This window comes from Bubalus bubalis, chromosome 15 (assembly GCF_019923935.1).
Source record: "Bubalus bubalis isolate 160015118507 breed Murrah chromosome 15, NDDB_SH_1, whole genome shotgun sequence".
In the NCBI taxonomy this organism is placed as follows: domain Eukaryota; kingdom Metazoa; phylum Chordata; class Mammalia; order Artiodactyla; family Bovidae; genus Bubalus; species Bubalus bubalis.
The window spans coordinates 79,462,887-79,602,683 of record NC_059171.1 but is presented as its reverse complement, the minus strand read 5'-3'; the positions used below and the strand labels follow the sequence as shown (position 1 = coordinate 79,602,683).

Here is a 139,797-nt window from a genome sequence, read left to right as displayed (position 1 = left end):
CGAGAGGGGCCCCCAAGGAGGGCTCAGCTTGCACCCGGGCCCTGCTCACCCCCCAGAGATAGGCCAGAAGCTGCCTCCAGCAGCAGAAGTATGGCCTGGGAGGGTGCTCAGCCCATGCTAGGAACCAGGAAGGGGGTGGTTCCTGAGCCCCTAGACAAAGGAGGAGGGTTCCCAGGCCTGACGTTGCTCTGCACAGAACCTTGCAAAAGGCAGGGCTCGGGAGGGAGTCGTGCTCACCATCAGGCGCCCCAGCCCTCTGGCCTCCGCCCAAGCCCCGACCACCTCCATGGCAATGAGGGGTGTGACCGAGACGCTGCCCAGCCTCTGTCTTCCTCTCAGGATGCCTCTCAGCAGCAACAGGGCAGGTAAGGGCCCTGGGACAGAAAGCTGCCCTGGGGACCTGAATTCTGCACTGGAACCGCCCCTTTCTAGATTGTCTTCCCCACAGCTGGGGGAGTTTCCTGAAGGCTGCCCTGCCTCCCCAGGCCTCCCTCTGCCTGGAAGCAGGCGCTGCCCAGTGGCAGGTGGGACAGAGAGAGGATGGAGGGAGGCCATGGCGGCTGCCCGGCACCTGGACACCTGGGCAGGCGGGCCTCCAGGTGAGGGAGGCAGCGAGATCGTGATTCCACAGGCAACTCCTGGTGCTTGACCCAAGGGCGTCACTCTCTCTCCCACCTCATTCAGCAACAGAGAACAGAGGAAAGTCATCCACAGCAGAGTGATGAAACTGGGATGAGCAATTATCCCAGTGACTCTTCTAGAGCAAAAGCGGAGACAGGGTTTACAAAGGACTTGGAGGGTGCAGAGAGGCCTGGGCCTTGGACTGTCTGGTTTTGACGGTGATTTTATGAAGAGCCATGTCAATTTCCACTTAAATCCCCAGCCTGGGATCCCTTCGCCAAGGATTCTATTTTAAAATGTTGAAGACACTATTTCAGGGCAGAAATCAATAAAATGCACCCAGAAAATAGAAAAAGGAGCCTACAGAGAAAAACATCTTCCTGCCTCTTACTAAGTGCTATCTTTTTTAACACATCAAGAGCTGCAGGTTTTAGCTTAATTCTGGGGTCTGCAGTCAGTCTACTTAGGTATTTTTACGGCCAGAGAATGCCCACCATCTTATCCCAACCTCCACTACAAGGTGGACAATCCACAGTCATTCAGGGTTGCATAGCCTGAGTTCCAGCCTCGGGGCTCCCAGTCACCGCTCACAGATCCAAGCCCTGGAATCTGGGTGCACAGTGGCTTAAAAATCCACCAGGAAGCTACACTCACCTTGAGGAAATGAACAGCCAAACCCCCAGTTCCGCCAGCTGGGTAACACCCAAACTGCAGGGAGAAGAAAAGTCACAGAGCTCTGGGTACTCTGAGGCAGGGCCTGGGAACCACAGGAGGTGGGCAGACGGCAAGGCGGCAGGGTGGGGGAAGTGGGGACCACCCTGACCCCTGCCAGCTCCCAGGTGACCCCCACCCATCAGGATACGTGCCCTTCTTCCCACCGCACCTCTGGATGCCGCCCCTAGCCCAGCTTTGGAGTTTTGCCTTTATCTTCCCCGTGGGCCTAGGGTCCTCAGAGGTTTCCCTGACCCCCCGGGGCCTATCCTGAGTTGGAGGAGAGGCAGACCAAGGAGAGGGAGGGAGACAGCAGGGCAGACAGCATAGCTGGACTGTCTTGGGTGAAGGGACCACCAAGAGGGGGAGTAACCAGCCGCCAGCTGCATTCCACAGGCGGCCCCGGGAGGGAGCCGGGCCCCTGCAGGCTGAGGCCCAGGGGCGTCTGGGCAGGTGTGCTGCCTGTAGCCTCCCCCACCCCAAGCCACAGTCTCCTTGGCAGAAATGGAGGTTGGGCCAAGCCAGCACAAGCCCTTCCTATGCTCTGGGATGCCCTCATGGGCTGTGCTGGGCAGGGGGCTGGAGACCTGGCGGATGCCGGACCAGGGCTCAGCAGGCCTCCCAGCCTCTCTGCCCCAGCCTCCCCTGGGAGCCCATCACCCAAACCCAGATAGGGCCTCAGAGCTTCTTCAACCTGGAACTCACCCGGGCCTGAACATGAGGGCCCGTGAGGTCTGCTGCCCCTGTAGAGACAAGCCAGAGGCCCCTCCAGGAGCTCCAGAGCTTCAGCTGAGGTCACCACTTGCCCAATCCTTGTCCTGATGCCAAAGACATCGCACCCACCCCGACCCCGTCTCTGCCGGCAGGAAGTAGTGAAAGCTGAGATTCAGAAGCATCCAGAAACCATCAGGTGTGCCTTTGCTGGCAGACCTCCATCACCCTGCAGGGCAGGTGGGAAGGAAGCTGAAGCACGGGGTGGCCGGGGCAGGCCATGGAGGAGCTGGCTCTTGGCCAGGCAGGAAATGCATGAGCTTCCCGCCTGAGGCTGGTGTCAGGAGGAGGGTCGTGAGCAGCAGAAACAGAAACCTGGAGCTTCCGAACATCTCAGATGTCTGCCTTGAGGCCGCAACCAAAGAGGCTGCCAGGGTTATAATTATCACAGCAAAGGACAAAGGGAAGCAAACCTTCACCGCAGCTGGGAAGCTGCTGCTGCTCCACTCTCCGCTTCTGGATCAGCTGCAGGGCAGCCACGCCTCTGAGGGCCCATCTCACAGATGACAACTCCAAGGCCAGGCAGGAAATGTCACAAGCCTGGATGAGCGGGATTTGAACCCAAAGCCCCGCCCAACACACACAGCCTCCAGCTGGGACCAGCCCTTCATCACCTCCTTTTCCATTCCCCCCGCCAGGTCACCTCTCATCAGGGACCCACATCCCCAACTGGTTCAAGGTCCTCGTAACAGGGAGCACTTTCCTGACCACCTCCTAGAAACCACTCCACCATTCCCATGCCCTTCACCTGACCTTGCTGTGAGTACCTGCTTCTTAACTGTATAACTCTCCCCAGTAGAACATAATTCTACAAGGGCAGGGACCACATAGCTATTGTTCATCTTTGCATTTTATCCCAGGGCTCAGACTTGTGCCGGGCACATAGGAAATTTTCCATAAATGTTTGTGGAATGATGCAGGATTTAATTCATTAATTCAACTATGACTATTGAGTACCCACTGAGTGCCTAGCACTAAACTAGCCCTGGGGATAGAGTGTCAAACATAGCAGAGCCCTTGCCCCCCCAGGAAGTCACGTTCAGGTAGGGAAGACAGATGAACACACACAAGACATCTCAGGTGGAGCTAGCGAGGTCAGGGATGGGAATTAACGTGGTCGCAAGGAGACAGATGCCATCTGGCCACGGAGATCCTCAGAGATGCTGTGACATAACTCAGAGGAGGAAAGAGCCCAGGGAGGATGTGAGGAAGGCTGCTCAAGCCAGACACAGCAGGTGCAAAGGCCCTGGGGCAGAAGCAAGATCAGTGTCCAAGAAAACTTGCAAACTAATGTCAGCCCTGCAGAAAACAGAGTTTTCTATGGTGACTGATTATCCCACCAGGGACAGCCCAGCTCAAACAGCCAGCCAGAATCCACGAGGCTCTGGCCCATCTCATTTGTACCCTGGTTGGTCCTCTATGGCAGAGGGCTCTACCTTGGCCCACCCATGCCTAATTCCCTCCTCTGCCCACCCTCACAAACCTAAATACGTCTTCACCCTAACTAAACACTAGCCAACTCCAAAGCCATCCAACCTACGACTTCAGCCCAGCCAGCTGGGTCTTGGTTGCATCATGCAGGGTCTTCACTGCAGGATACAGACTTTCTATCTATGGCAGAGCAGCTCAGTAGTGGCAGCACACAGGCTCTGCAGTCTGGCAAGTGGGCTTGGTTGCTCTGCAGCATGTGGGATCTTAGTTCCCAGACCAGCCTTCTGATTCCTGAATTCTGAAGCCCTGTTGTCCCCTTGGTCAACTTCAAAGGCCCCCAGCTGCTGACTAGCTTTCCCTGCTTTAGAATCAGATAAACCACAGTGCAACCTCACCTCCACCCTGTCCTATTGGGCACCTCGTTCTTCTCCAGCGCCAGGGCCCCGCCCCGTGCAGCGAGGTCGTCAGTGCTCTGATGAGGTTCCAGGTGGGCCGGGCCTGCCTCCTCCCTCCTCACACCGCCGTCCTCTCTCACAGCTGCCACGGCCTGGTTAACGCTGGCACGGGACCTACCCATTAAGCAGACTCCTCTTCTTACACATGACATCCTGGGGCCCAATCCTGGGAACGTGGCCCACACTGTGGGGAGATGACACCCATGGGAACCACCTCCTCCAGGAAGCCTCCCTGACGGTGCACCACACTCCTGGAGTGTTTTGTTTCACCCTCACGCCTCTGCGTCATCCCTTTTCATCTGACAGATAGGTGTCCACTACCCACCATGTGCCCTGCATGTGCTGGGCACTGGATCCAGCCGAGAACAGGTAAGAGAGAGAGAGACTACAACCAGACAGGCAGCACAGTTTGGAATGAGGAACATTTAACGCTACTGGACTGTACTTTCCAGGTGACGTTAGTGGTAAAGAAAGAAAGGAAGGAAGATGGCACTAAGTCGTGCTGACGTGCGATCCCATGAACTGTAGCCCACCAGACTCCTCTGTCCAAGGGATTCTCTAGGCAAGAATACTGGAGTGGGCTGCCATTTTCCTGCTCCAGGGGAACTTCCCAACCCAGAGATTGAACCCAGATCTCCCACATTGCAGGCAGATGCTTTACCGACTGAGTTATGTGGGAAGCCCAACCTGTCTGCAATGCAGGAGACATAAGAGATCTGGTTCAATCCCTGGGATGGGAAGATCCCCTGGAAGAGGGCACGGCAACCCACTCCAGTATTCCTGCCTGGAGAATCCCACGGACAGAGGATCCTGGCAGGCCATAGTCCACGCTGTCACAAAGAGTCAGACATGACTGAGTGACTTAGCAGGCAGCACGCACGCACATTGTATATTATATGTATTCTGAGGGTCAGGGACTCCAAGGCCAGAGAGGGTGAACAAGCTGCCCACAGCCTGAAAGGAGCAGAGCCAGAACTTGGAGCACTCCTGTCACTGGTGGAGGGCTTACCTGGCTGCAGCTCTGACCAGGATCAAGTCCCTACCTCCGGCATCTGCCAGGCCCGGCTGCACACCTGTCTCTTCCCCACCTCCAGCCAGGACCCCCAGGTCAGCCTGGGTTTTCTCATCTGAGCCGTTGGGCTTTGCCGGGAGCCAGGCCCTTTCTGTCACCAACCCCAAGAAAAAGACCAGCGTCCCGCTCAGCTGGGTGCGTCATCAGGCTGTCCTGCCTACATTTATGGGGAATTACCACCCGTTCCTGCAGCCGGCATGAGACACTCTCATGGGCTCTGCCACCTTCCCAGGGAACTGCCGGTGGGCGGAGAACAAGATAAGATATGTAGGGCCTAACTGGCTGTGACCTTTCTTTTTCTCCGAAAACCACTTGCTTAAGAAAAATCTCAGCCATCATAAATCACCCTCGCTGGGGATTGCGTGGGCCGGCCTGCGGGCTCAGGCGCATTCATCATGGTTTCAGAGACGGTGACAGCCGATCGCACTTGAATTTGCAAACAGAGCCCCTTCCCTTCTGCGACCTCTCTTCCTTTACCTGGAATCCCCATCTCCCAAAGCCGCAGCAGGCCTTGTCTGATTTCAAGTGGCTTAGACATCACCTCCTCCAGGAAGCCCGCTCTCCGTCTCCCACCAGGGCTTCCCATGGGCCAAAAGCAGCCAGGAGCCCTGCAGCTCCAACCTGGCCAGTCCACCCCGGTTCTACCTGGAGGTGTGGTCCAGGCTGCGGTGCAGTAACAGGGTCACTGGGTCCAATAGTGTCCGGACAGGCTCCCTTCACATGAGGACTGGCTCGACTGCTTGCTCATCTTGGCTCTGCCCGGTGGGGCATGCCAGCAGGGGTGACGCAGCCCTGGTGTCGGGAAGTCTGTGTCTGCAGGGTCGTCCAACACAAAGGTGGAAACCGTGTGTCCAATCACCCATACGTCCATTTACTTGTCTAGTGAGCACCCACTAGGTGCCGACACTGGGGAGCGAGGGGCGGGCCTGGTCCCTGAGTCCAGAGTCAAAGCGCATCCGTGAGGTGAGAACCTGGCTGAGGAAGCAGGCTCCCCGCAGCTCTGCTGGGAAAGCGGCAGGGGACAGCCTGGCTGGCAGCGGAACCGCACAGACAGATGCCCCATGAAGGGGGAAGCGGGATGGGCTGGGGGGCAAGGAAGAGCCTGGCTTGCCTGTGGAGGCGGCAGAACCAGGAAGGAGCCTCGCGCAGACAGCGTTTTGTCTCTATTCCAAGAGCAGGGAAGAAACTGCTGGAGTATCTGGTTTTTATTGTTTTGTTTCGTGGGGTTTGGGGGAGGAGGTGTGATCAGCCTCATGATGTGAAATGTGAGAGCCATTTAAGGGTAAAAGGGACAAGACAAGGGGTTGGGTCAGGAGAGCTTCCAGACTCCAGGCTCAGAGGAAGAGCTGCCCTTCCTGAGATGGGGAGAGGGGAGAACAGGGCAGGAGGGCAGATGTGGCTTGAATTAAATGGCCCATCTCTCTCCCCTCTGGAATTCTGCAGGGACAAGTGTGCCTGGGAGACTCCTCAGGAGTTCCAACCTCAGGACCCAAGAATCTGCCCAAGAATCCACCCCCACCCTGACTGCTGGGAACACTCTGGCAGTCCTGAGGTCGGTCTGGAGCCCAGTGGCCTGAGCCAAGCCAGGGGACCCTAAGACTCCATCCTGACCCCTCCCGACACTCGGACCAGGGACCCAGGAGACAAGCAGGGGACCCAGCATGCAGGACACCCTGGAGGGACAGTCCTCAGTGAAGCTGCCTTCAGGGCCCAAGACAATTCCAGGCATTTTGCCTGGATCTGTTTGTTGGAATTGTCTTAAATGCCTGCAGCTAGGGCCTTTATGAAGTCGGCATGCATATTCATGCAAATCATATGCAAATCACACCACCCCCAGATCAGCTGGAGGAAAATGTCGCTGTCTCATCCTTCCCCCTCGCGGGTGGGAGGAGGGTCAGCTCCACCGGAGCAGCTGTGAAGACGGAAGTCCAGGAGGGACCTCCCCGTCCGCCCTCACACCCCACAGATGGGGAGACCGAGGCCCGAAGGAGGGGTAGACCCGGCATGTCCAGGCAGAGCATTTCAGCGACTCCCAAGCCAGGGCTTCCTCCTTCCCTGAGAGAGCGAGCAAGGCAGGACTGCCAAGCGGGCAAGGCCTAGAATTCTTGACAGAAGGGAGGGGCCTTGGCTGAGGCTCCACGATGCCTCTGATAAGAAACGGTAATATTTGCTTCTTAAATCAACTCCCTGGGACCAAAGCCAACAATACCCTCCCCAAATAAAAAGCCAGCTCCAAAAATAAAGCATCCGCCAGCCCCTGCATGGATTAAATGTCACGGCAAAGAAGCGGAGGCGTAGGGAATCTTTCTCCGGGGCCCCGAGCGCAGGGTGCTGACCGGCCACACCCCTGCTGTAGGCACCCCTGGAGACTCCCTGGGCCCCCTGCCTGCTCCGGGCTGGGCCTGTGCGGACGCTTAATGGCCTTGAGTCTCTTCCCCACAGGCAGGCAGGCAGATCCCAGCAGCCCCACTGCGCAGATGAGGCGACCGAGGCTCGGGGACATGAAGGGTTCACGGTGCAGGGCTGAGACTGGAACCCGGGTCCCATGGAGGGTGTGCGGACCCCCAGGTCTGCCCCTCTGAGTTCCAGAAAGCGTGTGTGCTACGGGCAGGTCCGTGGCCCCTCCAGTGTGGACCCTGGAGGTCCCACGATACACTGACACAGGCCTATAGATGGAACTCAAGCTTCTCCGTGTGCTGGCCGCACGCAGGCCCTCAAAGACCCTCCCCAGGGCAGGGAGCCAAGCGCAGGACTCACAGCCTCATGCAGGCTCCCGTCTGCAAAATGGGGTAGGAGCAGGACTTCCCACACTGGGTGAACACGCAGTTGTGGTGAGTCCAGACGTGGAACATTAGTGCCAGAAAGACCCAATCAGGAAGAAGGGCTCGGAAAATTCCGGCGGCTGTGGCAGCCAGCTCCTCTGTGGGTGAGAACAGGAGGCCAGCCAAGCCACCAGCTCTGGCCTCCAAGGCTCCCCTTCCAGGCCCTCCAGGGCCCACGTGGAAGCCCACCCACATACCACCACAAGCATCACCACCCCCACCACCCCCCCAAACACACACACACACACACACACATACACGCCGGTTCCCAGCTGGCCCCCAGGCACTTCTGGGGACAAAGAGAGACAGAGGTGGGAGGTCCAGGTCAGGCCAGGCTGAGCCCTGACCTCAAGCTGGTCTCCTGCAGGCTCCTCCCTCCGCCCCTGCCCCCCACTCCTCCCCCACCGCTGCCAGTGGACCCCGCTGAAACCAGTCGTGTCTGCCCTGCCCAGCAGCTCCTCCCTCACTGAGGTCCACCCAGAGGGGCAAGCCATCCTGCTGCCACTCACTGATGCCCCCGGGGCCACCCTGCAGTGGCTGCTGCTTCAGGATCGAGGATGGACACACGCTATGTCCAGCAGCCCCCATCCTTGCCTTTGCTCACACTGGTCCTTCCGCCCGCATTGCCCTCTCCCTGTTGACAGAGCAAATGCCTACAGTGCTGAATCCCTGCTGGGGGATTCATCCCTGCCTGGGATGGGGGGCTGCCCGCCATGAATCCCTGCTGGGTGCCTGGGATGGGGGGCTGCCCGCCATGAATCCCTGCTGGGTGCCTGGGATGGGGGGCTGCCCGCCATGAATCCCTGCTGGGTGCCTGGGATGGGGGGCTGCCCACCATGAATCCCTGCTGGGTGCCTGGGATGGGGGGCTGCCCACCATGTGCTCCCACACCCTGGCCTGCCCTCCCTGCATGAGCTGTCCAGGGATGAGCTGGAGTCTCCTGGAGGTCCAGGCCTGGCACTCGGGAGCAGCAATGCCCACGTGGCCATGGGCACAGGCTTTGACCTTCACAGTCCTTCCCCCATGTGCCCATCCAGTGTGGTCACTTCGGGAGCTGCCTGCTACCAGAGGGCAACATGGTGGCACCACCCAGTCCTGATGATTAATGACGTGCTGGGTCCCCAGGGTTCCGAGAGAGGAGGTCACCATGGAGGCGGCGAGGCTGCCTGGGAGGAGGGGGAGAATCAGGTTTATGAAATGGTGAGAAGACATCAGAGCGGCGGGTCCCCGGAAGGTGTGAGCCCGTAGGTCTCGCCACCGGGGCTGGTGTGAGAGGAATCACTCACCATCTCCGCAGGAAGGCGGCACAGTCAACCCCAGAGCTTCCCGGGGCAGAGAGAAGACAGAGCTGGCAGGTGGATGGGTGGGGATGGGGACAGCAGACGCCTGGGACTCAGACACACACCAGGGCAGGCATTGTCCCCAGACACATGCTTGGCCGAGCCAAGCAGCACACACACACACACGTCTGGGGTGCAGAGCTCGGGCTCCGAGCGGGAGGTGGGGAAGGAGGAGGAGGAACAGGTGGGGCCTGGACTCACCCCACCCCGCAAAAGGCCAAGTCATCTCTGTGCCAGTGGCCAGCCAGGGGCGAAGGGCCACCTCCATGCGATCCTGTGAAGATTCTAGTCTTGCCAAGATGGGGTGATGGGAAAGTGGGGTGAACCCCTGGGAGGAGGGGATAGGAGCACCTGCATCTTCATAGGGCTGGGAGGGAACTGGGCTACTCTCAAAGGAGAGGGAGCCAGGGTGCCCCCAGAGTGGGGAGGAGCTGGGGCACCCCAGAGGAGAGGGAGCTGGGGTGCCCCCAAAGGAGAGGGAGCCAGGGTGCCCCCAGAGTGGGGAGGGGCTGGGGCACCCCAGAGGAGAGGGAGCTGGGGTGCCCCTTGGGGGAGCTGGGCTGCACATGGACAAGAGGACTGGGCCCCCAGTGGTCCACTCCTGACCCCACAGGTCTCAGAGGTGAGGCTGTGGGCACCAGCCGGGCAGCTCTAGCTGGGTCCCTGGGAGAGGCAGCCCCCTGGACAGGAGGTGAATGAGGGAAGGGCCTGCCAGGTCGACAGCGGGGACTCGGGAAAGAGGGTGGTCACAGAGATGGAGCGAGTCTACACCCCGACCACAGCAGCCCAGCCAGCCCCCAGCAGCCCCACTCCCCGCGGAGAACGACTGTTGTTTCACATCCATGGTCCCTGGGAGGCAGACCCTGAAACACACGGTGACAGAGAGAGCTGGGTCCACCCACAGCCCCAGGCAGGGCACAAGGCAGAGTGGACTCAGAGGGGCCATCCAGCGGGGGTCTCCAGGGGTGGGCAGCCGGCTCTGCTGGGACCAACCTCATGCTCCGCTGACCGCCAAGTGTACTCCTTGCCGTCCAAACTCAAAAAGCAAAGAAGTGACCGCGGGGCAGGCAGGCGTGGGCACCACAGTAGAACGGTCGTAGGTGAGGGTGACACCACGTGCCCCTTCTCAACTGGGGTCAGGACGGGGCCTTGGAAGCCCAGGCATCAGCATCGTCTGACCCCGCACTAACGCCCTCCAGCTCCTGAGCCGCCCTTAGTGAGGGCCTTCCCAACTGAGTCTGGCCAGCAGAAGCGTGTCTGCATGTGCGTGCGTGTGAGCGAGCGAGTGTGTGCAGGCCCTCTGGGGAAAGTGGGCACACCACCATAGACATCAGCGGTGCGTGACACTGTTCAGCGCGGGGGACCCACCGCTCTTACAGGAGCGGGCTTTGGGTCTCCTCAGAGGTGAGCAGTCCGGGTTAGCGTGGGGAGGGGCCCGCGGGCTTCCGGTCCTCTGGTGCGGCCCCGCCCAGCCTGCCCACCTCCCCAGGGCTCACGACCCCTCCCTCCTGGTTCACCGCGGGGCTCTGGGGCCTGCAGCTCACTTAACGGGAAGCTTCCAAGAGCCATGCAGGAACACGGGAGCCTGGTCTGGCCAGGGGGGTGAATCCGATGCCATGGGAGGCCCCTCATCCAGTTCACGCCCGCCTCCCCATTTCCCCGGCCCTGCAGCTGCCTGGCCGGTACCTTCTCCTGGTGTGTTCCCACCCCCAGCAGGGCCCGCACGTCCAGGCTGGCTCCTCCGAGCCGTGACCCGGCCTTGGGACTGGTGGGCAGATCCGAGGGGTGGCCCTCGGCGCCTCTGAGTAACCTGCTGGCAGGGGCAGGCCTGGGACTCGGGTTCCCCAACACAGGGCGCGGAAACCCCCATGGCAGGGCCGCCCCCCCAACCCCGTCATGTCCCGCGAGACGCGGGACCCGCGGCCTGAGAATTTGGCCATCAGCGTTCCTCCGCCTCCTACTAAGCTTCCAAACTCACTCTGCCCCCGACCGCAGGAAATGAGTTTCTCTTCCAGTGCTTCCAAGGAGGCCTCTGACCCTCACTACTCGCCTGAAATTAGTGATTAACAGACCCCAGCCTGTCATTTTCTCTCTTCCGTGCGTCAGCGGCTCTTAGCAACAGCTGCCTGTCTGCTCGTCCTCGAAGCTATATGAGTCTGGCCGGCTCCCCGGCCAGGGGCTCGCCCCGCTCCCGCCCCCTCCCGTCCCCTCCCGCTGCCACAGCCCGCTGGCCATCCACACACCGCCTCCCGCCCCACCCCACCCCCCCCCAGCGCACCGCCCCCAGGAGGCCGTGCTGTCACGCCCCGGAACCCCCCTCCCTCCCAGCCACTTCCTCGGCCTCTTCTGGTCTGGTTCCCTGGAGTGGGAACCCACTAGGGAGAGGGGCTGGGGGTAGGGCCGGAGGAAGCGCCAGACACAGACACTTGAGCCTTGAGCCCTCGGAGCTGGGATGCCCTTGGCTCCCGCGTTGGTCCCTCTTGGCTGGGAGGCCGGCCTTCTGTGCTTTTGCCCACCTGTTGGCTGGGGGAAGTGATGGGGACAGTTTCCATGCCAGGGGAGCCTGGCCTCCCAGATGAGGAGAGGACCTGGTCGGGGGAGAGGAGGGCCACCTGTGGGCAGCAGGGCTCTCCACTGCTCAGGGGCTCTGTGAGGGCGGTGGAGGCGCGAGGGAAGTCTACAGCCCTGGAGGGATCCTTCCCCAAAGACCCCAGGGAGCCGGGACGGAGGTCATGCAAAGGCGTGAAGAGCCGAGCCCAAGACCCCCAAGAAAACGATTCTGGGGCCACTGACAGAAGTTTCCTGCAGACCCCTCAGGACACAGAGCCTGTAGCCCCCCTGGACTGGCCAGGAGGCTGCCTCAGCAGATGGAAGGAAGGGGTGCCCTTGCCGTCTGCAGAGCAGGGGACCATTCCCCTGGGGATGGGAAGCGAGACACCTACTGAACCTGGAAGCCAGACCCAGACTTCCCAAGCCCCCAGGGAAGCTCCTGCCGGGGGGTGTGCACCCTCCTCACCTCGGCTCCCTGGACCAGCCCGCCCTGCACCCCAGATTCCACCAGTGTACCGACACCTGTGAGAGCCAAGGAGGGTAAGTCGCCCAGCCTTCCCTCACCTAGTCAGAAAAATGACCTGAAGTTTTTAATCCCTTCGGAGTGGGAGGAGCCTTCAAGGCCGGAGCCCAAAAGGCAGGGTGGTGATGCTGGGAGGTGACAGAGGAGGGAGCATGGACCCCACAGACGTGCACCACCTCAGGGTGCAGATCCCCACTCCCGCCACCAGAGAGGCTTCATCTGCCCCCACTGGGTGGAACAGTGGCAGGACACCAGCTGCCCCAGGAGCCGTCCTGAGGTGGAGCGAAGCCCGCAGGGGTCGAGCGATGGGGCTGCTCGGTCTAGCCCCTCGTCATTCCCTTCCTCCCCCTGAAGCCCAGCCTCTACGCGGGACCCACAGAGTCCTCGACTCAAGGACAACAGTAATGGAATATGCGCCTGGATCATAGAATAAAGTAATGGGATCACGGGAACCAAAACGGAGCCCTAGACGCCCAGAATAGAATCACTGCACACTTAGGTCTAACCACGGAGCTGAGTCGTAGAACTGTGGAACAGGCCCAGAGGAGGTGCCACTCCCGGGGACCCCCATCTGAACCCCTCCATTTGCGGTAAGGAGGCATGGAGGGAACCACAGGGCTGGGGTTTGGGGATCTCAGAGAAACGGCTGGCCTGCAATGGGCTCCCTGCAGTTCCATCCAACAAGTGACTTCTTAGCACCCAGAGGGCTCACCCCCCGGGCCCCAAGCAGGAAAGCGGGGAGGAGGGGCAGACTGTGTTCTGGGACAGACTGGGGTCCAGCCAGGGCCGCCTCTCAGCAGCACAAACACCTGGGAAGGCAACTGGGGGCCCAGTCACCCCAGGAGGTGGCACGTCCCAGGGTCTTCGTAAACTCATTCTCTGGCCACCTTCGGTTTTGCTTGTTCTGTTATGTGATTCTCTTTTTTATTTTTTATTTCTTCCTTGCAAGATGAGATCAAGCAAAGGTCTTTGAAACAAAATGCAACATTTTTCTTCCGTGACAGATCCTGTATTGATGGGCTCAGCAATGAACCCCACTCTGGGATGTCCCTGTAATTAGTGCCACGTGGAGCGGCGACAGACAGGCAGGCATGCTCCTTCCCTGGTCGCAGGGGACAGCCAGGCCCCCCCACCCCCCTCCCTGCCTTCTCCTGTCCACACCCCGCCAGCCCCAACTCCTGCACCTCTGGACCCAGCATTCCTGGCTGCTTGAATCACGGCTGGAAACCTTGGAGCGGAGCCAGGTCTGAAGGTGAGTCCCAGGCACCAGGACTGCACTTGGGGGTTCAGATCCAGGGCAGAGCCTGGGACACAAGACCTGTATCTCACACCCACCCACGTGGGAGACGGTGGGATTAACTAAACACTAGGCTGGACATTGCTGAGTCCAACCGCCTGATTACAAAGTGGGGCCAGGGAGGGGGAGGAGTTCTCCCAAAGCTCCCAGAGCCGGGAAAAGGGCCAGGATCCTATGCCAGCCATGTGCCCCTCATCCCCCACCACGCCAGCTCACAGAGAGGGGGGCCGGCTGCAGAGTAGGGCTGGAGGCCTCTCCTCCTGGAGCTGCAGGACTGGAGGTGGACGGGGTGGGGCTGCGGCTCTGAGGTTCGAGGCAGGCTGGTGGATGCAGGGTGGCGCTGTCCAAGGGACTGACAGAGTTCGTGTGGCTCTCCCTCCCTCAGTGGTGCTAGTGGTAAAGAACCCGCCTGCCAATGCAGGAGACGCAAGAGATGCGGGCTCCATGCCTGGGTCGACAAGAGCCCCTGGAGAAGGGCATGGCAACCCACTCCAGTATCCCTGCCCAGAGGATCTCATGGACAGAGGAGCCTGGCGGGCTACAGTCCACGGGGTCACAAAGAGTCACACAAAGGACACGATTGAAGCAGCTTCCCACTTGCACTCACACTCCTTCCCTCAGCCTGACATCTGGGGACCAGAAACCCCCGTCTGTGCAACCTCCATATTCACAAATGCTTCTCACCACCAAGCTGGCTGTTCTCCGTGACTGTCAAGGCCCAGCTTCAACATCACTGATCCTCCTCCTCCAGGAAAACTTCATGGATTGTCCTGAGTGGATGGCTTCCCGGACTTGCTGAGCACAGATTAACCGAGTCTTGTGTTATAATTAGCTATGTCTGGAACGTCCACCTCATCCCTGGGGCCAGACTGTGATCTCTTCAGTGGGGGTGGAGGTGGAGAGAAGGGATCAAGACACAGCCTGTGACCGGGGGCAGCGCTCAGCATGGGGCTTAGATCGGAGCTCAGAGTGTGACCAGGTTCAGGAGCTAGTGACCTCAGCACCTCCTATAGGGGAAACTTCCACAAAACTGGGAGAAACTTTGGTACCCGCCCTCCCAACAGCCCCCCACCATTTGCTCTGTGTCCACTCGAGGGGCCCTTCCTGCAGGCCCCCCACTTTCAGCCCCTAGTCCCTCCTAGCCCCCCAGCTGGAGCAGCCTTCTCTGGGGGCCCACGAGAAGAGGAGACAGGAGCTGCCCGCCCCCTCAACACCCTGCCCCTGCCATGCCCCACTGCAAGCTCTGACTCCTTTTTTCTCCATCCTGGGGCTTGAATTCAAATAGCCAGCTCATCAGGATTCTCACAGCACCCTGAGCTGTCTCCAGAGCCACTTGACCAAAGGGAAGAACCCAGCGCCTTGCTCATGGCGGCAGCTGAGGCCCATGCACTGGGGTCCAGGCCAGACCACCACCCTGAGACCACAGACTTTGGTTTGCCCATCATCAGAACGGGGCTGACCCAGGCATCCTGAGAAGGCCAAAGGCATGGCTCCCCTTCCTGGGGAGTGACCAGTCCATCCCTGGGGCTCTCACCTCCAGCCTGGCCCACCCCATCAGCTTCCAGACCCAGACGGCCCCACTCCTGGGGATCTCACGAGCCCCTCAAACTCAGCCTGTCCACCCCTACAGCTCTTCTGATTCCCCTTGGGGCAACCTTAATAAGAACTGCTTTAGGGGATGCGGGAGCATTCAGGACAACAGTGACAAGTGTCCAGGGAGATGCTGGACACACAGCAGGCTCTTGAGACGTGGTCACAGCCTGGCACCCGCTAACTCACTGGAGAGAAGGGGTGCCTGTGGAACCACAAGTCAAGGTGATGGGATCCTAACGGTGGGGCATGAGGCTGGAAGTCTGCGGAGGACAGATCCCAGAACGTGTCCCCGAGAAGTCAGGCCCTGTCTGAGAGGAGACACGGGGTCCCAGTGGGCTGTGTCACCGGGTCGAAGACTGGGAGCCGCCCCAGCAGCTGTGCCAACGTGGACAGGCTCCTGGCTGTGTCCGCCTGTCCCTCTAGGGCCAGCCCTCCCTGCGCTCACCCCTTTGCCCCCTCCTTGGGGCTCAGGGCTGACGCCCTCCTTGTCCCCTCTCCAGCACACCCTCCTGGCAGGGCCTTTCTGCTTGGGGCCCCTTCTGTCCGGAGCTCTCTGCCCCCTTTCAGAGGGGCTCATGTTTTCACTTTATCAGGGTCTCGGCTCAAAGGCTAGCTCCCTTGAGAGGCACTGCAGCAGCCGCCAGGCCAGCAGAGCCACATAGCATCTCTGCCCCTGTGTCTCAGAGCTTCTGGGGGCCATGTTCCTGTTTGCTTTCTGCCTGCATCCCGTGGGGTTTGGGAGCAGGGGCTTCCGAACCAGCCTGCCTAGGTTCACAGGACAGCTCCCTGACTTCCCAGCTTCTTTACCCGTGAAGTGGAGACTGCATTCTTGTCTCGAGAGTCGTTACCGGAACTGATTGCCTACGTATCCTCAAAGCGCTTGCTTCCCTGGTGGCTCAGATGGTAAAGAATCCACCTGCAGTGCGGGAGACCTGGGTTCGATCCCTGGGTTGGGAAGATCCCTGAGAGGAAGGCATGGCAACCCACTCCAGTATTCTCGCCTAGAGAGTCTGCAAGGACAGAGGAGCCTAGTGGGCTGCAGTCTATGGGGTCTCCAAGAGTCAGACACGACTGAGCAACTCAGCACAGCACAGCACACCCCAGGCTGGGCACAGGGGAAGGGCCGAGTGAAATGGAAAGGACAGTCCTCTCTCTGCTGCAGTGACGGCTGTCAGGACAGAACAGTGTCTGGTTCCCAGAGTCCCCAGGAACCGTTTCTCAAATGAGTGGACAAACCTGGATTCTCAGAATCCTGAGACCATAAGCCCCAGCTCACGAGGAAAAGCTTCATCTAGCCACGGGGCAGGAGCCACAGGGCCCCTGGGCCAACTTCGCCCCTGGCAGACACGTCCCAGGGTGCTGCCCTGCCTGAGGGTCCCCAGCTGTCAAAGCAGGTGGGTCAGTGAAAGGGGGAGCTTCTGGGCTGCACCCCCAGCAGGGATGGCAACCAGGCCCCACCAAGGGGCCAGCAGCTGAAACCCCACCGCAACACCATCCTAGCAGCCTCAGGAGACACTGCAACACTCTGGCATTCGAGAGTCGTCTGTGGACCCTAGAGAGACCACTTCTGCCCAACACGCTGCCTGATACACCTTCCTAATGGGGCCTCAAGCTGTTTAATGTGACGTCTGCTAAAAAGTGATCGGGCCCTAATTTATTCAACATGTCAGCTTCCATCTGCCACCCATGACTCCAGGCAAGTGTGCCAGGATTTTTGGAAGCGAGAGCAGAGCCTTCTCCCCGCTCCAGGGCAGGTTCCTGGAGGGAGTTTGGGATGCCTGTTCTCCTCCGGGGGACACAGAGGCCCAGGCAGGAGGCCAGCCTGGGCTCTGGAGGCAGAGGGACACTGCCAGCTGCGCGGGGACCAGGCTCTGGCTGAGGGGCACAGGCAGGGCCTGCCCGGGGTGTGAGGGCAGATGGGCCCTGGCAAGGGGCCCAGAGAGCAACCAGCTCACCCCCTCCCCCTTGACAGGTGGGGAAACCAAGGCCCGGGATGACAGATCATAGTGCATGACCCACTCCACCCAGGAGCCTGGAAGCAACATGGCATCTGGCCCCAGAGAACCAGATTCAGGTCCTGACGCTCCCGCTCAGTGTGACTGGCACCTCACTGGCCACTCAATCTCATCCAGCCTCCTCTGCATCTTAGGACGCCAGTTATCGAGGATCAGAGAGAGTGGGGACCGCAGAGTCCCCGGGCCCAGGGCCCAGCGCGTGCCCTAGAGACACGTCGCATCACTGGTTTCAGTGGTTGTTCAATAAGGTATCTGCGGACAGAGCCAGCTGTGGTCGCTGGGCCATGCACCCCTCTAAGCGACAATGGCGTCCCATGGCCTGTCCATAGGCCTGGACCCCCACAGCTGAGCCGCAGGGTGTTAGCACCCCAGCTGGGGAGGGAAACCCCTCTGTTTCCTGGGCAGGATGTGCGTAATTCCACAAGGTCTCAGCTGCCTCTGATGTAGTCCCACCAGGGTGGGTTTAGGCTGTGTTGCAAAGACAAAGGAGGTGAGATGCTATGGTGATCCTGTGGGAAGACAAACCTGGAGGGGAAGGGATCTGGGGAAAGGCCATGCAGTCCCTCAGCTGGAAGATCCACCAATAACACTCCCAACCCTTCTGTGCCTTGAATCAGAGTTGCCTCCGCCAGGAAGCCTTCTCAGATACACACCCTCTTCCCAGATACACACCTCTCATCCCGCTCTGGACTCCCTCAGTGCACTTGCCTCCTATCAGTTCCTCCGTGGGGTTATTTGGAGCTCCACACAGCTGGACGGTGCCTCTGCCACTGCACAGGCATGTCAATATGCACTGAATGCCCCTCCTTGTCCCTTCCTGTCAAACTCCTACTCATCCCTCAACACCCATTTCCAGAGTCCTCTCTGGGTTCCCATGAGCCCCAGGGCTTCTCCCATCATAGGAAATTCCCCTCTGGGCCAGGGCTGGCCACTGCTCCTCTCTCCCTCCAGGACAGACATGTCCCCTACTCATTGCCTCCTGTCACCAGGTCTATCACACAGGCAGTGGCTAATGAAAGCTCGCTACATGAAGGAAAGGAGGAGGGGGCCCATGGGGCACCTTGGAGCTGCCTCCCTGAGCCTGATCCATGCCCAGTTTGGAAACTGTCCCCTTCACTCCCCCCAGAGGTTGGATGAGGGCCCGTCCCCTCCTCGGGAAACGGCATTAGCCCAGGCCAAGTGGGTTGAGGCAGGTCCACTCCAGGCTCCGTGAACTAGCAGGTCAAGGTCACCAGAAGCAGAGCTGGGAGACTGGTATGGGTCGACAGATGGACACCACCAGGGTCTGGAAGGAGCAGGTGACCGCAGGGCCCCAAAGCCATCCCTCCCCTATTTATGAATCACCCCTGCCAGGAGCTGTGGGTTCACTCCAGGAGTCTCCTTGCTCAGAGGGGCCCCCATGTCCATGGGGAGGAACAGAACTAGCAAGCAGCTTTGCTGCTTCCTGTTGTCATGAAAGGAGTGCTCACCTCTGCCCAGACTCGGGGCTGCCTCACTCCGCGGGGCAGGGGTGGGGAGAGGACCCCATGTGATTGTGTGTGTGATATGCGGGCCCACTGGGCACCGAAGTCTGCCATCACAGCAATGTGACCCGCACCCATTCGTGGTCTCTCGGAGCCTGCGCGTCCCACACGCAGATGGGAGGAGGTTCCTCCCCGGCCCCTGCGGAGGCTAGGAGGAGCTGCTGGGCACAGTGAGCCTGGGCAGGGGCTGCCACCCCCGGGGAGCCACTGGCTCTGCCCACCTGCCTCCCAACAGACTTCCCCAGGCACTGAGGACTGGACCACCTGCCCAGCCCTGCTCGAAGCAACAGTGGTCAGCAGGGAGGCCCAGAACTAGCTTCCCCATCCTTGGTTTGGGGCCAAGTTCAGCCCACCTGGTCCCAGCATCCCCGCGGGAGGCCCTGGCACCTTCAGACCCCCTGCTGGCCTCAGGCCAGGCACCTCTAGGGGGTGGCTCAGGCTCAGACACCTGCTCCCACGCTCACGACCAGGCTATGAAGCAGGCAGTGAAGTTTAATACCCAGAAAACGGCTTTAAATCGATTGAACTTTATGAGCAGTGCCAGCTCCATAATAATCAGGCCACTGCCTCCCTCTCGCCCTCCCTGCCCCGCCCCCACCCTGCACACGCCTGCATTGTTCTCAGACCTCAGCGCATCACCCGTCCCCAATGCGGGCCTGGAGGCCATGAAAAGGCCAAGAGGCAGCACACTGGCAGACGGAGCAGGGCAGTGCCTCCCGGAGGCGGTCGATGCATTCCACTGACCCATGCCCTGGAAAAGCCAGGAAGGCCTGTCTGCAGTATGTTTCAGAGCAGACTGGACATTACCCACTGGGGAGGGACCCAGAAACCCTGGAGCCCTCCGCCAACACATTTCTGGCAAATAGGCCCCAGCGGTGAACTCAGGCCTGACTCCAGTCCTGACTCCAGTCCTGAGACTGTACCTGTCTGCCTGGAAGGCTGTGGGGACCCCCAGTCAAGTGTCTGGAGGTTTCCACAAGCTGTCTGGAACTCCGGCACTCACGCTGGGCAGTGGGCTGGGGGTCTGCCCTGGCATCAGGGGCTTGGGCAGGACAGTGGCCATTGAAGACACAGGTGTGGGTGTGCCCACCTGGGCCAGCGGACGGAACAAGGATGCTTGGTCCTCTCTCGGCATGAGCCCCTCTGAGCTCCTGCTGAGATCTGGGAACCTCCCCCGAGACAGTACACACAGGAAATCGGCAGACGATTTCAGGTGGTCCTGGACGCTCTGAACCATCTGTGAGCCACTCAGATGAGAGCTCTGGAAGGCTGATAGCCCAAGAATTCAGGTTGAGGGTCCCTGGGCTCTGGGCCCTGCGGCCAAGAAAGGGGTTCTTAGGGGCTCAAGAGAACACATCCCAGTTGCTGTGGAGCCTACACTCTGGACCCAGCATGTGCCTGGCACATAGTAGGTCTGCAGTCTGAGGCTGTCGATGCTGCTGTGGTTGAACTGTCTTAGGAGAGGAGAACCGTCTTAGGAGAGGAGAACTGTCTTAGGAGAGGAGAACTGTCGTAGGAGATGGAAGGCAAAGTCCTGGGAAGAGCAGCATTTGAGCCAACAGCAGAAAGGGCAAGCAGAACGAGACAGGCAGGAGCAGCCACGGAGGTGAGGTAGTGCCAAAGGAGAGCAGACGCTGGATCCCCCACCCCCAGGGCACCTGCGAGATCCCCGCCTCCCCACAGCGGGGGATCGAGGAGGCCGAGTCCACTGGGGACTTAAGCCCAACACATCCAGCAGCTGCTCAGTCAGGAAGTCAGACGCCCGGGCGCTGGCCTCCTGGGTCAAGGCCTCAGTGCAGGCAGGTCTGCATTGAGAGTGTGGTCTCGGGACTTCCCTGGCGGTCCAGTGGTCAAGACTTCGCCTTTCAATGCACACTGTGAGTGTTCGACTCCTGGTGGGGGTAGCTAAGATCCCACATGCCTTGGGGCCAAAAAACCAAAACATAAAACAGAAGCAATGTTGTAACAAATTCAATAAAGACTTTTAAAATGGTCCACATCAAATAATCTTAAAAAAAAAAAAAAAAGAGTGTGGTCTTTATAACTAGGACAGAGCCAGGCTTCCAACTTAGACCTGACATATTGCAGCCCTCCTGCTGAGGCCACCACCCTTGGCCGCCCTACCTCACTACCACCACCCCTGACCTTGCCAAACCTAGTCCATGGTGTGAGTAACCCTTCTCTTCCATAAAAACAGGCTGAGAGGGGCCTCTTGAAGGTATTGGGTAAACTGGTGGGGCCTCCCTGCTTCCACAGGCAAATCCCACCCATTCCAGGGCCCCTGACCCAGTGGCCACACCCAGGTCAGCACTTGGTCCTGGCAGGGGCTTCTACCCCAGACCCCTGGCCACCTCTCCTGGCTCTGCTTGGCCAGTGGGCTCCAGACTGCCCACCCCCCCGGCTGGGCCCCTCCGCACTCCTAGGGGATGCTGGCCCCTTCCCTTGCCTTGGTTCTGCCTGGGCACATCTGGGGCCTCTGCCCGGGGTCGAGCCTGGCTGCCCCTGCCCCATGGCCCCCCTGGCCCCCGGGTGGTAGCAATGGGGCAAGGAAGAGAGCATGACTTTGCACAGATTCAACCACCCCTCTGAGTAACCACGTCATCAAAAGGTGGACGAAGAGCAGTGCCTCCCAAGCACAGACTCCCAGGGCACTCCAGGTCGAAATGGTCTCAGATGATGCTGCCTCCTATCTCCTCTCCTGGACAGATGCATGGACGTAAACCATCTGCTCAAACATGTTTGACCTGGGGACGTCCACACACGCACACCCCACTGTGAGACCACACGACACTGGGACTCCTCCTGGGTCAGGGCAGGACCCTCCCCGCAACAACCTGGCACTGAAGGTGTACCCCAGAACCCCGGGCACCGAGCTGCACTGTCAGACCCCAGGCACACCTGAGCGCGGCAGGGAGGGGCCGGGCCCTGGGCCATGCAGCAGGAGCGGGTTTGCTGTCCCCTCTGTGGTTTTCCCAGCCCCGCTGGCTAAGCCAGCCGCACACCCCTCGGGTCCTCGGCACACCCCTTGTCTGTCCCCACTGGAAAACCCCCTTGGCCTCAGCGGACCCTCCCCCTCACTGACACTGCCATCCCCTGGGAGGACATTACTCTCCAGGCCACTCGGCTCCAAGGAGGAATCGTGCCCCCCAGAAGTGACCGAGAGCACGTGCGATCCCCGAGGCTGCATCAGGCAGAGACGGGAGAGAATTACAGCCCCTGTTTTATGAGGGCACATAAAGAGCCTGCGTGGTCGGCGCGCCCTGCTGCAGCCACGCGGTCGTTAAGAGGGGAGGCCGTATTTCTCTCCGTCTCCCCACAGGCCCCTCTCCATACACAGCACGGCCGAGTCATCCATCCAAGCCAGCCTGCCCTCCCAGACGGCACCTGCAAGCAGCTCTGCCCAGAGCAGGGCCCACCTCCCAGACTGACCAGGCAGTATGGGCAGCCGGCAGCGGCGAGGAGGAGGAAACGGCGGGGCGGAGGCTGTTACCTCCATGGTACAGTTGCTGGGAGACTTTGAGGGGAGCCTGAGAATAAGGGCCCCCTAGCAAAACAGACGCCGGGGCTGAATAAGCACTGTGGTCAGCCCTCACCGGCCCCGCACACAGCTCTCAAACAGCAGAGTCTCTTGTTCATCCAGTCTTACCTTGTTCTTTACCAACTGAGCTATCAGCGAAGCCCCTTACCTTGTTCACGCTTCAGCAAAGCCCAGGGTGTGAAGTGTCACTGCCCCAATTCACGGATGTGGCAAGTGAGGCTCAGACAGGCCAAGAGCAGGCTCAGATCACCCAGCTGGTGCATTCACACTTAGACTATCTACAGTCTGACTCTCATTCATGCCATGAGTAAGGGGCTGGCCAAGTTCAGCAGAGATGTCATCTTGGATGCACAAGGTCTCAGAGGCTATAACTCAGGAGTTGAGCAACCCTCAGAAGTGTCTCCTGGAGACAGGAGGCTGGACATTTGTCTGCCCACTCCTGGCCCACAGATGGAGCCCCACCCAGGAGCAATGACCCCTCCATCCTCCAGGTTGCCCGTGTGCAGGCTGGGTGTCCCGGGGGCTTCCAGGGATAAGCATGACCTAGCTGGTACAGTGCAGGGCAAGAAAGTCCCCTCCAAGGGGTCCCATGGAGCCTGCCCCCAACCGACAGAGCATGTTCCAGCTGAGGGGGTCCCCCTCTCTGCTTCTCTGCGCACAGACACTGCCCTTGCAGGCCACTGAGCCAGGGCGTCCACGCACCTTCCCCCACTAGTCCTGCCCTGGGCCTCCAGCCTCAGATTAACTGTGCTCACGGAGTCCTAGGAGGGTGCAGGATACTCTGCCTGCCCCAGTGGTCATCTGACCAGAAATCGGTCGCCCAGCATCTCTACACTTGCGACAGCCCCACAAGCGGCCTGCACACTCAGTCCCACCCTTTGCTGCCCCGGGCATCTTGTCCCCCTCTGAGGCAGCCGGCTCCCAGCCAGCAGCAAGTTCGGGCTTCTGGTGGTGCTGTCCGTGGTGCTGACTCATCTAACCCTGCCTTCTTTCTGAGGCTATCCGGTGGCCGATGTCCACCCTGCCCGGACCACCAGTGAGAGGTGGTGACCTCCACAATTGCTCCCTGGTGTTCTGGAAAAGGGCTTGGCAGCAGCCACCCTCAAAAGCACTGGAACCTGACCCTCTTTACAGGGTCAAAGAGACGACTCAGAACACAAGACAGGCAACCAGGTGGGGCTTTCATCTCCCTCCTCAGGGGCTTTCACTGCAGAGAGCTGCCTGCTGCCAGCCTGCGTGTCTGACAGATCGATACTCCTTTGAGACTGTATCAGGGCCTTGTGGTTTGATCTTAGAAAGCCTTGTTCTTCTGCAAAAGGATAGCAAGGTCCCTTTCTTTTTCAAAGCCCCAAAGGGAGGCTATGACCACAGCTCTTAGAAGAGGGCATGCAAACACCAGGCCTGGCCCTGGTGGCTGGGACCACATCACACTTGGGGATGGAACCTAGAAGCCCCACCAACAGAACTAGTTAAATCCAAGAGCCTTTTATATATTAAGCACCTTGAACCTGTTATAAAGTCACAACAAATGTAGAGATTCCCAGATCTGCAGATAGGGAAACAGGCTCAGAGAGACTAAGTAACTTACCAAAAGCCGCACAGTAGTGATTGGAGGACCCAGGGCTTGAACCCAGGCAGCCAGGTTCTTGGTCGGGGTTTCTGTCACACCAGTGATAGGTCAGATCTGGGACCTGGTCCCACAGCAGCGCCCTAGAACCCCTCTGACAAAGCCAGGACCAAAAGGACCTTTGTCTCTCTCAAAGACAGGCTTCCTAGCTCAGGCCTAGAGCATCTTTGGGTACAGTGGGAAAACTCCTAGCTAAGAGACACCCTCGCCCACTTTCAAGGGCCAGAGTATCAACCCCTGTGGCCAGTGGGGACCCTCAGGCCTCCAGCAGGAATGTGAAGGACTCAATTCTTGAGATGATTCAGCTACAGACAAGGACTCTCTGGGGGCCTCCAACAGGTGACCCCAGGAGTCCCCTGGCAACCATTTGGGGAGAGAAGGGAGCCCAGGAATATGGACACAGGAATGTGTGTAGGTCTGAGGGCCACAAGCCACCCACTATGCCAGGAGAGAAACGCCCTAAGCTCAGGATTTCGAGGTCTGGAACGTACTGACTCCGGTGGGACTCCCACTGCAGGCCTGGCAGGGCTGCACCAGGCTGATAGCGCTTGAATCCCCAGGAGGCAGTGATTCCCAGCTTACCTGCCCCTCCTTCCCTGCCTCCTCCCACCCAGAGCACAGTTTGAGGAACCTGCTGTGGTAGGGTCTGGGGGCAGAGGCGGCTGATGGGGGATGGGGCTGAAGCACTGGGAGCCTGTCACCTGAGTCCCTCCAGTCCAGTCTGAGGACCAAGGTGCTAGGGAGCTATAGATGACTCAGATCTGCTCCCACAGGACAGAGAAAGGGGCTTCAGGAGTGCATGAGGGAGCTGGGGGCCCAGCATCAGGGCAGGGCACTGGGGAAGGCCGGGGAGGAAGTGGCTGGAAGAGGAGAGCGGCTCCAGAAACCCACACCTTCAGATGCCGCCAGGTTGGGATCAAGCAGCCGCTGGTGGTTTCAGACCAGGGAGGGACGACAGCACAGTGGAGCTTTGAGAAGGTACAGATGGTAAAGGTAAAGATGCTGTGGCTGCGGGTGGAGGGGGCAGATGAGGCTGCAGGCGGGGGACCACTGAGGAAGCCACAGTGGTTGTCCTCACAGAGGAAACTGAGGCAGAGCCCAGAGGTGGAGGGGAGGTACTGCATGCGTCAGACCACCCACCGGCCCCATGGAGCAAAGCTGTCCCAGAAGGCCTGCTCCACGGACCCCAGGAGGCATCACCCAATGGGGGGTGCGTGAAGCAGGCTATTGGGAGAAGCCCAGGGGGCCTGCCCAGCAAGGCTCGGGGAGCCTCAACTCCACGCCTGCTGAACCCTCAACCACGGCTTCTTGCTGCTGTTGCTGTTGTTCAGTCGCTCAGTCATGTCTGACTCTTTGCGACCCCATGGACCACAGCACAGCAGGCTTCCCTGTTCCTCACTACCTCCCAGAATTTGCTCAAACCCATGTCCATTGAGTTGACGATGCCATCCAACCATCTCATTCTCTGTTGCCCCTTCTCTCCTGGCTCCTGGGGGCCATCAGCCTAGCCACCCTGGCTCCCAAGGAGGTCAGCTGAGGGGTCTAGCCAGCACCCAGCCAGGCTGGGTGTGGTCTCAGCCTGGAGAGCCAGCTGGATGTGGGAAACTTCTCACCCAGAAATACAAATCCGGTTTCCTTCTCTCTGCTCCTATTAACCCCCCGCCCAGCCTCTGTGGTCCAGGAAGAGAACACAGAAGTCTGAGTGAACCCAGGAGGGGCCCAGGGTGGGTAGGGTCTACACCCTGCAAAGACCTGGCACCTCTGATGCTGATGTGTGTGTGTGAGTGCCTGGCAGAGGCATGAAGGAATTAATGACATGGGAACACTCTGGACTACTTGTTAATTGCATGGGGTTCATTTGTCTTTCCCACACATGCCATCATTTCATCACAAACACAACACTGACAACGATGCCAGACACACTTCCTCAGGACTCACTGCCCCCGGACCCCAGGTCCCATTCTGGGCTGTGTCCTGGGTCCCTCTCAGGGGTGAGGAGGCTGAGGGGGAGCTTCACCATCTGGACAGTATTAATACGATTCTCACTTTGCAGCGAGAGCAGACTCCAGAGCCGGTCTGACCACAGGGGCTGTAATCAGGGGGACCAGGGGTCCATGTCACCTGCCCAGCTGCATGACCTCGTGGGGAGGGGGGCTCTGCTTCTCCCACCTGTCTACCTGCAGAAACAGATCAGTGCTGTGCAGAGAATCTTGAAGACAAGGTCTCCGACACCCCGGCCAGGCTTGGCCGGCCACAGCCCCGGTCCAGAGCCATCCCCTACCTGCCACCCCCCGCCCACCCACACGCCCACCTGCCCACCCTGTGCACAGGCCCTGGCTCTGGCCACATGCCCGGAGTGAGCAGGGTGGCCAGGAATAACAGATAATACCATTAGGGGCCAAGATGGCTCTATCCTTCCAGGGGAGAGAAATGAGGTTGTCAGGAGAGGGGCCTGGGGCCGCAGACCATGATTAACGGGACTGGGCGGCCCACACGCTGAGGCAGAAGGTGCCAGCAGATGATTGCTTACAAAATGTACCAATTACCGCCAGGCCTTCTCGCCCACCCCCGCCACCAGGCAAATAAACACATCAGCTGCCAGCCTGTGCCAGCCCAGGCTTGGCAAGGGCCCAGGGGCCGGCAGCTGGGCGGGGAAAGGCTGGAAAGGCCAGCTCGGAGGGTTCAGGAGCCCTTCCTGCCCTTGGCAACAGGAGGGACAGTCAGCTGGCACGGGAGGTGGCCTCTTGGCCCAGGAAATGTTCAAGCAGGTGTGCCTGGGAGAGGCCAGAGGCAACTTTAGGGCCCCTCACCCCACAAACCTCATGGGAAAGGCTGCCCCCAAGACTACGAGGTGGGCTCACGTGCTGTGCACATGTGCCAGGCACTGCAAGGCTGCATCCTGGCTCTCCATGGCCACCAACTGTGCTCACATAACGGCACGTGTTTCTGTATGTGTGATTACGTATGTGTGTATCTGAATCTATGAGTACATATGTGTGTGCAAATGCATTTTCTGCACCACCAGCCCAGATCCAAGTGTGCGGGTGGGTGAAGGCTAAGTGCAAGCCACAGGGTATCACCCCGTCCAGCAGGAACTGCAACCAAAGTCAGAGGTCACGACACAAGAGCAGTGGTAACAGCGACAGGCCTGAGCCCTCGACCTCCAGCCAGGCTGCACAGACTGACTCGGGCCCGAGATTCAGTGATGCACAGGCTGGCGTGGCCGCCGTGGACAGGTGGTGCATGCACGCTGGGCTCCCCAAGCCAGGCGTCATCACGCTGGTCTAAGGGGCTTATCTGCCTCCAGTAGCCGGTCCCCTGCAGACCAGCGCCTGCCGCCCCTCATCCCCACCCGATGCAGGCATGCCTGACGGTGCCCAGAGGTAGAACTGAATTTACAGCGAGGGAGGCAAGTCACCCCTGGGTCCTGGAGATGGGACATTCATCTTGTCTGACTGTTCTTGGAATGTCAACCATAAATGCCAAGATGAACAAAGAATAAAAGTCTTCCCAGAAATCCTGGGAGAGCAGCTCGCCCTGGACGGGTGAGTCCCTGGGGTGTGGGGGAAGGGTCCTCAGAGGAGCAAGGATATTTGAGCCATGGGCGTTCTTGACACAGCACCCCTGTGGGCAGACAAGGCCCTGCCTGTCCAGGTCCCAGAGTCCGTGGGACGAGCCACGAGGGGAGGATACTAGCTGCTGACCGTGTGCTAAGACTGCAAATCCTTCCTAAGTCTGACCATTGCAACGGCCAGTGAGCTTGGGGTCTCGTGTTTCTAGTCCTCGTTTTCAGATGAGGAATCTAAGTCTCAGAGACGTTAATTCACACGTTCAGGCCACAGACCAGCATTCATCAGAACTGAAGCTTGTTCTTTTAACCACAGTGATGTCACTATCACAGGGATTATCCAAGCAGTGATAGCGATGTGGGAATAAAGTGCAGTGGGAACTCAGATGTATCAGTCAGCTGCTGCTGCTGCTGCTAAGTCACGTCAGCCGTGTCCGACTCTGTGCAACCCCATAGACGGCAGCCCACCAGGCTCCGCCGTCCCTGGGATTCTCCAGGCAAGAACACTGGAGTGGGTTGCCATTTCCTTCTCCAATGCATGAAAGTGGAAAGTGAAAGTGAAGTGCTGCTTTAAAACTATCCCCAAAATTAAGTAGCTTAGAACAACAATCAATCGTTTGTTCACCATCCTGTGAGTGGGCCATGTGAACAGGACTCCACCAGAAGGTCCGTCTCTGCACCACTGATGTCTGGGTTCAGGTGTGCGCATGCCATCAGCTGGCCTCACTCCCGTGTTCCGCATCTGGCTGGCTGGCCACAGGGAAGTAGAGGTAACTGGTCCGTGAGTTGTTCACCAACCAGCAGACTAGCCCAGGCGCATTCACGTGATCATCCCTGGCTTCCCAAGAGCTGCACGATACACGCATTCCAAAGCTGAAGCACTTTTCAAGCCTCTTTCGGGTCACGTGTCCCATGGGCCAAAGCAGGCCACAGAGCCCAAACCATCAAAGGGTGGAAAACTGACTCTGCCTCTCGATGGGAAGACTTTCAAGCTCAGTTGCAAAGGGACAGGGACACAGGAAAGGAGAAACTCCAGGGACATTTGCAGCCTGTCACAATGAAAAAGGCAGCAATTAGCTTTACCCAGGGCAGGGTGTGGGGGGACACTCTGAGAAGGTTCTGGGCAGACCTACAGGAGGAGTAACATCAGCATTCACTGGCGTAGCTGGGAAGAGCAAGAACCTGGGCCAGCCCTCAGTTTCAAACCTCACACAAAACAAAGTCACATGGTCCAGGGGTCACTATTCACATTAAAACTGTGAGATGTGAAACCTGAGCAGCTGTACATGGCAGTCCTGCACAAGGTCGCCAAGACTCTGTTGATGTCACAAACACTGCCCGTGTGCTAACCCAGCATCTAATCCTGAGAGAGAGATAGGGTGTCTCCCCCACACTCATCCAGCCCCAGCACCAAACAGGAGCCTTTCTGGCTGTGCTGTCAGGCCATCTTCCCCTCTGGGCTTGCTCACACTCCACATGTTGAAGTTAGGGTTTTACAAAGATCCCTGTGGGTGCTGGATGGGCCAGCCCCCTGGCCACCTGTGTCCCAGGCAATCGGCCGCCACCTGCAAGGAGCAGGCAGATCTTCCTCCTGGCGTCTCTCAGGGGCATCTCCTCCCTCCCTCATCAGGGCAGCTGCGGGCACCAGGGTGCGTGACCAGCAGGCTCCTGGCTCCTCCTCTCGCTTCAGCCCAGCTTGCTCGGGCACCCAGATCAACACCTCCGCTGGCCCTTCCTGTGATGCCACGGCCCCACTGTCCACGGCCGACACCCAGCCCCTCGGCTGGCCCTGCCACCTCACCCAAGAAGGGTCAGCGTCAGGTCAGGGATGAGGCTGGGCCTCACGTCAGGGTCATTCTGCTCACCTGTGGTACATCCTGCCCACCGCAGGGTGCCCTCCCCAGTCTCCAGGTCACTGCCCGACATGGGGTTTGAAGGATAAAGATGGCTCTGCGCCCCTCCCCCTCCCCCTCCTCCACCGCTCCCCCTCCCCCTCCCCCGTCCCTCCCCCTCCCCGCTCCCCCCACCACGGCATGTATGAGGTGTCTGCTGGCATACTGCACAGAGCGAGTCCCCAGGCGTGGGGCTCCAGAGTGGCTTGGGGTGGGGAAGGGGCTGCGGGTGTGATGCCTCTGCAGTCACGGGGGTCCCTGGGGTCCCTGGGGGTGGGGGAGACTGCACAGGGATTGCCCTGCTCCTCAGAATCAGAGCACAGGATGGGGGGCGGGATGTGGAGCCAGCCCCCGACTCTGGGTCCCCACACCAGCTGTCCTCGTTGGAGCCTGTGGGGCTGCAGCGCAGACCACCCCTAGGCCCCCAGTGCTTAGGCCTGGTGGGGGAGGGGGGCAGATAACCCAGGGGTGGAGGAGGGAGGGGCCCGTAGGAGAGGCCAGGCTGGGTGGCAGCTGTCGAGGTGAGGGTGGAACCAGCCCTGACCCAGTATGTGGTCCAGTCTGGGGACTGAGGGCCAGAGTTGCAGGAAGAGCAGAGGGCCAGACCCCAGGCCGTTGTCTTGGCCCGCCTCCTTCCCTCCCTCCCCGCAGGGGCCGGGGGACAAAGAAGCCTCCCGCTAAGCCCCCTCTGGACCCCTAAATCCTGCCTGTGCGTCTGCGCCAACTCCTGCATCCTGCTAATGTCGCTGCCAGCCGCCCCCGGGAGCACTCAGCAGTGGCACTCAAATGTTAAGTGAGCCCCAGGCCCACCTCCTTCCAAATGTCACTTTCTGGAAAGGAGCTCCGAGCCTCAGGGCCCAGCCCGCCCTCAGTGACGCAGGCTGCTGCAGAACCGCCCCCCACAGCCCCTTCCCCACCCCAAGTTCCACAGGGCACAGGGGCCCCCGGCCCTCAAGTCGAGGCCCAGGGCTGGGCTTGACGCATGTATCAAGCGCCCTCTGACTCCACCATGACTGTGTTTCAGGTCCACACAGCTCAGCTGTAGATGGGACCCCCCAATCCGTGCAGCTAAGGAAAAAGGCTCCCCAAGAGTCTCTTGCCAGGGTCCATGACAGGACAGAGCCTCCCGACATTCTGCCTGCCCCCCACCTCCTGGTGGGCTGCATGGGGACTTGCCATGTCTCTTCTGGGCTGAAGCACAGACCGGCTGGAGGTTCTGTCTTCCCTGCTGTGCTGCCCCTTTCAGAGCATTCTAGAAGGCAGGGCTCTGTCGTTCTGGGGCACTGGCTGACTCCGTGGAGCAGCCCCCAGCCTCACCCCTGCCAGTCTGCAGCAACTCTGAGTGAAAAGAAACAGACCTTTTCTTTGTTACATCACTGAGGCTGGGCCATCCACAGCCTATGCTGCCAAATCATCCACCGGAGGTAAGAACTGGCTAAAAGGCGACAGGAAGGACCCAAAGTGCTCCCCTTGTGCTCGCTTGCCCTCGATCTCCACATCCAGAAAATGGGTGCAAGAGTAGGTCCAGCTCTACCCTGCTTCTACCCCTGAAGAGGCTGCAGGAAATGGAGTGTGAAGGCTGCCCTTGAGAAAACACCTCTCTCATGGTCCACTTTGGTACCTAAAACTCCACCACTGCTGCCTTCCTGGGATTAGACACTCCCGTCACAGCTGCACCAAATGCTCACTGCCCCTTCGGGCCCCCGAAGGAATAACGAGCACCCCCATCACCAACCTACAGAGCCTGCTTCTCAGGGAAGCCAACCAAGGAGGTGGGGAAACAGAAGCAGAGTGGCCAGGACTGCGCACCCAGGAATCCTCAGGGCCCTACGGCTCTCAGCCACTGTCCAGGGTCTCCCAGGCCATGTCCAGCACTGTGCTCCTTCCAGCCTCAGGAGGCTGTGTGGAAACCCAAGCCCGCCCCAGTTCACCCTCTTGCTCGCTCATTCCTGGGTTTACTTGACCTAAGCACTGCCCCACGCAGGCCCTGGGTGCCAACTCACAAGGTCACACCCACCCCCAGCAGCCCTGTGTCAGGCCAGCGTGTCCCGAGGGGCCAAAGGGGGCCACACCCTTTTCTACACCCTTGCTCCTCAGAGTGGGGCTCAGGGCTCAAGCAGGTTTGTGAAAATTTGGCTTAATTGTTAAACACGCAATGAGATGCCACATGACACCCTTTAGGATGGCCAGAATCAAACAACGGATGGTAAGTGCTGGGCAGGAGGTGAAAAGTGGACCCTCACACACAGCTGGTGGGGGTGGAAAATGATGCAGCCACTTTGGGAAAGCCTGGTAAAGTGGAGTTACCCTGTGACCAGCAACGCCGCTCCGAGGTGCGTACCCAAGAGAAGCGAAAGCACAGATCCATCCAAACACGTGTACATGGATGTTCACAGCAGCCGTATCCACCGCGACAAAGCTGCAAACGGCCCGAAGGCCTGTCCCCTGATGCTGGTGGAGACGTGGTCCAGCCACACGGTAGGATGTGATTTGACCATAAAGACAGGACGAAGCCCTGACCCAGGCTACCACGTGGATGGACCTTGACAACAAGAGGTTCGGTGAGAGGAGCGTACACAGGAGATCACATGCGTGTGACTCCATTTGTAGGAAACGCCTGGAACCAGAAATGCTCAGGGCCAAGGGCAGGCTCGTGGCTGTGAAGAGAACGGGGTAGGGATTGAGGGGTGTTGGTGATGAGGTTTCTTAGTGAGGTGACGAAAATGTTCTAAAAATGGCAGCACACCTGTGAACATACTTAAAATCGTGAGTTGTACGTTGCAAGTGGACGGATTGTATGGTATGTGAACTATGAAAGTGAAAGTCGCTCAGTCGTGTCCGACCCTTTGCAACCCCATGGACTATAGAGTCCATGGAATTCTCCAGGCCAGGATACTGGAGTGGGTAGCCTTTCCCTTCTCCAGGGGATCTTCCCGACCCAGGAATCAAACCAGGTCTCCCACATTGCAGGCAGGTTCTTTACCAGCTCAGCCACCAGGGAAGCCCAAGAATCCTGAAGTAAGGTAGCCTTTCCCTTCTCCAGGGGATCTTCCCAACCCAGGAATCAAACCAGGTCTCCTGCATTGCAGGCAGATTCTTTACCAGCTGAGCCACCAGAGAAGCCCATAAACTATATCTCATTGTGAACTATATCTCATTGTGAACTATATCTCAATAAATTATTTGGGGTTAAAAGTTTTCTTCAGAGTTAACTGGTTTTCCTCACGGGGATCCCTCTGGCCATCTACTTGGCCTACTGTGACTCTGAGGTGGCAGCCCAGTGGGCCCCTCACATTTGACCTGCCCCCTTCCACATACCAGACCACCTGACCTGCCTCTTGAGAAACCTGTATGCAGGTCAGGAAGCAACAGTTAGAACTGGACATGGAACAGACTGGTTCCAAATAGGAAAAAGAGTACGTCAAGGCTGTATATTGTCACCCTGCTTATTTAAATTCTATGCAGAGTACATCATGAGAAACGCTGGGCTGGAGGAAGCACAAGCTGGAATCAAGATTGCCGGGAGAAATATCAATAACCTCAGATATACAGATGATACCACCCTTATGGCAAAAAGTGAAGAGGAACTCAAAAGCCTCTTGATGAAGGTGAAAGAGGAGAGTGAAAAAGTTGGCTTAGAGCTCAACATTCAGAAAACTAAGATCATGGTATCCGGTCCCATCACTTCATGGGAAATAGATGGGGAAACAGTGGAAACAGTGGCTAACTTTATTTTTCTGGGCTCCAAAATCACTGCAGATGGTGATTGCAGCCATGAAATTAAAAAGACGCTTACTCCTTGGAAGGAAAGTTATGACCAACCTAGACAGCATATTAAAAAGCAGAGACGTTACTTTGCCAACAAAGGTTCGTCTAGTCAAGGCTATGGTTTTTCCAGTGGTCAGGTATGGATGTGAGAGTTGGACTGTGAAGAAAGCTGAGCACCAAAGAATTGATGCTTTTGAACTATGGTGTTGAAGAAGACTCTTGAGAATCCCTTGGATGGCAAGGAGATCCAACCAGTCCATCCTAAAGGAGATCAGTCCGGGGTGTTCATTGGAAGGACTGATGCTGAAGCTGAAACTCCAGTACTTTGGCCACCTGATGCAAAGAGCTGACTCATTTGAAAAGACCCTGATGCTGGGAAAGATTGAGGGCAGGAGGAGAAGGGGATGACAGGGGATGAGATGGTTGGATGGCATCACCGACTCGATAGACATGGGTCTGGGTGGACTCCGGGAGTTGGTAATGGACAGGGAGGCCTAGAGTGTTGCAGTTCATGGGATCGCAAAGAGCTGGACACAACTGAGCGACTGAACTGAACTGAACTGAACTTCCACACCCAGGCATCTACAGAACCACTTCGCAAAGCTCAGAACCAGGGCTCTGAGCTTCGGAAATGGGCTCCAGGCTCCTCAAATAACTCAGGTGGGTCTGCCCCTGAGAAGAGTCCCCTCGGGGAGGTATCAAGGCACTCATGGGGTGTGGGGTCACGTGCAGTCACATCCCTGCCACAGTTTCCACCGAAAAGAAGAGACTTTCCCGATGCCCTGCTTGTAGGCGAGGTTTTCTTGGAGACAGTGATGGGTGGGCTGCCTCTGCTGTCACTTGCTCAAAGGTGTCATTCAGTCTTTCCTTGTTGAATTGGTCAAAAAAATAGTATAATTTTTAAAAGAGGAAAGAAAAATAACTCTATGGCCCTGCCCCTTTAGGATATTTTTACCATTTTATGATGCTAGTGCTAAGCATGCTAAGTTGCTTCAGTTGTGTCCAACTCTTTATGACCCCATGGACTGTAGCTCGCCAGGCTCCTCTGTCCATGGGATCCTCCAGCAAGAATACCGGAGTGGGTTGCCGTGCCCTCCTCCAGGGGATCTTCCCCACCCAGGGATCAAGCCCATGTCTCTGAGGTCTCCTGCTTTGGCAGTCGAGTGCTTCACCACTAGGGACACCTGGTAAACCCTTGTGAAGCTAGGAGGCAAATTTTGTAGAACTTTGTTTCTTGGCAGACCCTAGGTGGGGGATGAGAACCCCTGGGGCCCTCACTGGGGCAGGGAGGGGCCAGGCCATCAGAGCCAGAACCACCTTGACGACAACATCCTGGGGCCCGACCGGGAGGAGAAGGCAGAGCGGCGGATGGGGGTAGGGGCGCTTCCTAGCTGATCTCCTTTCCTCCCCCTTTCACGACTGATTTCCGCCTCAATTTGGGTAATTACTCTCCACTCAGCATCATTTCTTTCCTTCATTCAAGGAGGGAGAAAAAAACACACCCCAATCTCTCTGGGGGCAGAACACTCTTTTAGACTCTGGCAGCTGCTCTCTGCACCGGTGGGGCTGGCGGGGAGGGAGTTTCTTCAAAGTCAGGCTGACTTTTGTGTCCCCTGAGAGAAGCCCTGTCCTTTCTCACCTGCCCTGGGCTCTTCAGAAGCCCCGGCCTCACATCAGGGTGACGTCTGATCCCAGATGCAGGCTGCCTGGTGGGAGGGGATGGTCATGGTCAGGCCTCCCCCTGCCAGGCAGTAGATGACCGATGGGGAGGCCTGGTGTGCTGCAGTCCATGGGGCCACAGTCAGGCACGACTGAGCTACTGAACTGAACTGATCTGGGACGGGGGACGGGCGCATGGCCCAGGCCCCACGGCCACTCAGCGCTGCCCAAGGCCTCCCCGCGGTGTCAGCCACCACATCAGCCCTGAGGCACGTGAGGCCCTGGAGCAGAAGCGGATTCCGCAAAGCCCAGTGCTCAGACGTGGGGAGAGCCAGGCTGGCACCCAAGGGTGCCCTGTGCTCCAGCGCCCACCAGAGGGGCCAGGGCCCCATCGGAGAGTCTGACCAACATTTGCCAGGCACTTGTGGGAGGGGGACAGACAGGGGACACAGTGTGGAGTGAGGCCCCGAGGAGCTTCAGGTCTGGTAGCGGGAGGAAGCAGGAGCACCAGCCCGGTGGCTGGAGAGGGAGGACACTGAAGGGCGGAGCGGAGAGCTGGGTGCCCAGAGGCCCTCCCAGGACCACGGGCAGGGCCACAGGTGGGGTTACCAGGTGGACTTGGACCTCCAAGGTGGGAATCAGTGGAAGGGCGGCCAGGTCACAGGGTGGCAGAGGCAGAGGTGTAGGGCTGGGGCGCTGGGCAGAAACCACCAGCCTGAGCCCCCAACTGACTGCCAGCACCCAGCCTCAGCCCAGCCTCCCCTCCTCCAGGAAGCCCTCCTTGACCCCCAGGCTGGAGCAGGCGTCCTGCACTCCTCCACCCACCCCAGAAGACTCCTGATGCTTCCGGGAGTATTGACTGTCTGTCTGTCCGTCGCCTGCTCCAGACAGGGAACTCTGCAGAGCTGTGTTGGTTTCCTAGGACAGTCTGAGTGGGTTCATGTAACAGAAACTCATCCCCACCCAGGCTGGAGACACAAGTCTGGAAACTCAGTGTTAGAAGGTGGACCTCTGAAGCCTTGGGGGAGGGAGGGCCCGTTCCTTCTTCCAGCCCCCTTGGCGTGAGGTCCTGGCTTGAGTCTCCACCTCTTCCTGCAGACTCTGTGTCTCCACAGGGCGCCGACCCTCCTTGGTGTCTGTCTCCAGCCTTCCCTCTTCTGAGAGGTCACCCCACTCCACTATGACCTCACCTTGAGTCCATCTGCTGAGACCCCATTTCCTAAAAAGGTCATACCCACAGGGCCAACCATATGAGCAGGGGTCCCCAAACCCCGGGGCCACAGACCGATCCATCAGTGGCCTGTTGGGAATCGGGCCGCACAGCAGGAGGTGAGCTGTGGGCAAGCAAAGCTTCAGCCGCTCCCCATCGCTCCGCACGCTCACATTACCTCCTGAACCATCCCCTGCACCCTGCCCCATCCGTGAAAAAGTTGTCCTCCACAAAGCCAGTCCCTGGGGCCAAAAAGGCTGGGACCACTGATCCAGAGCACAGTCCTCCAAGTTGTCTGATGACTGACTGTCACACCAACTTCACGGCTCCCACACAGGACAACTCATAATATTTTATGCCAGTCTCCAGTCAACAGGCAGCCTGTTAGAATGAGTCTCCGTTTTCTCAGGGTAAAGGAACAGTTGAGTGGGGTCCTCGACACAGCCCTGGAGGAACGAAACCTCCAGCCCAGGGGTCAGGGCATCCTGCCCCATGTATCTTGGCTGCTCCTTCCCTCAGGGGACCCCCAGATGTGGACCCTGCAGGGAGGCGACTGAAGGTGCAGTCACCAAACAGACTCAAACTTCCCCCCAAACCATGCCAAATGCCAGAGCAGTTGCTGTGATTTATTAATCTGCCAGGATCTTTGCAAGATTTTAATGTGGTATTTGGAGTCTATTTAACTGGGTAACAAAAATACCCAACGCCAGAAACCGTAAATAATTATCACATCCATCGGGCCTTTCATATGAAGACTGGTACTGGCTTCCCCTCCAAGCTGCTCAATTTTAAACTTTTTCTCTCTCTGTTTGGAACAAGCTCCTACTCATCAAAGAAGGAGCCAACCCAGGGGTTTCAGGGAGCACCAAAGAGGAACGCTGCAAGTCTGTGATTAGAATACAAGAGGGAGGATCAAGGTAATTAATTTTTTTAACTTAAAAAAAATTTTTTTTAAGTTTCCCCATCAGCTTCTGCAAAGCCATGTGAATTATATCTGCTTATGTAAATAAAGCTAACGGGTGATAACATTAATTAGCAGAATAAAACTTTTGCTCATCCGGCTGGAGATAGCAGGTAGTTGGGGGAGAGGATTAATTTCTGTTTTAATTGGAAATTTACATGTGTGACAGCTTGGCCTCCATCGGCGAACAATCAGATTCCAGGTCCCTTCAAACGTGTTGGCTTCCGAAAGGGCAAGGGGCCCATCCGCCTTTCAAGGGGGCTCTGCTTCAGTTTCCCAGCCAGCGTGGAGTCGGCTGATCAAAGCCTGAGAAGTGTCCTGCGTGGGGCTGGCTCCTTCGGGGGTCGGCACCCCAGCCTCCCTCCTCCAGCAGACGGGTCTCCGGGTCCAGGCCTGAGCTGCCACTGGGTGGGACGGTGAAGCGATTAGGGAAGACCCTGCCATGGGGAGGGTCACGTGGAGAGGCCCCCACCCAGGATGCCCTGCCCCTCCAGGAAGGCGTCTGTCGGTGATGAACAAGGTGAGGAAGAAGCTGGCAGGAGGCGGTGGCCTGACCACACCTGCGTGGGGAAGCGGGGCCCCCTCAGACTCTGCTCACTAAGAGGGCACCTCGCTGGGCCCCCCTGGAGGCAGCCGGTGGGTCCCGGACCCTCCTGTTCTCCATAGGCGAGAGCGCACAGAGGGTGAGACCTCGGCATCAGGGCTTGATCCTAGTGGCTCCGAGACCCCTTCCACCCTGACCTCCCAGGGAAAAGGCTGTTTTCAGGTCGCTTGGAAGCCCTAGGAGGCCAATCTGGGGGCTGTTTGAGTGAGGGAGACGTTCTGGGGCTCCCGAAGGCACCTCACCCCACAGATGGGGACGGCCCGTGTCTTCCGGTGCGGGCAGTGGTTTCTGGGGAAGGGCAGCAGTTCGGGTGGTCCTCTCTGAGCTCCCCGTCCAACCGCAAGCCTCCTGTGATGGAGAGCAAAGAGGAGAGTCCTCCTGCCTCCGTCCCTCCTCATCCGGCTCCGGGGGAGACGGCAGCAGGGCCGCCTGCAGCTCTCACATGACGGCTCCTTTCTCTCTTCCAGAAGCTGCTCTCATCTCCACTCCCTGCCAGGCTGCTTCCAGCTTCTCCATCAATAGCTCAGCCACCCGAAACACCTGGAGGAAGCTTTGTAGGAGAGCGTGCAGCCTCCTGAGCTGGGCTGGAAGCCCTTCCCCGCGCTCCCCTGACCCTCCTGACTGCCATCCTGAGGCTCCAGAGAGGAGGCTGACCGGAGCTGCAGCCGGTGGAAGCCGGGACACATACGAGGAAGGACTCTGGAACCCCAGGGGGACGATTCCAGGGGTATGCAGTGTCCAGCCCTGTTCAGACCTCAGAGATGTAAAGTCACATCCCTGACCACAGAGCCCTGTGGCCTTGGCCTCACATGGCGTTCCATCTGATCAGGGCCCACATCACACAGGGGGCCCTGGGAGCACCAAGGAGGAGCCCGAATGGGGAGTGATGGAGGCAGACTCGGGAGGACCGGAGGAGGGGAGAAGCAGGCTGCTTTGACTGAGAGTCTGGATGCACACTAAGGAGCTGAGTGGCCCCGGCAGCAGGCAGAGCTGGGGAGGCGACTTTCACTCTCAGCCTGAGAGTTGGGGGCGTCAAGTAGGCCCACTCTGTATCATAGGGGGAACTGAGGCCCAGAGGGCTCCCTGCTATGGCCTAGGGTACAAGTGAGTGAGGAAAATTTGAGGCTTCCCTGATAGCTCAGTTGGTAAAGAATGCAATGCAGGAGACCCTGGTTCGATTCCTGGGTCAGGAAGATCCCCTGGAGAAGGGAAAGGCTACCCACTCCAGTGTTCTTGGGTTTCCCTTGTGGCTCAGCTGGTAAAGAATCAGCCTACAATCCAGGAGACCTGGGTTTGATCCCTGGGTTGGGAAGATCCCCTGGAGAAGGGAAAGGCTACCCACTCCAGTGTTCTGGCCTAGAGAATTCCATGGACTATATAGTCCATGAGGTTGCAAAGAGTCGGACACAACTGAGAGACTTTCACTTTCACTTTAGTCCAGTAACTGATGGATGGGAAGATGGATGGATGGACAAAGGAATGCATAAAGAAGATGCGGTACATGTAGACAATGAAATACGACTCAGCCATTAGAAAAGAATAAAATAATGCCATATGCAACAATATGGATGCCCCTCGAGATTATCATACTAAGTGAGGTAAGTCAGAAAGAGAAATAGCATATGATATCGCATATATGTGGAATCTAGAATATGACACAATGACTTGTTTACAAAACAGACTCACAGACACAGGAAACAGTGATTACCCAAGAGAAAAGGGGGTGGGGAGGGATAAATTATGGATTTGGGATTGGCAGATACAAATCACTATATATAAAATAGATAAACAACAATGTCCTACTGTATATAGTACAGGGAGCTATATTCAGTATCCTGTACTAAACCATAATGGAGAAGAATATGAAAAAGAATATGAATATATATATGTATGTATAACTAATCACTTTATACCAGAAACTAACACAACACTGTAAATCAACAAGGCTTCAATTGAAAGAAAAGAAAGAGAAAGGAAGAGAGAAGGATGGATGGGTGAGTGGATGGATGAGTTAAGTGGGTGGGTGTGTGGATGAATGAGTAAGTGGGTGGGTGGGTGGGTGGGTGGGTGGATGTGTGGATGAATGAGTAACTGGGTGGGTGGGTGGGTGGATGAATGAGTAACTGGGTGGGTGGATGTGTGGATGAATGAGTAACTGGGTGGGTGGGAGGGTGGATGAATGAGTAACTGGGTGGGTGGATGTGTGGATGAATGAGTAACTGGGTGGGTGGATGTGTGGATGAATGAGTAACTGGGTGGGTGGGTGTGTGGATGAATGAGTAACTGGGTGGGTGGGTGGGTGGATAAATGAGTAAGTGGGTAGGTGGGTGGATGAATGAGTTAAGTGGGTGGGTGGGTGGGTGGATGAATGAGTAACTGGGTGGGTGGGTGGGTGGATGAATGAGTAAGTGGGTGGAAGGGTGGGTGGATTAATGAGTAAGTGGGTGGATGGGTGGGTGGGTGGGTGGGTGGATGGGTGGATGAATGAGTAAGTGGGTGGGTGGGTGGGTAGATGAATGAGTAAGTGGGTGGGTGGGTGGGTGGATGAATGAGTAACTGGGTGGGTGGGTGGGTGGGTGGGTGGATGAATGAGTAAGTGGGTGGGTGGGTGGGCGGATGGGTGGGGAGGCTGTCCCACCCACACCAGCAGCAGCGCCCTGCCTCGAGGTCAGCGACAGCCAGGCTCTGCCCTTCCCCTGTGCGACCTCGCCCTCACGCGGCCTCTCTCCCTACGGTTTCCTTACCTGGAGGAAGGACAGCAGCACCGCCTGCCCGCAGGTCCTCAGGAAGCCACAGGCCACAGACAGAGGTAAATGGCACACAGTAGGTGCCTCATAAACCCGTCTGCCATCTCCAGTCGGTGCTGACGACGCAGACGCCCTCCCGGGGAGCGGCAAAACCTCCAGCCCTGAGCCCATCAGGGGCCTTGGCCCCTCCCCACCGCCCCCCGGGAAGCAGCATATGTTCGTCGGCACCAGGCTGCTATTTTTGTGCAGCGTGTTCTTTCCAAGAGTGAATGTTCCAGGAGCTCTGACGCCCGGGGACAAGCCAGCCCTGCCCATCACTGCCAGAGGGAAGGGTCCCGGAATCCCAGGAAACAGAGGCTGGAGGGGCTGGGGGAATCCTCTGGCCCTTCACTAGCAAGTGGCCTCTCAGAGAAGGCAGTGAGGGTTCAAGGTCACTCGAAGGTCAAGGACAAGGCCAGTCTGGGAACCCAGTGAGTTCACGCCATGCAGGCTGCCCTCGAACCCATGTTCTGCCCAGGCAGCCTCAATCCACAGCCATGCAGGGCCCGGGCATGCTGAGCCTGGGGGCGGCGAGGAGGACCCCCCACCCTCCAAAGAGTCTGGGGTCAGATGGGCTCACTAAGCTCAGAGAGTGGCCCAGACCCCCGGTTTGGCCAAAGGTACCTGGGGCTCACAGGGCTCCCCGGGGGTTGGGAGTGGGAGAGAGGGACCTCTCATGGGACAGCATTTGAGGAACTTGGGATCCAGGGCTCCCCTAGGACTGTGGGTGCATTTCCCCCCCTGCTGCCCCACCCCAAGCCCTGTGCAGTGCCCCCCGAGGCCTACCCTCTTCTCCCAGTGAGCCCCTTCTCAATCTTCTGCCTGTCCACAGATCCTGACACCTCGGTCTCTCATATCCCATTGGGTCCCACCAGGTCCAGGTCGCCAGCAGGGCTGCTGGGACAGGGCTGCAGCCTCCATGAAAAAAGTACCTGGAGGGGCCCCCAGCTCGAGGCTGGGACTCTGTCTGATGCCTGTGCTGCGCCTGCCCTGAGGGACCCAGCGGCTGCCATCTGCCTCCCCCACGCCCTCCAGGGGCCCAGTCACTCCCTCTCAGTAGCGTCCTGTCGCAGGCCGAGGCCTCTTTGCCTCCACTCCTCCCTTTGCACTGCTCTGTGGCCCATGAGAAGCCAGAAGATCCTCTAAGAATATCCACCCAAAGCCACCGGGACCCCCATCCCGCTCATGGGAAAACCTAGGTCCCCGGTGTGGCCAAGACCTCCCTTGATCTTCCCCCAAGTCCCCATTCCTCAGTCCAACCCTAAGACGCCTCCTCTCCCTGAACACAGCAGATCATTCCCACCCCAGGACCTTTGCACAGGCTGCTCCCTGACGGAAGGCTGTCCCTGCACCTTCCAGAGACTGCGTCTGGCACACAGCTTCCAGCCCAGCGCTCCCAGCTGTGCGGGTCACCCTCTACCACCTGGGCTCATCTCCAAGCCTCCAGCCCCCACTCGGCCTTAACTGAAACCCTGCCTGGGCCACAGCAAACTCGGGCAGCTGCCGACAAGCGGCCCCTTGGTGGTCACCCTGCTCTCATGTTTGCGTCCAGCTTACCTGGTGCTGCGCCACGTGCAGAGAGCAGGGGCGAGTAACTGCCGGGAGCACTGGACGCACCTGCTCCCTGGCTGAAATCAAAGAGTACCACGAGAAGCCCTAAGCCCCACTGTGATCCTTGGGGCCTGCCGGCTCCCCGAGGCTAGCCCTGCAGCCCCTCTGGCCCCCTACTCGTGCCTGGCACAGGGAAGACACACATCCATCCATGGGACACACGTTCTCAGCCACCCGGAAGCTGTCTCCCCTCGCCCCTGCCGCCCCTCACCCCTGCTCGTTCAACGCCCCTTTCCCTCTGGGCATCCAACCTGGCCCCCCGTCAGCAGGACATGGTGATGAGAGGGCAGTGCCCAGGACAGTGCCCAGGAAGCCAGCTCCGGATGGGACAGCTGCCCTGAGAAATGGGCCCTGCAGGCCTGAGCTACAAACCAGGTGCACGCCTGGGAGGGCCCTGGGGGTCTGAGAGAGCAGGCACGAAGAGGCACCGTGTGGCCCCAAGGAGTGGGGTGGCCAGCCTGGGCACCGCCAGATAGCTCAGCTCCCGCTCTGAGCCTGTTTCCTCCTCTTGAAAACAGACTACTGGAGCCCACCTCCTAATGTTTGCTGGAAGATTCTTCTTCCCAGTGATGACTGGGCCATTTTTAGAATCTCTACCTACGCTGGCACTTTACAAACACTTGGACTTGGGAGAAGACCTCGCGGAGGATGTAACCACCCTGGGTTCCCAACGAGAGGACACATCCCAGGAGGCCGCGACCCCCAGGGCCACTGGGTTTCGTGGGTGGATTTGGGTCTGTCCCCGTGTCCCCTGATGCTGCGGCCTTGTCCTGGGCTGTTCCTATTCCCAGCCGGCCTGTCCTCTGAGGTCACCGGGACCCAGGCCTGGGAGGGCCCTCGGAGGGTCATGAAGCCAGAGCTGACACCGGGATGCTGAGGCCGCACTCAAGGATGGCCATCAGGGCTGTGTTCTCCCAGGGAAGAGGCAGCTGGCCGAGCTTGTAACTCAAAACAGAGGCCCAGGGCTCTTCCCGAGACCACCACGGTGGTGCCTCCCACCCCTCACAGAGCGCCTGCACAGACGGCTGCTTTCGGCTGAAGGAGAGCCCCGAGCCTTAGGGAAGCTGGCTTTGGCTGCCCTTGACAGGGCCTGGCTGCAGGTGTGCGGCCCCGGAGACGCCCGTCACGGTAGCAGGAGTTGGCACTGCCGCTCTGATCCATGCCCAAGCATCAGCCACTTTGCCTGTCACTGCTTTTGCACCATCTGTGCAAACACCAACACAGAAGAGGCAAACAGCAGCATCTGAGTGTTACCGAGAAGGCAGCTTTGACCTTGTGGCTCCCCTAAGAGCATCTTGGGGACCCCTCTCAGGGTTCCACGGACCCCCACTTTCAGAACTGGGGCGCTAAGGTGGAAGCCCCAAGAGGGCAGGCAGACTGTCTGTTCTCCTGGAACAGCGCCCGGCTCGCAGGCTGGGCTCGCGGAGTGAATTATCAGCCCACTGTACACACAAAGCCCAGAGATGATGGCGCGGGGCCCCGCTGCACACCAGCCTGGGCCAGGTCTCTGGGCTCCCTCGGTCACTCGCCCCGTGCAGCCCTGTGCCCAAGGGCCGCTTCCCCAGCTCCTCTCCTGCCCTCAGGCTCGGCGGCAACGTCGCATCTCTGTGTCTTCAACAAGTAGGAGCTGCCCCCTCACCCTGGCAGCCCCCATCGCCACCCAGGAGCATCGGCCCGTGTGCCCCAGGGACCTAGGCTCCTGGAAGGCAGGTCAGCCTCTCGTCCATGGTGTCACCAGGACCCAGAACCCATTGGCTCTTAGCAGGTCTCAATGAATGTCCACAGAAGGCCCAAGCCCACCACCCTGCACTAGGTTAGACTCCAGCCTGCCTGGACAGGACCCTCAGTTTGACCCAGGCCAGCCTCTCCAGTGCTCTTGGGCTCAGTTCTTCATGGGCCTGGCTGACCTGAGCAGGGACCCAGCCTTGAGACTCTGGACCAGCTTGCTCATGCATTCAGAAAACTTGTGACAAAAGTCTCCTGCCTTCCAGGCTCAGAGCCCAGAGCCAGAACTACAATGGACAACAGGCATTGTCCCTTCTTCAGGGGTCCAGGGACCCATGAGGACAGAGCAAAGCAAGCAATGTGCCCTGGATTCCCAGCCCGGTCAACCCGCAGGGCTGGGAGGAGAGCGGGTTTGGAGAAGGCAGAGGTGAGCAGGTGATGAGCTCAGTGTGGGATTCAGGGACCCAGGAGGGGGAGGTCTTTGAGGTGGGAACAGGGCCCCCCACCTGGCAGCGCTGAGGACTAATCAGGGAGGGAGAAGGGGAAGGAGGGGACTTCCTGGAGCCTTAAGCTTCCACCGGAGACACCAGCAAAGGGAGCGAGGGTGTCAGTGTCTAAGGGCTCAGTCTGTGAACATGCTCTGTGTTCCGTGCATGTCTGGGATCAGGGTTCAGACCACGATCAAGGTTAAAGCTCAGTTAGTGCCCAGGATGTGGACTCAGCCTGAGATCACGATGGGCGTTCAATGTGTGGCTAGGATCAGGGCTAAGCCTGTGGTTGGGGAGCAGGGCTCAGTGTGCGGCCAGGATTCAGCTCAGTGTTCAGCCAGGGATCAGCGCTCATTCTCTGCCTGGGTCAGGGCTCGGAAGTGCAGGTCAGTGAGGGTGGCGCGGTGCCAAATCCCTGCCAAGCTCTGGCGGCTATGAGCCGTCACAGCGTGTCTGCGAAAGGGGGATCCACAGAGCCTGGCTGTCGCTTCTCATGGAAAACCACACTTGTTTTGCCTGATTTTTTTTTTCTCCCTTCCCCTACCCTCAGCCCAGCCAGGCAGCAGAGGAAGGTGTAATTAAAAATCAGGTTTGTTAACACGAACACGACGTACATAATATTTAAAACATCCAAGAGCCTTTAACTCGCTACCGACATGCATTTGCTCATTAAGCAGGAATTTTTTTTTATGGCAACAACACTGCAAATAGCTCTTATTAAAATGCTCAAAACACCATCTGGTCCTTCGCTGAGACTCCAAAGCGTTGCGGAGGTGGCCCCACACGCCTGGAGACCTGGAGATTCCCAGCAGGGATGGGGGCAGGACCGGTTCCAGCTCCCCGAGTTCTCTGGGGTCCCAGTCGGCAGTCTCAGATCCCCGCCTCTCTTGGTCCCACACCACCCTCGTCTCACAGGGGCTCGGCGGCCGGGAGACCCTCGCCCAGATGGCGCAGCCTGGCGGGCTCTGCTGGGCACCCGGGCAGGAGGTTTTGCGCTCTCATCCTACCTGCCGGCTCTCTGGCTCCAGAATGCCTGGGGCCGGGGCACCGTTGCCAGGAGAGCCAAGCGTTGCAGGGCCCGCTCGGGGCTGCCCGCGTCACAGCACACCAGCTGGAGGAGGAGCAGGGAGCCAGGCGAAACCAGCCCAGCCAGTAGCGGGGCCGGCTGCCCGCCCTGTCACCCTTGGGGCCAGCCCCTGCGGCCCTCCTTGGCCTGCTCCCTCCTCCCTCTGCCCTGCCCAGCCCGCCCCTCCAGCCTCCATCAGCCACTAGGCGAGCTCCCGGCTCCAGGCCCCGTGCCAGACTTATAGACGTGAGAGCCACTCCCAACCTTGCCCCCAGGGCTCCGCCTTCAGGTGGTGTCTCGGGGGGTGCAGGCCACTGCCTCCCCACCCACACCCACAGCAGACATTGCCAAGCCACCAGGGCGCACGTCTGGCCGCTCTGAGCACTCGCTTCAGGATCTCAACACGTCAACAGAGCAGGCCTACACCCGTGGGCGGCATCAGCCACAGTGAGGAACCTGCCTGCAATCCCCCCAGGGACGGGGCAGGGGTCAGAGCTGAGGGCCGAGGGTGGGGCTCCGACCTGGGCCTGAGGTTCTAGTCCAACGTAGGAAACCTCAGAGCATTTGCTTCTGCCCCACGCACTTGGACACGCAGCACTCAGCCTTGCCAGGAGCAGACAGCCATGGCGGAGCAGATCGCTCAGAGTGACAACAGTCCCGGGGATCCCAACCTGGACTTCAGGAGGATCCATGGAGGCTTCCTGGAAGAGGTGTGCAAAGTGAGCGAGTGAGACGGGGAGACCACGCGTGCCAGAGAGGTGGACAGGACAGAGGTGCCGGGTGCCCAGTGGGGGGTGTGGGGGTGAGAGATGAGTCACCGACCCCCCAGGGCCATCGGTAGACAGGGCCCAGGAAGACAGCGGCTGCCCTTCACCTTTGAGCCTCCGTGGGCTCCGAGTTGCTCACCCAGGAGCACAGGCTCAGAGTGGGGAAGACAGACCTGGGTGGGGCTGGTGAGAAGTTCCAGGACCAGCCAGGAGGGAAGGAGGAGACGGGGGAGGAGAGGATGCAGGAAGGGCCACAAAGCCTGTGTCCTGGCCCCCAGCCCCCAGCCCCTCCAAGCAGCAACCTCCGTACCTTCAAGGGGGCCTTATGGACACAGTCCCAGCTGGGCTGGTTCTCAGCTCAGGAGCCTCAGGAGAGCCCTTTATGCCCTCACACCCTCAGTGTCCTCATCAAGAAAATGGGCCTAAAATCACAAAGCTCAGAGAGTTGGGGGGTGGTGGGTAGAGGGAGTAGGCGGAGAAGGCAAAGGCACCCCACTCCAGTACTCTTGCCTGGAAAATCCCATGGACGGAGGAACCTGGTGGGCTGCAGTCCATGGGGTCACTAAGAGTCGGACAGGACTGAGTGACTTCATTTTCACTTTTCACTTTCATGCATTGGAGAAGGAAATGGCAACCCACTCCAGTGTTCTTGCCTGGAGAATCCCAGGGACAGGGGAGCCTGGTGGGCTGCCGTCTATGGGGTCGCACAGAGTCGGACACCACTGAAGTGACTTAGCAGCAGCAGCAGCAGAGGGAGTAGGGGGACTTCAGGAACTTTGAAGATCTTTGTGTTATTTGTGTATAACGACCACAGACACACTCAGACAAAAGCCTGCATACATGCGGATGCATGTGCACGCACGCATACATGAGCACACACACGGGCCCACATCTGCACACCCACACACGGGCACAGACATGCAGGCACATGCGCGTTCAGCCTGTGCCCACCGGTTCTCACGCCCCAGTCGTCACAGGTGTGGCCTCAGGCAGGATTAACAAACATCAGATGCCATACTCTAAGAAAATACAGATCAAATATTCCAGTTAATAAGCTGATTTCAGGCCCATTAAAAATGAAAACGTAGAAACAACGATCAACACGTGAGACGTACAGAAAGCCCTCGGTGCATCCTCTGGGTCCCGGGAGGTGAGCTGCTAGAGCCCACAGCTGAGGCCCACCCCTCACCTCACAGATACACCGCCCAGCCCGATCTCCCAGTAGCGAACCCGAACAGGCCGGTCCTGGCGGGCAAGCTCCGGGCTGGGCCTGGGGGGTCGGCGAGCAGGGGTCTCCCTCCTCTGCTCCCTCCCCAAGCAAGAAGTGGCAGTTTTTAGAAAGTGTCAACTTATTCCCAGCTGTTGTTGCCAAAAAGGGGAAAAAAAAGAAAAAACTCTCCTTGGTTTCAAGGAAACTCACAACAACTTCAGAAAACCGCGTGAACATGATGGATGCGTTCACTCCCCTGAATATTCAGCAGAGGCCAGAGGCCCGCATTTGTCACACGCAGTTTGGAGCCGCTGGAAGTGGGCTGGGTGGGCCGGGGCCCTCGCTGGGGCCTGGCGCTGTTCCCCCGGGGCCAATGCCAGGCTTCCTGGAAGGCAGCGTCTTTTCTCTCTCTTTATTCCAAGGAATAATGGCTCTTGACATAAACGACTCCCGCTAGCAATTAGCGGTGATTAATGCAGAACTCGCTGCAGAAGTGGAGGAAGTTCGCCTGGAGGGGGTGGGCGAAGATGGCACATTCATGGGTTTGTGACAAACTCATGTGGAACGGGAGGTGGGTACTCCTTGGGGCTTCCTCCAGAGCTCTTGGGCCTGGGAACCAGCGGAGGCCAGTGTGGCCAGGGACTGATGACCGAGCTGGGGTCAGAGGACGCAGGCCCCTTCCAGAAACGCTCGCCCACCACAGACCCAGGTGCCTGGGGCTCCAGGCGGGAGCCCTCAACGGCCAGGGGAGACCAGCCGTCCTGCGGCCGGAGCCCAGCTAAGCTCGGATGCACGTCCACCCTTTCCTTCAGTTACAAGCTGACCCCACACGGTGCACCATCCCTCTGTCCCACAGACAGGAGACCAGGGACCAGAGAGGTTAGCGAGCTTGGCTGGCCTCAGCTCAGGGCCATCAGAGGAAGCACGGACACTGAACCAGGAACCTGCTGGTCGCTCTGCCCGCCATGGTGGCAGACCTGAGTCTCCCCAGCTGGGAGAGTAGGGGATGATGGGACTGGCCTGATCTGGGGCTGGGATGCTCTGGGGCGGGCCCTGCCCTCTCTCCTTGGGCCACAGGAGCCGGCAGAATGACCTGAGCCTGAATGTCAGAACACCCTGCAAACTTCAAGCCCCCCTGCCCTCATTAACACCACCCCCCCGCCCCGGCCTGTCCCCAGGATCCCCATTAACTCCGTCACGGCGGGGGAGAAGGGATGCTGGCGGTCAGCTCCTCTTCTTAATTTAATTTCAGGGCTCGTTAGCATTCAGTAATTAAAGGCCATGAGAACACTCAACACCCCGGCAACAGCCCAGCACTGGGGCCTCAAACGGGCCTCAGCAGCTCCTGCTGGAGACAGTCCCTGCCCCACAGAGATAAACCAGCCTCAGGCCAAGTGACAGAGTGCCCATTTCACAGATGAGAAGCCTGAGGGCGTACCAAGCCAAGGGACTCCAAGTGCACGCTTCCTCGGCCATTCAAACATCTCAGCCAGCACCAGGCAGACCCTCCTCCTACGCTGAGCCTGGGTCCCCAACACACCCATCTGTCTGAGGCCTCCACCAAGCTGAGCCTGCCACTGCCACTGGGGTGCCCCAGGCTCCCCAGACGCCCTCCTCTCCAGCCTCCCCATCCCGGAGGATAGAAGCTCCAGCTTTCCCCTGCCCCCGCCCAAACTTTGGGCCTCCCTGACACCTCTCCTTCTCTAACCTTCAGGAAATTGCACTGGAGCCGCACCCCTCTCCCAGGTTCCTCTCCGATTTCCAGCGCAGCTCATCTGGATTATTGCAATTGCCTCCAGCTCTCGTGGGCTTCCCTGGTGCCTCAGATGATAAAGAACCCACTTGAAATGCTGGAGACCTGGGTTCAATATCTGAGTTGGGAAGATCCCCTGGAGGAGGGCATGGCAACCCACTCCAGTGTTCTTGCCTGGAGAATCCAGTGGACAGAGGGGCCTGGTGGGCTAGGGTCCACAGGATCGCAAAGAGTCAGACGCAACTGGACGACTAACGCTTTCACTTTTCAATGCCTCTGTGGGACCCACGCCCGAATCTATTTTCAACCCATTGCAGCAAAGTGATCCTTCTAGACCAGTGCTTCTCGACCTTTCTTTCATTTTCTGCCCCTCAGCACCTAAGGGGTCTTTCTAGACATGTTTTCCTAGTTTGCCCCCCATGAAATTTTAAGACCACAGATGAACTGTGCATCTCTGTGTGAGTACTTTATGCGTAGCTGTGCTTCAGACATAACAAGTAAGATTTCTTCACTGAAATCTTAAGAACCAGATTTAAGAACTACTCCCCAAGAACCAGATTTTCCCCTTGGGGGTGAAATCAACACCACCCCTATGAATGCATGCTTTAAAGAATTGATGAGATGCTGCCACTGCTCAGATCCAAGCCCACCGTGGAACAAGACAAAGTTCTGTTAATTCTGTCCTGACCCCACACAAGAAGCCGGCGTCCTTCGCCTCCTGGGCTCCCCTCCTCAGAGTCTGCCCCCTACCCTCCTTCCCTGGGGGCTCTGATCAAACCCCTCTCTGGTGCCTTCCTCCCCCACCTGCCTGACACCCCTCGAGCCTCTCGGTAGCCCTGGAAGGCAGCACTCCCAGACCCACACGCCCAGGGCAGGTGGCAGAGCAGAGAGCCCGTCTGCAAAGGAGCAACAACAGCTGAGGAACTCCACGGAAAGCAGCAGCAGGCGCCTGAGGACGGGCCGGGAGGACAGCGGGCAGGGAGGGCGGCCCACGCCCTGCCCCTGCCACGGGCCCGCAGAACCTGCCCCCACGAGGCCTGCTCACAGCTCCCGCCTCTTGTTCTGCAGGGTCTGGGGCCGGTGACCTGGGCAGTCACACTCCAGGGCCGGTTTAACACTCTGCTGTCGTCATCCTGCCATTTTCCTGATTTTGAACAAGGGCCCCTGGTCCCATCTGGCTCTGGGCCTGCACAGTCTTGCCTGCAGAGGCTGCATCAGTCGGGAGGCGCTAGACCATGCCGCGGGAGGAAACACCTCCGAATCCTAGGAGCTGGGGCAACGAGGGGCGATTTCTCTCTCGCTGCAGGTGCCTCTGGGACGCAGGACGGTGGAGGAGGCACTGTCTCCAGAGCCATGGGTCACAGGGCAGAGGAAGGAAGGACTCCTGAGGGTCTTGTCCCGATAGGAAGGCCTCTGGCCCCAAAGAGACGCATGTCACGGTGACCAGGACTCGCTGGCCAGCACTAGTCACAGGCCCCACCTAAACACAGGGGGCTGAGGGAGCAGCCCCCACGCAGGGAAATTCCAGAGGCAGGAGCAGGACACACTGGGTGAAGCGCATACACCAGGGACCGCAGGGAGCCGCTCGGCCAGCCCACGGCCCCGCTCCTGAGCCAGGGCCGAGGCGGCGGCCCTGACCTGGGCTGGGAGCTCTTCATCAGGCTGGCTCCCACCAGCGTCCACCCGGCCCCCTTCATTGTCATTCCAGGCTGAGCACAGGCCGCATCTGAGGGGGAGGGACGCAAAGTGGTACTCGCAGCAACTCAATTAATCCTCCATCGGAAATTCTAACATGATCAATTTGGGAAGCCGGCCGACATCGCAACACAGTAATTAGGAACAAGTTTCAACTCCCAGCTTCCTTTGAAGATTGTAATTGCAATTAATTAAACATTCTCACTGTTCCTCAGAGTCTGTTCCCTAAGAAACTGGAGCAGACGCAGGGGGTGGAGGGACCCTGACCCCTGTTCCCAGCAGTGCAGGGATCAAACGGGAGCCCTCTCCTTGGAATATGGAAGGACATGGCGTCTCCAGTCTCCCTGGGAATGCTGTGTTGGCTAGGAGGTTAGAGGGAACCTGCCTCAGGTTCTGAGCTGACACCCCGACTCCCGTCCTCCCCCAGGGACCCCCAGGATGCCCAGCCTCCCTGCTCAACAAGCTGAGAGCCCCCAGTCACATTCATAACATTCAGAGCAGCCCCCACATGTAGGTTCTAGGGACAGAGGTCCCACGTGACCGCTGACAGGTCACACCCCGCCCTGCATGCTGCTGCACCAGCGGTGATGTGAATGAGCTGGCGAGGCTGCCGGTGCCCCGAGGGAGGGATGTGAAGAGGACGTGTGTGCTGGGCTCCAGGGTGGAAAGGCAGGACAGAGGAGGAGCAGCCACCCTGGGTTAAGACAGAGAGTGCACAGTCCCAGCGGAAACAGCTGGCCTCTGTGGGCCGTCATTGCATGCCAGGCCGACCCAGGGGCCTGAACAATGAGCTCTCCCACCTCCCCCTCAGCGTCTCACCCGGAAGCACCGTGACCGTGCCCCCACCTACCACTGAGGACCTGAGGCCCTGGATAAGCGCTGACCAAGGGCTGCAGCACTGGGGCATAGAGGACGCAGCTTTCTGGAAGAGGTACGTTGTCTCCTGGAGCCTGGGAGGCAGCACTGCCCACCCCAGTGAGTACCGGGGCCCACTGGGGCATAGAGGACGCAGCTTTCTAGCAGAGGTACGTTGTCTCCCGGAGCCTGGGAGGCAGCACTGCCCACCCCAGTGAGTACCAGGGCCCAATATCACAGCACTCAGCCCCTGACGCAACACCCACAGTATTCAGTGCAGACCACCAGGCTTGGCTCTGAGAATACGGCGGAATCTTCTGGCAAGTCAGAGGGGGTGAAAGGGTCTGCAACATTCAATAGAAGGTGTTGCTCTCCAATTTTCAAAAATAATTGGAAGCATCATTTTTAAGATTTTAGCCCCTCAGCCTAAGACTCGAAAGCCAGTCCAGGATAAAACAGTGAGGCCGGAAGGCAGAGGCACCGCACCTGGGAGATCACGCCTGAGGAAAGCTAGGGCAGAGGGGCACAGGGGGGCTCTGAGCACCCTAGCAGCCAGAGCAAACAGGCCCGGGGAGGGCTCCATGGCGCTATCTGCAAGGAGGGCAGCAGGAGACCCTGCGTCCCGAAGGGGCTGCCCAGACGCTCATCCAAGGGGCAATGAGCAGAGGTCCTGACGCCTCCCGACTCCCTCACCCACAGGTTTCTGATGCAGGAAGTCTTCCCACCCCCGAATGCCCTGCCTCCGCACTGAATGGGTGGTCAGGAGATGAATTAGATGATCACCCTTGCCTCACATAAAACAGTAGAGGTCCCGCTGTGGCCATTTCTGACCCAAGCTGCTCTCCAGTAACAGCGTACTTAATTGGAAGAGAAAATGCGTGATTTAGCAAAAAAAAAAATCACCCCAAGGGCCACACCCCAGGGCTCACACCTCCTGGCTGTGATGGACATGGGAGCCACCTCCCCAACATCCCTTCCATTCCCCTCAAGCAGATCCACTGTGCTGTTCCTGGCCTTATTCTTAGAATCCAGTCAGGGTAACCCCACCCCTGATCATAGGGATTGGTTCAGGAAACACATGCCTAGGTCAGTCAGCACAGGATACTCTCTGATTTAGGACTAGACACGTGACCCCACTGGACCAATAGGCCATTCAGGGAAGCTTCTTGGGGCTTGAGATGGACCCAGTCTTCCATGAGAGCTCTGGGAAGCCAGTGGCCTCTCTCCTTGTCAGTGGCCAGGGAGACTGAAAAGTCAGGAGGTGCATCAGGCATGGTGCCATCATTAAGGAAGATAGTCTGAAGGCTAGATCCAACCTTGAGCTCCTGGATCAAACCTTACCTGAATCTCAGTTTATTTCTGGATCTTCCAGTTACATGAACCATCCTTTTTAACTTTCTGCCATTTAAGCCTGTTGAAGCCAGGCCTTTTGTGGCTATAATGTGGAGTTCTAGTAACATGCTGGCTTATGCTCTTGAGCACGTCCCTTCCCCTCTCTAGGCCCCAGGGCCCTCTTCTACCCACTGAGCTCATGGAACCACAGGGAGGATGAAAAGATGCAGTATACATGAAAGGGCTTTGGGATCCTAGAGTCTTGTGGGGAAGATTCTAGAGTCTTCCCCATAAGGGGAAGGCTATTCATCAATGAGAGTCTCTTCTTGCTCGTTGTGCTCTGGCCTTGCACCCCCTGCTTCCAGTCCTATGACCTTTGAAGCTTTTATTTTTAATTGCTCAGCCTTTGCACAGCCTGTCCCCTCTGCCTGGAGCCCTCCTCACTCTTCCAATCTCAAATGTCACCTCCTCCAAGAGGCCCTCATGACCACTGTGTTTGAAATGAGACCTGTCCTTACTCATTTTCTTTATAGTACTTACTGCGTTTTTTTTTTTTTAATCATGTTTGTTTCTTTAGTAGGTTACTTATTTGGTTACTTATCTTTCTCCCCTAGGTCAGTTCTTCTCAAACTAGAGGTGGTAAAGGGCCACGTTTTTATTTCCAACATGTCACAGGCGAATACTTCCATGCATGCATGCTCAGTCGCTCGGTGGTGTCTGACTCTTTGCGATTCCATGGACTGTGGCCCACCAGGCTCCTTGCCCATGGGATTCTCCAGGCAAGAGCACTGGAGTGGGCTGCCATGCCCTCCTCCAGGGGATCTTCTGGACCCAGGGATCGAACCCGCATCTGTCTCCTGCGTCGGCAGGCAGATTCTTTACCACTAGTACCACCTGGGAAGCCCCAATACTTCCATAAACCACATTAAAAATACATTTCTAGAAAATTTTCTATTTAAGGAATATACTAAATATAAACTCCAAATTCTTATCACACTTTACACTTATAAAGCTACTCTGGCACCTTATAAAAGTTTCTAAACAGTTCCTCCCCGTGTATGCTGTTTCTGGGTGAAGTGCAGGCTCGGTCCCCACACCACAAGGGAGGCAGAGCTTAAACACTGGCTTCCCTGTCCCGGAGGCAGGATGGCGGTGCGGCGGTCCCCACACAGTCTCCCAGGGGGCTTCCATCCACCTGCAGGCCTACCTAGCCGCACAGCACGCCCCCCACTGGCTTCCTTCCCTTCTCTGTCTCACCTCCTCACTCCCCTACCTATGTTTCCAAGGGTCACCTCCCGCATCAGTCACCTGCACCCAAATCCACGTTTAGGGCCTGCTTCTGGGGGAACCCGAACAATTAGTATTCAACACAGGGACACTGATAGAGTCCCTAACGTCATTTCTGTTACCCCATCAGGATTCACACACATGAGGATTGCGGTGTAACCACCATCAGTTCAGTTCAGTTCAGTCGCTCAGTCGTGTCTCTTTGCGACCCCATGAATCGCAGCACACCAGGCTTTCCTGTCCATCACCAACTCCCGGAGTCCACCCAAACCCGTGTCCATCGAGTCGGTGATGCCATCCAGCCATCTCATCCTCTGTCATCCCCTTCTCCTCCTGCTCCCAATCCCTCCCAGCATCAGGGTCTTTTCCAATGAGCCATATGTCTCTATAAAATTGGAGAGATGGTCCACAAGGAGAAAGGAATCTGGAACAGGGTCAGGGGTCTTGAAGGGAGAAGCTGAAGACCCCTCTTGCAGAGCCTGAGCCCCTGTCCTCCAGAGCTGAGCATTTCTTGTCCCTGGTTTTCCTGCACACCAAGCAAGACTTTGGAAAAACCATCTCTGCCCACCACCAGGAAGCTATAAATAACTCCTGGATTAGAAGAAAGGGGGAAAAAAAAAAGCTCCGATTCCATCTGTACTTGAGTAAGAAGGTGCCCTCCAGCCCCCTGCCTCCTGCACGCCTGGGATCCAAGCCCCCAACAAGAGGAAGGCTGGGCCCTGGCCAGCAGGTGGGAGGAGAAGGTCACCCGGGTCCTGCGTCCAGCGGCTCTGCCCGGCACCAGGAGCCCACGATAGACTGGCCTCTGCCAGAGCTTCTCAACTACAGAGGGAGACACCCAGGATGGAGGCCAGGCCAGCAACGGCCTCAGCCGATCTCTCAGCCCCATAAGAGGGGTGGGGTGGGAGTGGGGGGCAGGAGGACCCTCTTCTCTGCAGAGCCAGCACAGAGGGCCGGTAGAAAAGCAGCGGGCTGGGAACTGGGCTCCCGGTGTGATGTTTGTGTCCTGGCACCTGTTTCCCCATCACATCCTCCCCGCCCCTCCCCCGCCCTGCGCTCCAACTCCTGTGTCCCTTCCCTCCCATCTCTCCATCCACGCCCCACCCCCGACCCTGATGCCCCTCTGTTCCAGAAGACGGGACCCCTGCTGAACTTGCAGTCACATGGGAACCAAGTCGCAGCTGCTCCCGGGAGCGCTGGGACCCAGGGTCCTCACCTGCAGCATGGGGGTGCTAATGCCCACCAAGAGGCTGTGACGGGGTCCCAGAGGGCCATCCACCCCCCACTATCCCAGGTCCTCTCCCTGCCACAGCTGCTCCCGGCCTGGCCAGCCCATCCCGGCTGCCACTCCGACTTCTCGCCTTGATTCATTATCCACTTGGGACAAAGTGGACATCCCACACCACCGCGGACCCGGCCCCCGGGGATCTGCCTGGCACCAGATGCCCGCCCAGGTGTGTCTGGCAAAGAGCCTCGGGGCGGGAGAAGCAGAGGCTCTGCACACTTTATTGACAATCTCGGGGCCGCGCTAGCCCAGCCGGGGGGCGCCCCCGCCGGGGGAGGCGGCCTCCGGCCCCGGGAAGGCGCTGCCCGCGGGGGCGAGCACCGGCGCCAGCAGCACCAGGCCGGGCCGGGGGCCGGCGCCCGCGTGCGCGTAGCTCAGCGCCAGCTGCTCCAGGCGCCGCTTGCGCAGCGCCGCCTGCGCCGTGCTGTGCAGGGGCCGCAGCAGCACGGGGGGCGGCGCGCCCGGGCCCCGCAGCAGGAAGTCGAAGCCCGTGCGATCGTGCGGGTCGTAGAAGAGCGGCCCGCGGGCCGGGTCGGGCCCCGGCGGCCAGGCGAACGGGAAGGGCAGCGTGAAGTCCTCCGTGAGCACACGGATGGCGAAGTCGTCCTCCTTGCCCAGCGCGCGGTAGGCGCGCCCGATGCCGCGGAAGTGCGCCTCCCACAGCTGCGCGTTCCCGCCGTAGATGTCCGGGAACGGAGGCTCCTGGGGCGTAGCGGGGCCTGCAGGCAGGATCGCGGAGCGGCCAGGGATAAGCGACTCCCGCAGCCACCCGCGCTGAGCCAGAGAAGCCAAGGCGGGCCACGTGGAGACAGAGAGGGGAGGGGTACCGGAGAGGGAGACTAATTTCCAGGGACAGCGCTAAGGAGCTGTGAGAGGCAGAAAGGCCCGGAGAGGTGTGTTAGAATATAGCCACTACATACTATTTGGGCGGAAAGTTCCAGAAGGGGAAGAGTCTGGATAGCTTGGCGGGGACCACGCAGAGCCTGCTGTGGACCTGGGGTCATCCCCAGAGAGCAGGGGTGACCTGACGACTCTTAGTGGAAAGTCGATCCTGGGCCTGGGCAGAGGATGGACCGCGGGGAAGGGGGAGGGGAGACAGAGCCAGGTGAGGGTGAATTCAAAGGAGGACTCAGCAGACCGAGCACGGAGGGGCCAGAGCCGGCCTGTGTCAACAGATGGAGGGAGGGGGGAGCCCTGCCTGGGCACAGGGATCAGGGGCCAACCGGCTTGACCGTCTTCACCAGGGAGAAGGATCCGGTTGGAAGCTGGGCTGGTGCTGTGTCTGTTGGACACCCCCCTCCCTCCCCACTCCAGGAGCACATTCCAGGAGAAATGGGGACATGTCTGATCACTGGCTCACACATGGATTCCCAGGAGGCAGGGGTCTGGTGAAATCCCGGAGTCTGCTCTCAGATATCACGTGTGTATGGACGCAGCACTGTGCCCCTGGTTGGGGGCCTCTGCACCCATGAGGCCCATCCACCCATGGCCCCAGCCAGCAGCCCCAGCCACCAGTCCAAGCCCACACCTTCTGTGAGCTGCTAGGAGAGACCCTTCCCCCGCTGCCTCCTTGCTTCCTTCAGCAAAGTGCTTAGCTCTGGGGGTCCTGAACTCAACAATGCAACCATGGGCCCTCCCTGGGTATAGATAAGCCTCTGGGACACAGGACCAACTGGGCAGCTCCTTGAAGACAAGGCAGGACTCAGGGGGAGGGCCTGGGAGGAGGCGATGGATGAACCCATACAAGGCTCTGACCGTGAGTTCTGAGGTCCTCACCCCGCACCCCTGTGAGGGGCGACAGCATTCAGACTGTTTTCCTGGTGAGAATGCGGACCCAGAGAGACCCGCCCTGAACTGATGGCCGCAGGAGCCCTCCACCGTGCCACACCCTCCTGCTAGGAGCCGCTGGACAATGACTCTCCTCCCCTTGTAAGTGCCCTGGGGCATCTGCTGTGTGCCAGGCTCCGCCACAGCTGTGTACAACACACACTCGGCTTCTCCCAGGCCAGGGACAGGAGCCAGCAGACCTGGGTAAGAGGTCCTTCCTTCACCTGGGAGAGCCTGGTCTGGGTTCTGGATTCCCTGAGCCTCAGTTTCCCCATCTGAAAAATGGAAACAGTCAAGCCTGTTCTGCCATCCTTGTGGATGAGGTCATGAACCTTTGTGAACCTCTTTGTCAGTGGGAAGTGCCTTCCTAGCTCAGCACCATAGCGGTTGCTTCCAGAGCCACAGACCCAGGTAGGAGAGGCCGTGGACCGGCTCTGAGCAGGGTGTGAGGCCAGAGAGGCTGGCTCAGGGCCCAGTACACTCAGCACCTTGGACAGCTCTGAGGCAGCCCTGCAGGGGCCTCAGGTTCAATGGGCAGCATGGAGGTGCCCCCACCTCGGGCAGCCTGTCCTGTCCACCAGAACACCTCCTCCCTGAAGGCCTCCAGGGTGAGTGGCCGGAGGCACAGCACCGCACTGATGTCCACACCACTGGCCTGGCCTCACACTTAGTACCAACAGGCGGGTGGGCTGTGGGGAGAGGCTTTGGGGTGTTGCTATGGGCCAGGGGTGAGGAGAGTTGTGGAGAAGAGGGGAGGGCCCCGGGCTGGGGGGCGGCAGGAGAGGACTGAACACCCCTGACTGGCGTTTAGCCAGGTGGGTCTGGTGTTTGCGGAGCAGACAGGTGAGGGGTGAGGGCCGCCACACAGACCACAAGGCAGCCAGGGCAGCGATCCAGGGCAGAGGGGCTGGGGCTCAGCAGAGAGAAGTGCTGGTTCTACATGTGTCTTGAAGGTGGAGCCTACAGGCTCTGCCGATGGAGGGGCTGGTGGAGGAAAGGGAGGGGAGCAAAGGGAAGACACATGGTTTCTGGCCTGAGCCACTGGATGAAAGGAAGCTCCATGTACTGAGAGGAGCAACTTGGGGCTAGGCTCAAGAGTCTAATTCTGGACCGGCAATGCCTTCAGACAGACCGGGGAAGAGGTGGAGAGCAGAGTTAGTTAGAGTCTGGGCTTGAGGTAGGGGGGCTCCAGGCTGAAGACAGACAGACAGACTCCTGAGAGATGATGGCATTTAAAGTCTGGTGGTCCAGTAGTTAGGACCCATGCTCTCACTGCCACAGAACTAGACATGATTGTGAGAATAGAGAGGGAGAAGCCTGAGAAGCCGGCCTGGGCCCCCAGCTTCCCCAGGTCAGGGAGAGGAAGTGGAGCGGCAGTGATGCGAGAGGAGAAGGGGAGCCTGGGGCTCTGGGAGTCAGTGGGGAGGGGGTCCTGAGCCCTGAGCTGCCCCTTAGAATACACTGCATGTAAGTCTCTCAGTCGTGTCCGACTCTGTGCCACCCGGTGGACCGTAGCCCACCAGGTTCCTCTGTCCATGGGATTCTCCAGGCTAGAATACTGGAGTGCGTTGCCATGCCCTCCTCCAGGGGATCTTCACAATCCAGCAATCAAACCCGCGTCTCCTATGTCTCCTGCATTGGCAGGCGGGTTCTTTACCACTAGCACCACTTGAGAAGCCCCTGAGCTGCTGATGGGTCACGTCAAAGGGCACCTGAGAACTGACCTCGGGTTCAGCAGTGTGGAGATCACCCCCGACCCTGACCAGAGCTGCTGTGGCCAAGTCCAGGAAGGAGGGGCTGGGTCCACTGCATTCCAGAGCAAACGGGAGGGAAAGACGGGGAGGCAGCATGTATAAATAACCTTTTCCAGGATTTTTGCTAAAAATGGGGAGCAGAGAAATAGGGCGGTAGCTACAAGGCAAGTGGGGTCAGGAGACAGGATGTGTAGCTGTGTGCTTTTATGTTGGTGAGAAAGATCTCGTAAAGAGAAAATGTCAGAATGCAGGAGAGGAGGCTGGAGAGGTGCTGGAGTGATGGCCGTGGGCAGGAGGCCAGGCTGGGTCTCGGCTGGGAAGGGGGTGGTTCATGCAGGGGGCAGGCGGGGGAGCACGGGGCCCGCGGGCCCAGGTGCAGGTGGGCGGCCGCCGTGCCTGGAGCCTGTGGGGGTCCTCTTTCTCCGTGAGAGTGGGAGCAAGGCCAGCAGCTGAGTGTGCAGAGGGAGAGGAGGGTGGGCGCTGGGAGCGGAGGTGCCAGGCAGTTGCTGGGAGAGAGGAGGGGCTGGACGGGAGGAGGGATGCCGTGGGACCCTGGCGCGGAGCACCCCTGCAGCTCACCGCCAGGAATGTAATGGGAGCATTAGCCTGGTTGAGTTGATCCCCAGCTCTGCGGGTGCCCGCAAGGAGTAGGCAGAGAGCTGGGGCGGGGGGTGCCATCAAACGAGAGCGGGCCCAGGGCAGGAGGGTGTGGTGCGGGTGTGATGATCACTGCAGAGCTGGACGGGGGCGTCGGGGTGGGGGGGACAGGGCAAGGAGGAGGAGGAACCGGCTGCAAACAGCGGACTACGGTTCTGCCCACAGAGTGCTGGAGTCCTGGCCCCCAGATCAGGGTCAGCACCAGGCTGCAGTTTGGATGCTGGCAAGGCACGACCACCACATGGGCGGCTGGGGGCCACGTTTCTCAGAGAGGCGTCTGGGGGGCTGAGGGGCCAGGAGAAGAGAGAGATCACCCATGCGATGGCAGCAGAGGTCGAGAGAGGGTCAGCGTCCCGGCCCCAAAATCCCCGGGAGGCTAAGAGCCCTCCCTGCGTGGGCATGGGTGTGTACCTCCTTCAGTTATTGCTGACCACGTGGCATGTGGGGTCTAGTTCCCTGACCAGGGATAGAACGCACACCCCCTGCATTGGGAGCGCAGACTCTTAGCCACTGGTCCACCAGGGAAGTCCAAGAGTTTGTACTTCTGAGGACCTGGGACTTGCCCTGGGCTTTTAGGGAGGTGGGAGAGGGGGCCGGAGAATGAACTGGAAGGGCTTGGAGGAGTGAGGAGGACCCTGGCCCACGTCCCGGCTCAGGGTCCAGGGGCTGCAGGACAACAGAAAGGAGAACTGTCAGGAGATGGGGTGCTCGCCCCCACCCTGCCCTGCCCTGCTGTGTGACCCCGGGGAAACCCCCCAGGAAGAGGTGGGGATGCTGCCTTCTCTCCCACATTCTCAGAACCCAGCTGCCACGAGCACCCACTTCTCCTCCATCCCAACCCCCTCCACATGTCTCACCTGGAGTGGCTACAGGACACAGGGGCAGACCTGCTGGGCTGGGGTCCCCGGAACAGGGGGAAGCCATGTCAGCAGCCTGGGGTCAGGCTTGTTTACCTGGCTGCCCAGGAGACTGGGGGAGGGGCCTTCTGGGGAGGAGAGAACCTTGCATTTAAAGTGACCCCACCCGGAAGTGCCCTGGGGCTGGTGGGGAGGGTCAGCAGGCACGGGGGCCTCTCCCCTGACCCGCCACGGCTCACCTGGCCCTTCTCAGGAGCCGTGGGGACCCTACCCTGGTGCTCGGAGACCTCCATCCTCACCCCAGTGACCCTCCCGGGCTAATCCCTCCCTGCTGGCTCTGAACCTTGGAGCCCGGCAAGGGGCTGGACAGCCTCCAGCTCTCCTCTGGAAGCCCTGGGGAGCGTGTTTTATGTCCACTAACAAAACGACGGGGGCAGCACAGGACACAGAGAATTGCCCTGTGTTCCTCAAGCTGGCGAGAGAGGAGCGCATGGCTCCCTCCTATTTATCCCGTGTGAGCCCCCAGCCCAGCTCCTGACCCACGACAGCCAGGTGCTCTGGGCACAGGCACCTGGGGACCAGTTCCTCCATCAGGGAGACTCGGGTCCCGAGTGCCGGTGGCGGCCCTGAGAAGCGGCGACCCAGAGCCCAGGTGGCGCTAGTGGTAAAGAGGTAAAGAGTGGTAAAGAATCCTCCTGCCAATGCAGGGGCCACAAGAGACGCGCGCTGTATCCCTGGGTGGGGAAGATCCCCTGGAGTAGGAACTGGCAACCTGCTCCAGTGTTCTTGCCTGGGAAATCCCATGGACAGGGGAGCCTGGCGGGCTACAGTCCATGAGGTCACAAAGAGTCTGGCACAGCTGAGCACACACACACAGCCCTGCCTGGCACTCCCTGCCTCCCACCCACCAGTGTGTCTGGAGCCCCTGGCCAGGAAGGTGCTCTCACGGAGAAAGAGGACCCCCACAGGCTCCGGGCACGGCGGCCGCCCACCTGCACCTGGGCCCGCGGGTCCCGTGCTCTCCTGCCTGCTTCCCAGGGTCCTATGGGACCCTTCCACATGGGCCACCAGACGCCAGCTCTCAGGGCAGACGTCGTACCAGCTCAGCCCAGCCCGGTGACCCTGGGCGGCCGCTTGCTATCCGCATGGTGGGGACAACGCAGGAGAAAAACCAGACACTGACCTTCTACAAATGGTCACTGAACACTGTGGACAAGACAAGCCTGTCAATAGCCACTCAAGCCCTGCGTAATAGGGTAACCACCAAACCATGGTAACAGAGAGCAACTTCAATAAGGTGGTGCCGGCCAATGGTCCAGGCCCACCTGCCGCCATCCAGCCCGTCCAGGGCTCCAGGGCAGGCCAGGCTCCTTCCAGCTGTGGCTCCACCCCTTGAGGCGTGGTCTCATCCACTGTTGTTCCCATCTCCTTCTCAACCAGGAAGAGGAGGGTGGAGGACCCTCTCCTGCCAGCAGTTTCCCTGGTAGCTCAGCTGGTAAAGATTCCTCCTTCAACGTGGAAGACCCCAGTTCGATTCCTGGGTCAGGAAGATTCCCCGGAGAAGGGATAGGCTACCCACTCCCACTCCAGTAGCCTCGGGCTTCCCTGGTAGCTCAGATGGTAAAGAATCTGCCTGCAGTGCAGGAGACCTGGGTTCGATACCTGGGTCGGGAAGATCCCATGGAAGAGGGCATGGCAGCCCACCCCACTATTCTTGCCTGGAGAAACCCATAGACAGAGGAACCTGGCAGGCTGCAGCCAGAACCTGGCGACCGTGGGGTCGCAAACAGTCGGATACGACTAAGCAACTAAGCACAGAAATTGTACATTTCACTTCTCAAGTGCCAGGGCGAGAATTAAGTCACCTGGTTGCTCTTGGCTGCAAGGGAGGCTGGGGAATGTAGTTGCAGCTGGGCGGCCGGGTGCTCAGCATTGGAAGGGACAGCTGCTGGCCGGCCTGCCTCCACGTTTAGGACAGGCCCAGTGTGCGCAGCCCGGTCTCCCTGAAGCTCGTTGTATTGCTTCCTAGCGCGGCTGCGAGAATCACCACCACGCCAGTGGTTTAAAACAGCTTCACTGGGATGTAGTCAAGGGCCATGCTACCCCCACGGCTCCCGGGAGAGCCCGCCCCTCCCTCTCCCTGCTCCTGCGGGCTGCAGCATCCCTCGGCACCCACCCCCCAACCCCCACCCCCGCCCCTGTGGGCACATGGCCTCCTCCTCTTGTGTCTGTGATAAAGCTCCCCCTACCCTTCTCTATAAGGATGCACGTGGTTGCTTTAAGGGACCACCCAGATAATCCGGATAATCTCCCCATCGGAGGATTCTTAACTTAATCACAGCCACAAAGCCCTTTTTTTTTTGCCATATAAGGTAGCAATTACAGGTTCCAAGGATTGGAACAGAGCTCTCTTTGGGAGGCCATTATTCAGCCTAGCTCCAGGCCCTAAGGAACGATTTGAGGACAGGACTTGACCCCAGGGCATGTGGTAGGGACAGAGGGAGGCGGGTGATTCAGGGTGATTCAAGTTAAGTGGTCATCTCCGGGAGCCGCTGGGGCTCAGCGCCCCCGCCTGAGCCTGTCTGAAGGTGAGGGCCCAGTCACCCACCCACCCTATCAGTCATGAGTTAAGCACTGCTCCCCGGAGAGGCGATGCCCTGAATCTCCCACCAGCGGCCAGAGAGCCCTTCAGACAAAGAAACATGGGCTGGCATGGAGCTCCCGGGACAGGAAGAGCCCAGCGCATGGGAGTGGGGCAGACCCATAGTTCCCCAGCCCCCACCTCAGGGAGCGCACAGCCTAACTGCACAGAGGGTAAAGGTCAAGTCCATGAAACAGACACCCATTGGGATGAGGATGAGAGAGGAAACTCTCAGGGACCCGTGGTGGCAACGGTAGGGGTAACCCCCGGAGACCATCCCGTGGCCAAGGTCAGCCTCCTGGAGAAATGACACTCTGACACTGAGAGCCGAGATGGGACGTCAGGTGGAGGGAGGGAAGGAGGGGCTGAGGACCGGCCCTGCAGACACCCTGTGGCAGCAAGAGCAAGTACCCCGGAGATGAGAAACTGCCCCGAGGGGCCAGGCAGCTGCTGAACAGTGAGTCGCGGGAGGGGCGCCGAGGGACAGTGGGGGCCTCCTGCAGCCTGGGGTCCCGACCCAAGCGTTTCTGCCTCCTCCATCTCCACGGTCACCTCCCTTCTCAGCAGCTCGCCCCGCCCCCGCCGGCCCCCCACTGCACAGAGGGAAGGGCAGAGCGAGGGGGCCAGGCTGAGTGTGATGTGGGCACAGGCTGCTGGCTGCGGGCAGGGCACCCGTCGAGGAGGAGGGGCGGGCAGGCCCCCGCAGCCAGGCTCCCCACATAATCCCCTCCTGGTGCTGCACCGCCTCTTGGTTATTTTTAAAATCTCATTTTCAGAAAGTGGAGAAGAAAACCTCTTTCTTTGGCCTTTTTCCCCTTTTTTTTTCTGTGAAAGATTAGGAGAGGGGTGTGGAGGGAGGAGGGAGCCTGGAAGAGCGGGAGGCACCTCTGGCAGCGCGCCTGCTTGGGGGCCAGGGCCTCTGCTGACGGCCCCCCCCCCACCCTGGAGGCCCCAGAGACACGAGGCGGGACCCCTCCTTGGGCAGCCAGGTCTCAGCTGCTGCCTTCGCCCAGTGGGCGTGTTGTCGGTGCCGACTTTACACTGGAGCACAGCAGGGTGGTGGCTCTGGGTGTCCACCCTCATGGGGTGCAGGGCCTGTGGGGAGAGAGGGCCAACAGAGATCCACCCCCAGGCTGGGAGGCTGGGGGAGGGGCAGGAACTGCCTGGATCAGGGCCGGGTGGACGGCAGGGAGGGTTCTAGAGGCGAGGACTGCACGCATGGGCAGAGCCCGGTGAGCCTGGGTGGCTGGCAGGGGCTGACCTCAGGGACCAGGGAACCCGAGGGCCCGTCAGGCAGGTACCCTCACTGATGCCCCACCGGACACTCCGCAGGGGAGGACCTCCCTGAGCCAGGAAGGCCTGGAGCCCGGGACTGGACTCCCAGCTCTGTTCCTGAGGCTGGGCCAGCTGTCTGCCAGCCTGCTAAGTCGCTCCCAGCTCTAACCCTATGGACTGAAACCCGCCAGGCTCCTCTGTCCATGGGATTCTCCAGGCAAGGAGACCGGAGTGGGTTGCCATTTCCTCCTCCAGGGGATCTTCCCGACCCAGGGATCGAACCCGCATCTCCTGCACTGGGGTCCCCAAGGGCGAATAGGAGAGTGCGGGATTTTCTTTAGGAAAGCAGAGGTGTGGAGGGGAGGAGGTGACTCCGGGTGAAGACCAGACTCCTGCACGTGCGGTTATGGCTGCAGGTGCAGGGATGGGCCGTGCAGGGGGAGAGACCGGCTCAGCTCTTGATGCAGTGGGGATTTACAGCCAAGGAGCAGGGCGGAGGGGGTGGGGGCCATCAGTGGATGGAAAATAACTAGCAGGAGGTATCAGGAGTAGGGAGAGTCTAGCTAGATCCACCTACCAGGGTTCTCGCTGGAGGCAGGCCGGGTGCTCACACCTCGCCTGGGAGAGAGCAGAGGATGAGGACCCTGAACAGAGGCAGGGGGCGCGGGGCAGGGGACAAGGAAGGGGGGGGTTGTTCTTGCTAGAATTGCACTTTATGAGGAAGAGCAAGGATGGGCCCAGGAGAAGGTTCCGGAGCCCGGCTAAAGTTTGGTCCAGCAAAGACTCTTTGTCAAGGGCATTCCAGGAGGAAGGCATTGCAGAGCCTCAGAGGGCTGGCCTGGCTGTGACTGGGAACTGAGGGGGCTGGGGTGGGCATGGAGGGGGACAGAAAGAAGCAGCCTGGATAGCAGAGCAGGGGCTGGGCTGCTGGGCCCTGGGTCAGGCCGGTCCTCTCTGGGGCAGTAGCAGCATCCTCCTCCCCTAAGGGTCCAGGCTGGAGCCCGCGAGCCGGAGTGTGCCAGGGGCCTGGGCGGTGGGATGCCGAGGCCCCCTCCCCACCGACTTGCCGTCTGCGCTCAGGAAGGCTGTGGCCCCGGGCTAGCCCATCTCTGCGGGAACGCCCGGCCGGCCCGCCCCTCGGGTCCCCCGCCTCGAGTCCTGCCTGGGCCCGCAGCGCCATCTGCCGGCGGGATGGGAAGGCTCGGGCGGAACTGGCCCGAGGTCCCTGGGGAGGAACGGGTACCCTGCGGAGACGGGTGCGCGATGGTTCACAGGCCTCGTGCTCCCCCTGGAGTGAGCTGTGAGGGCCTGGTTTTGAACCTGGCTCCACTGTTGGCTGCTGTGTGACCTCCTGCCAGTTCCTGACCCTCTCTGAGCATCATCCCGATCGCAGGGAGGTGAGCACACCCGGCCTCCAGATTACTATGAAAAGTGGCCATGAAGCTGGGAGCCCACACGCGGCAGAGGTGGTCCCCCCACCCCCGGCGCTGAAGGTGCTCCCCAGTTTCTGAGAGGTTCATGGGGAAAGCAGGCAGGCGGCATGACCCAGCCGGGGACCTGCAGCCCTGACATCTCACCGTTTTCAAACATGGTGAAGGGTAGCACGAGATGGACAAGGATCAGACCCCAAGTCTCAGTGTCCCCTGGGGCTGGCACCTGTCCCCACAGGAGGCTCATCCACTCCCACCCTAACATCCAGCCCCCCCTTGGACCCTGCAGGAACAGGAGTCCCCCCCACCCCACCTCGCCACAAGCAGCTCTTGCATTGTCCATCTGGGGCTTGCTGGAAAGTTCTGTGGAAAACCTGCCTCCCTGTAATCCAGGTACATTCCAAGAGCCCAGAAGGCCCACTGGGAAGTTCTGGGGCCAGGACCCAGGAACCGACCCCCCCCCCCGGCTCATCCCCTTGGGGGCCGGCCTCTCTCTGTACCCTGCTTTCTCCTCCCTTCTGCCTGGAGCCCTAAGGAAGGGTGGGCAGCTATAGAGAACCCCAACCCAGTGCTTCCCTCTTGGCCCCAATTCCAGATTCCTAAGGGGAGGAACTGCTTGGCCCACCTTGCCCAGTCAGCCTGGTCGATGTCCAACAATGGCTCACCAAAACAGAAAGAAGCCAAAGGCCCTGACTTGCAGCATTGCCCACGACCATGGTGTAAAGGCTCCCACCACGGCTGGTCCCCGGCTGCCCCTGTGATGGATGCATACAGAGTCTGGCAGAGATGCACGATACCGCCCCGTATACAGACAGAGACACGTAAATAACCTCTAGGACACGGGTGACAGTAAAATAGATGCAATTAGCAAGAAGTGATAGGCTTGGGGCACTTATTACCTCTGTGTTTATTAGCGTCCCTTCCGTTGTGGGCTTCTAAGGTGGTATTTAACAAGTAACCCTCAACTTGCTGAGCATTTAAGCACTGATCACACAAGTCTGTAGGCCACCAGACAGAGTGGCTACAGGGAGCCACCCTGGAGGCGTGGGGGCCCAGCCCTGAGAAGGGTCACTGTCGACACCTGTTCTGGGAGCTTTGTGGGATCCAGTCTCCCAGGGACCCTCCTTTGTGATTCATGGACCCAGCTTTCAGCAGTCCCTCTCACGGTGCTGAAGGATGGGCGAGGGTGAACCGGGCAATGAACAGGACTGTCCCACGTGCTCCCATCAGAGTGAGCTGAGCCAAAGGCTTGGGGAAGACCCCATCCCCCAGCTGCCTGGATGAGCAGGACCCTGCCCCTCCTCACTCTCAGCCTCAGGCTCCTCCCCACACAGGGTGCATACCCAGGAGCCCCCTCTCATGGGACATCCTGAAGTTCTGCTGCAGTTAGCCCTGGTGCGGCTGCCCACCGAGTCGGACAGCCATGCTGTGTTGGGCACCCATCTCTTACCAAGCCCCTTTCGGGGAAAAGTGATTTAAGTCTCAGAACCAGCTGGGGAGGGGGCATCATCAGCCCCTGTTTCTAAAGAGGTCACAGCCTCGGAAAGGTCACCTGCCCGGCAGAGCCAGAGAGGCGGGGCTGACCCCCGGAGCAGCTGCAACACCCCCAAGGCCTCGCGGTAGGCAGTTCTTATCTGTTGACTCTAGCTTCCTGCACACGGCCAGGGTCCCACACGTGTGTGTCTCCAGGACGCAGGGGCTGCAGGCACAGCGCGGCTGCGAGGACTCCTCGAGATCAGGGCCAGCTGGGCTGGGGGTGGGCCGCCCACCAGCAGGTCCAGACACCAACCGTCCGCTGCCTGGGGCCTCCTCGCCCCTCCACACGGGAGGAACCTGGGGCCTCTGGCAGCGGAGTCTGCTGACAAGCATCCCTGTTGGGAGCCCTGGTCTGTCTTCGGGACCCAGCTCCCCTGTAGCCATGCAATTGGACTAGGGGACGACGAGCAGGCAGCCCACTGCGGACCTGCCCAGAGGGCTTCCACTGGGAGGCCATTCAGTCCCAGCTCTGCCGCTTCCGGCACTGAGCACGCAGTAAGTTACCCGTCGCTGTGGAACATACAACCGCAGACTCGGGGACTTAAGACCACGCGTTTACTGCCTTGCAGCTGCTTGGGTCGGGAATCCAGGCGGGCTTTAGCTGGGCCTCCTGCCTCGGGGGGTCTCCAGGGTGCAGCAGCGTGTCAGCCAGATCCACAGGTGTCCAGAAGGAGACAACTAAGAACCAGAGGTGGAGGGGCATGCTGAGGGCATAGGTGTACACGCACGTGCGCGCACACACACACTCACACATGGGCTGTGCCCAGGACACAGTGTTCGATTCCACAGCCCTGTCTTTGGCAAGGTGCCGTGGGTGCTGCAAGCATTGTGACCTCAGGGGTGAGGTCAGGGCTGGCTGGGGCGGGGGAGGGGCAGCCCAGAGATAGAGCTGCTCGGCCGGGCATGAGGAGAGAGTGGGCAGCACCTCCAGACTGCACCCCAACATGGACGCGCAGCATTCAGAAAAGCCACACAGCCACGCCAGCACAGACAGGACCTCCTCAGCCAGGTCCCAGAACCCCAGGTCAGCCCAGTGCCGGGCAGGGGCCCCCTGCAGAGCAGGGCAGCAAGGGGTGGACCCCCAGAGCCTGGGCCCAGGACAGAGGGGTCCTACAGCATGCCAGCAGCCCCCTGGAGTGGGAGTTGGGGGTGGACACTGACCTCACAGCCCTCAATGTGGTGGAGAGGAGGCTGGGGGGCGGCAGGGTGGGGCGATTGGGTGCAGGGAGAGAGGGGGTCTCGAGTTCCAGCATGGCCTTTGCCGTCACATCGCCTATAGCTGCCGATGCTTGTGGGGACCAGCGGTGTGAGATGGAGTGGACGGATGGACAGACAGTGGGCATGCTGTCCCTCTGCTGCCCGGAACCTCAACCTCGTCGAGAGGGCGCAGCAGCCTGTTTCCTAAGAGACTTGAGGGATATGCACAAAGGGGAGGTCCTCTGTGGCCTTTGTGGTCCGGGGTCCCCTGTGCCCCAGGTGGGCGCAAGGGCAGCTCCGTCTCCTGAGTCCAGCGGCAGGTTGGAAGCTGGAGGGCAGCCTCCCTCTCTGGGTCCCCAGGCCCATGGTGTTCTGCGTGGGGACTGGGGCACATCGGCTCTCCAGGCTGTCCCTGAGGGGGTTCCCAGGTGAGGTTCTTGCCTGTGCTTCTGGGGTCGTGTCTGTCCCCGAGGGAGCTGCCCAACCTGCCTCGGAACGCAGCTCTTCTGTTCTGCACCGTCGCTTCTGCCCGCGTGCTCAGGCAGGTCTCCCCTCTGCCGCATCCCGCCTCACGTCTAGGGCGAGAAAACACTCCCCCTGCAGCTGTCTGCTAACTGCGTTCCTATTCTCCTGTCTTTTAAAATACACTCAGTCCTGGTCGCCGCGGGACTGGGAGGCGGGTTTGGGGTGAGACACAGATCTCGCTGGTGGCTGTGGTCAACCCTAACCAACCAAGGCCCCTCCAGGGTGCAGGAGGGGCCAGGCTCGGTGTGAAAGGCTGAGCCCTCCGGGAGCAGCATGGGAGTGGCTGGTTTTCTGAGAGGCCATAGGAAGGAGGGGGCTTCCCAGGTGGCCCTGGTGGGTAAAGAACCCACCTGCCGATGGAGGAGACTTAAGAGATTCGATCCCTGGGTCAGGAAAATCTCCTGGAAGAGGGCATGGCAACCCACTCCAGTATTCTTGCCTGGAGAATCGCATGGACAGAGCAGCCTGGAGGGCTGCAGTCAATAGGGTCACAGAGAGTCAGCCACGACTGAGAGACTGAGTATGCACGTAGGAAGGGGGGCCTTCCAGGAGGGGCGGTGTGTGTACTGAGCCCCAGTGGTCACATCCCTGGGATGCAAGCTTTGGAGTCGGAGCCGGTCTGAACAGATGCTGTCCTGCAGAGGCTGTGTGTCCTGGGATGGGTCGCTGAGCCTCTTCTGTGTCTCAGCGCCTCGTGGGGTTGGTGTGAGGACACGGCAGACAGGATCAAGCTCCTGACACAAGCCCATCCTCGTTGGCAGCGGTGTGAGGTGGGTGGTGGGGCGAAGTACAGCCCGGGAGAATCCCCCGCTGACCACACAGTCACTGGTCCCCAGAGAGGCAGATGGTGGGGAGGGGCAGAGGGAACTCAGGCTGGACGTGGCCAGGGAAAGGGAAGACCCCCATGCTCCAGGCAGGAAGGCCAGCTGGGAGGGGAGCTGAAGGTAGCAGCTCCAGGTGGACGGGAGGACGGTCCCACTGTCCAGGGCTGACCTTGGCTCCTCCCAGGAGCACACCCCCAGCAGCATCCACTCACTCGGTCAGTCACTGGGCCTTCGCCCAGGGCCTTCCCTGGGACATGTGGGGGACCCAGAGAGAGATAGCCAGCACACCTCCAGGGGGACTGGGAAGGAAAAGGCCCAGGGGTTGGTCAGTGGAGCTGCCAGGGTTCCTGTGAGTTCAGCGGGAGCGAAGGAGGGCCATCAGTCATCAGAGAGCCAGGGGACACACCCCTTACTCTAGGATGCGCTGACTGTGGCGAGCAGGCTGAAAGCAACTTCACGTGGCCCCAACAAGGGGTCGAGGAGGACGGGGAGGGGGAGGACACACGCTCTGGGCAGACAGGAGAGCAGAGGCCCAAGGTCAGCCGGAAGGGCTCGGGCAGCTGACGCGGTGCGGAGGCTGCAGAGGACAGACCGCCAGGATCCCAGTGAGCTGGAAGGGCTGGACCCAGAAGAGCCTAGCGGGGCTGATGGCTGCTCTGGACACATCACTCTACCGTTCTTTCCACAAACGTTTGCTGAGTCCCTGCGAGGAGTGCCAGGCACGGTTCCAGGTGTTGGGGACACAGCTGGAAACAAGACATGAAGAGCCCTCTCTCCTGGCTTGCATTCGGGTGGGGGAGACAGCAATAAACACCAGACCTGGCCCAGAGAATCATACAGTGTTACAAGCTGGAAAGGGGCGTGGGAGGAAATCGACCGGTCAGGGAGTGGAGAGTGCGGGGCGAGGGTCAGAGTTTAAAGAAGCTTATCGAGAAAAATACAACTGAGCAAAGAAGTGAAGGGGGGTGAGGGGCTGAGCTGAGCAGCGCTCTGGAGGGAGGGTTTCACCAAATGGGAACAGCCAGTGCAAAGGTCCTGAGGTAGAAGTGTGTCCGGCAGGTTCAGAAGTAGCGGGAGCCCTCTGCACCTAGGGTGGGTGGAGTGAGCAAGAAAAAGCCAGAAAAAGGGACTTCCCTGGTGCTCCAGAAGTTAAGACTCTGAGCTTCCACTGCAGGGGGCATGGGCTCGATCCCTGGTTGAGGAAATAAGATCCTGAAAGCACCAAAGATCCTGCATGCCACGGGGCATGGCCAAAAAGTGAAAAGTAAATAAATATTTAAGAAAAAAGAAATAGTAGAAGAAAATGAGATGGGGGGTCATTTTTGTTCTTATTTCTTTTGTTCTTGGTTTGTTTTTTTTTAGCTATGTTGTTGTTCAGTAGCTAAAGTATTTCTTATTTAAATGCAGTAAAATTCACCCTTGTTAGTGTCCAGTTCTACAAGTTTTTTCTTAATTAATATAATTTTCTAGGGGCCATAGTGCACAGCATGTGGGATCTTAGTTCCCTGACCAGGGATCGAACCTGCGCCCCCTGCAGTGGAAGTCCCAGTTCTAGACTGGGACTCATCCAGTGTCCCAAACTCTTACAGAGGTGCAGCCACGACCACACACAAGCTATGAAACGGCTCCATCCCCCCTGAAAATTCCCCGTGCCCCTTCTCGTAATCAATCCTCCAGCAACCCCGCTATCCCCAGAAACCACTGATCTGTTTTCTGCCTGTATAGTTTCACCTTTTCAGAATGTCACAAAAATGGGACAAGGCCACACGTCGCTTTGGGGGTCTGGTTTCTTTCACACAGCGTAACACACGTAAGCCTCCTCCATGTGGCCTCCTTCGTCAGTCACTCCTCTCGTTACCGCTAAGTAGTATTTCTGTGGGTCCTGAAATAAAATGCAGTTTTTGGTGCATTCACCAGTCGAAGGACATTTGGATTTTTTCTGTTTGGGGTTATTATCAAGCCACGGTAAACATCTGTGTACAGATTCTTGTGTGACGTTGTCATTTCACTTCGGTAAATGCCTAGGAGTAGAACAGCCGAGTTGGATGGTGAATGTAGGTTTCGCTTTCTAAGAAAGTACCAAACTACCCTCTATGCTGGCTGTACCATTTTGCATTTCCGCAGGCAATGATGGAAACTCTAGTTACTCTGTCTTCTCACCAGCACTTGGTATTTTCTGGTTTTTCTTTTCTCCATTCTAGTAGATGTATATTGATATCCCACTGGGGTTTTAATTTGTTTCCCCCCTGGGGAATGGTGTGGAGCAGTTTTTATGGGCTTATTTGCCATCTGTTTTTCTCCTTTAGTGGAATGTCATTTGAATCTTTTTACCTGTATTTTCTTAGGTTGGTTGTGTTTTGTTCGTAAGGTATTTGTATATTTCAAGCATAGTCTTTTATCACCTATGTGATTTGCAAATTACTCCTCCAAGTCCAAAGCTTATCTTTTCACTTGTTGTAGCTGTCTTTCAAAAAGCAGAAATTCTTAATTTTGGTGAACTTATGTGCCAATTTTTTATTTTATGGATGGTGCCTTTGGTGTCACATACGGGACTGCTTTGTGCAACTCAGGATCACAGAGATTTACTCCTACATGTTCTTCTAGAAGTTTTAGAATTTTAGGTTTTACTTTAAGTCTGTGATCAATTTTGAGTTAATTTATGTTTGTGAAAGAAAGTTAAAGTGATGTCGCTCAGTCGTGTCCGACTCTTTGCGATCCCGTGGACTGTAGTCTACCAGGCTTCTCTGTCCATGGGATTTTCCAGGCAAGTGTACTGGAGTGGATTGCCATTTCCTTCTCCAGGGGACCTTCCTGACCCAGGGATCGAACCCAGGTCTCCTGCATTGCAGGCAGATTCTTTACCCTCTGAGACACTAGGGAAGCCCTAACCCTATGTTTATAGTGAGATAAATTTATGTTTGTAGTGAGATATAAATTGGGGTTTATTTTTTACATGTGTTTATCCAGTTATTGCAGCACCATTTATTGAATAGACTATCCTTTCTTAATTGAATTCCTTTTGTTGCACCTTTACCATAATACATGTGGGTCTTTTTCTAGACTCTATAGTTTGCTTTATATTTGTTTGTATTTCTGTGCTTTCATCAATATCACACTGCACTGATTACTGTAACTTTATTATAAACCTCCAAATCAGCAATATCAGTGCTCCAATTCTTCTCTCAAAGTTATTTGGCTATCTTCATTCCTTTACTTTTCCATATAAATTTTAGAAACAATTTGTTGGCTACTACAAAAAAAATGCTTCTGGGATTTTGATGAAAATTGCATTGAATATTTAGATAAATTTAGAGAAAATAGACAACAATATTGAGTCTTCCAATCTGCGAACATGGTGCGTCGCTCCATTTATTAAAGTCTTTATTTCTTTCAACACTATTTTATATTTTACAGTATATAGATCTTACAATTATTTGATACATTTATACCTAAACATCTCATGATTTTTAGTGCTATTGTTTATAGTACCTTTTTATTTTAATTCGCAGTTCATTGCTGGTACCTAGAAACGTGACTAATTTTTGTACACTGACTTTATATTTGCCAACTTGCCGAATTCACTTTTTTGTTCTGGTAGGGTGTTTTTTAGATTCTTTGGAATTTTCTAGTTAGATAATACCATCCTCTCGGCCTCTCCAGCACCTCTTTCAGTAAACACACGGGGCCATTCAGATGCATACACCCAAGGCCTCTTTTCCCTTTCAGAATCTCCTCCCACATCTCTGAATTCACAAAGAACCAGTCCTACATGACGGTACCTCAGAATTCTGCCCATGGGGACAGACAGAGGCACCCCACCACCATCCTGCTCTGCAAGTCACAGAGCAGCCAGGCCGCCCTGATGCCCAAGGAGCACACGGAGTTCATCGAGGAAGCCTACAATGCAGGTGACCCCCGGCCCCGGGACTCGGTTCCAGCAGACCCCATCAGTCCCTCCACCTGAGGAAGTCCCGGGAACGAGGGCCAGAGCAAGCCCACCCTCCAGGACCTTGGGGTGTTAAGAGGCGTGGATCTGGTGCAGCTTTCAGCAGTGCCTCCTGCGCATCCTTTTTGGCCTCCTCACACCTCCTGAGACACCATCGGAAGCCCCAAATGCCCTCTCTCAGCCCTTCCTTCCACCCTCATCCAACCCCTTTCACACCCTAGAACCTCAGCTCACACCTGGCCCTCTCACTGGAATGCTTTCCCCCTCCTTCAAAGGACGACCTGCCTTCATCCTTGTAGGCAAAGCTAAAATGCCACCCTCTCTGGCAAGCCAGTCCTGACTGCCTCTCCGTCTTAGGATTTATCATCCTTCCACTCTCTGTGTGCCTAGGGCCTTTTAGACAACTTTCCCACAGAACTCAAGTCCACCGATACTGGGTAGGGCTCTCCTGGGCTGGAGGCTCCTTCAGAACAGAGCCAGGCCCTGACTCCCCTTGGAGCCGCGCACACAGTCTTACAATAAATGAACACCACTGAATGTTGGGTGACTGGATGGAGGATGAAGCTGTGAGGAAAGAACAGATGGAGGGATGGAGGGATGAATGCTTAATTTATCAACAGATAAATTAAGGGTGGGTGGATGGGTAGATGAATTTTTAAATGGGTGAATGGTGAGTAGATGGATGGATAGATGGATTTAGGAATGGAAGGTCGGATGGACCGAAGGTGGATAGATGGATAAATTTATTCATGGATGGACTGATGAATGAGCATAAGGATGAGCAGGCAGGTGGGTGGACCGGTGGATTGATGGATAGAAAGACATGGATAAATGGGTGCATGGACAGATCGACGGACACATGGATGATAGACGGACACATGGATGATAGACGGACACATGGATGATAGACAAATGGGTAAATGGATGGGTGAAAAGGAGTGAACCGATGAATGGATCGAGTACTGCACGAGCGAGCGAGAATGCATTCCCTGCTTGCTTTCTTGCTTCTGATCTTCCCTTGAACCTCAGAAGGACGGGCAGAGCAGTTAGGAGCCCCAGGATCACCCAGTGTGTCCCAGCCCCGCCCCGCCCCGCCCCGCCCCGTCCCACCCCTCCCCTGCCCGCCCAGCCCCTCCCCACCCCCTCCCCTGCCCGCCCAGCCCTGCAGGTGCACCGTGGCCCCCACGGCGCACCCACCCTCACTCCTTCTGCCTCAGCCATCTGCTTCAAGCTGCTCCGGGACCTCAGTGGTTCAGACTCCCTCCACCTGAGGTACATCATCAAGAAAATCAAGAGCATGGCGCACGGGGCCCCCAATCTGGTGCTAGAAACCATCCACGACTACTTTGTAAACAACCAGCAGGTGGGAGCTGTTAGGGCTCTTCAGGGCGGGCGTGGGGAGGGGAGGGCAGGGCTAGACCCAAAGCGGGTTCAGACCTTGGTTCCTCCGGACAGCAGAGCCATGATTTGGGGCAAGTCAGTCTCCCCATGTGTCCAGCGAGCCAGCAGGGGGTGGGTGGAAAGTAGACCAACATGTGTGGACCATCCTCTGAACAGTCTCTCTATAGACTATCATGATTCTCAGAGATGAGAACGCTGAAACTTAGAGGAGGGAAGTAATTTGCCTAAAGTCACAGGGGAGGGATGATTGGGTGGATGATTAGGGTTAAGCTCTATCTGGATTTTTTAATGAATGGATAGATAAAAGAATAAATGGATGAACTGGTAGAATGCTCTTTAGACCCCCTGGTAGTTCCCTGAGGATGGAGACAAGTGTTTATTCATCTGTCTCTGCAGAACCTAGCTCAGGGCTGTTCACAACGGTGTTGCTGCATGGATGGCCAAATGTGTCCACTATGCTATCTCCTCGCTGGCCTCTTTACGCACCGCCCCCTAACTGCTGCTCCCACAGCGACTCCCCACTTAATCAGACCCAACTTGTCCCTGAGCCTGTGTCCTCCCTGCCATCCACAGATCTCCACCCGGCACAAGTTCCAGCTCTTCCACGTCCTAGGGGCAGTCATTGGAGCCAGTGAGTCCCTGGAGGAGACCTGGGAGAAGTCCTTCATGCAGCTGGCCCTGGAGAACATGACCAAGTCCACGGTGAGTCTCCCCCACCACCCACCCCCAGCAAATAGGCCATTCCACAAAGGCTTCTGAGGTGCAGGCAGCTGCCCGGGGGACCCAAAGAATGCTGGGAATGCCCAGCCTTGTGGCTGACCAAGCGATTCTGCCCATTTTCTCATTATCTTACCACCAGCCCCTTCAGAGGGACAGCCTCATGCACTCACTTTACAGCAGAGAAAGGTGAGTCTATGAGAGTTCTTGGCTGGCCTGTGCATCCCACCCATTCCCCAGGCAGTAGCTCAGCCCTTGGCTGCCTGGCTGTGGGTCCCCGCCTATTGAAGACCACAGGCTTGGACCTGGACCGCACATCCTCCAGCAGGTGGGGGCAGGCGCTTCTCTGGGTGCACAAGCTGGTCCAGGACTCACAGGGAGAGCAAGTGCCTCCTGGCGCCTCCATCCTGCATGACGCCCAGCACATGCCTGACTCCATTTTAGCCTCTGCTGGGTGGTCCTGCATCCTTTCAGTCCAGCTGCTTGGGTCCTTTGCTTCTGGAAGACACTTCCCTGATTCCCCAGGACATCGTCCCCTGTGTTGCTCTGTACTAGGCTTCAGGAACACCTGACTCTCAGACCCAGAGCTCTCCATAGTTCCCCATACTCTCATCCCACCTCTCTCTTTCCACCTCTCTGTCCTTCATTCTCCTCTCTGAGGAGCCATCATCTTCCAAATCTTTGACTGCATTTTCTATGCATATCCATGAGCCTTTAACTTTCAAGAGATCTTGGTCTTTGTCCTCAGAAAGTTCCCATTTCATCCTGTTAATGGCTTCACAGATACAGTGTCTTCTCTTATCTCTCAGGATATTAAAGGGACTGTTTTGCTTCCAGTTTTCTCTCTCTGTTTGGCCTCTATTTCCTCTGAGTAGCTTTTCTCTGGGTTTCATCAGGTTTGTGGTTGTGGCTATGGTTTTGATCCCTCCCATATCCGTGGCCTTCTCTGTGTGGCCATCTGCCTGTGCTTAGGAGCTGCTGAGGTGCTCTGGGCACACAGGTGGGTGATGAGATTGGGGGTCCACCGCAGAGTTACGAGGTGAGCCCTCTACTGTCCTCCACATGTCCCCTGTCCCCATATCAGCACCTCAGTGACGTTCCTCTCGGGCCATCCAGATCTCCCAGGGAAGACCTGATCTGGGGCTCAGCCCCACGCAGCAGAGTGGAGAACCTGACCCAGGAAGTGTCTGTCCCCTGCACTCGCAGGCCTGGCCTCCCCCGCCAGAGACCCTCAGCCTGGCCTCTCCAGAGACCCTGTGGGTGTGCAGGGTGGGGATCTGGGCGCTTGACTACTTCACACACACTCCGCCCTCTCCCCGGCCTCCCTAGCTGTAAGCATCTGGGAGACACACGCCCCAGGATTTCTACCAGACCATGTGTGGTGTCGGTGGAGGCCGGTTCTCAGCTTGCCCTACCGCCAGCTTAGCGCTCAGCCCAGTTACCTCACCCAGAGGGGCGGCTATCACCCTCGGTAAAAACCTCCTAAATGTAGAGTACTTGAGGTCTTTTCCTGAAAGAGCAAAATCAGATTCAACCCACCATCTTAACAAGAATCCCTCATAGTCACCCTTTCAACAAATCATAAATGATATAACGAGTTCACATGATGATTCAGACAGCACTGAGGAAAGCCCTGGGTGTGGCAACACAGCGCAGGACAGTCTGAGGCTGCCCCTCGAGTAGAGCGTGGTGGGCCTGGCTGGGGTGCAGGGAGGGCGAGGGGGCTGGGCCTCAGCCCCCGAGACGCTGACACTGACTCCTCGGGCCAGAGCTCTCGGGACCGAAGCAGAGACTCTGTTTCTGAATCCCTGGTGGTTAAGACTCCAAGGCTGTGATGTTGTCCTAAGCTCTCAGGAGTTCCGGAAAGAGGTGACATCGAGTAGAGCCTTCAGGATGCATGTCTAGAGCGTAGGTGCTGGAGCAAGCTTTCAAAATGGACTAGCGTTTGGATAGACAGGACGAGTGGACACTGTGTTCCAGGTGGGAGACACAGCATATGTGCAAAGGCTCAGCAGCAGGGATAATGACGATGGGTTTCTGGACCAGGAAGAGGCCCAGGGATGTGGACATTCACGTGTGATCCTGAGCCCTGGGGACGAGCCTCACCTTCACCCGCCCGCTCTGCGTGTCGGGCTTCCTCAGCCTCAGTTTTCCATCCAAAACCTGGGTTGACAGTAGCTGTCTTGCCCACCAAAGCAGACCCTGTGTGTGAGATGTCAAGGCTCCATCTGACCACCCACTCTTCCTTTCCGCCCCCGCCCAGGAGCTGGAGGAGGCCTACCAGGACGCGGCCAGCAGCGTGCTGGTGGCCATCTGCAGGCACTCCTGGCAGGTGGTGGCCCAGCACCTGGAGGCTGAGGTCCTGTCGGGCATCTTCCCGCACCGCAGTCTCTTCTACGTGATGGGCATCATGACCTCTGATGGTATGTCCTGCCCCTGGGGCCTGGGCCCAGCCACCCTCTGTCCGCAGGCTAGCAGGGGGCGGGGCAGGCTGTGAAGAGAGCACGAGGGGGCCGGCAGGGCTGCTGACCTGCGGGACATACTCGGGACTGAGCATCAGCTGCACAACAGGGAAGCCAGCCAGACGGCCCCAAGCTGCGGCCCGGACACCCCCACGGCATCTGTGCTGCCCGTCCCGACGAGGCCACGCTCCTGCCCTCGGCATTTCAGCTGCCCGCCTGGACACAACCAGGGCGGAGCAAGGAGGTTCCAGGAGGAAGGGCTGCCCTGCCGTGGTCCGTAGGTTCCCGGCAGACAGACAGGCCGAGCTCACAGAGACTGTGCAACAGGCCTGGGCACCCAGCTGCACGTTGCAGGCCCGGGAGGTCCATATTTCTGTGCCTCCTCCATAGCTGCTGCCTCTGAGCCACTGGAAGGGCCACCTTGGATAGTGGGGGGTCTCTGAGGACCCCTGGGGAGGACTCATGGAGGGAGGTCTTACCAGGATGAGGCTCAGCTAACACTCTCTGAGTTCCTGTCGTGTGCCCGGCTCTGCCATCACGAGCTCACAGCCTCGCCAGGGAGGCAAACTCCACCTCTCATTCATTCATTCACAAGCATAGCTGAGCTCACTGCTGCCCAGCTGTGGGGGTACTTCTGCCCTGGTGGCCATCAGGGAGGACTTCCCAGAGGAGGCAGCCAACTCTGAGCCATGCCTTGCATGCCAGGAGTAGGGGTTTGAGGAGGAAATGGTGTGAGCACACCCCGGGGCCTTAGGGAGGAGCTAGTCAACAGCCTCAGCTCGAGGGTTGAGGTCAGGGGGAGAAATGGGTGTGGCGGTTCTGCTGTCTCCAGGGTGACCCAGAGGGGAGGCCTCAGAGGCTGCACTTGGGAAGAAGGCTGGGAGGAGGCAGGCCTCAGCTTGGCTCGGCTTTGCACCCCTCCCCTGGAGCTGACAGGCTGGGTGGAGGTCCCTCTGTGCCTCGGGTTACCTCTGAGATCCCCCCAGAGCATTCCCTGAAGTGGCCCCTCTTTCTGAGGTTGGGTTTCCAAAGCTCCATAAAGGCTTTCCAGCCCCCCAGTGTGGCCTTCCCTGGGCCTTGTTTTCCCATGGTTGAGGAGACCCAAGCACGTCCCAGGGGACCATGCCCAGAGGGAGCCCTCTATACCACTGTCTGAGCCTGAGGCCCAGAGAGGGAAGTTAACCCACCTGAGGTCACACAGGATGGATGGCAGGACCACAACTCCAGCCCAGCGCTTTGGACACCCAAGTCCAGCTCACCATCCTTGGAGCTCACCTCCCCCAAGGAGCCAGACAAACACAGGACAATGTAGTCCTGACTCAGTCATGTCCAAGGGATGGGGGAGATGGAGCCCAAGCCCAGCCCCAGCCGTGGACACAGGAGCTGGCCTCCAGTGACCACCACCTCCACTCTCTCCCTCAGAGACTCTCTACAAGGAGGGAGAGAAGGCTGGCTGGGAAGAGCAGCTGGCCAAGGTAGGGAGGGAGCCCAGCCACGGGGGCCTTCTGCAGGGATGATGGGGGGCGAGGGTGGGCACCCACTCAGCCCTGGGAGGGTGGAGGAGGCTCAGGATGGGAGGCGGAGGGCGGGCAAGGCTGGTACCGAGGAGCAGCAGGGTCCCTGGGGGTCAGGACGTGAACTTGTCTCTAGACACCTGGCACAGAGCAAGTGTCCAACGCACACAAGGCCCTTCCCGCCCGCCCTGGGGCCTGGGTCCATGGCTGAGGGGCCCAGAGAGGATGTGGAGGCCAGACGGGAGAGCAGAGGGGCGAGGAGGAGGGCGGTGGGGACTGAAGTTGTCACAGCGAGGACGGGTGTCACGCTGCTCCCACTCCAACCACACACCACGTGGCTGGGAGAAGGGACGTTGGGCCCTGGCAGGCCTGGATTCAAGTCCAGATTCAGCCAACCACAGCTGTGTGTCCTGGGTGACCTACTTTGCCTCTCTATACCTTATTTCCTTCTCTATCAAATGGGGGTGAAAGTGCCAACCTCCAGTGCTCGCTGTGAAATGACAGGAAATAATCTACATGGTGCCTGGCACTGTGCGTGACAGACAGGAAGCCCTCACTCACTGCATTAGTTATTATTATCATATAGTAGCAGCAGAACAGTTGTAATTAAATAGCATTTAGTGGAAATAACACCGCTAGCAGCAGCAATACAGGTAATTAATAGAAAAATAAAGACAGAAAATCACTAAGTACATAGAAGACTTCAACAACATAATTAACCAAATTGATCTAATTGACGTTCTTTTCAAATGTAAATGGAACATTCACCAAGACAGATCGCTTGCTGGGCCATATATCAGATTTCAATAAATTTAAAAGGACTGAAATCAAACGGAGCACATTCTCTGCCCAGAAGGTCAATTAGAGATCAATACCAAAAATATGTCTGGAGAAATTCCAAATATTTGGAAATTAGACAACACTCTTTTAAGTAACCCACAAGCCATAGAAGAAATCACAAGGAAAATTAGAAAATATTTTGAAATGAATGGTAAAGAAAGCACAATATGAAAATTTGAAAATTTTGGGGACTCAACAAAAAACAATGCTTAGAAGAAAATTATATTTGTAATGCCCATATTAGAAAAGAAAAAAGATAAAATCTATTATCTAAACTCCATTTTAAGGAGCCATTCCCCAAAGTGCAAATTAAGCCCAAAGTAGAAGAAAGAAAATAATAAAAAGTAGAGGAAAAATCAAATTTTTTTAAATGGACAAACAATAGAGAGTGAATAAAACCAAAAGTGGGTTTTTCAAAAATATTAATAAAATGATAAGCTCTTTGATAAGCTGATCAAGAAAATAAAAAATATTCATTATCAGTAAAGATGGAATATCACTGAACAATCTTTAAACATCTGGAGAATGTTTGGGTAATAAAATATGATTCCAATAAATTAGGCAATTTAGACTGAATAAACAAATTCCCTAGAAAACACAAACCACAGAACTGACAAGAGAAGAAACAGAGGATCTGAGTAGCCCTGGATAAAAGAAATTGGAATCATATTTTATAAACCTTCCCACAGGCTTTGCTGGTTAATTCTATCACAAGTTAAAGTGTCAGTTGCTCAGTCATGTCTGACTCTTTGGGACCCCACGGACTGTAGCCTGCCAGGCTCCTCTGTCCACGGGATTCTCCAGGCAAGAATACTGAAGTCGGTTGCCATTCCCTTCTCCAGAGCATCTTCCCAACCCAGGGATTCAACCTGGGTCTCCTGCTTTGCCGACAGATTCTCTACCGTCTGAGCCACCAGGGAAGCCCATCACAACTTAATGCAGAAATAATACCAACTCTGTCCAAATTCTCTCAGAAAATAGAGGAAAAAGGAACACTCTTGAAACCATCTGATGGGGCCGGCACAACTCCAACACCAAAGCTGGAAGAAAACATTACAAGAAAGCTACAGACCAATATCTTTTATGAGGATGAACTCAAAAATATTTAGCAAAAGATTAGCAAGAAAAATCGGCCTTTTTGTTCACCTGCCTGGAATCTCTCGCATCCCAGCCCTTTGGGGTTTTTACAGAGACCTTGTTAATAGGTGTGATTCACCAAACCGCTGACGGTTGATAATGAAAGTCCACCTGTCACCCTCTCTGAAGGTGCAGAGGTGGGTCAGAGTTCCAACCGTCGATCCAGGATGGGTTCTCCTGGCAACTCGCCCTCATCCTAGGTGGAGAGCCAGGGGCTTTCCAGAAGTGGAACCAGGCTTCTTGTGAACAACAAAAGACCTTTACTGCTCTCATCACTTAGGAAAGGGTTTCATAAGCTCTGTGCCAGAAGATGAAGACCACGTGTATATTTTTATCATAAGTCCCAGCGTCACATTGAGGAAGGCCCTTCACAGAGCAGGAGTAGGAGGGAATGATCATCTGTGGAAGCCCTGCCACTCACGCACCTAATGATGAGTGAGTGACACCTTCCCACTGAGATCAGAATGAGGCAAAGAGGCCCACGGTCTCCACTTCTGGTCAACATTGCACTGAAGTCCTAACCAGGGCAGTAAGCTAAGAGACAGGCGAAAACAGATGTACAGATTACAGTGGAAAATGAAAAACTTTCTTTGCAGACAACATAATTGCATACACAGAAAATCTCAGTTTTTTAAATTCTGGAACTATTAATTACTAATAATTGAATTTAGCAAGATCTCAGGATATAGAATCAATATGCAAATGTCGACTGCATTTCTGTGTACTAACAATAAACAATTGGAAAATAAACTTCTAAAAAACTATGATGCAGTCACATTTAAAACATGAAAGACTCAGACAAATTTAACAAAATATGGGCAAGATCTTTACAAAACACTGCAAAAAGAAATTAAATAAAACCTAAATAAATGCAGATAAATGATCATGGATAACAAGAGTCAATAATGTTAAGATGTCAATTCTAAAAATTGATTTGTGTATTGCTAGTGTGATGCCAACCAACTTCATTATAGAATTAAATAAAATCTATAATTTAAAATTTTATATGGAAATTTCAAAAGACCTAGAATAGCCAGAACAATCTTAAAAAAGAGCATAATTACAAGAATTACACTAGCTGACTTCAAGATTTCCTATATAGCTACAATCAACAAGATAGTGAGAATTGACAGAGATAGAAACACCAACATAAAACCACACTTACGTGATCGATTACTTTTTTTTTAATGGTACCAAAGCAATTCAATAGGGAAGGTCTTTTGAACGAATGGTTCTGCAACAATCACCTATCTGGGGGGTAAAAAGGAACTTTAATGCCTGCCTCGAACCATTCGCAAAATTTAATTTGAGATGGGCCCAAGGCCTAAATATTAAAAAACAAAAAAGCTTCTTGAGGAAAACACAGGAGACAATCTTACCTTTATCTTGGGGCAGGTTAATATTTCTTGGAACCCAGAAATCACTCAGCATAAAAAATTTTTTAAATGGATGAATTGGATTCCATCTGAATTAAAGCTTCTGCTCATCCCACAATACTATGAGGAAAGTGAAAAAGGGGAAATCAGAGACACAAAGAAAATATTCACGAGACATATCTCTGACAAGAGATTGTATCCAGAATAAGTGAAGAACTCTTCCAAAAATCAGGGAGAAAAGACAAACAGCCCAACTGCAAAAGTGAACAGAAGATTTAAGTAGGCATGTCACAGAGGAAGGCAGATGAATGACCAAAAGCCAAAGACACAACGGTCAGCATCTTGAATCCTCAGGGAAATGTCAGTTAACATCCGGGAGCAGCCTCTACCCACCCACGGACAGACCTCATAAGAGAAAGAAAGGCTCAGCCAAATGCTGGTGGGGAAGTGCCCGCTGCGGGTGGGATGGGGAAACCTGCTTGGAAAAATGGCATTTTCTTATACAGTTAGGACTCGAGAGTTCTACTTTTAGGTACTAACCCCAGAGGCACGAAACACTCGTACACGAAATTACGCACAGAAGCATGTTCCCAGCAGCCTTATTCCTAAGAGCCTCAGACCAGGAACAACCTGTACTAGGCAGACTCATCCCCTCCCAAAGACCTGAAATCAATTACTTACTCACCCACCGAGGAAAATGGAGGAAGGAGAGCGAGTTACACTGAAGCTGAGCAGCAGAAATAGAGGCGTCAACTTGAAGAAGCGTGCAACAGCACGGCGAATCTCAAACACACACTGAGGGAAAAAACACCAGACACAGGGCTTCCCCGGTGGGTCCGGTGGTTAAGAATGGCCTCGCAATGCAAGGGACATTGGTTTGATCCCTGGTCCGGGAAGATTCCACATGCCCAGGAGCAACTAATCCCAAGCGCCACAATTACTGAGACTCCTCTCTGGAGCCGGCGAGCCGTAGCTATAGAGTGAAGCCCAAGCTCCTAGAGCCCAAGCCCTGCAAGCAGAGAAGCCACTGCAGTGAGAAGCCCGTGAGCCACAATTAAGAGGAGCCCTCAGCTAGAGAAAGCCCGCTCGCAGCGGCAAAGACCACAGCCAAAAAATGAGTCAACACGTCTCTTTAAGAAACATCAGACACAGAAAAGCACACACCACGTGATTCCAGTCGTACGAAATTCTAAAAGAGGCAAAATTAACCTTATGGCAGGCAAACTAAATCAAACCGGCCTTGTGGGGATGGAGATTAACTAGGAGTGAGCATGAGAGAGCTTTCTGGGGCAGTCAGAAATGGTCCAGATATTGACGGACCGACAAAGGTCCGTCTAGTCAAAGCTATGGTTTTTCCAGTAGTCATGTATGGATGTGAGAGATGGACCATAAAGCTGAGCGCGGAAGAATTGAATCTTTTGAACTGTGGTGTTGGAGAAGACTCCTGAGAGTCCCTTGGATTGCAGGGAGAGCCAACAAGTCCATCCTAAAGGAAATCAGTCCTGGATATTCATGGGAAGGACTGATGCTGAAGCTGAAGCTTCAATACTTTGGCCACCTGATCCGAAGAACTGACTCATTGGAAAAGACCCTGATGCTGGGCAAGATTGAAGGCAGGAGGAGAAGGGGGCAACAGAGGATGAGATGGTTGGATGGCATGACATTTAGTTCATGTCCATCGATGACTCGATGGACATGACTTTGAATAAGCTCCGGGAGTTGGTGATGGACAGGGAACCCTGGCATGCTGCAGTCCACAGGGTCACAAAGAGTCGGACCGAACTGAGCGACTGAACTGAACTGAGACATACGTACGTTTGTCAAAATTCATTGCACTACACACTGATGATACACGTGTCTCACTGTACGTTAAATAGACCTCAATATTAAAATATTTTCCAAGCAAGAGTACTGGAGTGGGTGCCATTGCCTTCTCCAATTAAAATATTTAAAGCTTTAAAGAAAATTTTGGAAACAGATGTGTTTCAAATTTCAAAATATTTCAAAATATAAAAAGAAATATGGGGCCCGCCTTATATATTCTGTAAACATTCTTAGCAGGGTCTAGGACTGATGCAGAATCAGATAGATGACTATCTCTGCTACAGAAACATGCAGAATTCACACTAATTCCCATAAATAATGTTGTAGCAGTTTGGGCTCCGCTTTGGCCACCAAATGCTGGTACATGATGCCATGAAAAAAAGAGACACCGAAGGTTTGGGGGAGGGGACAGAAGCCCCTGGTGCTTCTGGAGAAATTAGGAGCTTCCGGGAGGCTGGGGTTCCCTGGGCATTCAGCAGACACCTGTCCTGTGGGCATATGGGAGAGCCACCCAGGTCTTGCTGCACCCTAGCAAATGGACCAGATGTGGGGCACGACTGAGGCAGACAGGTTCCTCTGGATTCTGCCCTGGTGTGCATGCATGCTAAATTGCTTCAGTCATGTATCTGACTCTCTGCAACCCTATGGACTGTAGCCCATCAACATCCTCTGTCCATGGGATTCTCCAGGCAAGAAGGTGTAGGTTGCCATGCCCTTCTCCAGGGGATCTTCCCAACCCAGGGATCAAACCCGCATCTCATGCTTCCTGCATTGGTGGGCTGGTTCTCTACCACCAGCACCACCTGGGAAGCCCTGGTGGAGTGGAGATGACCAATGTGCAGTGAAAGCATTAGTCACTCAGTCACGTCCCACTCTTTGCAACCCCATGGACTGTAGCCGCCAGGCTCCTCTGTCCATAGGAATTTCCAGGCAAGAGTACTGGAGTGGGTAGTCATTCCCTTCTCTAGGGGATCTTCCCAACCCAGGGATAGAGCTCAGGTCTTCTGCATTGTAGGCAGATTCTTTACCATCTGAGCCAAAAGGGAAGCCCTAGGCTAGAGCAGTTTCCACTTCCAGGTCCAAGGGTGCATCACCAGAGGGGGTGCAGACAGTCCTGCCTGCAGAGGGCGCCCTCGTCTCCGAGTATGGCCCTGCCACTGCTCCTTTAGGGTAGATCCCCAGAAACGGAATTAATTGGGGAAATGGATGCATATAAACTATAAATTTTAGTTACCATTGCCCAAACCTGCACTTCAACGTGATCCAATCACCTCCAAAATGTGCTTTTACTATTTCTCAATCTTGGCCAAAATGATACAACATCTTAATTTCCATTTCTTAAATATTAGTAAGGTTGAGTTTATATATCTCCATTTTTAAGTGGATTGTCATCTTTTTCTTATTGGTTTTAAAAAGTGCTCTTTATCAATGATATTAACTCTTGGCAACAGATCACAGAAAGAAAAAAAAACTACTGTGTCTTTCAACTTAATTTATGGTGATTTGGCTAAACAAACTTCTTGAAATGCTTATCTTCACATTTACCAATCCTTTCTTCTTTTAAGGTATTTGTGTTGGGAGCATAATTAGAAGGAGTCTCTCCATCAGAAAAAAATCTTAGGATCAAAATCTTAGACGACTTGTATTGTGGAAACCAGGAACACTGAAAATAGAGAGGCTGTGTATTTATCATCATAAAATGATGCAGTGTTAGAGCTTTTAGGACTTTATGTTTAGAAGGGACTTCTCATTCATGTATTTGATCATTGGTTCATTCATTCCTTCATTCAAAAATACTAAGAGTGTCAACTACTTGTCGAGCACTGTTTTAGGTACTGGGGAGACATCCATGGGCATACAAGACCAACCTTGCCCCCAGGCACCCACACTCTGGTGCAGCCACCTTGAGGGGACACGCCACTGGGCCTCTCTGACAGCCGAGCCCCGGCCCAGCCCTGGGGACATGGTCAGGCTCCTGGTTTCCAGCCCCTCCTTGAGAATCTCCAGCGAGGGGCAGCTTGAAGAATGAGTTTCTTGTCCCCAACAGTGAGCAAACAAGTCAGAGAGCAGGCTCTAGAGCCTCAGGAGAGGGAAGCAGGGAGGAGGACGCGGAGTCAGGACCCCAAGCAGTTACGGGCGGGCCAGGCTGGGGAGACTCATAGGGTGGAGACAGAGACCCTCTACCCACCCACCCCGTCTGCTCACAGATGGCCATCAAGTCGGTGCCGTTTCTGAACACGGAAGGGTGGTCCAAGGAGTTGCTGGGGGCACTCACCAGACCCAACCGGACACAGCAGGAGCAGCCCCCGGAGAAGGTGGGCCACCCCCACCCCTGGTGCGCACCGCACAGGCCCAGGGGCTCTGCCCATGGGCCCACGCCCAGCGCAAGCCCCAGGCCCCCGAAAGGAACAGAGGGCGGGGGCCAGGCGGTAGGACTTGCAGCCACACCCTTGATGCTTCACCACCAGGCCAGGGATTGCTGGTCACAAAGCAGAGGGGTGAGGGGGCCTACACGGGGGAAGTGGCAGCCTGCCCAGTGGACAGGGGTGCAGAGAGGGGGTTCAGGCTCAAGACAGGAAGCTGAACGCTTCCCCAGGCCTTCCTGTTCATCTACTATGGGCTGATGCTTCAAGCCGAAGAGAACGGCACCAACGTCAGGACACACCTGAAAACCCTGCTGGAAACGTCCCACCAGTGGCCCAAGCAGAGAGAGGTAAGGCTATGGCGGCCACTCAGTGCCAAGTGTCTGACCCTGACCACAAGATTAGCCTGAGCCTGGCCACACTCTAGGCCCTGACCTGAGCCCTGACCCTTGTCCCACTGAGCTGTGACCTGAGCCCTGACCCTGGTCCCACTCTGAGCCCTGACCTGGTCACACTCTGAGAGCCCTGACCCTGGTCACATGCTGAATCCTGACCCTGGTCACACTCAGAGCCCTGACCCTGGTCACACTCTGAGCCCTGACCCTGGTCACACTCAGAGCCCTGACCCTGGTCACACTTTGAGCCCTGACCCTGGTCACACTCAGAGCCCTGACTCTGGTCACACTTTGAGCCCTGACCCTGATCACAGGATTAGCCTGAGCCTGGCCACACTCCAAGCCCTGACCTGAGCCCTGACCCTGGTCACACTCTGAGCCCTGACCCTGGTCCCACTCTGAGCCCTGACCCCGGTCCCACTCTGAGCCCTGACCCTGGTCCCACTCCAAGTCCATCACAGCTGTGTCCTCTTCTTTGTCACCTGGACCCTCATTCCACACTCTGGTGCAGGGCTTGAGACCTGGGGGTGGGGAGGCAGCAGTAGCAGGGCTCCACAGAGTCACCTCTCCCCCCACCCTACCCTGACCTCCAGCCCCCATAAAGAGACGCCCCATAATGCTCGGCTCAAATGTGCGTGTCCTCCCAGCCTGGTGGCAGGCAGGTGCCCTGTGCCCTCTGATAAATTCCCTCCCTTCCTGGGCCTCAGTTTCCACACACCCAGGTGAGGGGTAGGCCGGATCCTACCAGCCCACGTCAATGAGCCCTGCCCCCCGCCCCCTGCCCCCACAGGGCATCGCACTCACCGTGGGGTTGGCCGCTGCCCGCCACCTGGACCACGTCTGGGCTGTCCTGGAGCAGTTTGGCCGGAGCACGCCCATCAGGTGGAGTCTGAACAGCTTCTCCCCCAAGGTGCTGGCTCTCTGGCGGCCAGAGGCCTGGACTGCAGACAGGGATGCTGGGCCTCCGTGGGGTGGGGGCTCCTGGGGCCGATTAGGGGGAAAGGCTGTGGGCCACGGCCCCCGGCCTCCGGCCCACCTCTGCAGCAGCGGTGTGGCTCCTGCGCCGCACTTTCCCCCTCCTCGATGGTGCTCCCTCTTTCCCACCGGGCTGCAGGGAGCCCAGCTGTGAGGCCAACACGGGACAGCTGCCGCGTGGCTGCCTGCCTGCTGCGTGGTAGTTAGTGGCTCTTTGATCCTGGGCCACGTCCAAAGCAGGAGATAAGGGCCCGAGGCCAGCCCCGGGGAGCTCCCAAGGCGGAAGCAGTGGCAGCGGCCCCAGGAGGCGAGCCAGGATAGGACAGAGGGGGGATGAGTGAGAACCAGGACCACGGCCGAGGTCCAGCCTCCTCCTCGCAGTGCCGCACCTGGCGGGTGGTAGAGCAGCAGCTGGGACCCGAGGCTCAGACCCCCAGAGAGGGTCTAGTCACTGACAGACTGCAGGATCATAGTGTCCTCAGGGGCATCAAGGGCCCCCACTCTCTGGGTCTCACCTGGAGCCAACACACCGGGTGCCCCATCACCGTCTCTCTAGGCCCAGACACGCCCTCCCAGGCCCCCTGCAGCCTGAGGTGGGACAGAAGGGGGCCAGGTCCTGGGCCCCTGGGGAGGGGCCACCCCACGGCTGGAAGGGTGAGGGGCTTAGATTTTAGCCCGTTCTAGCAGAGACAAGCACCCCCGGGTACACCTTCGAGTGACCCCATGAGACCCAGCCTACCGCCCCTAGAGAGACAGCCCCATCTCCCCTATTTCCTTGTGAAATAAACTGAGGTCCACCCTGCCTCCAGGACCCCGCTAGTGGCTGGGGTACCTCCCATCACCACACCCCCAGGGGAAGGCTCAGCAGGGCCCCCATGCACCTGACCTGCCCCGCCCCCACCCCCCTGTGCCCAGAACTCGGGGGACCTGCGGTGGAAGTGGGCGAGCAGCACCATCCTCCTCGCCTATGGCCAGATGGCGGACAAGGCCAAGGCCCAGATCCTCCCGTGGGTGGACAACATCCTGTCCCGGATGATCTTCTTCTTCCACTACAGCTCCTGGGTACGACCCCCGGCCCACTCCAGAGCCCACCAGAGTGGGGTCAGGATTAGACCTCCCAGGGCCCTGGAGCCCACCTCCCCACCCCACCCCAATGTGGGCCTGGCCTCCTCCTCATCCTTCCCACCTAATGCTTCATGGGTTTTCGTGAGGATCCGAGCCCTCTGCCTCCCCCCGAAAGCAAGCCCTGGGTTCTCACTTGGGGGAACTGGATGCCCCGTGATGACAGTCCCCTGACCCTCACCCCGGGAACAGTGAGGGGCCAGGCAGCCCAGTGAGGCCACCGCACACTTGATCCTTTGGGCCTGGGGTAGCTGCATATCATGAGAAGCTGGACACTGGGCTTCTTACAGGCACCTCCTGGTACTTATGCATCATCAACTATTCACATTGTTAAACAAAATCACACGGGTCGCCCCCATCCCGGGGCCTGTGCAGCCCCAGCCAGAGGTCTCTGCTGTCCCCCCATCAGCAGCGGCCCTGCTGCCACCTGTGACAGCGGCCCTCCTGCCCTCCCACCCCTCCGGTACTCCCGCTCCCCGACCTGCCCCCTTGCTCCACTGTCCGACCCCAGGACGAGACCCTGAAGCAGAGCTTCCTCACGGCCATACCCATGCTGGTGGGGGCCATCAACCGCAACGAGGGTGCCCAAAGCTACGAGTTCTCGCAGGTGTCCGAGCTCCTCGAGTGTCTGATGGTGAGTGCAAGGTCCTTGGGCAGGGGAAGGGCTCCCCAGGGATGGACCAGGCACCCACCTCAAACAGCAGCACTCACGAGAGGCACCAGTGGAAGAGATGGGCCAGCTGGACTTCTAGAGCGTGGACAAGCCCTTCGTAGGCTTTCACACCTGGAAGCACATCCACGGCCCTCAAGTGACTCACTCCCTAGAGTGACCCTGAGCTGGCCAAGGACATCCACTGCACAGTTGATGTGGCTGAGACCCGGGAAGGCCAGCACCATCCATCCATTCTGCCAATACTGACCTAGCTTGCACCACCAGTTACTAGGGGTTTGGGCCTCGCAGAACCTGTGGGATAGTGGAGGAAACTCACAAGTGATAAATAATTATGCAGTAGCAAGGAGAAGGCAATGGCACCGCTCTCCAATACTCTTGCCTGGAAAATCCCATGGGCGAAGGAGCCTGGTAGGCTGCAGTCCATGGGGTCATGAAGAGTCGTACACAACAGCGACTTCACTTTCACTTTTCACTTTCATGTATTGGAGAAGGCAATGGCAACCCACTCCAGTGTTCTTGCCTGGAGAATCCCAGGGACGGGGGAGCCTGGTGGGCTGCCGACTATGGGGTCGCACAGAGTTGGACACGACTGAAGTGACTTAGCAGCAGCAATAACAAAAATAACAGGCACATTTTCTGAGCCCCTCCTGTGACCCAGACACACTGCTTTGCATGCCTTGCTTCCCACCTAACATAAGGGCATCATGTTACTTGTGAATACACGAAGCTCAGAGCAGTTTGAAGGTGTGCCCAGGGTCATGCGAGGTCATGTGCGGGTAGCTAGGATTCAGTTATGATCCATCTAATTCTAAAGTCTATGTTCTAATTGTCTGAGGTGGCAGGGGGATGTGGGGGGGTCAGATCACAGAGGCCCCCCTGTGCAGATCCAGAGCAGAAGCAGAATCCTGCAGGTTAGAGGGGTGCTGGGCACCCAGACCTTTAGGCGGGAAGGAGACTTGGTGGCAGGGGACAGGCCCAGGTATGTGGAAAGACTCAGCCTTCACCTGGGATTTGCAGCTTCTGATGGAGAAGGAGCCCCAGGACACGCTGTGCACCCCGACTCGCCAGCAGACCATTCGCATCATCTCCAGTCTCTGGTAGGCTCCCCGGCCCCACACAGTGCCTTGCTCAGCATCCACCATCAGCCTCACAGCTCAGGCTTGGCGCCCCTCAAGACAGCGAGGTGGGAGACATCAGGCTTCAAGGCCCTCCTGGGCAGGGCCAGGGACCTGAGCCAGCACAGGCCACCGTGGGAGGCGGCTGGCTGTCTTACGGAGGCCCCCGCCCTCCCTGCCTTGCCCCCACAGTAAGCTGAGGCCACAGCTGGACCTGGAGAAGAAATCTCGGCTTCTGTCCATCAGCCTCCGCAGCGTGATGTCCCTGCCGCTGCTGGAGGTCCTGGAGAAACACACCTGCCTCTTTCTGGAGCCGCCCAACATACAGGTGCGAGGCTGGCACCTGCACCCCTTCCGGAGGGGGGCCCCCGGGGAAGAATGTCCAGTCCCACATACTGCTCTAGGGTTGGGAGGGGGCCGCTGAGGCACCCGCCTCTCACCATAGGCTAGGGCTGGGGGTGTTTCTTTTAACTGTTTTGAGCCCACCTGTAAAAAGGGAATGATGATCCAAGAGCTAGTGGTCCTTAGCACTGAGGCTGAAAGGAAACCCTGCGTGTCCCACGTGTGGGGCAAAGCAGCGCTCTGTACATAGAATGGGAGGCCTCCCTGCCTCTTGCCGGCACTGAGAGCGTGCAGCTCAGTGTCACCAACGCAGCTACTGCAGCTGGTCTGGTCCTGCCCGCGCTAGTGGCTGCAAGGAGGAGCTCTGATGTGCGCTCCACGGCCCTGGCCGGCCGCCCACCCTCTCAAGTTCTGTGCAAGGGAAGCCGCACTGCGGGGAGATGCCGGCCATTGCGGGCAGCCGCCACCGGGGGGCGCGTGCAGCCTCAAGCGGCCGCGCCCCCGCCAGGCGCCCCGCCCACTGCAAAGGGCAGGCAGCCGGTGCTGAACACCCGCCGGCCGCCAGGCCCACCCCCATCTGCGTTAGCTCAGCTTCCCAGCAGCGACCCGTCCAGAGAGCGGAGGGAACCAGCTCAGAGAAGTGGAGGTGTCGGGAGGGAGGGGCAGGGCTGATCTCCGCCCCATGCCCCCGGACCAGGCTCTTCAGGCCACCTGCCCAGGCTGAGCCCAGGATGGAGCCGGCAGACAGGCAGCTTGGGTGTGGGAGACAGTGAGGGGCCCCTCTCCAGAAGGGGGCGTCTGCCTAGACTCCAGCCCTGTGCGAGTCCAGGGTGCCCGGGTTACCACGTGATGACCCCACGGCCGGACCCTCAGTGAGTGCAGCCGGGAGCCAGGCGCGGGGCTGGGGCTTCCTGTTCCTTCTCACCCTGTGTCCACGTCCACCCTGACAGGGGTCTGGCTCCAGCCCAGTTCTCAGGTGACAAAGGTAGGCTCAGCGAGCTGAAGTGGCCCCCAGAGAGATGACGGCCAGCGCCACAGGGCTCTCCTCCAGTGGATACTCCCTGTGGCCCTTCCCTCCCTGGGCAAGCCTGACTCGCCAAGCGGCCAAGATTGAGGGTCTCCTGTGTTTGCAGGACCAGTGCAAAATGAAAATGAGGGGCCTTTGTTTAAACCTTTTTTGAGAATTTCAAGATGGCAATGGCAGAGCATTCAAGTAGACACGAGAGCCTTCCAGGCCAGGTCTTGAGCGGATTACACGCTCGTGAATCTTCTCGGCCACTGAGAATCCTGTGCCCTGGGGCAGGCCCCAGACCACCCATGCTCCACGGCTGCCCAGTGGGGGTCCTAGGGGGCCCTTCCTGGGCATGATGTGAGCTCGCTGGTGTGCAGCCCACCCTGGGGAGCGTGCAGGGAGCGGGCCCCGAGAGGCTGATGCACATAGGCCCCCCAGGAGGCCTCAACCATCCCTCTGGCCCTGGGGCTCAGCTGCCCCCTGACCTGCTCCATGCCCCACACAGACCCTCTACAAGGAGACCGCAGGGGCACTGGAGCAGATGCTGCAGACCTTCGTCATGCAGAACCCCACAGCCGAGGAGCTGCACTTCCTGCTGTCGGTGAGGGCACAGGGCAGTGCGGGGAGGGGACGGGGGGCAGAGGACACAGGGCCTGAGCCGGGCTTGGGACTGGTCTAGACAAGGGCTGTCCATCTCTAGGGATCACCGCGGTTTAGGACAAGTGGGGCGGGCAGGTGCAGTGAGCACAGCCTCGTGGCAAGTGGGCCAGGTAGGCCACAGCAAAGCGAGTTGGTGAGGGAAGAGGCCGTGGCCCTGCCCTGGAGGGACCTGCCCTCCTTCCCACTGAGAGAACTGCCCCTGCAGTAGGTTCCCTGCTTCGAGGGCGTCTCCCAAGCCTACCACCCCCACTCCGTCACTGCCCTCCAGAGTCCTTCCCTGATAGGAGGGAGAGAAGCCAACAGAGTCAGGGGAGGCCCAGACAGGGGAGGCTGCTTCTGCTGGGAGGGTGGAGGTCAGGGCCAGCAGGCCTCTACAGAGGGGCAGAGAGGGCCCCGGGGCAGAGGGCACACAGGAGCAAAGCTGAACAACCCCAGCGAGCACACTGGGCTGGAATGGAGGGAGGTTCTGCATGGCTGGAGCCTGGGGTGGGCGCAGAGGTGGGGGCAGTGGGTCAGAGTGAGGTTAGGTCAGCAGGGGCCAGGCCATCTCAGGCTTGGGGCCCAGTGGAGCTTAGGGGACCCGCTGCAGCAGGGACTGCTGACCTGCGGTGCACAGATGGACGTCGGGGTGGGGTGTGTGAGCCCGGCCAGGAGAAAACGTTGTCACAGGACACAACTGAGTCACAGAATCTCCCAGCACTTCATCCTCACGCAGCGTCAGATCATCCAATCCGTAACAAAGAGGCTCAAATGCGGCTTAAGAAGCGTTCAACCTGTCTCAGTATGCGTTTGTATTTCTTTGTAACTCTGTGCCTTTATGGTGTGCACAGAAAAGCATTGTTCTGGAAAGATATACATTGCAGAGAAACAGGTTAAGAACCTGGTGCCTCAAAAGACTTTCAGCAGGAGGGGCGTGTCAGCTACAAGAGAAAGAATTAACACCTCCTCTTGCTTGGTGGTTCAGACAGTAAATTGTCTGTCTACAATGCGAGAGACTTGGGTTTGATCCCTGGGTTGGGAAGATTCCCTGGAGAAGGAAATGGCAACCCACTCCAGTACTCTTGCCTTGAAAATCCCATGGACGGAGGAGCTTGGTGCAGGCTACTGTCCATGGGGTCGCAAAGAGTCGGGCACGACTGAGCGACTTCACTTTCACTTTCACTTGGGTAGCAACACTGGCCTGGAGCAGAGGGATTAGCCGAGGCAGTGAATAGAGACGAGGAAGGCTGGATAGGGCGAGTGGTGGACCGCGCTTGGGGCTGGGACTGGGAGGGACCTGAACTGAGGGTGTGGTCTGGCCTTGAGTGGGTGTGGCTTAGGGTGAGGTCTGGGCTGGGGGCGGGGCCTGTAGGGAGCTGGGGTCCCAAGCGGCCACACCCCTCCCTTCCCCCACCACCTGCAGCACCTGTACGTCTGGCTGGAGTCGGAGAAGGCCCACGAGCGGCAGCGGGCTGTCCACAGCTGCATGGCCCTCCTCAAATTCCTGAGCCACAACTTCTACCTGGACGTGAGTACCATCTCTCCGGCCCGAGGCCCACACCCGCCAAGCCGCCCTTCTCCCCAAGCTGCCAAGGCGCATGGGGTCCCTGCCCCCAGGACAGGCAGGATCCCCGAGTCCCCTGTGGCCTGGCCAGGCACTCCTCCTCCTCACACACAAGGAAACAGCCGGAGTTGGGGGTTGGGGGGCCCCAGCTGAAGGCTGAACCCAGGCTCCCTGACGCCTGACCCAGGACACTGGGCTTTTGCCAATGCAGCTTGAAGCCTCAGGCAGGCTATCCACCCTGAGCCTGTCTCTCAGGGCAATGGGAGGAAAGGAGTCCGCCTCGGAGGGACACAGTGGGCGTCAGATGGAAGACTGTGAGAGTGCCGCCCTGCCCCAGACTAGGGCAGGCAGCTCTGTGCGGAGTAGCCACTGTCCCTCTGCCCTCGTCCATCACCACCCCCATCGTTTCACGGATCACAGCTTAACCGCCATCTGTCACTAACGCCCTTGGGTTGAGTGAACATCAGCACGCATTCAGGGAGTGAGTGGTTCTGCATTTATCAGCCAAAATCAGCATCGATTCCTCAGGGAGACTCACAGGGAGATGAAATTACTTCCTCGGCCTGGTGCCTGACGGGCGTGCCTTTCTAATGAAGGAGGACAGGCAGGCGGGTGGCTGGGAAACGGCCACATTCTGCCAAAGGCAAGCTTCCAGTGTTCAGACCCCTCCAGCACTCCTTTGGTGAGGAGGACCCCTCTGCAGGGGTTCAAAGGGTCTTCCATTTACTCAAAATCAATTTCTGCAACGTAAGACTGGTCTGGGAGAGGCAAGTCAGGCACTTGCCTAGGGCACACTTGTGGAGGCGCCAAAACACTCTGCAAGCGAGATAAATATTTTAATGGGATGTTTTAAACAAATCAGCAAACGTTGGCCCTTGGGCTGGCCACCTGTTGTGAATAAAGCTTTATTAGAACCAGGGCTGGGATTAGGGTGAGGTGAGTGAGGCAAGGTCATGGATGTGCAAGCTCAGATCCTGTCTTTATTTAAAATTTTGAAACTTTTTCATGACAGATTTTTTAGCATTCATTTTGATTTTGATAAATATTGCATTAAGATAGTTTTCTCTTGTGTCCTGAGCTTTTTTGGCATCCCCTAACATTTTGGCTGGAGAGCTTCCCCAGTGGCTCAGTGGTAAAAGAATCTGCCTGCCAGTGCAGGAGACACAGGTTCGATCCCTGGGTCAGGAAGACCCCCTGGAGAAGGAAATGGCAACTCACTTCTGTATTCTTGCCTGGGAAATCCCAGGGACAGAAGAGCCTGGCGGGCTCCAGTCCATGGGGTTGCAAAAGAGTAGGACACAACTGAGCAACTAAACAGAAACATTTTGTCCAGACCTGAATCCCGGTCCTGCATAGAGTTTGAAGGGATCCTTTCCGACTCCAGCCGTGCTGGGGTGAGTGCGTGGCTGCTAGGATCTGCATAAGTGGTTCTCTGCACTCCCACTACAGCCCAAAGAGGACTTCAAACGGATTGGGCAGCTGGTGGGCATGCTGGGGATTCTGTGCCAGGACCCAGACAAGACTACCCAGTGCTCCAGCCTGGAAGGGCTGGGCCATCTCTACAAGCTCCTCTTGCACCAGAGAGGTGAGCCTCTGAGGGTCCCCACGGAGGACCTGCTCCCACCACAGCCACAGCCTCAGCCCGACCCATGCCAGCACTCCTGAACCCAACGCCCCCCAGACCTCCCCCAGACCCAGCCTCTAACCTCAGCCGTCAGCACAGTCATGGCTTTGTCCCGACCTGCAGGCCCACTGACTCCCCACCCTAAACTTGGACCCAGGCATGACCCTGACTTCAGATGACCCTGCACCCACTGCAGGTCCCGCCCTAGACCACAAGCCTGCCTTTGCCCACCCTCACCCCTGCCCCATCCCATCCCTGACCAGGAGGAGAAGCTTCACAGGAGCAAGCACCAGCCCCCCAGGAGCCTCCCCAGGCCAGCAAGGAAGGAGCCCTGCTCTGGAGCAGCGGGGACCAGGAGGCTGCTCCCCCCAGCCCCCGGGAGGTGGCACTCTTGAAGGACCACGTCTTGCAGCCCAGCAGCTCCCAAGTCATCAAGGTCGAAGCCTTTAGAATCCTGGGCAGATCTGGGTGGGGGGATGTGGCCATGCTCTGCTCCGACCCCTACCACTACCCCTCTCCCGGGGCTCCCCCTGGGGCCAGGGTGTGAGTATTAAAACCGAGGCCAGGATCTCGCCTGCATCTCTGGTGATTAACTAGAGCTTTGGAGGACCGTGTCTCCTGGGAAGGAGGAGTTGGGGGAGGAGGGGCTGGAGATAGACGCTGGAGTCAGCAGCGCAGGCTGGAGTCAGCAGCGCAGGCTGGAGTCAGCAGCGCAGGCTTGAGTCCCAGCTCTCTCTCTCACGGCTGTGCAATCTTGAACAAGCTCCTTCTGTCTGAGCCTCAGTCTTCCTCGTGAAATGGGCAGAGTGATGCCAACGAAGTTCCAGCTGCCAGGAATTCCTAATAGATAGCGCTGGCTGGCTAGTTCCCGAGGTGGGCATCCTCTGAGGCACGAAACGGTGTCCTTATCGGTGACGCTCTGCAGATACAGCCTTGACTTCCTCACTTTCCCGAGGTTTCTCCCCACCCTCTGAGAGCCAAACCTCTTCCTTTGAAGGCATAGCATGTCTCCCCTCTTCGGCTGTCATCTGACCTCCTGCAGCCAGGGCCTCCTTAGTCAGTGGCTTGGGGTGTCCGGCAGCTCCCTGGCTCCCTTTTGTCATCTCAGTGAGATCCCAAGTCTCTGGGACCATCCATATCTGTGTGAACTGTGCCTTTTCTGAAGATGAGCGAGGCTGGGACCCCGGGTGTGGGCTGGACGCTGGCATTGGCTGGACTGGCCGAGTTTCCTAGAGCCTCATGTTTGGAGTGATCAGTTCATGATGTCTCCCCTATGGTGGCCCCTCTTGCTGTGGAACCCATGACTAATGAAGACCCCTGTATGGGGTGTGTCTGTCAGTCTCCCCATTAGACCTCCAGGCCAGAAGTGGAGTCCCACCTGGGCCCAGCACGGGCTCTGGCGGTAGAACCAGGCTTCGGTAAACACCCATTCAGTGGAGGCAGGTGGAACCGAATGATGAAGGGGCAGTACCTGGCTAGGAGGTGCCCAGTGGGTTTTGAATCCAGGCCTGTCTGAGTCCAGAACCGTGCTCTCTGCAGCTGCAGTGGCTGTCGGCCCACTGAGGCCAATCCGGAAACGTTTGGCAGGGAAGCCTGAAGCCCCGGAGCCGGCGCATCAGTTGTCCAGGGCCAGATGGGGAAGCCAGGCAGGGCTTCTCTTTACACCTGGGGACCTGGACTAGGGGAAGAGACAGGGCTGGAGGGAGGGTCCCAAGGGCCAGCGCAGAGGTGCCCAGGAGTCAAGGGGTCCTGGAGCACTGGGGTTCTCAGGTGGACAGAGTGACTAGGAGCATAGGGTCCAGGACCTGGGAAGAGCAGTCTGCCCCACTCTGCATGGTCCCCAGCACACAGGGACGGGGCACTCAGCTCAGCTTCTGAACAGGAAGCAGTGATGGATAGAGCACAGAAAGGGGAGGGGATGGGAGGGTCTGCTGATCAAGGGATGATGGTTCTGAGAAGGTTTGGGCTGGAGAACAGACCTGGGTGCTTGTCCCAAGTCTGTCCTGCATTCCCCATGTGGTCTTGTAAACCCTATAACTTCATCGCTACCATGAGCCATCTCCACCTTCACCACCACCTCCAACAGCATTCCTGTCACCATCACCATCACCACCACCACCATCACTAACAGCACCACCACCGCCACCATCACCATCATCACCATCCCCACCAACAGCACTACCACCGCCACCATCACCATCACCACCACCACCACCACCATCATCACCACCACCACCATCATCACTAACAGCACCAACACCACCATCATCACCATCACCACCACCACCACCATCACCATCACCACCACCACCACCACCATTATCACCACCACCACCATCATCACTAACAGCACCAACACCACCATCATCACCATCATCACCACCACCACCACCATCACTAACAGCACCATCACCACCACCACCACCATCACCACCACCACCATCACCACCACCACCACCATCACTAACAGCACCACCACCGCCATCATCACCACCACCACCATCCCCACCAACAGCACCACCGCCGCCGCCGCCGCCGCCGCCGCCATGACTACCACCACCACCATAACCAGAGAACCACCATCACTGCCACCTCCAGCTCACATTTTTTCATGCCCTGGGCTAAAATAAGATATTCACAAGTACTTAGCAAACCTGAGATTGTAGTATTCTGGGATTCTGAGAGTCTAACCATCATTCCAGATTGAATTTCTTCAAAAACATTCTAATACTAGAACTTTAACCAAAATTTACCATTTTAGCGAACAATTTTAAATGCAATCTTAAAACAAATGATCTAACCAGATTTATATAGTAGTATAATATTCTAACACAAAAAGTTACTTTTAGCTACAAGTATGCCTGTATGCAGGTCAAGGAGCAACAGTTAGAACCGGACATGGAACGACAGACTGGTTCCAAATTGGGAAAGGAGTACGTCAAGGTTGTATATTGTCACTTCTCTTATTTAACTTATATGCAGAGTACATCATGTGAAATGCCGGACTGGGTGAAGCATAAGCTGGAATCAAGATTGCAGGGATAAATATCAATAATGATATGCAGATGACACCTCCTTTATGGCAGAAAGTGAAGAGGAACTAAAGTGTCTCTTGATGAAAGTGAAACAGGACAGTGAAAAAGCTGGCTTAAAGCTCAACATTCAGAAAACTAAGATCATGGCATCCAGTCCCATCACTTCGTGTCAAATAGATGGGGAAACAATGGAAATAGTGACAGACTTCATTTTCTTGGACTGCAGCCATGAAATTAAAAGATGCTTGCTCCTTGGAAGAAAAGCTATGACAAACCTAGACAGCATATTGAAAAGCAGAGACATTACTTTACCGACAAAGGTCCGTCTAGTCAAAGCTACGGCTTTTCCAGTAGTCATGTATGCATGTGAGAGTTGGACCATAAAGACAGCTGAAAGTGAAAGTGAAGTCGCTCAGTTGTGTCCAAGTCTTCGGCACCCCTGTAGCCTACCACGCTCCTCCGTCCACGGGATTTTCCAGGCAGGAGTACTGGAGTGGGTTGCCATTTCCTTCTCCAGAGGATCTTCCTGACCCAGGGATCGAACCTGGGTCTCCTGCATTGTAGGCAGACACTTTACCGTCTGAGCCACCAGGGAAGTCCCTAAAGAAAGCTGAGGGCTGAACAATTAATGGTTTTGAACTGTGGTGTTGGAGAAGACTTTGAGAGTCCCTTGAACAGGAAGATCAAACCAATCAATCCTAAAGGAAATCAGTCCTGAATATTCATTGGAAGGACTGATGTTGAAGCTCCAAGACTTCGGCCACGTGATGCAAAGAACTGACTCACTAGAAAAGACCCTGATGCTGGGAAAGATGGAGGGCAGGAGGAGAAGGGGACAACAGAGGATGAGATGGTTGGATGGCATCACCGACTTGATGGACATGAATTTGAGCAAGCTCTGGGAGCTGGTGATGGACAGGGAAGCCTAGCGTGCTGCAGTCCATGGGGTCACAAAGAGTCAGACATGACTGAGAGTCTGAACTGAACTGAACACATATGCCATTAAAATGATCCTCACCTCCTAATCAATAACTGGTAAACTAACATTCTCACAAACACTACCAAAATTTTAGAACAGTAAGATTCTGTTAATAATAAATATTCTAACATTCATATATTTTTATATCTAATGTACATGCCAACATCCTAACAGACTTTCAGACATCTCAACAAATACCCTGACACGCCCAGGAACATTTTATCACCTGAGCATCTTCGCAAGCGTTAGTGTTCCGTCGGCCTTCCCAAGTATAACTCCACCACCAGCATTCCGTCTTCCTTTGGTTACCAGTTGCTCAGAGTCAGAGCTGTCCCTGTGGGAAACTTTCTAGAACGATGACGTGTCTGTATCTGCACTATACAGGTGGCCACTGTCCCTGTGTGATGACTGAGCTCCTGAAATGTAGCACTGCAGGGAGTGCCCTGGAGGTCCAGAGGTTAGAGCACAGTGCTTTCTCTGCTGGGCCCCAGGCTCAGTCCCTGGTCAGGGAACTAAGATCCCGCAAGCCAAGCAAGTACAGCCAAAGTTAAAAAAAAAAAAAAAAAAAAAAGTGGCTGGTGCAGCTGACGAACTGAATTTTAAGTTTTGTTTCATTTTCTTTTACGGGCTCACCACATAGCTTGAGCTATGTACGATTAGTTCCCAATCCTACACCCTAGGCGGTGAACGTGCGGAGTCCTAACCACTGGATCACCAGGGATTCCTTGAATTTTTCGTAATTAAATTTAAACAGCTGGGTATGGCTGGTGGCTACCATATTGAGTAGCACTGCTCTAAGTCTTTCCAGAAGGTTCCACCTGGGTAGTCTCCCTCTTGGAGACTGTGGTCTGAGGCTGTGGAGCAGGGATCCCACCCCCTGACCTTGCATTCCCTGAGAGTACCCTCATCCCTCCAGAGCGGCTCAGGGTCTGGGGTAGGAGGTGACACCCACCCCCCTGGATGCCCCCTCCCAGAAGAATGTGGGCAGCAAGCAGAGCCGGGCTCCCCGGCAAGCCCTGCTAGGGCATGGGAGCCCTGGGTTCTGGACCCAGCCTGGCCCTGCCTAGCCCTCCCGGGCGCGTGAATGAGGGCAGCTCACCTGCCTTCCCAGGCCTGGGGCTTGGTGAAGGTGACCCTGAAGATCCTTCGAAGATCTGAAGTTGAGTTGCTCTTGATTAAAGCTCTGTGAGGAGGGGAGTAGGGAGCGGCCGCCTGGGCGGAGGCTACCAGATGAGGTGATGGCCGGGCAGAGGAAGAGAAAGGTCAAGGCTGGCCGGGTCAGGCATGCCCCGGAACAGTCCTGAGGTCTAGTGAAGAAGAGCGCCATGTCCCCGCCCCTCTGCTGGTCATCACACCCTCTCTTCCTGCCCCTGGGCTGTGGCTGGCTCAGAGAGACGTGCAGGAGAGCACACTGCAAGATGGGTGCCCTTGCTGGGGCCCCAGAGGCATGGGGCTCAGGCATCTGGCAGTGCTTAGAGACTTGGGGAGCCTGGAGCATTGGGATGGGGTATGAGTGCAGCCAAGCAGGCGGGCGCCCAGCACCAGGGACCATGGTGACGGTACCTCCCTCCCACCGCTACAGGAGGTCATGAAGCATCTCACAATGGCAGAGCTGACCGACCTCATCTGGACGGCCATCGATGGCCTGGGCTCCACCAGCCCTTTCCGCGTGCAGGCGGCCGCTGACATGCTGCTCACTGCCATCCAGGAGCACGGGGCCAAGCTGGAGACTGTGAGGGTAGTGGGGCCCCCGCAGAGGGCCCACCATGATGGGGCAGAGGGCAGGGGGGCAGGCCCAGCATCGGCACCCAGGGGCTAGAGCCGCAGGTCCCAGGCGGCGTCTCCAAGCTTGGGCCTGAGGGGGAGACCCAGGCCCCACCCTCTGATGGGTGAGTGAATGCAGGACGGAATGGCCCACACAGGTGTCCGGGGCCCTGGGGGGTGTTTGCAGGGTCTGGGGCAGACATGGGCTGATGGAATGGGGATAGGATGGGAGTTGGGGGGAGGAAGGCCCAGCCCAGACCCTCCAGGAGCTCTGGATCAGACTCCAGACTGATGAGGAGGAGCAACGCAGGGCCCTGGGGGCACTCCCAGATAGAGGATGACTGATGTCTCAGGGGGGTGCTCTCGGAGCCAGGCATGAATGGATGAGTAATGAGACCCAAAAGTGGAAGGGGAGGGGCCTGCCAGACATCAGAGCAGCAGGTACCAGAGTGATGACCAGGACACGACGTCATCTGAACATAAGGCAGACACCCTGTGTCCCCCCAACCCCAAGACAGGCTAGAGGCTCTAGCCCCTGGGTGTGTCTGAACCTTCAGCAATTGGGCAATGTTTGGACAGACTTGGACGACCCCAAATGCTGCGCAGATGGTGCTTGTCCCCCAGCCCTGGGGTCCCCTTCTGACTCGTGTCCAGGGCAAAGAAGAGCCTCCCCCATCAGACCTCCCTCTTAGAGCCCCCAGGGCAGGGCTGTGCGTCCCCCTCAGGAGAGCACTCTACCTGAAGGGGCTCCACGCCCATCAGGGCAGCTCCTCCCTCCCCGTTCAGGCTCCCCGGGGTGGGGCCTGGCCCCCTGCCCAGACCAGCCCTCTCCCCATACTCTTCCTCCCCACACAGGTTGCCAGCCTGGGCCGGGCCATCCACCTGCATCTCTGCTCCGTCCGCATTCCCCAAGCCAAGGAAAATGCCCTGCAGGCTATCACCCTGCTGGCCCGGAACCACACCTCTGAGCTGGTGGCCGCCTTCCTGGACTTCTCCATTCCGCTGGACAGGTGCCCAGCCCTCCTTCCCTCCCCACCCCAGTGCCCACCGTCCACCCACCCCCAAGCAGAGGGCAGGACCTCTGCACCCTGCCTGCCCTTCTGCTTGCCCATGAACAGGGCTGCGAGCCCCGAGGGAGTACTTATCTGTTCATTTACTGTGCCCCTCCTGGGGCCATCCCTGGGGAGGCACCACGCACCGTCCCTTCTCTCGGTGACCCCATAAAACACCCCACCCAGCCACCACCACCCATCACCTGGCGGAGAGGGGCCGGGGATCCTGGGTGCTCCCGGCAAGACCCCTGTTAACACCAAACCCTCTCTACCCTTCCTGCTCCTCCAGGGACCCTCACCCTGCCCCCACCCCCAGTGGCACCACAGTCCCCAGGCCCCTGAGCCTGGAGACAGTACTTTATCTCTGAAATCCCAGTTCTGAATCCCAGGTCTTCAGTCTGTACCACCTGCTTACCCAGCCACCACGCCCCTGCCCTGGGTCACTCCTGGAACCTTGAGGCTGTAGCTCCTGGCCGCTGACACCCTCTGGCTCCCTCCCACTGGCTCGACCTTGGGGATGCCAGCGTCTTTCACTCACCCTGATGCCTCAACATCAGGACCTCCCCTCCCATCTCCCTCAGCCTCCCCCTCCCACAGTCGTAGCCTCGGCTCAGCCACCTTCGATTCAAGCACCTGTCCCCTGCCCTGACCCCCTCCCGCCTCACTCCGGCTGGCACCCACCCCCCGACCAGTGAGCCTCTGCCCTCCACGACCTCCACATTCACTGCTCATGGCCCCTGCCCTGTCCTCACCTCCCTCCTTGCCAGCATAGAACCTACCTTCTGGTGTCAAAGTAACCCCCTTGAACACACCCCAAGCCCTTTGGCCCCTCTGTCACACTCCACTTGCAAAACTCAACTGGCCCCGTCTGCTTCACACCTGCACCTGTGCAGCCAAGTGCCGGAAAGAGCGTGCCGCCACCCCCTAAATTCCCAGCCACACATCTCCATGGAGCCCTCAGGGCGGCCCAGAAACCACTTTCCCCACCCCTCCCCTCTCCTCAGCCCCTAGCACCTCTGCCCCCGCCTCACACTCGGCCACCGACCTTGCTTCCATACCCCTGAAAAATCGGAAGCCACCAGAAGAGAGCTCTCACCAGCTCCCAGCTCCCAGGACCCTGTTTTCCAGGAAGATTTCTAATTTTCATATGGAAGGGACTTTTAGTTTTTATTAGCAATGTCTAGTTTTATTGCATTGTGATCAGAGAATGTCACCAAATATTTCTGGCTTATGTAATTTACTGATTTTTTAAACAATTTTTGTGAATATTCTATGGGCACCTGAAAGGGTGTTTTTGTTTTTGTTTTTTTTTCTATTATCAGGTATAGGACTTGCTATAAAGATTTACTTTATCGATTCTGTTGCTTAGGTCTTCTACCTCCTTACATAACCTGTGTCTATTTGATCTGTCTTGTACTGAGAGTGGTGTGTTAAAGTTTCCTGTTATTAATATGCTTCTATCTATGTATCCTTCTATCTCCTGTGGTTTTTATTAATACTTCATAAGGCTGTCATGTTATTTGGTGTATACATATTCATAAGTGTTACATCTTCTTTGTGGATCGTGACTTTCAGCAGTAAAAAGTGCCCTGCCTGTCACAGTTAATGCCTGAAGGGCTTGAATTCCATTTTGTTACCAGAATCACGTCCCCCACTTCCCCATTTTCCCCATTTGCCCAGTATTCATTTGTCTGTGCTTTCATTTAACCTTTCAGAATTCATCTGTTTTAGGTGTCATCGTATATACAGCACACAGTTCCGTCTTGACCTATGATCAGGTTGAAAATCTTTTCATTTTAATAGATGAGCTAAGTCCATTCACATTTATTGATACGACTGACGTGTCAAATCTCAGTTCTGTCATAATATTTTGTAATTGCCTGTGTTTTATTTGCTACATATTCTTCTATGAGATGCGTATTCTTTGATCTTTGGCTGTTTTTTTATTTAGGAAGAGTTGTAATTTTGTTCTAATTGTTACCTTTGTACTCTTAACCTATTTTAGTGTCCTTACTCCCTTGTTAACTTTTTAACATCTGGCTTACCCATTTTTGCTGATATCCTGAAACTCCCAGCCATGCCCATGGAACAACCAGTGAGATTATTCATCCCCATCCAGCTGTGTTTTCATTTGCACAGTGCTTTGTCAAAATGTGCACTGTGCTCCTCCCACACTGGTTTCTAATGAGTACACACACGCACCCTAATTCATTTTGCCAAAGAGTCTAGGCCATCCCTTAGCTTCACAAAGTTAACGCTCTGACAGTTTCCTCAAGAAGGCTCGTGGATTCAGAAAGCCCTAGCTTCTTTTATGTTGAAAGTTGTTTACTTGAAAGGCGGCTTGGCCGAATATAAAATCCTTGGTTCACATTTTCTTTTATTAACTTTTGTTTTTTGGTGTTTTTTTTTTTTTTTTTTGCCACACCATGCAGAATGAGGGATCCTAGTTCCTGCAAGGATTGAACCCAAGCCCCCTGCTTTGGGAGCATGGAGTCTTAACCACTGACTGCCCAGGAAGTCTCTAAGTAATTTTTTTTAGTGCTGCTCAGTTGTTGCCTTGCTTTGTTTTTGAAAAGCCTCATGTCAGTTGTTTGGTTTGGTTTGGTTTGGTTGTCTTTGTAAGTTATCTTTTGCCTGGAGACTTCAGAAATTGTTTTCTTTATCTTTGAAATTCAACAATTTTACTAAGAAATGTCTAGATTAGACCATTCTGTGTTCATTTTCCCAGGTACCTGATAAGTCTTTTGAATATGTAGATTTAAGTCTCTAACGTTTCTAGAAAGTTCTCTAGGTTGTAATTTTTCTCTTCTGGTTTATTGAGACATAATTGGACATACAGCACTGATTAAGTTTAAGGTGTACAGGATAATGATTTGACTTACATATATCATGAAATGATTACCACAATAATTTAGTGAACATTCATCATCTCATATAGATACAAAAGAAAAAGAAAAATTATTTTTCCTTGTGATGAGAACTCTTAGATTTCCTTTCTTTGTAACTTCCACATATAACATGCAGCGGTGTTCATTAATCATGTTGTACATGGCACCCCTAGTCTTCTTTATAACTGGAAGTCCTTTTGACCACCTTCATCTGATTCCCCCAACCCCACCCCTCACCTCTGGTCTCTCTTTCTATGAGTTTGTTTGTTTTGAGGCGCTTCAGTCGTGTCAGACTCTGTGCGACCCCATAGACTGCAGCCCACCAGGCTCCCCCGTCCCTGGGATTCTCCAGGCAAGAACACTGGAGTGGGTTGCCATTTCCTTCTCCAGTGCATGACAGTGAAAAGTGAAAGTGAAGTCGCTCAGTCGTGTCTGACTCTTGGCGACCCCATGGACTGCAGCCCACCAGGCTCCCCCGCCCATGGGGTTTTCCAGGCGAGAGTGCTGGAGTGGGTGCCAGCGCCTTCTCCTGACCTACAACACTGTGCTAGTTCCTGACGCACAACATGCTGATTCTGTGCTTCTGTACATTTCAAAATGCTGTCAGCGTGCAAAGGCATTACCTTATCACTGACTGTATCCCCCACCCTGTACATTCCATCCCCATGACTTATTTTGTAGCTGAAAGTTTGTGCCTCTTAGTCTCCCTTGCCCACTTCTCTCTTGGTTATAATTTTAAATATTGGTTCCATCCCATTGGTTTTTTTCCTTTTTCTGAGACTCCAGACATTCAAATGCTGTTCTTTCCTTGCCTGTCTTCCATTTCCGCTTCTTTCTCTGTGACCATTAGAGCTTCTCTTAAATTCATCTTTATTGTCTTGGTGGTCTCTCTAGTCTTCCTCAATGTTCCTTTCTAAATTTTCACTTGAGTCGTAATCTCTCTTGAGCACCTTATCATTTTTTTCCACTTCTGAGTTCAGTCAACTCTTTTTTTCCTTTCTTATTAGAGGGTGTTTCTTGGTCCTTTTTGAATTTATAATTCAAGGTGGTTTTTCATGTCTTTAAATGCTTGCTTGAGTATATCGACCTGCAGGAGAGGTGTTGTCTTACACTTTTTTTCTGCATCATGATTGTTTATCAGGGGAGGAATTTTCTTATTGGATCTGTGTTTTCTGTTTTCCAGGGAAGGGTTGCAATAACTCTGTGAATCTGTTAATTTTTCTCCTGTTTATATACAACACTGCTGCTGCTGCTGCTAAGTCGCTTCAGTCGTGTCCGACTCTGTGTGACCCCATAGACGGCAGCCCACCAGGCTCCCCCGTCCCTGGGATTCTCTGGGCAAGAACACTGGAGTGGGTTGCCATTTCCTTCTCCAATGCATGAAAGTGAAAAGTGAAAGTGAAGTCGCTCAGTCGTGTCCAACTCTAGTGACCCCATGGACTGCGGCCTACCAGGCTGCTCCGTCCATGGGATTCTCCAGGCAAGAGTACTGGAGTGGGGTGCCATTGCCCTCTCCAATATAGAACATTATTGGAGTGTTTTGTAGGATTTCAAGTTCAATGGCACCCTCTTCTGTCAGCATAACAAAGACCAGATAACTTAGCAGATTTTTAGTTTTGATGGTAGGTGGGAGGGTTGTGTGTCCTCCACTTTCGGGGGTGCTCTTTTTCTCATGCAGGTCCGTGAATTTCTCCTATTTCACACCTTTACCTTTCACTAACCAGTTTCAAAGGGTACGTCTTTCTTTTCTGCCTTTTCTTTCCTCCCCAAAGGTGCGTGTCTCGGAGGCTGCCCTTCAGATGAGCATCCTTTTCGGTCCCTTTCCTGGGATCCATGCTTTGGTTTACTTGTTTTCCTTCTTTTTGTTGTTTCATAGTCTCAGACTTAAGATGGACCTCGTCTTCCTGAAGATAATTTAGATCAGCTCCGAGCCCTGTGAGCAGCTCCCGTCTCCTCTCCTCTCCAGGGTTTCTCTCACCCTGCCTTTATCTGCCGCAGAGCTTTGTGGAGGAGCAGGGGTGGTTGAGAGAACGAGGCACTGCAGGCGGGGCTGGCATAGCTCTCTCCTGCTCACAGCGTCCCTCACGGCACACCGTGGTGTGGAGTAGCTTTACTTTTCTTCTCGCTGTATGGTTTCTCAAGGACATTTTGAGAGGCGAGGGGACCCCGCCAGCCACCGTTGTTCTCAACTGCTCAGGTCCCATACTGGAATTTATATCTTGTTTCCTCAGTGCTAAGAAGCACATTTTTCATACGTCAACATCTATGCAGTGGGAGCACATTTTGCACTGAGGGCACCTTCACCTGGGCTGACAGGGGTAGGGGGGTTCTCAGTCACCTGGGGCACTCTCAGCCGGAGACCAGTGCAAATTTTAAAGTCCCTGCTGGAGGGTTTTTGGGGGGCCCACACTGGTGGTGTGAGTTCAGAGCCCTGTGTAGGTTTCGTGGTTCAGATTCTCAGGCGCACCCTCCTTCTTCCCTTCACAGGCTGAGCAAGCACCGGGTCGTCTTGCTATTTCTTCCTGCAGGACAGGCTCTTTATCTTCTCTTGTTTTATCCCGCTCACCGTGTACACACAGCCCATGGGGTCCAGCCTTTATGATGGGGTCCCTATTAGACTCCCATCTTGGATAGCTTCCCTTTCTTAGGAGCACGTGAAATAATGGTGGTGTGTCCTAAAACTATCAACAGAATTCTGTGATTCGTTGCCTTCCAGTATTCTTTTGTTGTCTGTTTTTTTTTTCCCCTCAACATTTTGTGTTTAAGATTCATCTCGTATGTTACACATAGTTGGAGTTCACTTTGAGTTGCTGTGTCTTGTCCCCTCTTGGTAAACACCAGTTAGCCCTGTAGTGTGGACGGACGTTTGAGTTTGGGTCTGTGCTTAACACTGCTGTGAAGCTGCACATACGTGTGTCCTGAGACACACCCACACTCAATTTCCTTGTGCAGGCATGTCACTCACCTCAGTTCAGTTGCTCAGTTGTGTCCAACTCTTTGCGACCCCATGAATCGCAGCATGCCAGGCCTCCCTGTCCATCACCATCTCCCGGAGTTCATTCAAACTCATGTCCATCAAGTCAGTGATGCCATCCAGCCATCTCATCCTCTGTCGTCCCCTTTTCCTCCTGCCCCCAATCCCTCCCAGTATCAGAGTCTTTGCCAGTGAGTCAGCTCTTCGCATGAGGTGGCCAAAGTACTGGAGTTTCAGCTTTAGCATCATTCCTTCCAAAGAACACCCAGGGCTGATCTCCTTTAGAATGGACTGGTTGGATCTCCTTGCAGTCCAAGGGACTCTCAAGAGTCTTCTCCAACACCACAGTTCAAAAGCATCAATTCTTCGGCGCTCAGCTTTATTCACAGTCCAACTCTCACATCCATACATGACCACTGGAAAAAACCATAGCCTTGACTAGACAGACCTTTGTTGGCAAAGTAATGTCTCTGCTTTTCAATATGCTATCTCATGATGCAAAATACTCCCAACATGCTTAAACCACCTCTCACACCCACAGTACTTTTATGTATGTAGTTCCTATTACTCCACATCTTCACTGACACTTAACATCAATCTTTTAGCCAACCATCAAAATTTTAGTCAATCTGGTGGGTGGTATTAATCATATTTCCATGTTAATTTTCATTTTTCTGATTAAATAATGAGGTTGTACATCTTTTCATGCAATTTTTGGCCATTGGGGCATCTTCTTTGGGATGCCTGTTCAAGTATCCTACAGATTTTTCTGTTGGGTTGTCCCTCTTTTTCTTATCAATTTCTAGGAATTCTTTATGTAATCTGGATACAAGGTCTCTGTTGATTATTGTATTACATATCTTCTCCACTTTGCAGTTTTCCTGTCTCTCCCTCACTAGGTCCTTTCATGAAGAGGAGTTCCCAGGTCCATCATTTATTCTCAGACGTTACCTTATAAAAGTTCTAGAGTGTGGGAACTTCCCTGGTGGTCCAGTGGTTAAGACTGCTCTCCCAATTCAGGGGGCCCTCAATCTGTCTTCGAGGAACTAAAATCCCACATGTCACATGGCCAAGCAAAAAAAAAGCCCTAGACTTTGCCTTTCTCATTCATCCCACCGACCGCCCAGCTGAGGGCCATGTGCAGGGCCCTGCCCTCAGGCTCTCTGCCCGGCACTGCTGCCTGGGCCAAGCCAGCACCCAAGGTTCTCATTCCTACAACTTTAGAACGATTCACCTCCCTGAGCCAGAAAGCCTCCCCCTCCCCCTCCTCCTCCTCCTCCTGCGAGGCTGTCCTGGCCATTCACGGCCCTTTGCCTTTCTCCGTAAACTTTAGAATCATCGCCAAGCTTCCTCATTCTATTTTTCCTTGTCCACCCTTGGGCGACTGTTTTATTGGATTGGCCCTCAGAGCTGGACTGAGAGTAACCCTTGCTTTGTCACCCTGGCTCACCCACCCTGGCTCTGGGTGTGGCCGGCTTTCTTTAATTTAGTTCTTTACTGAGAACAGGGATTCTTCTCAGTAATCAAATGCACACCTGGGAGGCCCTCGTGCGGGCAAAAGCCAGGGCCCTGGTTATGAGCTGCACCTAAGGACCAGGCTGCCCACCCTCACTGGCTCCATCCCCTGCTCACCCACCCAAGGGTCTCCATTCTTTTTCTTTCATTTTATATAGTGTGTTTGCATCCAAACACATTCCTAAAACATTTTATTTGCAGTTTCTATAATTTATATAAACAGCATCACGATGCATATAGTCTTTGAAGACTTTTTTCACTGGCCTGATATTAATGTAGATTTTTAGGTCTAGATTCTGTATCTAACCTAAATCTAGTAACATCAGTTCTTCTTTCTTTAGGATTGTATTGTATGTCTCTTTCCACTTTTTTTTTTTTTTAATAGACTTTTTTTTGGAGCTGTTTTAGATTTACAGAAAAATTCAGCAGAAGTTGCAAAGTTCCCATCTACTTCCCTCTGCTGCCAGGCTCTTTTCTTGGTAACATCTTGCCTCAGTGTGGTAGGCTTATTACACTTGATAAACCAATATTGCTATATTGTTATTAACAGGTCTATAGTTTACATTACAGCCCGCTCTTGGGGATGTACATTCTATGGGGCAAATGTGCAGTGACAGGTATTGACCATCATAGTATCAAACAGAATAGCTTCGTGGCCCCCGCCCCCTGCGCTCTGTCTGTTCATCCCTCCCTCCTCTAAACCCCTGGCAACTTCTGATCTTTTGACTGTCTCCATGGTTTTGCCTTTTCCAGAACGTCATAGAGCTGGAATCATCCTGTGTAGCCTTTTTAGGTTAGCTTCTGTCACTTTCTGATAAGCTTTCAGGTTCTTCTATGTCTTCATGTCAACCACTCTCACCCCCTAGGAACTCTTTCTTTCTTATTTCTTTTTTGTTGGGGGCGGGAGTGTGAAACGATCCCCACAGTAAGTCTAGTCATCATCATTCCTAGTCACAGATCTCTGTCCTTGTGACGAGAACTTGTAACGTGGCAAAAGTTGGAAATATGCAGTACAATGTTGACCGTTACAGTCGCCCCACACTATGTTACGTCCCTGTGGTTTGTTTCCCCATTTCGCCTACCTCCGACTCCTCACCTCTAGCAACCCCCAACCTGTTCTCTGTAGAGAGGAGCTTGGGTTTTGTTTCTTTGGGTTGGATTTTGGTTTCATTTAGCTTCCATGTATAAGCAAGATCATGTGGTATTGGTCTTCCTGTCTCTGATTTATTTCACTGAACATAATACCCTCCAGGCTGATACATGTTATCTCAAATGGCAAGATTTCCTTTCTTACGGCTGAATGATATTTCATTTTATGCACACACATACACATACACACATATAGGGCTTCCCAGGTGGCTCAGTGGAAAAGAATCTGCCTGTCAATGCAGGAGACGTGGGTTCGATCCCTGGTCAGGGAAGATCCCCTGGAGAAGGAAATAGCAACCCTCTCCGGTATTATTGCCTGGGAAATCCCATGGCAGAAGAGCTTGGCAGGCTACAGTCCAGGGGGTTGCAAAAGACTTGGACATGACTTAGCATCTGAACAACAGCAGCATGTATGTGTCTGTTGATGGGCAATTATTTCTTCTCCATGTCTTGGCAATTATAAATAATGCTGCTATGAACATGGGGGCTCACATATCTTTTCAAATTAGTGTTTTCATATTCTTCATATAAATTCCCATAAATGAGGCCATGCAGTGGTCCGATTTTTAGTGCTTTGATGAATCTTCATACTATTTTCCATAATGGCTGCAGCAATTTACATTTCCACCAATAGAGCGTGAGGGTTCTACTTCCTCCACATCCTGGCCAGCACTCATTATTCCCCATCGTTTTGATAACAGGTGTGAGCTGACAGCTCGCTGTGGTTTTGATTCCCGTCTCCTTGATGATGAGAGACGCAGAGCATCTTTTCATGGACCTGTTGGCCATCCGTATACCTTCTTTGGAAAAGTGTCTGTTCAAATCCTCTGCCCATTTTTTAATTGGACGGCGTGGGGAGCTTTTGTTTATTTTTGAAATTGAGTTGTGTGTGTGTTTCATATGTTTTGGATATTAAAACCCATTTTCATAAGTATGATTGGCAAGTATTTTCTCCCATTTACTATGTCGCCTTTCATCTTGCTGATGGTTTCCACTGTTGTGCAGAAGCGCTTCAGTTTGACGCGGTCTCGCTTGTTGATTCTTGCTTTTGTTCCCTCTGCTTTTGGTGTCAGATCCAAAAACTGATTGCCAAGACTGACGTCAAAAGCTTACCGCCTATGTTTTCTTCTAGGCGTTACACAGTTTCAGGTCTTACATGCAAGTCTTCAATCATTTAGAGTTAATTTTTGTATTTGGGGTAAGATAGACGTCCAATTTTATTATTTTGCCTGAGGCTGCCCAGTTTTCCCAACACCGTTTGTTGAAAAGACTGTCTTTCCCTGTTGTATGTTCTTGGTTCCTTTGTCGTAAATTAGTTGAGCACATCTGTGTGGGCTTATTTCTGGGCTGGGAACGCTTCCTTAACGTGGCTTCCAGGCCCACACTTGCCTGACCCTCCCTACACCTCCCCAGCTGCTACTGCTCAGCCTCCTGGCTGCTCCCTCCTGTCCCCTGACTTCTTAGCTCGGGGATTGAAGCGCTGACCTCAGGCCTCATCTCCACTTACACTCCTTCCCTGATGGCCACACCCCAAGACCAGGCAGAAAGGCCATGGGACTAGACACGCCTGACCTCCAATACCAGCTTCCGGTTATGAGGCAGGGCCCTGATCAGGGCACACCTATCTCTAGTCCTCAGTTTCCTCACGTGCAAAATGGGCACAAGGACTCTGCAAAGCCCTACACACGCCAGTGATGGCCCCTAAGTTGGCCCAGGTCAGGCCCCAGGGAGCTGGTGGTCCCCAGCAAACCCAGGCCTAGAAGGAAACGTCCACTGTATGGCAAGCCCTAAAGGCTGAGCGGGAACAGGCCCTGTGAGGAGGCCCAGAGGCAGGAGAGGAAGGAAGGCAGGCAGGTGCTGGAGGTCAGAGGGCAGGGGTCAGAGGGTGATAGCTTTGGGTATCAGCTAGACTTATCCTGACTGTACTTAGGCGCCATGGAGGGTGACAGAGTCTGCCACTGGGATGAGAGGGGCCTGAAAGAGGCAAGACCGGGGACCACAGGCCAGGGCAGCCAGCCCCACCTCTGCTGCAGCCCCCGGGCCGCACACACCGCTGTCCAGGCCCCAGCCCTCACGCCCCCCCCATCTCACCCACCCATCCTGCCAGGGCTCAGCTCAGGACCAGCCTGGCCGGTCACAGGCAGCCCACTGCAGGCACCTGCGGCCCTGAGCACGGTGGCTGCCGCTGTGACCCAGGCTGGGCGGGCCGGAGTCTCAGTGCCGCCCTCACACCACCCTTTGCCTGCAGCCACGCCTTCCGATTGTGGAGGGCCCTGGGTGCCGAGCAACCCGTGAGCCACCTGGTGCTGGCCGTGCTGCTGGGCTGGCTGCAGAAGCGGCCCCTGCCCACTAGGACCAGCGGCGGCAGCCCCCAGCCCAAGAAGGCCTACCTGCGCTCCCTGGCCGTGAGTCTCTGCCCCGACCACCCCAGATGCCATCCCAGCTGCCTTCTCCAGTGTGTTCAGTCACACATGGGTGTGAGGCACCCACCACATGTGCCAGGCCCCAGGGAGGGGGAGCCCCATACTCAGGCTGTGAAAGCCCTGGACTGCCCAGCCTGGCCTGGACGAGGGGGGCCTCCGAGGTGGCCCCAGCTGGGAGCTGACCCTAGGTCCAGGCCCAGCTCCCCACTTGCCAACCGAGGGCCCTGGACCCCTCCCAACTGGTGTAGGCAGTGAGGAAGGGCATGGAGAGATTCGTGAATCTGCCCCCGTAATACGGTTCTGGAGGAATCTTATAGGCTGCCTCCAGAGGCTCCCACCCTCCTGTAGAAGTCCACACCCACTCCCCACCCCACCCTCTAGCTTTCCCCACAAGCCTAGACCCTGCTTGCACAGCCCCCGGAGCAGGAGGCTTGTTTCCTAACATGCCTCACCTGGGCTGCAGCTGTGCCCCAGCCCTGTTTGATCCAGGGCTGAGAACCCACTTGCACCCCCTAGCCCCCTGAGCAGTGGGCAGAGCCTCCTAGGCAAGCTGCTGCCCCCAGCCGAGGGGTGTGACAGCCACACTCGGTGCTCGGGGAAGCCCACCCTGTCTCCATGCCAGCCCGCCATCAGCCTGGCCCCTCAACACCCCCAGACCCGGAACCTCCCTGTTGGAGACCAGACTCAGCATGGGGTCAGCAGGGCGGCCTTCCTGGGTCCCGCCCTCCTCTTGTCATCCCCCCCACCTTGAGAATATTCTGGACCCAAGGCCCCTCTCCAGGTGTGGGAGGCCTTGGGGCTGCTGTCTGGTAGGTCCCCCTTCCAGGACCATGTGTCCCCCACCCAGCATTCATTCATGGGCATGTGCCAGGCTCCCCCACCCAGCATTCATTCATGGGCATGTGCCAGGCTCTGTGTTGGGGGCATTGCAGGGAGCACAGCCCACGGGGCAGAGGGGCCAGGCACCAGGCAGTGACTGAGAGCAGAGGGCAGAGCAGACGGGGATGGTGGGCTGGAGGACCCACCTGCAGGGCCGGCAATGGGAGGGGGCGGGCGGGGAGCATGCAGGGTCCAGAGAGCAGGCTGCGACCCCCAGAGGTACGTCTCACACAGGGACTTGGCTGTGGTCCCGGAGACAGCAGGCAGACACAGGGAGGCGAGGTCGGCAGGGGGTTTTGTGGGAAGGCCGGCCCCTCAGCGTCCCCTGCTGCCCCCGCAGGCCATGAACACGCTGCACGAGCTGCAGTTCGCCCGCGAGTTCAAGCAGGCTGTGCAGGAGGCCTTTCCCGAGCTGCTCCTGGCCCTCCTCTCCCAGACGCACTACCTCCTGGAGCTGAACCTGCCCGAGGAGCCCCAGCCCAGCAAGGAGGCCCAGGAGACAGCCCTGTTCGGCCCCCAGAGGTAAGGCCCGGGCCCCAGAGAGGCGGTGCGCGGGCTTCCCAGGGCTGAAGGACAGAGCTCACCGCCGGGCAGCTTAGAGCTGCAGGCGGGTATTCTCACGCGGTGCCAGAGGCTGGCGCTCCGGATCCAAGGTTGGCAGAGCCGCGGTCCTCCGAAACCTGCAGGGGAGGCTCCTTCCCGCCTCCTGGGTGCTCATGGCTTGTAGACGGCCCTCTCCAGTTTCTGCCTCCAGCTTCACCGTGTGTCTGTGTCTCGATTGCTCTCTTCTTATGAGGACGTCAGTCCTGGTGAACTAGGGCCGCCCTGACCTCATCGTAACTTGATTCCATCTGCAAAGACCCAAATGAGGTTGTGTTCCCGGGTACCCAGTGTCAGGACTTAGATGGTTTCTGGGGACACAGTTGGACCCCCAACAGATGTGATTCCAAACACGGCTGCCTCCAGCAGTCAGCGTGGAGGGCAGGTGGGTGTCCTGCTTCCTTGGACTGTGGGTGCCTGGCAGCCAGGACGCCCGGTGGCAGCTGGCCCACAGGGACTCCAGGGGCCCGCACGGTGCACCGTATCTCACCCACATGTGGTCCCTGTGGGGATTCTGAGAGACGAATATTGCCTTCCCCTTTGACAGATGAGGAAACAGGCTCAGAGCGAGCCAGAGGCTTCCCCGAGTCACACAGAGTGTCTATGCGCTGCCGACCTAGAGCCCGTAGAACAGCAGGGGTGTCTGCCCAGCGACCACTTGGCCCTGCAGGCAGATGCCCACTAGATGCTGTTGCACAGGGTGCTCGACCCTGACACCTTCTGGCTCTGAGGTCATGGACAGTTGTCAGCCTCCCCCACGCCCACACCTTGACCGTGTGGACAGGACTCGTGCGGGAGGGTCCGCGCCCCACCCCTCACTCGGGTGGTGGCGCTGGCTGGCCGCCTGGCCTTCCCCTGCACGAGGGTGCATCTTGAGAAATCCATTAAGCGAGTCTTTAAAAACCGCTGGGCCCGACTCTTTTCATTTGTTTGTATTACGATGTGCTTCACACAATTTGTCAGTTTGAACAGCTCTCCCCAAGGCACATCACTGAAAGAAAAAAATGTCACTTCTCTCATATTGCTTCTGAATTCGAATGTGCATAAAGTTCTTTTTTATTCAAATCAACCATGCAAAATGCATGAATCTTCCCTAATAAGCTAATAAAACGTTCTCCTCCCCGAAATAGGAGGGTTAGGAGAAAGCTCTGATGAACTGCCTCCATCCATCAGCTTACCTCCCCTGCCCCCATGGGGCCAGCCTCCACCTGTTCCTCCCCTGCCCCCCACCTTGCTGCCCTCCACCCCAGGTCAGATCAGGCCTCACCTGTACTTGGAACCCTCCCTTCCTCTTCCCCTTCTTTTAACTCCAAGAAGGGCCGAATCCTTCCAGCGGTCCAGTGGCCCTGCATCTGGCTCCCCATCACCTCCAGAACCTCATTTCCTGCCACACATCTTCGTCCTCTACATGCATCTTCTGCTCCAGCCTCAGCGTCTTCCTGCCATTCCTCGGAGCCCATGTTCCTGCCTCGGGGCCTTTGCACATGCTGTGCCCTCTTCCTGGGACGTTCTTCCTGACGGCCTCACCTCCTGTGGCTCCCAGCCACCTCTGTACAACAGCAGTCTTGCTCCGCACTGTTCTGTTCTCCCATCAACAGCTGTCATCTGTGCCCCGTATGATGGATGCTCTGGGGAGCAGGGACGTCTGTCTGTCTCATGCAGGGCTCTCCCCCAGAGAGCAAGGGTGTCTGTCATCTCACTGGGGGGCCGGGGGCCTTCTGCTCAGAGCCAGCTGTACCAAGATGCTCCAGCAGCATCAGCCCTCCCCCTCCATCTCTCGGGTCTTGGCTTCTCTCTGGGCCGATTCTTCTGAAGAGAAGGGTGGGGGCCCAGCAACCACAGAACAGACCGGCACCCTGGTCTCAGTCCCTCGGCTTTGATGGGCCCAGCTTAGCTCACACACTCAGCCCTGAACCAATCACCTTGGCCACAGGGGCAGGTGGGGCTCCTACTAAGCAGGTCTGGTCCACATCCTCCCTGGAGCTAGGATGGGACCTGGGCCCCCTTCCCCAGAGGACAGCTATAGTACTGGTACCACCCCCAGGGACCCGGGCATGGGGCAGGCCAGTCAGCAGCGATGCTGGCCAGCCGTCAAGGACGGTGAGGAGGTCTGCAGCCGCTCCCAGGCCTCGGAGGGCGGGAGAGGCCTCAGAGTGTAGGCGGAGCACTGCAGCCCCAAGTCTGACGCCTGGAGGATGCAGAGGATCGAGGGAGCTGGGCACAGCTCAGGAGGCATTCCTGGGCATTCCTCCGAGGAGGAATCTGGGCACAGCTGTTGAGAGGCCCACTGGCCTGTGGTTGCCCCCAAGAGCGGGGGGAGGGGTTGCAGCCATACCTCTGACAGCCATGCAAGACTCAAGGCAGAGTCAGGCTAGTCCTGGACCTCTGAGGTTCCTGGCATCCTGCTGAGCTGGGCTGGCCCCTGGGACCAACAAGTGAGGGTTTGGCTCCACTTCCTGCCAGGACACAAGCACCCATTCCAGCCCTGACTGTGGGACCCTCCCCTTCCTGTGCATCTCTGATGAACAGAACCCCTTTCTTGTAGAGACATTTCCTGCTTTGGTCAGTTCTCAGCCAGCTCCTTCTCAAGTCGATGTCCATCCCACCCTACGAAGGACTTCTCATTCCTCTTGTTTCATCCATTATGGGCTGAGTCTCTTTAACTCTAATGGAGCATCTCATTTCTCCTCATTCCAAAGACATGCCCATCAACCACTTAGAGGTATAAGCCAACATATTTCCCTTTTTGCCCTGGCTTCCAGGAAGCTTGTAAATAAAGTTCAGTTCAGTTCAGTCGCTCAGATGTGTCTGACCCTTTGCTACTCCATGGACTGCAGCAGGCCAGGCTTCCCTGTCTGTCACCAACTCCCAGAGCTTGCTCAAACTCATGTCCATCAAGTCGGTGATGCCATCCAACCATCTCATCCTCGTCAGGCCCTTTTCCTCCTGCCTTCAATCTTTCCCAGGATCAGGGTCTTTTCCAATGAGTCAATTCTTTGCATCAGGTGGCCAAAGTATTGGAGCTTCAGCTCCAATGACTATTCGGGACTGAATTCCTTTAGGATTGACTGGTTTGATCTCCTTGTAGCCCAAGAGACTCTCTTGAGAGTATATAAAGTTACTGTTGAGTAATCTCTCACTGTGGCACAGGGTGCTTCCTTTTGTTTCTTACTTCCTGATTAGTCTTCTTTTCAACTTAAAGCTTTAAGTTTAATTTAAAGCTCTTTTATTTAAAACTGTATTCCCAGCCCTAGGTTTTGGCAGTTGACAAGTAACAAATCAGCAATGAATAATGACGTGCTGTGTGCCACCTGGATCTGAGATCCAAGATCGCCTCCTAACCCTGCTGTGAGCGCTCCGAGCTGGTTGCTCGTCTCACGGCCTTGGTTTCTTCTTCTGTGGGAGGGGCTGGTCCCTCCCTAGGTGTTGGGAGGGTCAGGAGCAACAGAGGACTGGGCAGCCTCTATGCTAGGGCGACCCTAGGCGAGCGGCCGACACTCTGGGCCTCAGTTGACGGTTGGAAGTCAGGACCCCAGCCCACCTGTCTTCTCTTGGATTTGTCCAGTTGGGGTGCTATGGTCTCGGGCTCTGGGGGCCCCCTGATTCCTCAGAGTCACGGTGAGTTGTGACGTCACAGGGAGTGAGCCAGGATCCCTGAGCAGGGAGGGATGGATGGGGAGGTGCTATGCCCCAGCCTGGAGTCCCCACAGTCCTGCTCGGACCGGCCTCCTTCCCTGCCCTCAGCCTTGGCTGCCCTCCCGCTCTGAGGTCGAAAAGAGGAAAGGATTAACAGACCGTGGATCATTCGGTCGATACTTGCTAAGTGTACCAGGGGCCCCACTCTTACCAATGAATACAGACGGTGCGTGCTGTGTCCCTGACCGTGCTGTCAGCAGGGAGGCATCCATGCGCTCAGGAGCTCAGGGTCCGGTGACGGCCTGGTGACGATGCCTGGAGAGGGCCCCGAGGTGAGGCAGATCCTCGCAGGGGAAGACACAGGGGCGCCCCTACCTGTGGGTCTCTGAGGACCGGCTCTGAGCACAGATCTGAAAGATGGTTAGAGGTCACTGTGTGGGAAAGGAAGGGTGGACAGCCTTCCAGGCAGGGGGACCCCAAAGTGGAGAGACAGGAAGGAGGGGACCCTGAAGCGGGGGGAGCCATGGGGGCTCCACGCCGAGGGAGTGACAAGACCTGGTCGGCACTGGACAGACGTAGAAGCATGAGGAGACCCCACACTGCCTCCGGAGGCTCGCGTCAGGCGATGGGGCTCCAGCTGGAGAGGAACAGTCCCACCCCAGTCCCTCATCGGCCTGGGGATCCTGCTGGCGCACAGGAAGCCCCAGCTCCAGGCGGACCCCGCAGGCTCCCCACCTCCGCACCTTGCCCTCCAGCCCCCGCCTCATCTTCAGGGCCCTCTGCCCCCGGCCTCCCAGGGCTGAAGCAGGAAGGGAGGGGAGTCCTGCGCGGCTGGCCTTGGACCCCTGGCTCTGCCGTCTGTTGGTCACGGGGCTGCGTGGGTTTCAGGTGACACAGGTCCTGGTGCAAGGCCAGGGGTCCTCGGCTGGGGGTCGTGGTCTTTAGGGCCCCACAAGGGAGGTCATTCACCACGAGAATCAGCAAGGGAGTCCCAAGGATGCCCTGGCGTGGCTGTGGGGATACAGTGACCCCACAGTGCCCTGGGACCAGAAGATTCCAAGAGTCCTCACAGAGCAGAAAAAATGCCACTCCGCCCGGAGCCCCCTTCCCCCAAAGCCGTCGTCACTCCAGCTGAGACCAGTGACCCGGAAAACTCAGCCTCTTCTTGGTGGCACGGCTTGGGGCGAGAAGACAGGCCCGCTGACATTTGTGCGGGCGCCACCGGGGACTCACGGAGTGGCATTTCATCCCTTCACGTCGGGTTTTGCAAATCTGATCAGAGTGGCTGGCGCCTGGTCAGAGCTGACAGCCTCGCTCCAGGGGCCACTCACAGGTCCGGGGGAGCCACCAGGCGCGGGGTGGCTGGGCGGGGAGACAGACCACAGAGCTATTCCTGGGCCCTCGACCCTGAGGGGCCTGGGGCAGCCCTGGGCTTGTGGCTCGACAGCACCGCGCAGGCGTGGAGCCCGGAGCCTGGCTGGAATCTGCTTCTGCGGGCCCTGGCCAGGCTGTGTGAGCAGGACGGGGCCCCCGGGCAGCACAGTCCCTGACCCACAGGCGGCCTCACCCTGCTGCAGCCTGGCGCACTGTCTTGAGCCCACACAAACACGCCACCAGCGGAACCCAGTTTCCCGCATCTTCAGGGTCCCGGCATCTCAGGGTCCCGGCACTCTCTGGGCTCCTGTAATGCCACACCCCCAGCTGCCCTCCCACCCCGTCCACTCCCCCTGCATTCTCAGCCCCACATTCAAATAGCACAGTCTGTCAAGGCTCAGTCAGACCCCCTCCACCCTGCAACTTGGGGAATCACTGGTTCCCTGGTATCTCTACTTCTCTCTCCAGCCCTGTCCTCTCAGCCTCAGCCCTGAAAAGCCAACTGTAGGCATCTCCCACTGACCATGCGCCTAGCCTATCTGGAGCTTCCCCCTGGAACCACCCCCATCCCAGGACAGCCCCTGCCCATCCTACACCCCAACATTTCTGCTGAAGGAGGGCAGGAGCAAGCTGCCCCAGGGAGGCTTGGTGCTGCCAGGCCTGGAGCAAGGACGGAAGCCAGGAGGCACCTTTCCACCCAGGGCAGGTGGGCACTCTCCCCGGGGCCGAGGCTGCCCAGTGACCCCTCTGCTCCCCCAGCAGCACGTCACTGGAGGCACTGAAGAGCCTGCTGTCCACCACTAGGCACTGGCAGGACTTCGCCTACATGGAGCTGCAGGGCGCCTGGGACCTCTTTGCCACCATCCACACCTACCCACAGGGTGTGGGCCTCCTTGCCAGGTAGGGGTGGGGTGGGGCCAGGGGAAGAGGCCTGTCCTGGGTCATCCTTGCCCAGGAGGCTGGGCTATGGACTGCAGCGACCCCCAGGACCTGCCATGAGCACAGCCCCAAGGACTCATGTGTGTGCACACAGGGTGCCAGGGGACGGATGGAGCGGGCTCACTGGCACACCCTGGGAGCCTAGAATGCAGACCTCTTGCCCGACGCCTAGCCCCCGTCTTGGCCGGAGGCTCCTAGGGGACCAGGGCCAGGTCCACTCCCCTGTCCATCCCACACTTGGCCCACACCAGTGGGTGCAGAAGGAGCAGAAGGTCAGACGGAGGCGTGCCCACTCCACTCAGCAACGCTTCTGGCCACCGGGCCCCTGGGTGGGTGGTGGCAGGTGGGTGGACATGGGCTGTGCCCACGAGCCTGCCCACCTTCACCCTGTGCCCAGGGCCATGGTGCAGAACCAGTGCAGGCAGATCAAGGCGCTGACCTTCCAGCTGCTGCCCAACCTGCAGAGCCGGGAGGAACGGGAGCGGAAGGTGGCCATCATCATCTTCACAGAGGTGGGGGCCTGGGGGGGCCCTCAGGGACAGCTTGCACCCTGTCTCCAGCTGAACCCACCAGGACCTCCCTTGACCAACAGATTCCTCACACCCGGCCTTCCCACTCCCAGCTCCTCGGGGCCCACGGTCGGGGGCTCCTGGTTTAGGCCCCTCTCCACCTGCATCCTGGGGGACCGTCTCTCTCCTCCTCAGCCCTGATGTCTTGGGGTCTCACCCCTGGAACGGTGAAGCTGAGAGGGCAATGGCTGGAGCCAGACAGGCACTAGGTATACCGGGCCCTGGGGCTGAGAGCTGGGCCATGGCCAGAGAGGTGGGGGCCTTTGTCATTTCCATAATGGACAGAGCCTGGTGCGACTGCACACACCACCCCTGTAGTGACATCTGGCTCTCCGTCCATGGGGCTGGGTCTCCAGGTGCCCTATGAGCCAGGCTGCATTGAGTATGTTGTTCCCAGCTTCGCTGTGTGACCTCAGACAAGGCTCTTTCCCCCTCGGGGCCCGTTTCCCCAGCTATGCACTGAAGGATTGAAGCAGCTTGGCATTGGGTTTCAAACACTCATTAACCAAGATACCCAGAGAGGGGCAAGTCAGTCACCCTCCCTGAGCCCCAGCCCTGGTCCTAGAGCCCGGCTGCCACAGACGCAGGCCCCCTCCGAGAGGCTGCCAGGCCTGACCCGCCTGCCCGGGGGCTCCCAGTTCCTCTACAGCCCCACCCTGCTGGAGGTGCTCCCCAAAGAGGCCGCCCTGTCTGTGCTGGTGCGAAGCCTCAGGGACCCCAGCCCCGAGATCCGCGTGCTGAGCCTACAGGGCCTAGGGAACATTCTTTTCCACCCGGAGAAGGTAAGCGGGTGCGGGGAGCGGTGATAGACGCCCCGTAGAGCGGCCGGGTGCACGGGGCTTTTGTGTCGTTGCCGTTAGAGATCTGCCCTGCTGGTCCAGTCCGCGGTCGGACCTGCATCCCAGCACCCAGGTGGTGCTCAGAGAGGGTTTGTGCTGTTAAGTGACTCGCTGGCTGAAAACAGATCTAACGTTGTAGAACCAGACAGAGTTTAGGAACCCAATGAAGCTGCCGAAAACTTGTTTGAAAGTTGCAAAACCAGCCTAGCTTGCACGAGGAGTCCCTGATAAGGTCTTTGATGGTAGAAACTGTTCATTTGCTGACATGTCACTTCCTGACAGTTCATCCAGACAGTTCACACTGCACCCGAGAGGAGCAGAAAGAACTTGTGGAAAAGGAACTTGGCTTTTCCTTTTTAAAGGAATGTAAAACTGGGAAGTGGCCATCGCCACTTAGAAGGTCTGGGGTCACCACTGGTTCACCCACCTCCCTGCGGCGTGAGATGCCAGTGGCTTCAGCCATGCCCACCCAACCAAATTTGTCTTGTCTGGCCCCCAAGACCCCTCTGACCCCTGGGGAAGCCAGGAATGGGGGCAAAGGCAGGGTAGGGTGGAGGAAAGGAAAGTTGGTCTCCAGGACTTGGCGGGGGGCCCTCTGGCCAGAAAGGGGACAGACAGGAAGGACCTGGCAGCCGACTGACATGGGTTAGTGCTCCCCTGACCCCAGGAGAACCCCAGGGTCTCAGAGAGAGGAACCCTGTCCCGTCTGTCCACAACTCCCGGGGGACAGACCAGGGCTAGGAGCATGTCTCCCCGGACAGCAGAGCCAGGGCGAGATGGAGTTGGGTGGGTACAGCGTGGCTGCCCAGGCATGGATGGGGGTCTGGGAAAGGGCCGCAGAGGGAGCCAGCCCCGGCTCGCACGGCCCACCGGCACCCGCCTCCTGCAGGGAAGCCTGCTCCGTGGACAGCTGCCGCCCTTCCTCAACGGCTTCTTCCAGAGCAGCGGGCAGGTGCTGGTGCGCGTCATGGGCACCGTGTCGGACGTGCTGCACCGCCTGGGGGCACACGGCACGGAGGCCCAGGGCCTCAGCGTTGCCATCAACGCCCGCTCCTTCTTCGATGACGTGAGTGCGCCCAGGAGGGGCGGGCACCCCATCTCGTGGCCCTCCAGTGCCTCCCCCGGCTCCCTTCCTCGAAGGCCGCTGTCCCACTGGGGCAGGGAGGTGGAGGGGCAGGGCAGCTCCCCGGGTGTGTGGCGTGTGTGGCACAGGTGGGCTGGCCAGGGGCTGCCGCTGGCACTCACCCTGCACCTTCAGCTGAATGCCAACCTTCATCTCAGCCCCACGTGTCCCCACCCTCCTCACTCATGAGCCCCTGTGGATAACAGATTCTCCTTCAGGGCAAGTCACAGGGATAAGCCTGCCCTCCCAAGTCAGCATCCGTGACACCTGGGTTGTCAGGATGAGACCATAGGCATGAGAGAGGAATGAGTGTAGGTCCCTGAGGATGGCTGTGACCCTCCCCAGGGGCTGGCGGAGGTGGGAAGCACAGCCCTGCCCCGAGAGGTGTGTGAGGGGGGAGGCGCAGCCCTGCCCAGAGCCCTGTCTGAGGGGAGAGACGCAGCCCTGCCCAGAGCCCTGTCTGAGGAGAGGATGCTGAGTCCTGCCCAGAGCCCTGTCTGAGGGGGGAGGCCGAGTCCTGCCCAGAGCCCTGTCTGAGGGGGAAGGCTGAGTCCTTCCAAGAGCCCTGTCTGAGGGGGAGGCGCAGCCCTGCCCTGAGCCCTGTCTGAGGAGGGCGGCCGAATCCTGACCCAGAGCCTGTCTGAGGGGGGAGGCCGAGTCCTGCCCCAGAGCCTGTCTGAGGGGGGAGGCTGAGGTCTGTTCCTGGAGTCTGGAGCCCCGATAAAGGAGTCCTGCTGAGGGTACTGGGCCCCACGTCCCGCCTGAGTGGAGGGTCCCAAGGAGGGTCTGGCTGGGCTCCAAGCCTCTGTCTTGCAGGAGCGGGACGGGGTCCGGGCAGCGGCCATGGCACTGTTTGGGGACCTGATGGCGTCGGTGGCAGGCCAGCAGCTGGGCGGGCTGCGAACCCAGGTGCACCAGAGCATGGTGCCCCTGCTCCTGCACCTGAAGGACCCCTGCCCCGCCGTCGTCACGGTCAGTGCCTGCGCCGGGCCTCCGCCTTGGCAGGGCTGGGGCCCCACAGAGGGCAGGGTACTGCTGAGAGCCAGGGACACCTCCTGGGCCGCAGGGCCAGCCCCTCCCTGGGTTCCTGCTCCTCCCTGTGTGCACACACGTGCCCATGTGTGGCTGTGCATCTGTGGTCAGGACACCGTCTGTCCTGCTCACTGCTGTGTCTCCAGCACCAGGCATGTCCTCGGGCAGAGGTGGTTCACTGAACTTGAAATATGGGCTGAGCCTTACGTGTGCCAGCCAGTGCCCCGCACCAGGCCATTAAGAAATGCTCAGCCTTCCTGCAGCTCCCGGCCACTGGGGGATAAACAAGCAGCCAGTTTCCAAGCGGATAGGGACTGAACACTGCCTTCAGTCCAGCGGGGCCGTGGTGCTGGCCAGGGAGGCGGGTGGACTCAGGGTGCAGCCTGAAGGCAGCGGGAAGGAGCCAGGGAGCCCAGGAGGGCCTCGCCCGCTGCAGCTTCCTCGGAGCCGCCGCCCACGCCCGGCCCTCCCTGCCGTCCCGCAGCAGGCCAAGTTCGCCTTCTACCGCTGCTCCGTGCTGCTCCGGTGGCGGCCGCAGCACACCCTCTTCTGCACACTGGCCTGGGAGAAGGGCCTTAGCGCCCGCCACTTCCTCTGGAACTGCCTGGTGAGGGCCCGCAGCGGGGAGGGGACGGGAGGCTGGCCGCCAGGTCCCTGGGGCCGGCCAGCTCTGGCCCCAGCGAGTGACAGAGACGTGCTCCCCAGATGAGCCACAGCCAGGAGGAGTTCGGCATCCACTTGGCGCAGGCCCTCAGCTACCTGCACAGCCGCCACCACCGCATCAAGACCTGGGCGGCACTCTTCATAGGTGAGCAGGGCGGGGGCCGGGCTCAGGGACCCCCAGGCCTGCCCTGCCTGAGCACCCCGACCCTCACCCTCGCCCGTTCCTCCACTGCAGCTGGAACGTGGGTTCCGCTGGCAAGTGAGGAGAGGGGCGAGTGAGGGGGTCTCGGGGGTTCAGTTCTTTGGGCCGGGCCCTTCTGTGTTCTGGCCCTGTCTTTCCAGCGGTCCCTCACACAGGAGAGCTCCTTCCCTATGCCAGGGACAGGGAGAGGGAGAGAGGGAAGGGGGGAGAGGTTCGGGAGCCCCCTCCCACTGGCCGGCATGCTCCTTGTCTGTCACACAGGTTATACCATCTGCTACTACCCCCGGGCCGTGTCCCAGATGGTCAGTGACGTGGACAGAAAGCTGCTGTTCTGCAGTAAGGGATCATCCTTACTCCATCCACCCCCATCCGTGTCAGCAGGGAGCACGGGCCCCCAAACACAGCGGGCAGGGAGGAAAGGGGAGTGCCCAGGCCTGGAAGGCCAAGGAGGCGTGGTCTGGGTGCCCAACTGCCCCCACCCCATGTGGGAAGGAGGGTGCTACTCCACCAGGGCTGTGGGCAGACGGGGCATGGAGGGTACCTCTGATTCGTCCCTCCTTTCCTGGAGCTTTTGAGGATCTCAAAAAGAGCCCCAAACCCAGCGTCCGAGACTTCGCCAGCAGGCAGGCCTCCTTCCTTCAGAAGGTGGCAGCCAGACCGCGGTGACCTCCAGCTGTCATCCCCCCCATCCCCCTCCCCCGTGCCCACCACACCGCGCAGCCCTGCCCTGTCTGCACAGAGCTTGGCTGCATGACATTTTTCCATTTGAAAGAAAGATCTAGATTCAACAAAGAAGCGTCACACCTCTGCGCTCCCTGCCCACCATCCCATGGGCCCCCCGGAGACACTGGCAGGCCAGGGGTTGGGCGTAGACGGTGTGCACCCCAGAGACAAACTGTGAAGTCTGGTCAGGGACTCCCACTTGTGGCCACCAGGTGGCTTCCCGGTGACCGGAGCCCAGACCACGGCCCGCCGATGTCCTGGGTGCTGAGTGGGCACTCCCAAGGCATCCATGGCCCTCGGGGCTCACGGCTGAGTGGAGTCGCTCACCATGGCTGCCCCACAGGCTTCCGTCTATCTCCAGCTTAGAGCTCCGTGGTCACTGGGAAGCTGATAGTGGGGAAGAGGTCCCTTGGCTGGTCTCCCTCTGCCCAGGGGACTCGAAGTCACCCTCCACCCCCGTCTCTAGCCTCCTGAGCCCTGTCAGGGCTGGCACCTGGGGTTGGCAGCAGAATCGGCCTGACTCAGTCAGATCTTCCAGGTGGGCTTGGCCCACCCTGAATGACTGAGGTGAGGGTCTCAACAGTCTGAGCCTCAGCTGTCCCATCTGTAAAATGGGTAGTAAAACCTTCCTCCAAGACCCCTTGGAAGGTTGAGTCCAGAAGAGGTCCCCAGACTCCGAGGGAGCACCTGAAGACCCACTTGAGCTTCGGCGGGTCTTTCCCCTCCCAGCCTTGATTTTTCCACTTGCGCAATGGTGGGGGTGGGCCCTTCCCTCGCCTGAGAGAGCCTCCCTGCTAGAGTCCTCCCTAGGGTCTCCCCCAGCTGGCCGCTCTCCAGCAGGAGGTCCAGCCCCGCCCAGCCTACCCCCTGCCTTTCCCCCCACGTGCCCTCCCAGGCCCTCCCAACTTGGCCCAGGCAGAGCTTCTACCCAGAGAGCTCTCCCCACATTCCCTGCCTTGGGACCGCCACGTGACCTGGCCCTCGAGGGCCTGCCAAACAAGGCCCCCCACCCCTCGTCAGGCTGTCCCACCATTCCCCATAGACTGTGAGCCCCTCGGGACAGGCCTGGGGTTGCACCCAGGAGGCCCCACAACTTGGATGGTGGGTTGAAAAAAATACAGCAACTGCAGACTCACTGGTGTTGTTCAGTATGACCGGGGAGAGGAGTAAAAGACCCTGGGCAGAGCTGGGGCCCCCGCCCGCCCACCCACCTGCGAGTCTCTGAATGGCACCACTTGAGGAGGGGCTCTGGGTGGGTTTGGCTTTTCACAGCTCCCCATTTTGTCCACAGGCCCCTGTGGGTGCCCCCCACCCCACTTCTGCTACAACCCCTGGCTGGGAAGAGGGTCCCCTGAGCCCAGCTGGGGGGGGTGCCATCTCCCCTAAAAGGGAGACTTCCCTGGTTCCCCTCAGTGGGCAGTGGGCAGTGGGGCCTCCTGCACGTCCCCCTGCCTCACCCCAGTTCATCCTGCCCCTGGGAAGTCTGGTCTTAGTAAAAGCCTGGAGCTGGGTAGGCCTGGGCCCCAGAGGCTTCTGCAGCCAATGGTGACTGGATAAACCCCGGGGTACCGAGACAGGTGAAGCCTGAAGTTGAGGGAGCACAGGCCTTACCAGCAGGATGGAAGGCTCTAGACTCGGGCACACAAGAGATGCCCCACTAACCAGCAGCAACGGTTGACTGCCAGGCCGGCCACAGCAGGCCAGGGGTGGAGACAGGGCCTGAGACCTGGTGGGTGGGCCACCATCCCACCCGGGGAAGGCGCGGCCAACCTGCCCCAGGAAGGGGCCGGCCCCCAGCTCTGTGAGAGCAGAGCTGCTCACGGAGCAGGGTAACATCCGTGCCCTCCAGCAGGCCCAGCCCCCAACACACTCTGACCTTTCACCCCAGGAACCCCGGGGTCACCCTCCACCCCTCCAGCTTCCCCTCCCCGCCCCGGGGTGAGGAGTCGGCGTGTCCCTCCACCCCAAGCCCAGTGGGCACCATCACCCCCTGCCTTCTCTGGGCTTCTAAGACTGAAGTGAGGACACTTAGTGGGGGGCAGGATGAGGAAGCCACCCCGCCGGACACATGACCCAGAATAACTACCAAGTGACCCATCCTGTCCCGCATGGGGGCAATGCTGGTGACCCGGCCCCCAACACAGCAACAGGGCAACTGGGCAGAGCCCACTCGGGCCTCAGCCCCTGCTGTGTTCTATCTGGGACAGCCCTACCCTGAGCCAGGGAGTGCAGGGACCCAGCGTGGACGCCAGGGGGTGGCCGAGCACAGCCGGCAGGAGGGGATGCGCCCCGCAGCATCCCTGGGTCCCGCCAGCCCCCCAAGGCCGCCCATACCCCGTTCTCCAGGCACACACAGCCACAGGGTCTGGTTTTATTGCCTTCGAGTGTCCAAAACACCTGACTGCCCCAGACCCAATAATTTAAGGTGCCAAGAACAGGTCAGGGTGAGGGGCCGCAGATAAGGGGCTGGGCCCAGTGGTTAAAAAATACACCAGCCCCCAAACAAACCGGCCAGGAAGGAGAGCTGCCTGGAGGCGGTGTGGGCAGGGCATTAACAGGACAGCCAGGGACATAGGGCGGGGAGATTGGGGGGATTAAGCCTCAGAGGGACAGTGAGGGCTTGAGGGCACAGAGAGACAGACACGCGGGCCAAGACAAAAGGAAGGCTGGACCAGACAGCGGTGCACGCACATGCACACGTGTGCATGCACACACACACACACACACACACCTGCTGGGTGGACAGAGGGAGGGAGCAGAGACAGAAAACACCCGCGAGGGGTGTGGGGGGCGGGTGTGCCGGGGGGCTGGGAGCAAAGGGCAGAGGGCGGCCTGTGGCGGGAGCCCTGCTGAGCCCGCGCCGGGCGCCCAGGGCCTGAGCTACATGATGCAGCACTTGGTCTTGTGCGCGTGGGGGTCCTTGAACCGCAGTCTCTGCTTCGGCCGGTATTTTTCCAAGTAGGTGAGCTGTTTGCTGTTGATGGCTCCGCGCCGCTTCCTGGGCAGACGGGACCGGGGTGGGGGTAAGGTAGGACCCAGGCTCGGCCGCCCGCTCTGCCCCAGAGCTGCAGGCCCCAGAGGTGAGAGGGGCTGGAGTGGGTCCCCGCGACCCCCAGAGCCCTCCCACCTCTGGGCCTTTGCCCGGGCTGTTCCTTCCGCCAGAATCACTCACTGCAGCCACTGCCGCTGACCTTCAGGTCACCTGGCTATCGCTCCTCCAGGCTGACCGCCTCACCTCCCCAACCCCAAGGTCCCCACCCTCCAAGGCCCGCGTGTTTACCTGGGTACCACCCCCCCCCCCCCCCCGAAAGCAGAGCCCATGGGGATGGAGCCTGGCATGCCGGCTGGCTGGAAGGGAGAGGAGAGGAGACAGGAGGTGGCCCTCAGGTGCCTGGGTGTGGGGGTACCTAGCACTGCCCACCAGGCACTTCCAGAGGTCCCCACCGCCCGAGACCTCGGACGTGGCTGTGGACTGGCTCTGGTCAATGATGTGTGGGCCGGGGAGGAGCAAGCCCGCGCTGCTCTGAGTCACCAGGTTGGGCCCAGCCCCCAAGTCACAGGCATGGAACTAGGGAACCGCAGGCTCAAGTGCATGGGGCAGAGGTGATGGTGAAGGCTGGGCTCAGCGAGGTGCGTGGGGCAGAGGTGATGGTGAAGGCCTGGCCCTTACCCTGGGGCCGCCTGAGATCTGTGCCAAGGCACAGAGCTGCACACAGGCTCACAGAGAGAAACCGTGTGCCTGGTGTGTGTGCACACGTGCCAGGGTCCCGAGGAGGCCAGAGCTCCTGCGGGCACACGCAGGGCTGGCCGCCTGACTGGTAAACAAGCCTGCCTCTGGGAGAAAGAGATGGCTGTGCCCTGGGAACTGTCATCAGGGGAGCAGCACAAGAAGATACCCAGGCACGGACTGTGCACGAGTCTCACACACACACACTCACGATGGGTGGGCTGGGGGCGGACTCAGGTCTTCTGTGCCCACCCCACTGTCCCTGCTGCCACCCCGGCACCCTGCTCCACCAGGGCTCCTTTCCTGGGGGCAGCAGCAGACAGGAGCCCCCTCCCTCCAAGGAGAGGAGGTTGGGAGACCTCCATGGGGGCTGAGAATGGGGCGCAGAGGGCCCAGGGGCCAGGGCTTCAGAAGGGCAGTCCTGAAAGATCCTGGGGTGTCGGCTGTCCCGGGGGGGGTTGGGGCAGGTGGGGCAGGTGGCACTGGGGGGCTCCTTTCACTGCTGGGCTGGGTTGGATGGCTTCTGGGGGTTCCTCCTCTCCCAAGAGCTGAGGGGAGTGACACCCCATGTCAGGAGTGCTGGAGGCCTAAAGAGGTGTCTGCCCCAGCTCCCTGTGTCAGAGATGGGTTTGGACCGGCCTGTTACTCAGCACCATAGGGCCAGTGCGGACTGATGCACCCCAGGCTGAAGGAGCCATGGGCCCCAGAGAGGGGACCAGCCAGGCACTGCGTGTAGCCTCTCCTCACTCTCTGCTCCAGTCTGGGGAGCAGACCACACACAGGGACCCGTCCTCAATTGGGGCTAGGCAGCCTGAGGGGTGCGCTGGTACCACAGGAGGCTGCCCTGAACTGGGGAAGGCCTCAGAGCACGGCATGGGGCCAGGGGTCAGGAGTGCCTCCTGGTAGGGCGCTGGGCCCCTGCGGGGTAGGGAGGGAAGGATAAGGACCCCCTGCACCCACCAGCGCCCTTCCCCACCAGCCACTCACTGTCGGATGAACTGGATGGCGTCCTCATACTTCATCCCGCTCTCGATGAGGGCCAGCGCCACGAGGACGGGAGCCCTGGGCGGACGGCAGGGCCAGGTCACCCAGGCCCGGGCACCCACGCCCTCCCCGATGCCTTCCCCCTCGGGGCCTGGGGTGGCCCAGGCTTCCCCAGTGGCGCTTCCGCCCCATGGAGGGCACAGGCTCTGCCTGTGCCTGCTGTGTGGCCCCAGGTAGGCAAGGCCACCTCTGTGCCTCAGGCTCCTCGTGTATAAACGTGTAGGTGGGAGGGCTGAAGAAGGGAGAGCAAAGTGCTGGGCTCGGGTCTCCCCGTGGATGAGAGCTTGACTCTCGGTTACAAACCACGTTCACAATTCCCATGACTAGCTGGCAGGTGTGGGGTCTTTGTGTCTGGGGAGGGGCAGGGCTGTCAGCTCCTTCCCGCACAAAGTCCTGGCCACAGCAGCGGGGAGCAGGGTCAGACTCTGGGAAGGACTTCCGCCCCCCAACCCCCGGAAGGAAGTCACATGATGTGGGCTCAGCACCCACGCCTGATGGCAAGCCAGGCCAAGAGGTCCCCAAGTTCAAGCCAGCTGCCCCACCCCACTGGCTCACCGCCCCAGGCCAGCCACACAGTGCACAGCCACGCAGCTGCCGGGGTCATCACAGAACTGGTTCTTCAGCAGGCTCAGCCAGTCCTCCACCACTTTGCCCGGCGGGGGCGCCCCGTCATCAAACGGCCAGTCCTGCAGAAGGCAGCAGCCGGTGAGGAACCCCAACTTGAAGATGGGGTGAGAGCTGGGGCCCAGGCCAGCCTGCCCAGGGGCGCTCTGACAAGCAAGGAGGATATCAGGAGCCCCCCGAGGGTGATGGTCGGGGCACAGGCCCCAGAGAGCGCCCCCCTGCAAGGCTCCTCCCATCGTCTCCTCCAGGAAGCCTTCCCAGAACACGCTGCTCTTTTTGGGGGGCAGCCCCAGGAGCCCTACTCCCCTCTCGTCAGTCCACGCTGTGGTTCTGGACTCACCCAGCCTGAGCCGTTCTGGGCCCACAGACCCAAGGGGCCTGGTCCATGAACGTGGCTGACACAGGCCTGTCTGTGTCCCCAGCCCCCAGCACAGCGGCACAGAGCAGCCGGGCCCGAGGGGAGCACTTCCCGCAGAGCACATTCACGCAGGGCAGAGGGGCCGCCCCAGAATCAGCACCGCTTGGCACCAGGGGTGCATCCACGTGTCCACCAAGGCCAGGCACCTGGGCATCTGATCCTGTTCCCAGACTCCAGATTCAGCACCCCTGGAGGGGCCCTGGAGGACAAGGGTCTGCCTGGCAACTGCGTGTCTAACCCAAAGCCCTTCCTGCCGCAGGGGAGGCGTGGGAAAGCGCTGAGCCCTGTGCTCCGGGCTACTCTACAGCGCTCACAGGGTGCCCTTCAGGCACCCCGCTCTAGACGGGAGGACCCCGGGTCACTCAGCGGGGAAGGGGCAGGCCTGTCCATCCCAAGGCTCCGGCCCCTCTCACCACCTTCGTCACTGTCACCTGGCTCGGGGGCCTCCCCACAGGGCAGGTACCACGTGGCCCATCCCATGGGGCCTGCTGCCTGGACGCCGGTCCCCACTACCAGGGACCAAGGAAACCGCCCCAAGGGTCCCTCCCCACAGCCTCGGGAGAGCCTCCCCAGGGACCCACCAGGTGCACCCAGCCCACCCCCAGGGAGGCACCCGCTGCCTGGCGACAAGGGCCAGACGCCGAGCGCGGTGAGACAGCGCCGACGCTCTAGAGATGCAGCCTGCGCACAGACACTGCGGGGCAGCCGGGCGCGCAGCAAGGCCACACATGCCTGCCTCCCCGCCGCACGCGGCCCTCACCACAACCGTGATGCCGTCCTTCTCCAGCGGGGCCTTGTCGTAGGTCACCTCACACACGCGCACCACGGTGGTGGCCCCGTACTTCTTCAGGTCCTGGCAGGGAGGGAGGAGGGAGACGCGGCTGGGTGGGGGACCCCACGGCCCTCGATGGGACAGAAAGGTGGGGCCCAGCGTGAATCGCCAGCAGCTCAGGGACCTGCAGGGGTGGGACAGCTCTTCCTGATGCTTCTGGGGCGAGTGTCCCTGGGCTCACCCTGTGGCAGGCAGAGTGACCCACCTACCTGCGTCACCACTGAGGCGACACAGCTGGGAGCCCAACTTCCAGCACGACCTCCCTCCTCTAGGATGCTCGGGACCCCAGAGCACACCAGCAACTTCCAGACCGAGCTCCCGGGTCCCCAAGCAGGGCGAGGACACCAGAGCCCACACGTGAGCCCCCGTGTGGTCCTGCTCTGAGCAGCCCTCCCAGCCCAGACTGCAGGGACAGGTCCACCCAGGGGCAGAGCCAGACCCCGGACGGGGGCCTTCAGGGTCTCAAGGGAGGGGCACCTCGGGGCGGGGAGGGTGGGCACATGCCCAGAGGGCGCTCAGGAGGGAGCCAGGCCCCATACACCAGCGGCCAAGCCCCAAGCTACCCGGGGAAAGGTCAAGGCAGTTCACAGCCAGCGCAGGGATATTTATACGCCGGGGTGGGGGCGTTCTGCTGCATGGGGTCCACGTGCACCCACCCCCACCTGCTCCCGGCAGCTATTTTAGGAGCAGTGAGGAATCAGCCGCTGGACCTTGCTCATCATGCGACGGGGACACTGGACACAGAGAGGAGAGCACAGAGCTATTCTGAGAATGCAGGGAGCAGGGGGCGGGGCAGGGGTGGGGCAGGGGCAGGGGCGGGTCAGGAGCGGAGCAGGGGGCGGAGCAGGGCTCTGAGCCAAAGGGGCACCGAAGATTCCTCTGGGCCTGCAGCCAAGGGTGCTGCTCCCCAGACCAGGCTGGGCCCGGACCTCATGACAGACTGAGTGTTGACACCTGTCCCACTCTGAGCCCTGACCCCGGTCACACACTGAGCCCTGACCCTAGTCCCACTCTGACCCTGAGCCTGGTCCCACTCTGAGCCCTGAGCCTGGTCCCACACTGAGCCCTGAGCCTGGTCCCACTCTAAACCCTGAGCCTGGTCTCACTCTGAGCCCTGAGCCTGGTCACACACTGACCCCTGACCCTGGTCCCACACTGGGCCCTAAGCCTGGTCACACTCTGGGCCCTGACCCTGGTCATACCCTGAGCCCTGACCCTGGTCACACTCTGAGATTCTGAGCCTGGTCCCACTCTGAACTCTAAGCCTGGCCACACTCTGAGCCCTGAGCCTGGTCACACTGAGCCCTGACCCTGCTCACACTCTGACTCCTGACACTGGTCACACTCTGAGCCCTGACCCCAATCATGGGCCATGAAGGGAGACAGCCCTCCTCCACAGGGTCCCCAGATCAATGTCTAGAGTCCAGGTCTCCCGACGGCAGGGTGCCCACTGCCCCCCTCCATAGTCTAGTGTCTACACAGTTGCTGAAGTTCTCCTGTGTCCAGGCCCCTGTTCAACCATAAGGAGCACTCAGAGAGGCTTATATCTTGTTGCAGAGGGAACGGCTGGAGGTCTGAGGTCACAAAAGGCACAGCACACAGTCACAGGCTCTGTAAACAGCAAGGAGCACTGCAGAGGCCAGTCTCCTCTAGGAGCCCCGCGGAGAACGGCAGGCTCTGCAAACATTTGGTCCCGTCTGCCGGGGCCACGAGCAGCAGACAGCTCGGCAGCTGGCTCTTGGGGTACAGTGGTCACTCTCTCCTATGGCTGGCTTGGACTGCTGCCCAGCCCTTCCTCACGCAGATACCTGTGCCGAGAGCTCCCAGCCTGGTTCCAAGGAGCCCCTGGAGCCCATGGGCTTCCCGCAGCCTGGGCTGGCTGTGGAGCTGGCCTTCATGCCCTGTCCCCGCTCTGCTTTCTCCAGGCTGTTTAAGCAGCCAGTCCTCTCCTGGGGGGACCACCACCCTCCTCTCCTCCTGCTCAGCCTCTGTACAGAGGCCAGATGGCCAGCAAAGGGCTCGGGACCACACCAGCCACAGGGACGTCCTGAGGAAGCGAGACCTGTCTCACCTCCTACCTCCGCACCTGTCTCTGCTCATGCGGCATGGGTCCCACTGCCCAACCCACTGACCCCTGCAGCCCTCACACCCCAGCCCCACACACACCCTCGTGTGCCTCTCCCGGGGGACCTGTCATCCCAAGCTCTCCTCTCACTCGGAGGCCCCAGCCTGGCCATGAGGCGTGCCAGATGCTCACCTCAATGAAGCTGCTGAGGGTGGCGTTGGTGGGGTTGTGCGTGATGAGGAAGCGCATGTTCTTGTAGCTGACCTCCACGGGGGCCGGCCGATTCATCCGTGCCATGGCTGCTGCCCACAGACGGGGCTGGGGATGTGAACGCAAGAAGGGCCCACCACCCCCCAGAACCGAGGGGCACGAGATCCCTGTGCTTGTCCAAGAGAGAGAAAATGCTTAAAAAAAAAAAAACCTGCCCCCCCAGACCCCGCACAAATATTGTGCAAATACTTGGGTGGGGGGAGGATGCTGCCCAGATCACGGGTGGATGATTAAAAAAAGAAAACCCAACACTTTACAACACAGAAAGAACAAAAGAGCCCCCAGAAGTAAAACGGGCCGAGTCCAAGCTCCTGCCTCTCAGGGCTGGAGGATTACTAGGGGGCAAAAGCAGAAATAACAACCACCAAAAAACTCAGCAAAAAAAACTTTAAAAAGCCCAAAGTGAATCCGGCTGCTGAAGCCGTGGCCAGCGTTGCACCTGTCGCCGGGGACACCCCCCTCGGCATCGGTGGATGGCTAGAGGGCCACTCTGCTCCAAGGCCCCAGACCCCAAGGATTAAAGGCAGAACGAACTTGAAACTGAACCAATGGGGCCGCCGTGGGGTGGGGATGGTAGGCAGCGGCCGCAGGCGGACAGCGGGCAGCAGTGACGCGGGGCCTCCGTCACGTTACCCCATTGGGGTACGGCAAGTCCTGGAACGGGGCGGGGGGCTCAGGCCGCAGAGCCAGCCCCGGGCCAGGCGGCAGGGGCCATGAGCGGGCGAGGGCAATGGTGAGGCCGGAGGCGCGGGGGCCTCAGCAGCGGGCGCGATGCAGATGCTGGGCGCGGCAGTACTCAGGGCTGCCCCCCGAGGGCCTCTCCATAAATGCCAGGCTGGTCAGAGGCAGGCAGCGTCTGGGGAGGGGGAGAAGGTAATGAAAAGGGGCTCCAGCCCGTGCCCCTCCCTCACCGGCCTCGGTTTCCCCCTCAGGAAAACCACGAGTGTGCTGAACCCCGACACACAATTTCAAGGCATTTGTGGTGACAGAGCCACCCCCCGAAGCCCGGGCCCCTCCACGACGCCCCGCCCCCGCCACCAGACGGTCAGCCCCCTCCTCTGTGAAATTCTGGCCTCTGCCGTGTCTCTGAGCCCAGATCACTCTGGAGCAGCCCTGGTCCTCGGGGGAAGGGGCTCCAGCACAGAGGCCATGGTGACAGAGCACAGTGGGGGGTGGGGGCGGCGTGGCAGCAACCCCCCACAGACACGAGCCACCTTACACGTCTCTCAAGGGCTCCCCCGTGGAAACCGGAGGCTCTGGTCAGCCTCTGCCCAGGGCCGCTGTCCACCACTCACCCACAGGGCTGGCCGCACGATGGAAGCAAACAAGCCACTGCCCCCCAGGAGCTCAAAGAAGCAGGGACAGCCCACAGGAGCCCGCAGGCCGGGGCCGGCCGCCAGGCGCTTGCCAAGGTAGTAACAACACAGGTGGCCGGGACTGGGGTCCCACCGTGACAGGGCCTCAAGGAGGGACATGGCCGGGCCCCAGAGACGGCTGTCAAGCACCTCCAGGCCTGTGTCTCCCTCTCTAGGCCCCAAAAGGCCAGGGCCAGGGGCCCCAACAGGAGCAATGAGCCCCACTCCCACCCCCACGGACAGGCTGGGAGACCTTGACCACGTCACTAGCCTCAGTTTCCCCATCTGCAAACTGAGGGGCCAGAGAAGATGCCCCCAACGCCCCTCTGGCACAACCCAGTGGTCAGCAGACCCCTCCAGCCACTGGGCTCAGCCTGGCCCCGCTGTCAGAATCCACACCTGCTTACCGGGCAAGTCCTTCATCCACCCAGCCAACACCTCTTACCTCTGCCCCGCCCAGCACCCCCTTCCCCAGCTGCCCACCAGGCCGGCTGGGCCCCTGGAGCCTCAGCCCGGGTGCAGACCGGGCCTGCAGCTGGGAACCAGACACAGCAGGGTGGGGGCGGCGGGCGGCTCCACAGCTGCTCCAGGCTCACGCTCTGCCCCTTGCCCGGTTCAGGAAGGTTACGTGGGGGTCCCCAGGGAGGGGGTCAAAGGCAGGAAGAAGGGACCGCGCACCATCCCAGAGCGGGCTTCCGCTCCGAGTGCAGGCGAGGAAAGAGCCAGCCGCCAGGCGCCCTGAACAGCACGTGAGAACCTGCCCTCCTGGGGCTGCGGGAGGTCCCCGTGCATGCCTGTTTACAGAGGGAAGGGAGGGAAGGGGCCCAGGGAAGCCACAGGACAACAGGCCTCTCCCAAGGGCCCGACCCGCCACCTCCCAACCTGCTGGACACCTGGGGAGACACTGTGGGCAAGAGCAGACGGCCTGGCTCTCCTGCCAGCGTCCCTGGAGAGCCACCCCACAGTCCTGCCCATGTGAAACCTGTCACCTGCAGGCTGGGGCCCAGGGTCAGGCTAGCTGGGGGCAGGGGTCAGGGCCCTAGATGGAATGGGGTCAGGGTCTGGGCTGAGGCTGGACCAAGATCACTGCCCAGCGGGGCTGGGGTCTTGCCAGATACCTGACTTGTCTCCTCAACGTCTAGGGCCCCCACCCCCAGGTAAGAGGGAAACAGTGAAAGCCCCCTTGCTGCCCCCAGGCTGTCCCACCAGGCTCAACCAGGCCTGCGGCCTCCCCCTGTGGCAGAGCCCCACTTCCTAACCACACCACCCCCACCGTGAGGTCACCAAGCAGGCCCCCAGGCAGGGCTGAGCCAAGTCCACCAGCTGGAACCCCTCACACCCACCTTCACCTCCACCCCGGGACACGGGAGCCCTCCTGGAAGCCCGAGGCCCCTCCCTCTGCCTTCCCACCACCAGCCCCACACTGCGGTCCTGGGGCCCCAGCTGCCCAGCACAAGGCTCTGAGCTCTCTGCTATGTCCCTGACAGTCCTCCTTTCCAGACCCATTAAGAGAGGCCCCCGCCTGGCCCCTGTCCGCAGACAAGTAAACAGGCCAGGGCGGGCTGGGGGACCTTCCAGGGCCCTGAGCAGGCCAGGCCCGGGAAGAGCTCCCCATGGGAGTTCCCAGCCTCAAGTTCCAGTGGCACAGCTGACCGAGGAGCTGGAGTTTGACTCCAGAGGGCTTCCAGAGCGCCAGCCTCCGTGGACCCGGGACCCTGTCTGACATGGGGGTCCCAGGAGAGCTAAGGAGGGGGTGCGTGGGCGCACCGTGCGTAGGAACGGGCCGAGAGGGCGCTGGGGGCGCAGTGGGCGGCGACCCCCTGTCCCGCAGCTCGCACCATAGGGCGGGTGCGGGAGGGGCTCGTTCCGAGGGCACGGCTCCCTCCCGGGGCGGGGCTGGGGTCCTACGGGCACGCCCCCCGCCCTCGCGCCCCGGCTCACCGGCGGCGGGCAAGCGTCCTGCCGCTGCCTCCATTCGCGCGGGGCCGGGCAGGGCCGGGGCGCGGCGGCCGAGACTCAGTGCGCGGGGCGCGCCGGCCTCCCCGCGGACGCCCGGCGGCCGGGCTGCGGGGGGGCTATTTATAGCGCCCAGGCATCACGTGGGCGTCGTGGCCGTGACCAGCGGGCGA

The 139,797-nt window shown here is 57.9% G+C and overlaps 2 protein-coding genes, 1 long non-coding RNA gene and 1 other non-coding gene across 5 annotated transcripts in view; 2 read left to right on the top strand and 2 right to left on the bottom strand.

The window, feature by feature from the left end:
* Positions 1–45,475: 45,475 nt before the first annotated feature.
* Positions 45,476–51,205, top strand: LOC112579074. The gene is made up of 3 exons (XR_006545130.2): positions 45,476–46,000; positions 47,627–47,775; positions 48,919–51,205. It is a non-coding gene; the product is annotated as an uncharacterized LOC112579074 (long non-coding RNA).
* Positions 51,206–68,265: 17,060 nt separating this feature from the next.
* LOC102392998 (maestro heat-like repeat family member 5) lies at positions 68,266–127,448 on the top strand. Its single transcript, XM_044928906.2, has 31 exons — positions 68,266–68,412; positions 73,661–73,842; positions 75,098–75,243; positions 75,855–75,983; positions 78,262–78,421; positions 79,883–79,935; positions 87,359–87,466; positions 87,748–87,864; positions 88,700–88,819; positions 89,800–89,946; positions 90,518–90,640; positions 91,697–91,776; positions 91,987–92,122; positions 93,654–93,749; positions 95,211–95,315; positions 96,801–96,936; positions 97,239–97,411; positions 102,572–102,721; positions 103,609–103,763; positions 114,580–114,736; positions 115,974–116,155; positions 119,596–119,598; positions 122,003–122,143; positions 122,580–122,694; positions 123,390–123,533; positions 124,480–124,656; positions 125,530–125,685; positions 126,230–126,352; positions 126,451–126,553; positions 126,872–126,946; positions 127,179–127,448. The coding sequence occupies exons 1-31, from the start codon at positions 68,333–68,335 to the stop codon at positions 127,274–127,276; spliced, it is 3,870 nt and encodes a 1,289-aa protein (XP_044784841.2). The 5' UTR covers positions 68,266–68,332; the 3' UTR covers positions 127,277–127,448.
* TRNAC-ACA lies at positions 100,533–100,605 on the bottom strand. Its single transcript has one exon. It is a non-coding gene; the product is annotated as a tRNA-Cys (tRNA).
* A 2,242-nt stretch (positions 127,449–129,690) lies between the features above and the next one.
* Positions 129,691–139,797, bottom strand: part of PTP4A3 (protein tyrosine phosphatase 4A3) — a 16,068-nt gene continuing 5,961 nt past the window's right edge. The window contains exons 1-6 of one of the 2 annotated variants that reach the window (XM_006043780.4): positions 139,610–139,758; positions 136,236–137,169; positions 133,907–133,999; positions 132,660–132,790; positions 132,048–132,122; positions 129,691–130,331 (exon numbers count right to left, since the gene is read on the bottom strand). In XM_006043780.4, coding sequence (XP_006043842.1) covers positions 130,214–130,331; positions 132,048–132,122; positions 132,660–132,790; positions 133,907–133,999; positions 136,236–136,340 — 522 coding nt within the window. In that variant the 5' untranslated portion in view covers positions 136,341–137,169; positions 139,610–139,758 and the 3' untranslated portion in view covers positions 129,691–130,213. Of the gene's footprint in view, positions 130,332–132,047; positions 132,123–132,659; positions 132,791–133,906; positions 134,000–136,235; positions 137,170–139,609; positions 139,759–139,797 lie in introns of those variants that run through there. The other variant, XM_006043779.4, reaches the window with a different exon arrangement.

What these genes read in the sequence shown, in the direction of transcription:
- LOC102392998 (XM_044928906.2), top strand. Translation starts at nt 68,333, where the DNA reads ATGGACGCGCAGCATTCAGAAAAGCCACACAGCCACGCCAGCACAGAC. An exon ending in GCAGCTCCCAAGTCATCAAG is followed by an intron (nt 97,412 to 102,571) that starts GTCGAAGCCTTT and finishes CCACCGCTACAG; the next exon opens with GAGGTCATGAAGCATCTCAC. An exon ending in CTGGGCGGCACTCTTCATAG is followed by an intron (nt 126,554 to 126,871) that starts GTGAGCAGGGCG and finishes TCTGTCACACAG; the next exon opens with GTTATACCATCTGCTACTAC.